The sequence below is a fragment of the Theobroma cacao genome, chromosome 9, assembly GCF_000208745.1.
Source record: "Theobroma cacao cultivar B97-61/B2 chromosome 9, Criollo_cocoa_genome_V2, whole genome shotgun sequence".
NCBI classification, from domain to species: Eukaryota; Viridiplantae; Streptophyta; class Magnoliopsida; order Malvales; family Malvaceae; genus Theobroma; species Theobroma cacao.
Window position 1 is genome coordinate 3,120,801 of NC_030858.1, and position 122,306 is coordinate 3,243,106.

Sequence of the window (122,306 nt, forward strand, 5' to 3'; positions counted from 1 at the left end):
TCGGACAATCATCGGACAATCTGTACAACGGGTAGAACTCCCTATACCAAGGAGGGATTAAACAAGGGTGCTTGCTGTTGTGTGTCCTCCTCAAGTGGAGTTCATAATTTAAATTTATAAAAAAAATAAATGTATATATAAAAAAAAATGACTTTTGTCTTTTTCGAACAATGTGAGTTTTTTTTAAGTGAGGAATAGTGTCGACAAAAGGAAAAATAGGAAGGAAATTTTTTGACTTGTTTTGTGATACCGATTGGAAGGCAATTTGTAATCCAATTTTGACGAAATTTTAGTATGTTGTTTTTGACATTGTGAGTTTTAACTTATATGGTCAAATTGTATTTTTCTATTTGAGTTTTATATATTTTTGCTTGATGAATTCTAGAATTACTTGTTAACTTTTTACTGTACTCATTGATCTTTTCTAGTGGATTATTTTTCTGAATTAGGTCTCATGATTTTTACCTCTCACATTGAGGAGTTTTCTTGTTAAAAATGTGTGTTTTCTGTGATTTTTATTTTATGCATTCATAACTATATTTGCTGACTGAAATATTTTGTTGGTTGAATATTTACTCCTCACAAGTTATTTCAAGCAAGAAAGGCTTTATTTGTATTGTTACTTCCACCATATCAATACTCTTTTCCCAACACTTGCTTGGTCTGCGCTTGAAGTCTCAGAGATTATGTTAATTAAAAACCATGGTGAAGGGAAGTGCTGGAAGATAAATCCCACCAAGGAACCTTCAAATCAGACTGCTCAATCATTGAAGGTAGAACCATTTTCTAATAAGAAAACCATGCTAAGTAGATGTTCCAATAACAATCTTTGTCCGCCAGTACCAATCTCAAATGAACATGTTGACATTAAGCACATTGGTGAAAGCCTCCATTGATGAAGGTTTAGAGAGGAACAAGGAAGTAAATAATTTAGTTGATGGTGATAAGCTTTCACCTATAACTGGCAGAAGCAATGATTGTTTAGAAGCTGAGCAGATTAATCTATATCTGTTTTGAGTCCTACAATGCAAATCGAGAAATGAAAGAGTGGAGCAGCCCAAAACTCATACAACCCAAACAAACAAAGCCCCAAAAGCCAAAAGCCGACCAAGGGAGCGTCGGTCTACCCATGACTGATGGGCCTTGAACGAAAACAGTACCAAGAATTGAACATCATCAGTACAAAAATATTGGTATTACCAATTTAAACGTCTGCCTGAATATTATGGGATTTTGTAGCATTTGGAGTCCCAAGGCCACGTGAGGGGAGAAAAAAAAATTAGAGGAAAAATCCCATAAATATATCAACGGCTAATACTTCATAGTATGTGAAAATTGAAGACTTGGATACTTTCAAGCAGCTTCGGAAGACTCGCTTTATTTCAATAACGTTGTTGTCTTTTACAATTATTATATTAATAATAATTAGATTCGAACCTTGATGTTATACAGTCTATGCCGGTAACTATTATTCTATTCCATTTGTACACGAGCAAAATAATTCAGACAATTAAATATATAGGAGCAAATCGAAAAATGAGATGAAGATTCCATGAAAACGGGGATCAGACATGTTTGTTGACAAAACCACAAAAGCCAATCCGGATTTCTATTTGGCCAACGACTTTGAACATATATATGATTACCTTTATTCATGGGACTGACACATAAAATGAGTTTTTGGATTCTTTTTGGCAGCATTTTTTGAAGTCAACTAATTTTGAATCCCATGCATAAAAAAATGAATAATTAATCTATTATATATATATATATATATATATATATGAGTCGGTCCACAAAGAGTAATTATAATTTGAAAGTGTTAAATAATCTGAAATTTGAAGAATGGAGACAAAAATAACGATACTAATGCATGTAATTAATGCAGACTTAAAAGATTAAGATTCTATGTGTATTATTCAAGGTATTGAAAACATTACAATTTCAAACTCTTCATTTTGTTTAATATTTCGATCATTATAACAATTATAATAATAATCGATATTGTGAAAGATCATTACAACTAGCAACTTGTCATTATATATAAAGATATATTAGGCCAGTTCATTTATGATCAAAGAATTAACCCTTTTTTTCCAGTAATAAAACACTAAAGAATAAGACTTACTAATGAGTTTTAAATAACAAGCCATTGATCTGTCCTTACAATTAAGTTCCCTGTTCCTTAAATTATATATATAAAAGCACTGATGATGCGTGAGTCCTTTCTTCAGTTTACATCATCATTGAGAATCTTGAGCTTTGATTATTTTGTTAACTCTGGATGAAGCAGGGCAGAACTTGTTGCATGAATAACCCTTAACAATAATATTATTATTTTCAGTTTCGTGAAAGATCCAACAAAAGAAATATGTTAAAGATAAAACTTGTGATGGAATATTCACTCGATGTCCTTGTCACCAGAACCTGCAGATACAGCCAATCGAAACCCTCTCGTTTTGTCTTGCCCTTAAATGCATATGTCAATAAGGATAGAAAGAAAGTCAGATAAGGAAAAGATTACTTGTTCACATACAATGATGTATAATCTGTGGCTTTTGACTAAACGAGTGCAACTGTGAGAGCAAGGGCCGTCCTAAAATGGGTAGAACTCCCTATACCGACGGTCGATTAAATAAGGGAGCTTGGACTGCTTTTGAAGACCAGATTCTTAGAGATCATGTCAAAATCCATGGTGTAGGGAAGTGGGGGAAGATTGCTGAGAAAACAAGTAAGTTACCAGTTCTATTAGCTTCATTGATTGAAACTTTCAGGATTGTGCAGATCCTTATGCTTATTGAAGAATAAACGTTTATATGTTTGTCTAGTCAGGTCTTAAGAGATGTGGAAAGAGCTGCAGACTTCGTTGGCTGAATTATCTTAGACCTGATATTAAAAGAAGAAACATTTCCCAGGATGAAGAAGATCTCATTATAAGGCTCCACAGACTCTTAGGCAACAGGTTTTGCCTTTCTAATGAATGTTCTGACTAATTAATTGTTTCATGTCATTTCATTTTTACTGATCTCATATGACATGATTGGTCTTTATAGATGGTCTCTGATAGCTGGAAGGCTTCCAGGTCGGACAGACAGTGAAATCAAAAACTATTGGAATACTATCCTAAGAAAGAAGGTAAAAGTTAGCAATGAGCCAGACAAAATCCTCAAGGAACCTTCAAATGAGACTGTACCATCTTGGAACATGGAACCATTTTCTACGAAAACCAAGCTAAAATGATACTCCGATGATACTTTTTGCCCAACAGCAATCTCAATTGAGCATGTTGACAGTGGCACATTGGTGAAAGCCCCCATTGATGAAGGTTTGGAGACGAGCAAGGAAGCAGACGGTGACAAACGTATTTTGCCTTTCACAATCGGAAGCGATTATAACACACAGGACTTGTTGAAGGATCTTAATGTTGAGGAGATTAGCCTATCAGAGCTTCTGCATACTGACTTCAAAGATATCTATGAAGGTAACGAGATGATGATTAAAGATTGTGATAGTGGCTCACCCTTCTCTTCAAACTAAACTCAGGTATCCTAGGATGAACCATTTGATATTTGTACATTTGATAATAATATTCTATTTTAGTCAGTTATGGATCCTTGAACTTGAATTTTTAGCCGGCATTCATATGTTGCTCGGATAACGTAAGAACTCTGTTACGAAATTGAGTTTCCATCTATATAGTACTAAACATTGTTGTATTTCACTTGTGCTTTTTTTCGGGTTTATTTTGTAAGTATATCAAAGATCAGAGAAAAAAGCAGCCCAGAAGCAATAGAAGAAGAGAAAAAAGCCCAGTGAAAAGCAGGGCGGCGTCTCCCTTGCACATGGTTTAGGTTTACCCTTGACTGGGGAGCATATGTAGGGGTTGATTCCACCCCCACCCCCCCCCCCCCCTCCCTTCCAGCAAAGCCGTCAAGAACAATGACAAACACAGTTGCAAAATTTCAACTCCTCTGCTCAACAAGGCAAGAACAATAGCCGTGGACTGAGCCGCAGATAGCGGCTCAACGTCTATTCTTTTATCCCCTATTAGTACCTCCAAAAATCATTGTCAAAGAAGAAAAGAAAGAATACCAGGAAAGGTCTTAAAGCTCTATGGAAGAGTGAAACCCGAAATTCTCACAAAATGAAATGATGATTCGTAGCTAAAATCCTCAAACAACATTGCTTCCACCAAATCACCACCGTCGTCATAATGTTGCCACCAGTCTCCGCCTGCCACTTAAAGGCGGAAAAAGGACAAGAAAAAGAAAGAAAAATAACTGGGCTGCATCAAGATCCGACCCAAAACAATATCTATGGGCTAAAAATTCAACACGGCCTATCTAACAAGAAAAAGAAAACTACTGTACTAGACCAAGAGACAAGACCTGGAAAATCAATACCCACAACTAGCCCAATACAGAAAGACCTGGCTTGTGGCTGAACAAGGAAACAGGTGAAAATAAATAAGCAAGGTGCCATAACTGATTCGGATACATCATTGGCACTCGACACCTGCACCCTTCGTTCATGATCAGTGTAATTTAAATAGAAACAGCTGGATGGCTTTCGGGTCTACTTAATTATTAGTATATGCTCTTGAGCTAATTAGATTGCTCAAGTAATATATATTATCATTTAATGTATATTTAATATTATAATTATATGTGATAGAGGTTTTGTTTCATATTAATATAATAATAAGGAGTTATATAATACTAATTGAATGAAGTTCATGGAATATAAAGCCCGAGCTAGAGAATTATAAAGTTGTTACAATTATGAGATCAGTATATGTTAAAGCTATGTTCTTAAAACTGTTCCTGATTATTGTATTGTTAAGAGAGGGTATTGACAATGCCTAAACACTGGTACATGTTAAGCTTTCTTATTTGGGAAGTAAGCAATCGATCTCATAAATTGAAGTATATGAGATATTTGAGGATAACATGTAGGTGCTTATTAAAAAACAAATTCACTGAACTGAACATGACCCGTTATGAAAACTTCATTTAGTATTTCACTCAAATATCTATGGAATATGTTCTCATGTGATAGTCAAGCAACTAGTCCTTAGACTTGAGACATCAAGTCATCTTATTTGGAGAATAACATATTTTGATTTCACCCTTATGGGTTTAGAGGTGATCAGATGGCTAAACAATGTGTTTTTTTATATACCATGAAGCATGCAAAGGTGAATAAGTGATTCACCTTATTATACTTAAACCAAAAAAAATAAAGTTAACAGTTTGCTTAAGCTTAAGCTTAAACAAAAAAATGTATATGCAATGATTTCAAACTTTGACTTTGACATGTAACATCAGTTTAAGCTTACAGTGTCGTTTTGTTTTTATTTTTTTGCTATTAAACATTGTTTGTAACTTGCTCTTTTGTATTTATATAAACTATTAGAGTTAAAACGTATAACAATTTTTTTTAACTGTAACAAGATTTTTTGAACATAACATTTAATAACAATATTTTTTAAATATAACGTGTAACTTGTTCTCTATATTTGTATTTCATTGAAATATAAACTCTTGAAATTAAACACTTTCATGATAAATATAAGATTTAAATTTAAAAAAAATATTTTCAAAAACATCATATTTTTAAAGGGTAAAAAAAATTGTCCCTTTTTCTTTCCAAGCTCGATTGTGGATAGAAGTCATCCCAAGTTCCATAGCGAGGTGTTTGCTTGGATATATATGTCATTACACTTCTCACATGCATTTTGCTTTTGTAATTTTTTAAATGTTCTTTTGTAGATGACTGAAAATCTCATGGTTCATTACAGCACGGGAACAACTGGAAAAGGAAAACAGCATTTTTCACAGAAGAATACTGCAGTCGCAATTTGTGAGCTGCCCTTCTATCTGATGACCCAAGATAGATAATGATGTTGCCGTCACATTGCATCGAATGCTTAATTTGATGGGGAAGTAACACAATAGAGTTTCTTCATAACATTTGAGTTGCTGAAATCTGCAATCATGATAGGAATAAAAGACAAAAAAAATGGCTGGATTTTCGTCCTCTCTTCCTTTTAAAAGGTACAAGCAATACATGAAGGGAAAAACAAAGGACCCCAAATGAAGCCGTATATGGTGCGATCTTAAGACGGTAGAAGGTATCATATTCATGGGCCATGTTTCGAGCTCGGCTCCGCTTTGGTTTTGGTTAAACCAAGTCCAGCACACTCAACCGTGACATACATCATTCGAACACATTACGTACATCTTCTCTTATACGAAACGCTCCGTCAGATGCCCTTTCTAGTATGCTGAACCCTTGGCATCCCCAAGATGGGTTAAGCCCAAATTATATCCAGCAGCACTTGTATGATGTCTATCAGGGATGTTGACCCAATAATAAGAGGTAAGAAAATACATTAGTATTAAAGGCAGTCATTTGTTGAATAGAAGCAGAAAAAGTTTGTGTAATTCTAAAGCAACATAAGTCCAAATAAAAGTGCTTGCATTGCATGCATTCACAACCATGTTACCGATCGAGTAATGCTAATTAGAATTAAACCAATTCCCTCCAGAAACGTTGAAGACAATGTATAATTAGAATTTTCGATGTGATAAAATTAGAATAAGTGAGAAATATAAAAGCCAAAACTTTGATAGGCCCAAGGAGGAAATTATTGGTGCAGTCTCCAGGGGGAGAGTTAATGGCTGTTGGATGCAAACAGTCAAATAAACGATGGTGCAGAGAAACAAGTGGAGTGTTCTGGTGAAAATAAGATGCAGCATGTGAATCGGGTCACCGTGCGTGCTCTTGCAAGTGATGTCATCTCATCTGTTCATTAAAAATGTACTCAGATTTCAGATTTTTCAACTCTATAATGGAAGAGAGGGAAAGCCTCATATCAGATCTCTGTGTCGTCGCCCATGCCATGCAGGCTGGCCCCACCACCCACCCCCCTCACGTACTCTCCAATTGCATGCACTGTTCCCAGGAGAAATTAAGATTCCACTCTTTTAGCCCAAACAGAATCATGATCTGCATCAAAAGCATCAAGCCATGGCTTCTTATTATCTTTCTTGTTTTTGGGGGTTCATATATATTTCTGTAATGTTTTTCGCATATCAATGAATTAAAACAATAAGGACTCCATTCGTAAGTACTCAGTACTATTCTTACTCGACAGTGTTATACATTCTCCATCTGTTTCATTGCAGCCAGAACTTTCAACCATAGAATTGACAATGTGAGAGCAAAAACAAATTCCCCTTAGCAGCCAAAGCAACGACATTATGAACAGAAGAGGAGGTCATAGATTGAAGTTCAAAATTTCAAACTAAAAATGGATTGTTGGACCAAAACTATCCATGGTCCATAGGCAGATGATACAAAAGAAAAAACAAAGAACAAGGAAAAGCAATCCCTACCACATCAAGAAAATTAAGAGGTCTACATTCACTTAATTTTTAAACTATTTTTAGATGGATTGAAATTACTAATTCACATCCTTACAAATTTGGTCGGACAAATTGCTTATAGTCAGCTGTAATGAAAGTTTAGCTCAAACTCAAAAATATATAATAGCAACATTGAGGAACTAAACCCCATTGCCACTGGAAACTCTTTGAGAATGGAAAAAGAATTACCTTGTGATAAACCGAGTTTTAACATTCTATTCTTTAGGTTCACCTCAATTCTCACTGATCTCCTATATCACTGTCATTATCATCATCTTCTGATCGCTCAACCTGTTTCTCCAACTAATTTTCATGGATTTCATTGTCCTTTCCATTGCATCCTTGCACTACTACATTCTCATCAACTGCGCCATCAAAATCCAATTGGGAGTTGATTTCAGAAACTTTAAGGCTCCCGCTAGCGTTATCTTGTGCAGTCCCAAGGTCACCCTCAGGCATATAAGCTTGTAAAAAGTCTGAATCAGCATGCTCTTGCATCTCAATATCCTTGTTAATCAAAGGCCTAGGCGAAGTGGGACAAGTAACGGGTATTCTTGAGTAGAGCTGATCGAGTTGGTCAAAATAAGTGCAGGTTTTAGATTGCTGAGAGCGCATTTTACCATTTTCTTTGCTCTTCCTGAAATACTTGTTTATGTTCTCCCATTTTTCTTTGCACCTTTTTGCACTTCTTTGATAACCAAGAGAGGCCATGAAAGAGCTCACCTCTTCCCAAAGAGGCCCCTTTAATCCAGGTTCTCGAAACTTTGATTCGAAGTTACGTCGCACTTGAATCAAGGCCTCAACTTCAGCTCTAGGCCACCTGCTACTGTTATCAACCTTCACAGGCATGCTTTCTTTGAAGGGTTCAATTGCACTTTCCGGCTGCAGTAACAATGGAGTCCTTGCAGGTAGACTGACGCTTTGACCTGTAATTTTCTCCAAATACGAAACAATAAGAGCCTCTCTACTTGTAGCTAGAGCTTGTTCATGTGCTCTCGCAAAGGCTTCTCTATTACGCTTTTCAGCCTCTTGTCGCCTCCATGATTCTTCTTTCCCTGTCCGTTCTTTATCCATTCTTTCAATCACTTCCAAGAACCTTTTATGAAGACCCTCTTGATGATCCGTCACTTGCTTCACCAAACACTCAAAAAACCCAATCATTGAACTCAATTGCTCCTTCATTTTCCTCTTCCTCTTCTTCTTTTCAATCTTCCTTATTGAAGCTTCTTCTCCAATAGAAGTCTCTGATCCATGATCAACCCCATGTGCAACATTACCACCCCCGCAATTGGCACCTACATTATGTCCTTGAAATTCACTTAGGGGCATGGAAAGACCAACATTTGTAGGTGAATTTTCACCAGTGAGAGCAGACCCAGAACCAGCTTGAGTAGTTTCTCCACCCTTCGCAAGGCCATAAATAGCTTCAAGCTCACCAAAGAGTCTATATTTGTTATCCAAATTCTTGCTTCTCTCACTTGGACATTGACCCGGTGGTTGCAAAACCTTGTTGTACTTATTCCCCTCCATCTCTCTAGCTCCATCTCCACTACACTGCCTATCTTCACATCGGTTTAGAGGCTTCCTGGTAACATTTACACAAACACATGGGTGACAAAGAAGTCAATTTTGAAAACAAAAAAGCAACCTTTTCTTAAAAAAAAATAAAAATAGAGTACTACTATAGATATTAATTAGTAATAAATTACCAAAAGGGTTCTTTGATGGGAGAATCTTCTTGGGGATGCCAACAATGAGGCATCAAAAGGGAATGTTGTTGTGGCCGCCGATTCCCATGAACATGTTGCTCATTTCCGTCGAAAAAAGTAGCATCATTCGGTTGATGATTCAAAGCTAAAGCAGCCTCCTTTTTCCCACTATTTTCATTCAGACCCAACTTGAAATTGACAGCCAAAAAGGGTTGTTGATGGACATGATGATGAGCAGGCTCGGCTTGTTGTTCAAATGGTTGAAACTGCTGATGTTGGAAAAGCTGATGCGTAACCGGAACTGATGAAAGTTGTTGGAAAAGATTTTGCTGTTGCTTCTGTTGCTGTTGAGAATGTTGAGGGTAGTTAGGATGAAAAGGAGATTGTTGGTGGTGGTATTGAGGAGGATTAGAAATGGAGAAAACTGCAGAAGAGGAGCCGTCATCATCCATTAACTGCTGTTGCTCTAGATGATGGGCACCGTATTTAACAGGATGCATATTTTTTTTCTTTCCTTCTTTCTTTGTTTGAGGTCTTTGTTCGGTGTAAATGGAAGAGGACCCAAAATAGGCCCTTCCCCTCTTCAAAGAAGAATTAAAGCCAGAGAAAGAGAAAGAGAAAGAGAAAGAGAAAGAGAGAGGGAGGAGAGACTAGAAAGGGTGCGAGTGAGGTGAGACTGTGAGACAAGGCAGCGTAGAGACGAAACAAAGAGAGAAAAAAAAAAAAAAAAAGCTGTTACATGGGATAGATACTTCTGCAAGTCATAGTTAGGGTTTTGATTTATCCCCAAAAATAAATAAATAAAAATTATTCACTTTTTTTTAAGAAAATCGAAAAAAAAGAAGAAGAGTACTATGGCTATGGGATTATGGCTAAAAATTCTAATCTTAGCTTAAATTTCAATTAGTAACTTTTAAACATTAATTATCACTTAATTTACAGATTAATTATTCTTTGAATTCCTTTTTAATTAGTTTTTGGAAAAGGTCAAGTTGGAGCGATTGGTTTTGGAAACCTGTTGATTTGTGGCAATGATACCACACATTAGTAATCAATAGGTAGCAGTAAGCTATAAATTTGACAGCTGATACATTTTTCTTATCATTATCATTTTATTTTCAATGATTTACTTTTTGTTTTAGGGTGTGAGAATTTTTCACCAACTTTTTAGGTCAACATTTGCTTCAATTTAAATTTTTTATCCCTTTTAGAAAAATTATAATCTTTTTAGTTTAGTGATATATATATATATACACCACTTCATGCTTGCTTGTTTATAAAATTATGATTTTTGAATGATTTAAGTTGAACCCGAAATTATGTATACAGAATATAATAAATACATGTCAATGTATTCATAAAATTAAGAAAAAAAAATACATAGATGGATTGAAATCCGAAATAAATCGAATACTCATAAAGACATTGTTTGTAATTCTATAGCATAGTCCCATAAAACATATATCCTCCTATAATGGCCAAGGCATCTATTTGCATTTAAATACTAGAGAAATAAATTGGATGAGATATATACCGGTTGGAAGGCAAAGAGCGTGGAAATGTGAATAATTATACTTAATAAATGATGAGTACGATACAAAGGCAAAGAATGGTCGACATGGAATGAAGTGGTAAGTGCAGCCAAAATAAATGTAAGACTGAGAAGAGTTCAAAGAGTAGGAGTAGGATATTGAAGGCAGCTGGGGTGGTAGGGTCCCAAAAGGTTCGTAGTATTTTGTATTTGGAAACGGGAAAAGCGACACGTGTTAGACTGCAGACATGAGAGACATCCTTTTGGAAGTATACAATTGATGTGCACGTGAATTCAGTACAGTACATTGTCCTCATGTCTCCTCCCATTTTAAATTCTGTCTGCTGCCACATTGCACATCCCACCCTCACTCTTTTCCCCCCTCTTCCAACCCTCCTCCTTTTACCCCCAAGCTTTTCTCAATGTGATCTCTGCAACAGATTGTGATGGAACTATGGAAGGATTCTGCATCCTCATGTTGGTGGGTTATGGCAATGGTTGCTACTGTTTGCTATGTATGATTTGAATTTAATAGATGCTCATGTTTCTCCTGTCTCTTTCTCTTTTTTTTTTTTTTTTTCTCTCAATAAAAATGAACCATTTTATCGAATTTCTACTGGGCTTGAAGGTGCATATGCAGTAGTGGTAGTACTATTAAAGCAGGGGTTCAAGCAAACATTTACTTGAACCCATTGGAGCCCAAATGGCCCAAAGTCTGTAACAAAAGTTAAAAGGTGAAGACAATTGCACCCTCTGCCTTTTCCTGGTACGTTTGTTTCTTCTCTCTGATTGCAATTACTCTTTGTTTGTTGTTATTTAGTTCAGATATATGATCTTTTACCTTCTTTTTTTTCCTTGAGATAAAACTATCTACTTCAGATTCACAGTAATAACTTCTTTTCCTTTTTAGATACTTAGATTCTCAAAGCATCACACTTTCCGGAATGAGAACTTTAAAAGAGTGTTAAAGTTTGAAGGGGACTGATGATTGTAGGAGGGCCATGCGGTTGGGGGGTGCGGAGGCACTACTGGGCAATTGTGTGCTCACTTTCCTCCTGTTTTTCCAAGTCTTTCTCCGTAAGTCAACATTATTCACTTTTGAATGCAATTAAGACAGAAGGTGTCAAAAAAAAAAAAAAAAACCTTCCGCCTTGCCCTGCCTTGATCCACAACTATAGAGAACCACTTGAGCTTTCTGTTCTTGGACTGACATTTGAGAGTTCACAGAATAAAGAGTTCTGCACTTCTCAACTTTGAATTTCATTATTAGCATGTCATATTCAAATAGATAAAGAGACCAAGCCTTACAAATTCCTTAGAATTTGATAGTTCAAACTCACTGCCTTCAACTTTTAATTCATTAATTCATCAAGTTCAAGCTGTAATATATGTGGTTTGGTGGAGGCCCAAAAGCTTGGAGAAGTGTTTGAGGCAGCGAGGAATCAAAAAGCACCTTCCTACAAGCTTTTGCATAATGATGACATGAAAGAAATGGTGAGCATGGTTCAAACCATGGCTTTTACCCACCAGATTATGCCACGTGTAGCACCATTCGTTCATCAAATGGTGCAAAACAAACCACGGTCAAGCATTCTGCGTAAAACTGACCATGCAAAACAACTTTACTTCGTTTTTGACGATTTGGGGTGAGATCAGAACAAAATTACAGATTAAACTAGAATGAAATGACTCTGTCATAGGCTATAAAAAAAAAAAGAAATGACTCTGTCGTAGTTTTTTTCAAAATAGTCAATTTATTTACCTATTTCCTGGTTATGGTACAGGTGAGCATTGGTAGAGTTGATGTTTTATTGTTACCTGTCTTATAATCTAGCTAGGACTTGCAATCCTTTCTCTGGTCTGAGTTGGATGAAAACAAGACCAAGGCTAACAGTGGCGGCAGACCCCCAAGCTGATGAAAAAGATATTAACGGATAAGAATGGTCATTTTGTAAAGCCACGAATGGAACACCCTCTGCTTGTTCTTCTACAGCTGGGAGTCTCAACCTTGGAAGGAGGGAAAGGGGCCATTCGCAGAAGGCTGATAACAACAGCTTTTCACCTTGACAAGCTAAAGGTGCTTCCGCTGCTCCACATGCGCGCACCAAATCTTCAACTCTACTTTAGGTAGGGAAATCAAATTTAAAATGCTTGCAACCTCCATTCATATTATGTACTACAAAAGTAATTGAAATCAATGGTCAGTACCGTTAATTCCTTCATAATTTTCTTTCTTGTCAAATAATTAAGATAATTAATGGACCATATTTGCACACCACACCAACTTCGATGTTCCATGGCTGTGGAAAACAAAAATTTATTATTAGCTTTATGTAGTTTCCGGTTACTCCCTTTTTCCTCCATACTTAAACAGTGGCAAAATGTATTACATATAAGCAAACAATGAAATCATACAAATGTAATTTCATCATATGTGACAGAATCTTAATATAGTGCTAAATTCATAGTTTGTCTCAAGTGAAAAAAAGGTGGTACTTGCTCCTGATATGGATTGAAAAGCAGAGTACTATGTGTTTAGATAGCCAAGCTCACCTAGCAGAAGTATGGCAATACATGTAATGATTAATAGATCATGGTAATTGGTAAAGAGGAAATGATACCAGCATTTGCCACAAGTTGTGGTAACTTGGTTGATAGATGGACAAAGCTGTTGAGTCCTGAAGGACTTGTAAATATGTTGGACCTCAGTTCCGTATTCTACCTGCTGGTGTTATTGCTCAAACGGCTTGTGCAATCAGATATGAAGAGGGAAAGAAGAAATTTAAACTTCAGAAAGAGCAAGCTGTTTTGGTGCTTGAACTTTTTTATTGCACCTACATTCCTGGATTTCTATGTTCAATTCCTCTGTTTCCTCTGGCATGTTGACCACCTTACAGTCAATAGTCCAAGTATCTAGTCCAATAGTTTGCTCATAAAATTGATCCTATTTGGCAGGTATCCATGCTATTACATGAAGTATTGAGACTTCGACTGCTCTCTTTCGGCATACTAGCAAGAAAACTAGCATGGGAAGGATGTCGATCCCTGCTGGGGCAGACCTTCTCTTACCTACATTGTTCGACTAGTTATAAAACCAGAGACATTTGCTAAAGGAGTTTCCAAAGGCATCAAAGAATCAAATCGCCTTCTATTTATTTGGTTGGGGTACCAGATTTTGTCTAGGCCAAAACTTCGCAATGATAGAGGCAAAGATGGCACTAGCTATTTCTGGTTCGAGCTCTCTCTTTCTTCAGCCTCAACATGGTACTCCCATTTTTTGCACCAGAGCTTAACTTCCCTCCGTGGCAAGGAATGACAATAAATTTTATCTATGTGTAGTTTAGTAAGTATATTTAGAGAGTATGGAAAAAAGCCTGTTTGGGGGAGAATGTTTAATTTGGCTTCCCACAAGGTGTAATTTAGTTAGAGCAAGCATAGTTTTGTGTACTATATATAAGAAAACACAAACATGTGTAACATTAGACATTTTGTTGAGATATTTTGTCTTTAATGCTTATAAAAAGTTTGGGTTTTTGCCAATTTTTTGTTCACAATTTGGGTTCATACCTGACTGAGCCCTTTAGACAGTTACTAACATCAAAGAAAGGACAACAAATTCCGGAATTTGATTACTAGTTGAGGGGAAGAAAAACTCTGTTTTTGTCTTGTTGATTGTTTGTACCTATATCTAACCTATCGTTGTGGGTTGGTTTTTGGTCTATTTTGGATCTTAGTGGCCACTATCTCCATGAATTTGTGTCGCCATTTTTGTACTTTGAGAGAGTATGTAGATAGCATGGTGCCAGAAGGCAGAAGGAAAAAGATACAAAAAAGAAATGTTGCAAAATTACAAAATTTGGATCAATCAAAGTGCCTGTAATGATCTCGTCTCGGTACTACACTCGTTTTAATGTGAGCCCCACTAAGTGTCGTTTCTTTTCTCTTTAATTTATGTCTGAAAATAATGAAACACAACTTCACTTTGGCAACTTTAATGATCACTGTTTGATCTTTACAACGTCTTTTAAGGGCAGACTCTCACACTCCTGGACAGTTCCAAAGGTGGAAATCTGTGCTACACGAGACATTTGACAGTCTTCTTTCTCGCTCGACAAGGAAATATCACTATTTGGGTATTTATCTCTTGGTTGTTTGGGGAGTAGCTAGCTTGAAATCGACCAATCTGAACTATATTTAGACAAGGGGGAAAAGAAAACCAGAAAGATGACAATTCCACTTGTTAATCCAAGGAAAAACCTTAGTCAACATTAGGACAGAGCTGAAACTGGAGGATTTTCCTTGGATTACCAAAGGCTCTTTGGCTATAGCAGCTGAAAAAACAAGTGTGCATATACCTACAACTTTTTGATGGAAAAGAGACAAAGTTTAAATATATGCAAAGTTAAACCAGGTCTCATCCATTTCCAAAAATGGACTCATCCAGTCCAAATTAAGAGGCTCCTCGCTGTGAAAATTGAAGAAGATATCACCAATGGAGCAAGATTTGGAGTCATTATCATCTCTCTTGAACGTACCTTCTTCACTTTCCTTTGGTACAGTGTCCATGTCGCTTACCTTGGAATTCTCGAGAACGGGTTCTTGCATTCTTGAACTTCTATTCTGCTTCTCATTTTGCTTTATCTTCTTGCTCAGATGAGAATTCCAATAGTTCTTGATTTCATTATCAGTTCGACCTGGTAGTCTTCCGGCAATCAAAGACCACCTAAATGATAATCAATGTGACTCAGTTATTGGATCAATTCCACAAGTCACTCTAGCTATATATAGGGAGAGAGGATTCAGATGTATGACTAGCTTACCTGTTTCCGAGCAGTTTATGAAGCCTTACTATCAAGTCCTCTTCTTGGTCTGATATGTTGCCTCTCTTTATATTGGGCCTAAGATAATTCATCCATCTCAATCTGCAGCTCTTTCCGCATCTATTCAGACCTGAAACAAAATGGAAACTATGAATCATTTTTAAGATAAAATAAAGAGGGTTTGATAAATGGCTATAAGAATGAGCTGAAGAAAAATATTTCTCAGTGAGTAAACCTGCTTTTGCTGCAACTGACTTCCACCTCTTTGGACCATGAATTTCAATGACTTGAGCAAGCTTTTGGTCTTCTTCAGCCGTCCAAGCTCCTCTATTGACTTCTTTCCTGGTGCATTTTGTGCTTATAGGAGCCTTTGGCATCTTCTTTCCTTTCTTCCTATGTCGGCAAGTAAGCAAATCTGAATGCTAGGGGCAAAACACCACTAATTACCAGATCAGAAAGAGAAAGACAGGGGTGGTAGGGAGTTGCAATGCTAAGCTGGCGAGGGATACTTATGGTTCAGAAGGTGGTATATTGTATCAGCTCTATGCAGCTTTTCTAGCTACCTTTCCTTGGGAAGAATATTAATCCCAACTAACCATTTTATAAACAAGAGCTAGTATTTGGAATTTTGGAGTCTGAAAGTTTTCCAAAGATACCTAGCTGATGATTGTAGAATAAAGATAATCTAGCATGTTAGATATTCATACACATGATTAATACTGCTCATGCTACATCCACATATCCAATGGCTGTTATTCTCCAATCAAAGACCAAGCTATATACTTTATACAATTACGACACTAATTAACCCAAATAAAATACACTACTAGTAAACAAAGACTGGCAAATGAAATACTTTAGCATGTGATGTTTATAATTTAGTAGAGAATTGGAATTGGGGTATGATGAGAACAAGACATTAAGCCAGTTTGAGGACAGCAAGAGAGTCAAATTAGAGATGAAAACAACAGTCAAAACCATCATTATGTTACGTGAATCGTCATGCAGGGGAATATTAAAGTACACGCCAAAAGTGAGAAACATAAATAATGGTGGTGATTGGCCTAGATTCTTCTTCATCCTTGAAGGGATTACATGATGCCATTGCTCTTATAAGCACATGATCCTCTTTACCATCTGTCACACAAAGTTCTGTTTCCCTCATTATGATATTTTATTCTGTGCTCTCTTGTCTACAGAACATCTTTGCCTACGATAGGGCCAAGATACAGGGTGCGGCCCCCTTCTACTTTTAGCTTGGCAGACTATATACAGATTTTACAGGAACCACCACTTAAAAACCTGCCAAGACTACATGAACGTGTTGGAGGGCCCATTCCAGACAATTGTGCTCAAATCGAAATGGAATTTAATAAATTTGGACATGGATCAATGAGCTTTTTCTGTTTAGTTTCTAGAGATCTATGAAATTTTAGTCAAATTAATTAAGTCTACCTCCTTCCTCACATGTCAAAGATTAATCCCACTTCATATTTATTCAGTATAAAGCATTTTATATCTGATAGAAGAGAGAGTACAAAAGGATGAAGGGGAGGTTCATCACTTAATCCTGGTAAAAGTGATGGTTTAGGGGGAAATTAAACTGAAAAATCTTAAGAGATGAAAGTGGGATTAGCAGATGATTCCAGGAACCGCACCTCAGTGGATGCATATGTTTTGGAAGAGCCTGGCCTGATGTACGTATCTTCAGATACGGGGATGCACATTACATGATTAGCCGTATGTTGGATGCAAAGCTAACAAGGCCGATATATAGGACAAAACGCCAGTAAAACGCACTAGCTGATTCATTCAAGCCTTCTGCAATATCCCTTTTATGATCTTAGAGGTAAAAAGTGGGGGAGGTGGGGCTCCAACTCCAATTATTTCAACCCTATAGATAGATTAAACATCCATGAGGAGCTCATTGTTTAGTCGTTGGTCAGGTTGCACCCAAAAGAAAAGTCTTTCGGGCTCTTTCATCACTGGGAAACCCTTGATAGAGATTTCACCACATGCTGATCTCACTTCTCAGAACGCTTTAAGGTTCAAGGCAGCACCATTGAACAGTAATTACGTTTTCAATTATAACTCGGACGAGGAAAATAATGGTGTTTTACTCTTTTGGATTAGTTCAACAGATTAATTCGTCCCCATCAATCATAGCTTCTGATCATCACATGAGGCAATGATATTAAAATTTCTAAGGCCTTGTTATCCGAATTTTAATTATTAATTAGAGGCATAATATCTAACTTCAGATTTGAAAGTTAAAGAAGAAAAAACCAGATAAGGGAGCCGCTAGCTCCCACATCCCACCCATCATTACTTATATGTATATATTGGTCATGCGTGTACTAAATTACTCAATAATTAGGGTAACACACCAGTTTCTTCAGGAAACTGTGGGGGCTTACTTAAGACAAGAATCATAACAATTATCTACCTTGAAGTTTGGGAAGAAATTCTTAATCATTTCTCGAAACCTCGATCCTATAACCATCTAATTTCAATCCAACGGTTTGTTGTAAAGTCAATTTACTTTTGGCAAAAAGAAACCAAAAAGTTTGGGAAGTTTATTTGCATTTTGATTGTCGTTTACATTTTATCAGGTGATAACATCGCCAAGTTTGTTTTTCAGCGCAAGACTAGTTAGTGTAGCAAGCTTTTCTCTTCCCTGCATAGGCCAATGATGCTAAGTTCCGTTAGCTAAGGCAGATATGGGAATATCTAAGTCCATGATAATCAAAACCCACCATTAAAAGACAAAAATTAGTTGAGAATCACTATGACTCTTTGTCAATAAGCTTCAAAAACCAGGTTTTATGTTCTTCTGCTTAACCAGGTTTACATGTAGCCAAAGGCATAGTTGACTGTATGGTATGAATTGTGACCCTTCTAAACGTCTTAAATTACTAGTAAAGATGAAAGATTCAAAGTTCATGTATACTGTCTCCCTCCCAAGACTCATTGGGAAGAAGACAAAGTTTGGTACAATTGACAAAGAAAGCAAAAAAAACCCATCTTTTCCTGAATGTGTTAGGTTCATGAAGAATGCCGGATTCTTCCCTGTCTTAAGGTTCTCTGTGTTCTTTGAAAATTGTAATGGTATACTTTCAACCCCCAAAAATTTGTAGTCTTCATAATACTAACAAGTAACAACCTCCAAAATCACCAATCACCTCACGCTTTGTCCTGCTGGAACAAACAATTTCTCTTCCCAATTATGATTTCTTTGGTTTTTTGTCCTTTCATATCCACAAGTGTAGAAGGTGTAATCATCTCTTTCCTGGGTATTAGGAGAAGGAATAGGCCAAAAATGCTGCTACAACTAGATACTGCCAATGCCAAAATGCTCCATTCATGCCTGCTTTGAGTTGAAAATCAACGTGTAACTAGTAAAAGCACAGGGCTTTTCTTTTATAGCAGTAGGCTGTGTTCAGGTACCTTCTTCACAAGGAAGTCGTATTCTAAACCCATTCATTTCACGTCGCTGTCCACTGACGTTGGGTATTCTTTTGCAAGCAGGGGACGGTGACTCACAAATTTGGGTTGAAATTTTGGTCATTTACCACCCCATTTTGTCTTAACCTCAAATTTAATGCAGGGTTGGGGTAACATTGTACCGACGAAAAATGACACAGCCTGGCTTGTTGTTTCTACGCACCAAACTGGGAATAGAATATAGTACCTGCATTTTCGCTGCTTTGGATGGTATGGACTAGTCGGAAACTAGAAGAACAATGTCCTTAAGAAGCAAGAGAATCTGTTTTGATAATAGCCAAAGTCCACTGTGAACAAATCTCCTAAAGAGTATATGAAGTGCTTCACCAGATAATGCCAGTTAAGGCTAAAATTTCTTTAGCAAAGTCTTCGTTTTGCAGCAAACAAATCATGGGTTTAATTCTCATGACGATGCATGTGTCTCTAATTGGTAGAGATTAGAGATATGAGATTCATATTATTCATTAATCTTGGGCTACCAACTTTATTTCTTTTCTAGCTAGTTTTTATAGTGATATTGGGATTAGATTATGATTCGATACATTGGGAGTTCGGACAAAGCATTTGTAAATTTTAAATAATAAGCTTTAGAAAAAGAGTTTATTATCTACAAATTGTTCATTTGAACCATTTTTATATTGTTTTCAACAGTTGTAAATGCATAAAAATCACAACAATTAACTGTTTGTGGGAATGATTAAATTCAATTTTCGTGATAAGCTCCAAAAATTATCCCATTTACGTATTTTGTAAGAATGATACAATAAGATTACATTATCAAGGAAAAGATTACAATTACCAAATAAACTTTGTTTCAGTTGATTTGTTTGTTTTTAAGGTTTGGTTTAGGGTCTACTTGGGTTATGTCTTACAATTGGAGGTGAAATACCAAGTTTATGGGCTAATTTATTTTGAAATTTTAGGGCTAATTTACATATCTTGGATCTAATTTGCTTAGGTTGGTAGCTGTCGATTGCTTCCGTTGGCATGATGGTCCCATTGATAATCCAGGAGCACGTGATGTTATCAATTAGCCTAAGGGATGTTCATAGAACAATTTGTAGAGAAAATTTTGAGTTTAGGACTGAAAGCAGAGCAGTGAGTCGGATTCCAAGTAGCTCCACCGATAAGATGAAGTTCTGTATGATGAAGTTGTCTTGAGAACTGAAGTTGTAGTGTGCAATAGATGCTGATAAAAAAGAGCTGGAGAGAAGAACTTGTATAAGTTTGCTTCAATGTCTTCTTGGGCTTTTGCTTTGTTTCTGTTTTTGGGTAACATGGGGGAAGAAGGGAAGCAGTCTCTTGTTATGATGGTTCTTAGTTCTTAGTTACTCAACAGCAATTTAATTTTGACCTAATTCCAAAGAATTTATAAAGGCTGAGGTCCTTGTCCTTGTGTCTTCTCGTGATATAGTTTTCCTCTCTTCTTGCACCCAGTGATCAAGGGCTGAATTTCTGTGAGAAGATTTTTAGCTTTCAGAATTTGACCTGCCCTTCACAGCGATAAACTTTGTATCTCTTCCATGAGTCCAAGTCTTAATTAAGGGCTTCAGAGCCATTTTTAATCACTCATTTATTAAATGTCTATTTACTTCCCCAAGGGGAAGAAGACTAATTCTAACTGCCCTTTACTGTATGTTGCATTGAGCTGCTTCCCAGTGTGATGATGTGACAACAATGCTTGCATTCCCAGCTGCTGCTTGATCATTTTCTACATCATCAACCTTATGATCAATTCACCTCAGCAAATGTCTGCTTATGTTCCATGAAAAACTAGCTTGTAAGTCCATGGCTAATAAAACTGCTCGTAGCTACCCGTACGAACTTCTTAATGAAACCCCAACTTGAAGCAACAAGCTAATGTATTGATTGAATTATTTCACACAGGTAGATTCACTGGACAGAGCCAGCTCAACCTCAAAACTACAGTAAATGCAGTCCGAAAATTCATGCTTGTCAAATTCAAGTATCGTTGAACAGGAAAAAATGGCATACAAGTTGAAGGTTATCCTATACTAAAAATCAGAGATCAGACGGTTCCAATTCGTCCAAACTTGAGTTTGGTGTAGACGGTCGAAGATCTCAATGGTGGGAATACAAGTTTGCAGGTTCAACATGTTGGCATTCTTGGAGATTATTATGACTTGATTGCAAGGAGAAATTGATGGGTTGTTTCAAATCAAAAAAGCCATTCCATTTCCGGGAATATGCCCCCCATTTTTTTTTTATTAAAGTACAGAGAATAAAGCAGTCCATAAACTGAAGATGAGCCATCATGGCAAATGCTCCAAAGACTGAATAATGATAGTGGAAAGTTCAAATTCTAAATCATTGTGATCAAACACTATTGTGATTGGCTATGTCATTGGGACCTAAGACCATAGTGGAATTTTTCCCTTTTTCTTCTCTTTTAAATTAATTTTGCAACAAGGGATAGGACAAAATCTTACTTATTTCCAGACTTGAATCAAAGATGACCCATTTGAACGCTAGATGGAGGCTTTCATTTCACTATGATAGATGGACTTATAGACTGCTCCATTTGAGACAAACTTGAAAGGGAAATAATTGTTGGCAGTGGCAATATCTGAAATTAACCATACCAAATACTCTCATCTAAAGGGAAATTATTGAATTAGAACAATTAGTACTTTTCAAGCACTCCTATCTTCAGCATAGAGAACCTGATTAGATGGGTTCTTATCCAAGCATTTCTTTTTTGCTTTTTTTTTTTTGTTGGTTGATTGTTCAAAGCAAATCCAGTTAAAACTTGGAAGGGATCTACTTTTTTTCTCCTATGTTTTGAATTCCAAGGACATGGAATAGAATGTTTGCTGAAAGATACAACAGATGGCAAAAATAAAGTTGATAATCAAAATATTTGTTTCTAATTCAGAAAAAATTGAATTCATTCTCAGCCATGTACCAAATAGAGGGAATATTTTGTCAGAATCATAATCTGCCTAACTAGACAACTCTAAATGTGAACTTGCATACAAGCTGTATATGTTTTGACTCTAAAGATGAGAATCGAATTTCTATTATGTGGCACAGATTTCAACCTATCCTACATTGTCTAGTTCCTCCAAGACAACAGATTCAAGGTTTTGCCAACTTATTGGTTATCTGCAATGTTCAGTTTATGTGAATGACAAATAGAATTTCAGGTAAGATATTACTTCAACCAAACATTGCAGGCACTATGGAATCAAATAGTGTTGCTGTGCCACTATGAGAAGACAATATAAGTTGAATCATATCATCATAACAATGAATGATCAACTCGAAGGAAAAAGCAAATAGTCAGCTACTCTTTTCTTTTGCTAGAATCCATGCAATCAGGGAAGAATTTATCCAAATTAATAGCTCAAACACATCTGAAATCCGATTGTAAACCTATATAATTAAGTAAACGTGGAAACTAATGACTTTGCATCGTATGAGATAATTGGATTATACTCCATCCAGTCAATATAGGCATCATAAAAAAGCAGAAGTGCATCACCATTCTTCAGCATTATCTCAAGGCAAATACAAAATCAACAACAAAATGAGATAAGCTCAATTACATGTTGACATGTGATTCTTCACAGTGAACAAAAACTACACGTGTTGAGAGGAAGCATTCGCCTTGCAAACTAATTCTTGCAGTTATGACTCTGCAGGGCGAGTTCCTATAGTAGTGCGTAAAATAATGGTGTTTAGTGTATTTCACTTGATTAACAAGTAGAAATGGTGTAAAGAGATGCAACCTGCGATAATGGAAACTGACCAATGCGGAATTGTCAATGTTCATATTTTGGGATATTGGTCAAGTATTGATCAACCACCAAGATAACGTACCAATTGCAGCTGTATTAGACGATCAGATAAAAGTCTAGACCATGCCAATGAACTTGACAAAGCTGATTTTTCTTCAATCTTCGGTGTTTTTCACGTGCTTCTTGAATATATGCGGCTCATGCCAATAGGCAATCAGATTTAGACTTATCAAATATATCACAAAGTCCTATAGTAGCAGCCAATGTCAATAAGTTCATGGTCAGCACTAGCCACAGGCTTTCTGAAGCTACAGCATCGACGCACATGCTTTTCCTGCACCCTCTTTTTTCTCTCAAAACCCGAATGAAATTCCAAGGTCCAATTGACATCCATGCAAACAAATCTCTGCATTAATGACAGAAGATTCATATCAAGCCTTTCCTGTTTACATGATACGGAAGGATTTGGAAGTATTATACAACAAGCTTATGTAAGCATCAAATCGTGTCAAGACAGGATTGCTCGAGCTCCCCTGATTATTATTTCTTTTTTCCTTCCAAGCAATTGCCTCTGGCCATTTGCTAAAGCCCGTACGCTTGTAAGTTCTCACCCATAATTATCAGTTATTTGACAATACATCATAATAGTAAAACGAGTAAATTAAATTTGGCATTTCCCAACCCCAAGTAGCAAAAGATATCTCGCTTGCATTATTACAAGAAAACGCTTTTGTTTAGGACAGCAAATTATGTCTTTGCCTTATTGACCTTTTGTGGCTGTTCTCATCAAGAAAAGAGGGGGAGGGAAAAAGAATGATGTCACAAGATTCTCGGCTCCAATATTCAACTGCAAGATTCGTTGCGGCTATTCAACCTTAACTATGATGTCTAATATTGTCTAACTTCGTAAAAGATGATATCTTAACAAACAACGCTACACAAGATTGATATCCCACGAAATCTATCAGCAAATGTGGTCAAAATTCAACAGATATAAAATTCTTTAGGCGTGACGACCAACGCCAAATTGCATCGCACAATCATGTATATGAGAGCTACTAAAACTTGAGTTGCTCTTTCCTTTCAGAAGACCATGAAAACCATCTCGTTTTCAAACTGATTCATGTGGATAGCACGCCTAATCTTTGCATCACAATATCAGATTACGCACAGGAGAATATCTTTGAAACAAATGAAAGTTCCAAAAAACACCTACCTAAATATTCTAAAATAACCTCTTCTTTATTCAATCTATACCAATGTAAGAGACGAAATTTCTTCATCAAAATCATATGGGAAGGTAGAACTGGAGCACGTTTTCTTCTGAGATAAAGTATAAAATCATCTCGTTTTCAAATCGATTTGCATGGCATCATGCCTAATCTTTCTTTGCATCAGGATATACATATCACAGATTGTACGCAAGAGAGAAGATCTTTAAGGCTAATATAAAGTTGCAAAAACAACTAACTTTGTCAATGCTTAATGAAGTAATTAACCGATAATAAGATTAGAACATGTAGTATAATCTAGGTTCATTGTACAAAAATTATATATGTATATAGTAGGCTATGTTCAGACCCCCAAATCCAAAGGTGGTTTGGATAAAATCTTCAGCAACCCAAATATTGTTAACAAAAAATTTAAAAAACATAAGTTTCTTGTAATAATCAGATGATGTGAAGAGGTAAGTTGCAGGTAAGTTACGTAGTTAATGTAATTTAATTAGAACCCTTTATTTGAACAAGTCAACATCAAAATGAAGGAACTGCGGTCCTAGATAAAACATGATAAGCAAATAAAAAAGTGCCGCCTTCGAACAAGTCTCAATCAGAAGAAGCAGTTGATAATGTAATGTGCAAGACAGGGCAAGGCAGAAAACACGCTTGTTGGAATGCTAAGTGACACTGTCAATTGAAATCACAAAATCCATTGCAAATCCGGCACAAGATTAACCCCAAGGAAAAAATATTTCAAGGGCAAAAGGGAAACAGACAAGTCTGGGTGTGGGCTCTCAAAGCAAATCAAGAGTTAAGATTACCTTTGATTTTAATAATGGGTTTGTTCGTGACTGTTACCTGTTCAAGATGTAGATGGTCACATTGAAATAAAAAGTGTTGAGCGTTTGCTTTTGCCTAAGACAGTTTCAAAAGGGAGGTTTTGTTGTAGTATAAAGGCTACCATGAGAGTGACTTAATTGTTGTTTACTTAAGTAACTAAGGTTCATGTTGGATTTATGGTGTACAAAAGCATGATTAATCACGACAATCACTCGATAAAACTTCCAACTTCATCAACAAGGTTCATGCCAACTACATTGCCTTTTGGCTTAATCATAAATAATTCCTTAAAAGGGGTGAGAATTAAGGAGATTTAAGATTCAATAATTATATTCCAACAACCTTATTTTACAAAAAAAAAAAAAAAAAAAAGAGTTATGGGCCTAATTTCCTTTAGGAAATTTTCTTTTAAGTTGAATTTATGTATTATCAAAGAAAAAAAAAGTTGGGTTCATGATGCAAAAGGGTAAATATAAATTAACATACATATAATTATCGTCTTATTTCATGTTCGGTGTGCACTTAAAAGGAAAAAATTAGATTGCAAAGAGAATTAATCATCCTTCTAATACAAGATATATAACTCAATCCTCTCAAAAAAATAAGAGGAATATTATTAATCTCATGAGATGGATGATAAATGTTTTTATTTCTCTTATTTTAGCCTTAAAATTTATATTCAAAGATTGACTTAGGCCTACATAATACTCTCAATCTTACATATATACCAATGGATATAGGGTAAAAATTATTCTAACTTACTTTTAAATCTTTACGCATAACAAACTTAGAATAAGGTATTATCGACTGTAACAACCCACTACTTTATTTTATTTTATTTTAATCCCTTTGTGATTCTAGAAACAAAATAATAGTTTAAGCTTTCATATACATACGAATGATTGTTGAAAAAAAAAGAAATTAAATGTGAAGAAAATTTTGAATATAATATTTGAGTCAAAAGATTTTTTACGTAAAAGACTTGCTATGTTGCCTATTTGCATTTGATTAAAAAGTAGCAATACATAAGAAATCGGCATACGAAACTATAGCCATCTTGGAATTTATAACCTAAACTAGGACATTACGTGTATGTCACAAACGAAGACCAAAAAGTAAAGGGAAAAAATGGGTTTGTGTGACTGATACCTAAAAAATTATACGGAACTTGTATGGAAAATAAGTTATAAAAAGAAAGAAAGAAGCAAACCACGTACTTAAATTAATATGAGCCAACCAAATTAAAGAACCAAACTTAATTATTTTCGTGTTGGAAAAAAGGGGCATTGCCATTTTGTGCAATGGTCCCGCCTCCACCTCCACCCAACTTCAAAAAGAAATGAACTGAAAAATTTAAGCGTGATAAAAATGAGAGCATACTCCTTGTCGTTTTGGGAACATTATGCCCCCCACCCCCCTTCTTTCTTTATAAAGCAAAAAAAATGTGGGAAAATAAAAATTAAAAGCCATTAAAGACAAAGCAAACAAGTAATGGAGGCAAAATTTGTCATCCTTCTCCCCTACTTGCCAAATACTTAAATGCAAAGATGATCCTATCTGAATTGACAAAGCAATCACCTATTTTTTTTTGAGGGACTAAAATACCCTTTATCTTGGATGTAAAGCAATTTATATATATATATATANAACAACATTTTTTTTTTTTTTTTTTTTTTTTTTTTTTTTTTTTTTTTTTTTTTTTTTTCTTTTTTTTTTTTTACCCCCAAAAGAACAAATTAAAAAGAAAAAGAAAGCTTTCTTTCACTAAACTAATCTTTATATATAAATATATAAAACTTTGATAAAAATTAAAAGTAACTTATATTTTTTACACGTATATGTTCTAAATAAATATGATATGTCTATTAACTAATACAAAATTTTTAATTTGATATTGAAAGATTAAATTTAGTACATTTCATAATTTACTTTTTTACATTTCACACATTTAAAACAAATTCAAATTAAATTAGGTAAGAACATTTATAATTTTAAATTCAAAAATAATTATAAAATAAAATCATCACACGTACATGGCGAATTAAAAAACTTTAACATATTTAGCTGTAAAACAACAAGTGATTCTGTATTCCTAGTTAAGATGGGTTTGTAGTCGCAAAAAGCATTCCAAATCTTTGGAATTTTGGGATATTTGTTTTGTGCATTTTAAGGAGGGATGCATTGCCTCGGATTCTCATATCTCTTTGCCTTTTACTTATCTTGCAAGATAGAGTAGCCATACAAATACAAGTTGATGGAAAAACCTGGTCGTTTCGATCAGCATAAAATCAGAACATTACGCGTGTGGGTGAATTAAATGCTCTGCCCCCCTTGCCCACTTTTGAGTCAGAGAGATTTGCTTATACTCCCAATCGTAACAATATCTTCAGAGACAGAAAGCTAAGCTCAGCTAGAGATCAAAGCAGCCAGATGCTTGGTCAATTGTCTCACCACAAATATTTAATAACCCAAAAAAAAAAAGGAAAATTAATTAAAATAGACAAAGGACCCTTTCAGTTATGCTTTCCGGTCACTTAATAGTTAGTTAATATTGTTGTATACATATAAGAAATTAAGATTGATGTATGTAACCGGCTTAAATTAAAATAATCAGAAAGATAGATTCAAAGAGAGACTTTGCTAGCCGGCTTTTCTATTAAATATGAAGACAATTCAGTGTCAGACCATAATAAATAAATTCATTTGACTTCCATTACTTCAACTCTCCCACTTCTTCTTCTTCTTCTTCTACTATGTATAAGCTCATGCCTCACGAACCCACCCCATAAAACAATGGCGTTGAATTTCCATAACTAAAAAATTATTTGACTAAACTATAAACTAAGCTAAAATCCTTCAATGGGTTTCACGAATCTTGTTGTATGCTTCTTTGCCTTCTTTTTTTTTTTTTTCTTTCTTTCTATCCACTACTCCGCCTTGCAGTCTACATGTACTCTTTTAGTAGTTCAAATGTTGCACTCATTTTAATTAAATATATATTTTTAATTATTTTTCTTGTTTGGTTTGCCACAACTATATAAAATTCATTGACTTATAATTGCAAGGGTGCATCTGTTGACTCATTAAAGCTTCAACCTTAAATTAATAAAGAATATATATATGTGTGTGTGTTGTGTCAATTATTTGTCCAGGTGAAATGTGTGGAGTCTTTTATATGAGAATATTTAGTATACTTCAAAAACCTCTACCATCTAACTAGTAACCACCTATTTGTCCTTCGATTTTTTTTTTTTTTTTGGCTACAATTGATTAATAGGTTGACTTCCCCTCATTGCTAACAATTTATATTTGTATCACTATTATAGAATTTATGTCACACTTTCATTTTTATTTAGAAAACGTGACATTGTAAGCAACCCAAGGAGGAGGATGACATTCTCAAAGAGTTATTCATCAATTAAGTAACAATATGTTGTCATGCGATTATCTCTTTTTCTAAGGGAAAAAGGAGAAATGGTTTTTGTTCAGATAAAAGATAAATTGATGTAAAAACTGAATAATAAGGAAAGTCACAGTTGACTTCCAAAAAAAATAATTTATCTCGATTGCAATGTTTGAGTACATTTTAGATTAACAATAATTAAAGTTTTCGGCAAAGTAACCAACAAATCCAACTTAGCAAATTTAGTATGGATGGTTCGGCGGAATTAGCTTAATGAATCCGCATACCGAATAGATGCCATTTATATTTATGGGTTTAATTATTAATTAGGAATTATATATAAGTTAAGGATGAAAAGCCATGTATTAGATATATTAGTTAAAAAAGGGTAAAGAATTGACTATTGATCTAATCTTCTCATTTCATACTATTTTTTATATAAACAAAAACAACTCAATTTGATAAGAATTAGACAATATTGATATCTCTCCCTAGCTTTATTTAAAAAAAAAAATCCCAATTCTAGCATCATTTTTTGTAAAATAATTTTTCTTTGTAAGTATAAAAATTGATTGGATCTTAATCTATAGGATATCGAGAAGATCTCTTTTATATCGTAAACCTTAACCTTCATTTAGGGAAGAAAAAACTTATAATGGTAACTTTAGTAATAAAAAAAAAAGGAGATAATAAAGTGTAACTACTTATTTTTTAATGAAATAAAGTAAAGGATAATTATATCATTATCATATCGCCTAATTATTAATTTATAATGAAATCAAGCGTATATAGAGATAATGCCTTAATCTACAAGTTTATAGTCTCTAATGACGGCAAATGCAATTATACAAAACATTCTAAGTACAAAATGTAAGTGAAAAAACAGTACCACTAACTAGCATGAAATAAGATTGCTACACCCCAAAGGGGAAATTTTTTTGAGAAATCCAAATAATTTCAATACCAAAAAAAAAAGGACTGAAAGTTATTGTCCAAAAAATTCTAATGGCAAAAAAGGGTGAAACAATAAAAGGCAAACTTTTTTAGTTGTATTATTTTTTCCAATAAATTAAAGGAAAGTGGCAGACAGAGTATGTCAATAGGATCATAACGTCAACAAGGGCATTGAACCTAAGCTAAACGTCATCAATCTCTCCTCCTTCCCAAATTCAGCACTATTTAAGGACCCTCATCCCCCTTAAACTCCAAACTATTTCCAAGATAGGCTTAGATTTGTAGACTATAGTGCTCTAAATCAAACAACAACCCTCCCTTTTGTTTTACCAAAAGAAAAACAAAAAAAAAAAACAGAGTGAGAGAGAAACAGACAGAAACTGAAACAGGAAAAAAAATCTTACCGGTTACCGGCGAAATTCCCATTTCCAACGAAGATGATAGCTTGCTTGGAACGATTCGTACACGACAACGACGCCGAGTCGAAACCCGACGACGACGTTTCCAGCATAGGTAAATCCCTCGACCTACAAGGCAGCATCGAGAGCGGTGGTAAAACCGGCATAGCCGGTAAAGATTTCGGCGGTCTTTATTCGGTTAGGCCGCTGGCTCTAATTAAACCGTCTGGAGCCGAAGATATAGCCCGAGTCGTTAAGGCCTCGTCGCTAACTTCCCATCTGACGGTTGCGGCGAGGGGTAACGGCCACTCGATCAACGGTCAGGCGATGGCCGATGGGGGACTCGTGATAGACATGCGTTCCACGGAGGAAAACCATTTCAAGTTCTTGAGAGTAAATGGCTCTCCTTATATAGATGTCTCCGGCGGGGCATTATGGGAAGACGTCTTGACACGGTGTGTTTCGACGTTCGGTTTGGCTCCAAGGTCGTGGACCGACTACTTGAGCCTAACGGTGGGTGGGACTCTATCTAACGCTGGCGTTAGTGGACAAGCCTTCCGTTATGGTCCCCAGACGTCGAACGTGACGGAATTGGAAGTTGTAACTGGGAAAGGAGAAATATCGGTTTGCTCCGAAACCCAAAACCCCGAACTCTTTTTTGGAGTCCTCGGTGGGCTTGGTCAGTTCGGTATTATTACCAGAGCTAGGGTTAAGCTACAGCTAGCTCCGGACATGGTGGGTGTACTTTCTTTCAAATTTTCTCTATTGTTCTTTTGGCTGTTGATATTATGAATTTCTACATTTTTAAGTGCATGAGTGACACGTTTACGCTACGTAATTTCGGTTGTTTTAAGGTGGTTTTTTTTATTTTTATTTGTGTGATTAGGTAAGGTGGATAAGGGTGGTGTATTCTGAGTTTGAGGATTTTACTCGGGATGCTGAGTTTCTGGTGACTCAGAAAGAAGGCGAGTCGTTTGATTACGTCGAAGGGTTCGTATTCGCCAACAATGATGACCAGGTCAATGGCTGGTCATCGGTGCCATTGGGCCCGGACCAAGAGTTCGACCCGGCTCACATCCCTCAAACCGCTGGCTCCGTCCTCTACTGCCTCGAAGTGGCTTTCCATTACCGCAACAGTGACCACCCTTCATCTGTAGATACGGTAACAATCTTTTCTATTTTTTTTTTTATAATTTCACCAACACTTTTTTTGAGGTGGGGGAGGGGGCTTAATAATCTCCTGCGTCATATATTCCCATAACAAGATAGAACCTTGATTGGTAACCGTCGATGAATGATTAAAGGGGAAAAACTGGAGTCTTTCGCCGGAATTGGAAACTGTGGGGCATATAGCTTGTGATACTCTGATGACTAAGTTTTGACCTAGGTGCTTGCTAAGTGGGTCCCTTATAAAGCTGTTGACCACGAACAAAAAGAGTGGGGTCCTATCATCAACCATGTTCCCGCCGGACAGTGAAAAAAAGTCAAAGAAAACTCAGAGCTTGCTTACACGTGTACAACCCTCAGCGACGGAGGACGGCTTATTCTCGTCCTCTATCATTCATAATAAGAACCAAAAATATTCGCTAATGCTGTGAATTTTTATTATAAAAAATATATAAAATAGGATAATAATAATGTCTGAATTATTTATTGTTATTATATAGTTTTATTGTTGAAACTGACCATACAGTATAATGTATCTTCCATTGGATTTTCTGACAAAAAAAAATTGTTGCAAATGCCCATTCTATTGGGTTTAATTACGAGAATGGGACTCTGATGATCCCTCACTCGTATTTTACTAGTTGGGTCGCTTTCGTGAAATCAGCAACTTGCCAGGGTTAAAATAGTAACGTTACGGCGTAGATGTCGTAGCCCGCGCTGATCATTGAGATTTTGGCTGACGTTTTGGTCCCCACAGTTCCACAAATGGCCAAAAGCCCATCATCTTCTGGAATCTGTAATTCACGAATGGCGTTGTCTCTTTGCTCCGTCCAAATGGCGTGATTGCCCTTGACTCCCTCTTTATTTTACTCAATTGCCTGTGCAGGCCGTAAGCAGACTTCTTGGACGGCTAGGATTCGTGAGAGGGTTGAAGTTTCAGGTGGACGTCAGCTACGTGGAGTTCTTATTGCGTGTGAAACGAGCGGAGGAACACGCGAAAGCCAACGGCATTTGGGACAGCCCTCACCCTTGGCTGAACCTGTTCGTGTCCAAATCAGACATCGTTGAGTTTGATCGGACGGTATTCAAAGGGATGTTGAAAGATGGAATCGGTGGGCCCATGCTGATCTACCCTCTTTTGCGAAGCAAGTGAGTATTTCTCCTCCCCAATTTATTTTGTGGACCCCTCAAAATGTCAAAACTGCATGTCTGTCACGTGAGAGATGACGAGGTTTTCACCAGGAGCTTATGAACTAGACACGTGTTATCTTGTGGGGCCAGGGACCCACTGTCATTTTTTTTTCCTTAGTCATCGACAACATTGAATCACGACCCCTCAAACCTCAATCACCTGGCCCTTTCACTCTGATTTGCTGACTCTTTGGCTGGAGCGATTTCAAATCGGGTGGTTAAGATTTTTTTTTTTCGTTTTTTGGGAGGATGGTCAAATAATTTCTACTGCTTCTAAAAGAGTCAACTATTGGGACCCACGAGATTACATGGCATAGTAACCAACTCTTAAAACGTACTGACTGTTGTCGTACAATCTTACTATGAGCTCAACCGTATCGTATCATATCCGTACTCGACGATTTGTGTTACAGTTTACGTCATGTTAGGTGTGTGGTGCAGCGGTGGTGTGTTAACGTATAAGCAAACGTAGAGGAAGTACTTGGTGGGACAAAGATACGGGTTGGGCCCCACCCTTATAATATCCTTTTTTTTTTTGCCATTTATTTTTCACTGCCCAAATTGCATCGAAGTAAGAAGTAGACATTCGAGAGGAACAGGGATTTGCCGTCTATGGATAGTTTTATGGTAAAATTGGGCGAATAACGTGGGGTATATTGGTAATAGGGTGGGGGGGAACTCTTTATATGGAAAAAGAGATTTCAAGTGAGGTAACTTCCAAAGGCAGTCTTCGCCATTTGAGAAACGACAAAGAAATTTATTCGCCAACCAAGCTATAATGACACCATAATTTGTCTGGGCTCCAGCAACGATTTTTATCTCTTGGAGGACATTATCCTTATTCTGGGCTGTCAATTGTCGTTGGCGTGCGTTTGCTCCCTTACCTTACCTATTCAGAATTTCAGGTTATTACTGGTATTTGCTTTCAGACCAGTTAAAAAACAGAACCCCATCAGTTTGCGGTTGTGGCGTAAATTTCAGCCAAGCAACCAAGTTTGTTATGCCGCTTTGAAATTGCACTGAAAAGGCAAATAATTCTAAAAATGATACAAAAGGAAAGCTGGGATACTTTTGTTCCAGCCTCCTCAATTATATATAGGATAAGATTGTGACTTATGACATGAACTCTTGTCTTTGCTTTCTAAGGTATAGCTTTTAGCGCAAACTTACGTTCCAAAATTGGGCATAATAAGCATTGTTTGTTCTTTTAAGGGGAGGGAGACGTGATAATGTTAGGATATACGAATTGTTTTCTTTTGATTAAAATAATGAATAAAAATAGCAGAAAGAGAGAGAGAATCATTGGTGCTGCTTTCAGCTTTATGGATAGAATGGATAGAGGGAGTAGTATTTGTTGTTCTAATACATACATGGTTGCTTTCAGGTGGGATAATCGTACTTCCGTGGCGCTACCGGGAGGCGAAATCTTCTACATCGTGGCGTTGCTCCGGTTCGTTCCCAAGGGACCCTCGGTTGAAAAATTGGTTGCACAAAACCACGAGATTGTTCAGTGGTGCATCAAACAGGGTTTGGGTTTCAAGCTATACCTCCCTCACTACCAGTCAAACGAGGATTGGAAACGACATTTTGGGAATCAATGGACAAGATTTGTGGAGAGGAAGGCCCGTTTTGATCCCATGGCCATCCTTGCACCTGGACAGAAAATTTTTAAAAGGACCCATCACAATCTTAATTAGTAGCAATTTGTAATTTTTTGTTTGGTATATCAACATCTTTAATGTTTCCCCATTAATTGGTGGGTCACTTCCATTTCCTATTGGTTGGCAATCCATGTTGGATTATATCACTGTAAAGCCAAAATATATATATATCTAAATCTTGATCAAATTAGATCTCTTGTTTTCTTTAATTTTTTTGCTCATAACAAGAAAAGCCAACAACAAAAGACTTGGAATATTTCAACCAGCGCATGATTTGACTAACAAGCTCCTAAGATTGGAAAGCAAGACCCTGATTACTGTAGAAACTAAGCTGTCAATACCTTCTAGACTCTATTTCGATTCATGTCCCTGTCGTCGTGCCTATAAGCCAATCAATATGGACCGTTCAATTCGTGTCATATCCGAGATATATAATCTCAAGTGGGATTGATGTTTCAGTTGGAGATAATTTGACTTCCAACTTGCACGAAAAATTTGGTCAAATCTTTGTCAAAACCATTTAGATGACAACTCAAAAAGGTGTAACCAATTAGGCTTGGAATTAGGTATCAAATTCTCCTTTTCGAACTAAAGATGAAAAACTCTCTCCAATTTTGCTACCTTTTTCTTCCCATTTCCTTTTCCTTAACCATATGGTTTTCCTTGTTTGTTTAGCCTCGGGGATTGTTCGAAAGTGGCTCCATGCAAATCAAATCTACTTGGTTTCTTTCTCCATTTCTGCCCTCCTTTTTCTTTCTTTCCTTTTACTTTTGTTTTTTTTTCCATCTCCCTCCCCTCCCTCCCTCATCAAAAGCAGAGAAAAGTTAAAACTGGAAGGGTCCCGCAGCAGCTTTAGAGTTCAATTATAAGATCATGATTTCTTGTAAGATGCAACCGACCAATGAAAGAAGGTTTCCTCGTTTAATCCCATGCAGAGCATCCTATACGTTCTTTGGGAATCGTGTCATGCACGGACGTATTCTACCCCTTTTAGGATTAGCACAGTTAAAAAAGAAGAAAAGAATGCTGATTTTTTATTTTTTTTTGCCCCTAGGCTTTCAACCTGTTTTGCATGCGTTTTTTAAAGCTCAAATCCACGACTAAAGCTACTTCTTTATTAAGAATTCAGTTCACAGGTGACGAAAGAAAAGTCCTAGTTGCAATAATCTTTCTTCCTATCAGTATAAAAGCAAATGAAAGTAGTTAATGCGCCACTGACCAACCCAATTAGAAGGAATCAGATTAAACATCAAGCTTGAAATGGGTAATGAAAAATTAAACGAAAGTCAAAAAAAAATGGAAAAGGGGCACCATATTTCTATCTATACGAATATTAATTGTTGACTCTAGGAAATCAGGGAAGAAGATTATTTACAAGCATTTCACTTAGAAAGAAGAATATATATGATCACTTCTAGAAAACTAATCTTGATTTTGGAGAGAAAAAAGATATTCCGAAACGTGACATTGAGTCTTGTCAAGGTAGTTATCGAGATGATTTTTTGAGAATATATATATATATATATATATATATACACATATATAGCATCAATATTTGAACCTCTACGGTACACGTGCATGGGGATGCATTATAGAATGTAAATTGTTTTGCTTTATGAAAAGAATAATATCCCACACTAGATTTCTCTCGAAAAGATATATCCAGATAACAAAACCCAAAAAAAAAAGGAGAGACATGGGGACTAAATATTAAAAGTATTCCATTGATAGAAAGAGGTCGGCTTTGCATGCATTGGAGATTTAAGTTTTTATCCAAAGTTCATTTATTTGGAGTATTCCTTGGATTTTGATGTTCTCCTTTCAATAAAATTTTTGTTTTCATTTGAATCTAAAAGCCAAAAGGCACGGATAATCGACTTTTGAACTAGACTTATTATAATATTGCTTGAAAATCTAAGACAAATCAAAGTTGGAGTAGGCTGCTTCTGCATAACTACAAAAGGGTTTTTCATAGTTAGTGAACTTTACAGTTGTAGCCATGATTCCATGTTGTGTCTGATGGTAGTCACCCCCAAGTTTCATAAAAAAAGATGATGTATAAAGTCTTTGAGGCATGGTCCACTCTTTCCCTTCTGCTATAGTTCTCTCCAACTGTCCTGAGCCAGGAGGACCATGCCAAAAATAATTTTGAGAACAAAAAAAAAAAAAAGGGAGGGGGTGTAAAAGGAAGGATATCAACGTCCTTGCTGATTTGTGGCTAAGAAGACGACAGAAATAAGGCGATCCAGCTTAGAGGAAAGCTACCCCTTAATAAGCTAGTGAGCAGGAACAGGAGGACGAAAGGAGCTCATTGTCGTATAAACTTATCCCTTGATTTCATAGGAAAGATATCATTATGGAATCCCACTACAATACAAGACAAATCTCTCTGATTGTATACATTGACAATGATAAGAGAGGTCATTGCATAGTAGCTTTTCTTTTTCTTTGTTTGGTTTGGCCAAGTGAAATGTCTCTTGAAATGTCCCACTATTCTTAATTTCTCCAATAAAACCCTGGTATCACTTTAAGGAAAATATCCCAAACTGTTTAATTTTGGAGGTTTCAATTTGTACAAAACCTTCAAATCACTCTAATCTAGTAATCCAACATCTCCCATCTTCATTTCAATATGTATTTATTTTGCTTTTCCCTTTAGTACCATTTAATCCAAAAGTACGTATATATACAATACATGTATACACGTGCATGTATACATGTTAAAAAGAAAGCATAATCGGATTGGGTTGAACAAGATTGTTATGGCCCCATACAAAAAACAAGAGCTCCACTTTGATAGTTAAACCCATCTAAAATATTTGGATGGGTTGAGCCCAATAATGAAAGCCTGATCAGAACCACGTAAAATGGGCTATGGGTTCTTGAAAAAGGGTAAAGATGAGTTTGCCGATGAAGTCCGGAGCTGGATTTACAAGGCTTCCTCCTTGTTAGTTTTATGTGCGGGTTTCACCACTGTACTGACCATTCAAATTTCAACAAAATCGACTGTCATGTGTTTTGGCTTCAGCAATGAGTCAAAATCATTACACTTTTGATTGCTACTGCCTGCTAGCATTACTTTTTCCATGCATTCCCTCATTCTTGGCAGTTGGCACCACCTGTAGGCTCTGGCCTTATGAAAAGAATAAAAAACATTAAAACTCATCATGTATAATGATGGAATAGGAATCGATTATGCATGTTCAAATATTTGTGATGCATCGAAATAGGGTGAGGCCCATTTGGTTGCTGCTGCTCATGATCTTCAGGTCCGTCTTGAACATCAGATTTTTCTTTTTTTATATAAGATTCATCCAGCTCCTTACTTATGAGTTGGGAAACAAAATATACAAGGCCATGATGTCAATTATGCATACTTTGACTAGACAACTTTTTCTTTAACCCCCCCAAAAAAAAAGAGATTTTCTCCATTTTAACATAAATATAATTTATTGATGATGTAATTTAAAAAAAAATCTTCAAACTAAGAAATTTTAAATAAATTATTATTTTCCTATTATGTTTAATCAAAATTCATATATTTTTATTTTAAATTACACCGACACTTATAATTAATGATTAATTAATTATTATTAATTAAAACATAATTTATTATTTTTTTATATTACATAATTACATCATTATGCTATATCATCATCCACTATGTCATATTATATCAGGTGATATAAAATGACAAGTGATAATTTGATTTTAAATAAAAATTTTTAAATAAAATATAAAAATTTAATTAAATATAATAAAAATAAAAAATATATTTAAACTATTTTAAATGATTCAGAATTTTCTTAAATTATTTTATCTCTTTATGGATCTAATTTCAATATATTTAGTTATAAATTTACAATCCTATTCCTCGCTGTATGATGTGTTTTGCACGTACTGGCTGGCATGGAGATAGCAACTGCCTAAGCGGTCGGCCATTTAGGGAGACCCAAGGGATCAAACATTGTCAAGGATCTTGAGAAACCGCCAGGATCTTTCCATATCTTTCCTTGACCCTTGATTCGAATCCTGGGACCCGCATGTTCCCACATCAGGAAGCCATTAAAAAATCAAATGTTTCCTAATAGGCCTATATAATAATCATGCTTAATTATCAAAGCTGGTTTAACACGTTAATTAACAAATTAATTAAAACAGCAAAACAAAAAAGGTGCTGTAATTCTTTTCCACTGTTCATACCATTAAAGAATGGCAAAGTTGGCGTGGGAACAAAGTTTACAAACAAAAAGTAAAGAAAAAGATATCTAAATGATGAAATTTTATAATTTTATTTACAAAGTTTTTGGATTTAAATTTTGAAATTAACGAATTAAAATATGATTACAACGTCTAACCACAAAGTGGCGAACTTAATTTTGATCCATTGAGTATGTGTTTCTAAAATGGGCGAGCTTAAACTTTGAAAACTATGATAAGCATGAGCTGGCTAAAGTGATGAGTTTAGGGAAGTACTGAGATTCTCTCTACTCATGCCAAGCGTGGAGCTTTGATGTTTATGTCTTTCGCTTTTGTCATTCCAAAGATAGAAGGAATCGGAAGGAATGGACTATATGCTGTGAGTTTAATGCAATGTCCATGCATTATTAATTACAGTGAACATCAAGACCAAACATGTTCATGAATGCATTAATTCCATGCACATTGACTAAAATAAAGTAAAAAATATGAAGTAAAAGTGAAAAATATAGTTTACTTTATCTCAAATACGAGGGGAGGTTCTAAAACCCAATTGATTTAAGTTCGAGCAATAATGAATCTAAAATCTTACATAAAAGGTAATTAAAGAGTAATTAGAAAAGTAATCATATTATATATAAATCAGGTTTTATACATATAATAATAAATAAATTAAAAATTGAAATGTGGTAACAGGTGATAATCGTCACATGATGTTAATATGGTATAATGATACGTCATAATGAATGATAATGTAGAATGATAATATAATAATGTGACATTTTTAATCTCCACGTCAATGTCACGTGGATATAAAATGACAAGTGGCATATGAACTAATGATAGTTAATAATCGTCAGTCATTAAAGTCTATTTAATTTAAAATAAAATTATAAGAACTTGATGAATGTAATAATAAATATTTAAATTTTATTAAATAACTTATAAAACTTTTAAAACTTTATGTCTATAAGTTATTTTTACCCTTAATTTTGAAATGTCTACATTTTTATTGTTTAGTTTGATTAGTTTTACCCTTGTGCTCATTTAGTTGTACAAGATTTGTGGAGGTTTATTCGTTTTGATTATAATCTTGTAATCTTTAACTATACATTATACATATTTATATATTAGATTAATTAGTATGTCCAAGCACATACTTACATGGTCCCATTAGGTGCATGTGTTTGATGCACGCTCTCTTTGGAATGGATCTAAATATTGTGACAAAATATATATTTATAAGATTCATGATTTTATAGTAATTTATGCTTAATTATATAGTAATTTATGTAAATAAAAGAATGTTAGCTAGTTTATTTTAAGTGAATGGGAAATGTTTTCACTTTTCAAAGCCATTATACTTTTATAGTAATTTATGCGTAATTATCATTACTAATAAATGATTTGACGGGGTTTGCACATTATCTGTTCACATTTTTTAAGTAGTGTACAGCACAAATATCTTGTATACTTTTTAACAGTAATAAAACCTCTTAGCTCGTTTTATTACGATAAAATACAAAGTTGAATTATAATTAAAGTTTCATGTTGCTATCAGTACTTGTTAAAAAGCCAAAGTAAATAATAATTGTAGTAATATGTAATCATAATTTATTTAAAACCATATTATATGAAATCATAATGCTTTCAAATCCACTCTAAACATAGGACACTTTGTCACGGCAATAATAATTTAGTTCATTATAAAAATTTCAGCCAAAACTAAAACATAATTATGTCAAATGTGTAATACATGCACACATGCATTCATATATAAATAAAGATATAATACTTTAAAAATTTATAAAATTATTTTAAAAAATTCAATAAGATCTTAATCATTCATTATATTCAATCAGGTATTTATATTTTTATTTTTTTCATATGTGCTTTTATGATTAACGGTTAACTATTTATCGTTAATTAAAATATTATTTATTATTTTATGCGTTTATGATGTTAATATAAAAAGTGAAAATATCACGTAATCATATTATCATAATACATCATTATGTCATGCATCATTTATTATAATATGTTAACATAACACGTCAGTAATAGATGATATAAAAATGATAAGCGAGGTTAGTTAGAAAATTTTATTTAATTTAAAATGAAAATAAAAAGATTTAGTTTAATATAACAAAAAAATGTTTATTTAAATATTGTATCATAAATAAATAATTTAATCTTTTTCTGGATGAAAAATGTTACTGCATAGTTTTAAGCTTCAATCAGGTACTTCCATCCCGGCAGCATAGGTCAGTTGAGTGGTCCCCCTATTTTTAGGACCACTTGTTCAGTTTCTTACAAACAGAAGACCAACGGGACCCACTTGACTAACCAGGTCCGTCGGATTCACGGAATCCAATCTTGGAACATTGGCAGTTTGCCACGTGTATGATTAGAATCCTCAGCAAGTTATGTTTTACTCCGCTAAAAAAAAGTACCCGAGTGTTTCTTAATGAAAAGGTACAATAATACTACTATGAAGTATCTGATCGGTAAAAAAAAAAAAAGGAAAGTTGGAGCAATTTTCGTGCCAGTAAATGGCGCAATCTAGTGCGCGGTAAATGCTTGAAACTGTTGAAGCGTGAGGGGCCAAACCCAAATAAATAAATAAAGGAAAAAAGGAAAATAAAACGATGATGGCAATGCTTAAACATAAAACGACAGCACCTCAGATATGATTCAGTCACATTCCAAGTCTCACTTAGGGTTCCTCCTTAGATTGAAAGTCTGGGGAGTCAACAAGCACTGAAGCAGCATCAAACTTTGGCTACTTACTTTCATCTTTAAATGCTAGGCCCATTGTTGCATTAAACTTTGTTAATCAGTAAATAAGTCAAAATGAATGAAGATTCAAAGCAAAGTATATTACTTTGCTAATTTTTATATTAATTATATGAGATTTATATATTCTGATTAGATTCCCATGGTAGGATTAAACTTTGTAATCGGAATAATATTGATTGAACATAAATGTCTAACTATCTTTAATTTGATTTGTAAGCAAAAATTGACCCAAAAGTTGTTTTGCACGTGTGATTCATCTTTCAAATCCACCCATGACTTTAGAAAAGTGCTTTTAGTCCATAACCAGTCTTCATAAAAAACACGAGTCTTTTTTTTTTTTTTTTTTTGCCATATTAAATTATTTTCATTTTTTAAAATATAAAATCTGTTAAACGGCGTCGTGCAGCCCTCGTAACGGAAAGGCCACCGAAAATTCCCCGTACAAAGAGGAAAAAAGGGGAGAAAAAAAAAAGGGCAAGAAGAAATAGAAAGAAAAGAAAAGTAAAGAAAGTTTTTTTTTTTCGGTTTTTTCAATAAAAGCACGAATTCTGAGATTATTTCACCCATTCGAGCCGGTCTCATTTTTTCAGGATTGTCCAAAAAAAAAAAGAGGTTCCCTTCACAACTATCAGCTCCTAAGATCCGATCAGATCCGGTCATGTCCTTCCCTCTTTGTCTCTAGAATCTACAATTTCTCTCTCTCTATTTGTGTATATGTATTTATCGATCGATTCTTCTCTGAATTTTCAAAAAAATTGAAGTTTCAAAATCCATTTTTTGCTTTTTGGAATTTTAGGGTTCCTGAAAGACCGGAGCTTTTGTTTTCTGCTTCATTAAATTTAGGGCCTTTTTTCTTGTTTTGGGGGAATGAGATGTGCAGGATCGTGAGCTAGGGTTTTTTCTTGCTTTCTTGGGAGGGGTTGGGTTCTTGACCTCCGGGTGCATGAGGATTTGGTGCTGTCTATGCTTTAGCGACGACGAGGAAGACGATAATCAACGGAAAGGAAGCATGAAGGAAGGGTTTTTGGAAAATGTAGACGACTTAGAGGGCAATATCGTAAATGACGACGATGACGACCGCGAGGAGGAAGAAGAAGCCACCGCCACCGCCGCCGCTCAATTAGCTTTAAACCTAAACAGGCAAAAACAAGGAGACGAGACGTTGCTGTTGTTTGAAGAGATGGTCACCGCCATGAGATGTGGTGGGAATTGGGACGGTGCCACGTGGCGCCCTTTGATTCGCTGCTCACGTCCTTCCGAGGGTGAGACTAGCGCCTCCGCCTCAATTGCCGTTGAAGGTTGTGACCACCACGATTCCCACCATAAGCGAGCCAAAGTCTACTCCGCTTCTCAGTGAGTCAACTGGACACCGTATAAACAAATTTAATTAAGAAATTTAATTTTGTGTGATTCTTATTCTGCAAAGTTTTCACTGTAGTGAGATGACTTCTTGCTCTTCAGCTGAGACGGATTTTAGTATTAATCAAGGCTCGTCGATTTTGCCTAATAATGGGATGTTTTATCACAATTTCATGTTGAATAATGGGGGTGACGGGCATCCTTTTGATGCTAATGGTGGGAACGATGAGGGTGGTTTGAGAACGGAGGATTTTGAAATTCGAATGGATCTGACAGATGACTTATTGCATATGGTTAGTAGTTTGAACTATTATCTTTTTATGTATAGTTTTTAAAATTTTGTATATTGTTTCATTTTATTGAACCTTTTGTTTGTTTTGCTATATTCAGGTGTTCTCATTCTTGGATCATCGTAATCTTTGCCATGCTGCTATGGTTTGTAGGCAGTGGCGAGCAGCTAGTGCTCATGAGGATTTTTGGAGGTGTTTGAATTTCGAATACCGGAATATTTCTCTTGAACAATGTGAGTTTCTTATTTGCATAATATCTCTGGGTAGTTCTTAATTTGGTTTAAAAAGTGTATTCTATATAAATAAATTTGCTGATAAAATTTAGATATTTGCTAGAGAGTTGTTGATGATCTATAAACGCTTAAAATAGGCAATTTCCTCTAAGTAAGTGAATTATATGAGCATGCAAATATGTGTACACTTGTCCTTTCATCTTTTATTTTAAGAACCGCTGGGATTGATGCTGTCTCCTGGACAGCAGAATACTCATGTCGCATGCTACAGATGATCAGAATTTAAATATGCCTTAGTACCATTTAGCTTTAATGCATGGAGTTAAATTGGTTGTTTTATTTTGATTCATTTGTTCATTTTATCAGTTTGTGGGAGACATTATGAGTCTATTGTTATAAATGAGATTGCATCCAAACTACTAAGACTTATGTGTTTTAATTTCACAGTTGAGGACATGTGTCAACGGTATCCAAATGCCACTGAAGTGAATCTCAGCGGTACTCCTAATATTCACCTGCTCGTTATGAAAGCTGTCTCTTCATTAAGGTACCCTTTTTATCATCATATTTTTTATTTTTTTTAATCAAATGAATACTTTGTGCCTGCAGTTAATTTATATAAATTTTCTAATTGGTAGAAATCTCGAGGCTTTAACATTGGCAAAAGGCCAACTAGGGGATGCCTTTTTCCATGCGTTGTCAGAATGTAGTATGTTGAGTAGTTTGGATGTGACTGATGCTATTCTTGGCAATGGTATTCAAGAGATACCTATTAACCATGAACGATTGCGTGATCTGAAAGTAACAAAATGCCGTGTGATGCGTATATCCATCAGGTGAAATAAAGACATACCTTCACTGTTAACTATATGTTGATGTCAATCTAGTCATTCTTTATACTGAAATCTGATCTTTTGCAGGTGCCCACAACTGAAAAACTTGTCTTTGAAACGTAGTAATATGGCACAGGCAGCTCTTAATTGTCCTCTTTTGCATCTGCTTGATATAAGCTCATGCCACAAACTTACAGATGCAGCAATTCGTTCAGCAGTGACCTCTTGTTCCCAATTAGAGTCTTTAGACATGTCAAATTGTTCTTGTGTTAGTGATGAAACACTACGTGAAATAGCTCTCACTTGTGCAAATCTTCATGTTCTGAATGCTTCATATTGTCCAAACATATCACTTGAGGTTAGTTCTTGGTTAATGTAGTTCTAATAACTGCCGCTTTTTTGGTTAAGGTGGAATATGATGCATTTGCTTTTCTTTGAAGTCTGTAAGACTGCCAATGTTAACAGTTCTAAAGCTCGACAACTGCGAGGGTATAACTTCGGCCTCAATGGCTGCAATAGCTCATAGTTATATGTTGGAGGTTTGAATCTCTTTTTCTCATTTATATTGTTGTTGCCTAGATTTCTTTGCAGTCTCTATTAAAAACTTCTAGCTGCCTGACTGATTTTGTTAGCTGTTGCAGGAGTTGGAGCTTGATAATTGCCACATGTTGACATTGGTGTCATTGGATCTTCCTCGCCTGCAGAAAATTCGACTGGTTCATTGTCGAAAGTATACTGCTATTTCATTTAGTTCACCTTTCCCTTTTCTTATGAAACCCAAAAAGATTGCTTTATTGCTTTTGGGCTGGAGTTCCTTTTTTTGTTTTTGGTGCCTTCCCTGTCTTTTTTTTTTTTTCATTTTGTAGTAATTTATAATTTCTGCACTGCAGATTTGCTGATTTGAATGTACAGTGTTTCATGCTATCATCTATAACGGTATCCAATTGTGCCGCACTGCATCGCATCAACATCAGTTCAAATTCACTTCAAGTATGTGTTTTGATTCACAATTTGATCTAAATTTGTCATTGTCTTGGTCATTGATAAGTTTCAAATTTGGAGTGTTGATTTCATGAGCATGCAGAAATTAGCGTTGCAGAAGCAGGAAAATTTGACAATGTTGGCACTGCAATGTCAATGTTTGCAAGAAGTAGACCTTACAGATTGTGCATCTTTGACAAATTCTGTTTGCAATATCTTTAGTGACGGTGGTGGTTGCCCTATGCTAAAATCTTTGGTTATGGATAACTGTGAGGTTTGTGAATAGTTTCTTTCTAGCTACCGAATTATTTGTCATGCGTGTGTATGGATAAAGGCGTTGCTAGTTGACATTCAAAGATTGGGTGGTAAAAGAGGCTTAAAATGATAAGAGATTTAAAATAGTAGCTTCTTCTGAGCTTTTTGGTCACTTCAAATGGCGCCATGTATTTGTCTGTCTGAACTTTGGTTTGATGTACCACCTTGGTTCCTGATGCTGCATTATTGAGGCATTGTTGTGTGTCATTGTAGTGACCTTTTTCTTTTCTTGGTTGTATTGTGCTTTCTGACAGAAGTTCTTGTTTTTACTTTGATCAGAGCTTGACAGCAGTGCAGCTCTCCAGTACATCTTTGGTCAGTCTTTCTCTGGTCGGTTGTCGTGCTATCACTACTCTGGATCTTGCATGTCCTTGTCTTGAGAAAATTTGTTTAGATGGTTGTGATCATCTGGAAAGAGCATCATTTTGTCCTGTAAGTTTAGAGGGACTCCAGACTTCCTGTGAGGTTAATTTGCTAATGTATTATTAACTATTTGATGCATGCAATTTCTTGCTCTTATAAAATATAAAACCTGAAGCGTTTCCCTCCTTCTAGGCTGCTCTTCGGTCACTTAATCTTGGAATATGCCCAAAATTGAACACACTGAGAATTGATGCTCCATACATGGTGTCACTTGAGTTGAAAGGATGTGGTGTCTTATCTGAAGCATCCATAAACTGTCCTCTATTGACATCTCTGGATGCTTCCTTTTGCAGGTTTGTTGCGATTGCTATCTTCTTTTTGTGATTCTTTACTCTGGTCAATAGCTGACACTTCTATTCAATTTTACATGCAGCCAACTTAAGGATGATTGCTTATCTGCAACAACGTCTTCCTGCCGTCTGATTGAGTCATTAATATTGATGTCATGCCCATCTATTGGTTCTGACGGTCTTTTCTCTTTGCGCTGGCTTCTGAATTTAACGACACTTGATTTATCATATACCTTTTTGACGAATTTGCAGCCAGTTTTTGTGTCTTGTTTGCAGCTGAAGGTAACTTTAAAATCCTGGATATGTAAGAATGATTATGCATATGTGGCATGCTAGTGTTACATATTCAGTTGGTTGTGTTGCACATTCATGATGAATTCATGAGTTTTGCATTGTTTGTACTCTTAGAGATTCTTTATTTTGATTTAAATGGTAAGACCATTGTGTTGCTTCTTATTCTACAATTAAGCAAGGTTTAGAAATTTTGCATGTTTGGTAAATTGTCTTGTTTAAGCTTTCAATGTTTCTAATACTCCATGTTTTCCTTATTTCCTGTTCTATTCTTTTGCTCACTTTTCCTTTCTTTCTTTAAGGTGTTAAAATTACAAGCATGCAAATATCTGGCTGACTCATCATTGGAGCCTCTTTACAAGGAATGTGCTTTGCAAGAACTCCAAGAATTGGACTTGTCATATGGTACCCTGTGTCAGTCTGCCATAGAGGAGCTTCTTGCTTATTGCACACATCTTACTCATGTGAGCTTGAACGGATGTATAAATATGCATGACCTGAATTGGGGTTCTACTGGTGGTCGACTTTTTGAGTCGCTCAGCACAGATAATGCATCTAGCATGTTTTCTCTTGAGGACATCAATGAGCCAGTTGAGCAAGCCAACCGTTTACTGCAGAACCTCAACTGTGTAGGTTGTCCAAATATTAGGAAGGTGCTTATCCCACCACCAGCACGCTGTTTCCATTTGTCATCTCTAAATCTTTCGTTGTCAGCCAATTTAAAGGAAGTTGATCTTGCTTGTTTCAATTTGTCCTTTCTTAATCTAAGGTAGGCATGCACAACTTTTTATTTTTGTCATTTGTTTCTCTTTTATGTTTTACTCTTCTAAATTTTTCTGGCTATATCTCATTCAGCAATTGTTGCTCTTTGGAAGTTTTGAAGCTTGAGTGTCCTAGACTGACTAGTCTCTTTCTTCAGGTATGCATTCTGAGTCTTTGAAACCACAGATATTTAATCTTTTAGGTCCATTTTTTTTTGCCCCTTTTTTTGAGTGATTTTCAATTGGGAGTGAATCCTTGAAATTGATTGGTTCTTACTACCTAGGCTTCTGTGATGGATTTGTTCTGTTGAAGACTCACATGCATAGATAGTTTTGATCTATTGAATCACATAGTCAATGGTGAAGAAGCTATATTCCCTGTATTTAGTTATGTTTTTAAGGAAGCAGTTAGTGAGTCATATGAAGCCTCCATTCTCTGATGGTTTAGTGATAGTTGAAGATAGGTTCTAAACTGACCTATCTCGCAATCATCATTGTCTGATGCAGTGTAGTCTATTGGGGAAATGCCTTTCTTTCTTTGACGGTAAAGTTATCTTTTTATTCTGACTATAGTGTCACTTCTTCTGCAGTGTATTTGGTTTTTTGCCCCACATCCTTTTTTGATTTCCTGTTTCCTACATGCCAAATCATTTGGATTTCATTTTGTCACACATAAGCATATACACATGAATCTCCGTCCTTGTAGTTAATGTATGGCCTAGAGTTTCTTATCTGATGCTGTTTTCTGTTTTCTTTTGCCTATTGGTCTTTTTAAGTCTTGCAACATCGGGGAAGAAGCAGTTGAAACCGCTATATCACAGTGTAGCATGCTGGAGACTCTGGATGTCCGCTTCTGTCCAAAGGTGAGAGCATCATTTTGTTATGCCCCCTTTTTTGCTCCCACCTTACGAAGTGTATAGCTTCTACTATATTAACCTGATAGGTTTAAAGTTTTCTTCTTTGCAATTGCTTATTATGTTCAAATTTTGTTCATTGTCTTTGCTACCTGAATCTCTAGCTTTTTTTTCTGAAAAAAGAAATTAATACAGTCCATTAATGCTAATATTATGTGGTGGCTGATAGATTTGCACAATGAGCATGGGGAGGCTAAGAGCAGTTTGTCAAAGTTTGAAGCGTATTTTTAGTAGCTTGTCTCCTGCATGATGTTGATGTGATCAAGAATTTTATTTCCGTTTGGAAGTGGATATTACTTCATATTAGTGGCAGCAACAACGGCTTGGTATTTTGTCATGATCAGCTCTCTTTTGTATGTAAATGGTCATCATATTTTCCCCGTGTCTGTTTCCGATACATAATATAAATCTCTATATATATATATAGGTAATGTAACAGTGTAATAAATTACTATCAATGTTCTTGTATTCACTATATTGGTGTTGGAGATATAGATGAAATCTGAAAATTTTACTTCCAAAATTTAGTACTAATAGATTTGGGTGATAAAAACAAATATTATGAAGCCAGTAAAATGAATGGCAGTCATGATCTTTAACTGTCTTTATTTTGGTTCTGATCCAATTTTGCCTGGGAACTATGCATTAAATGATTGTCATCTTCTATCGGTTTCGTTTAGTCATAACAAAAGCATGGGGATAAAAAAGAAGCAGATGGGACGGGATGTGGGTCCATGTCAGACGTTTACATTGTTGTGGTCGGAAATTTTATCCATGATACAAGCAGAGAACATCGGTTTACTCGCAGATTACAGAGCAGAGCATATATGGATTCATAGAAGTGATTCCAGTTGCTTAATTTCTGGGTCCAATTCTTCAGGCTTGACGTCATCCTCAGGGGCTCTATAGGCATCTGCAATTTCCTTCCCTTGATTTAACACATCGGAAGGAACTGTTTGAAGGAGGCTGTAATAGAAACAGCTTTGTAAGGAAATGAAGCTTACTTGTCTTAACGCAGATGATCCAAGCATGACGGTAATGATATATATATATCAACTGTAATGCAATACCTGTCCAGAGCATCGAGGGCAGTACCAATCTTTGCCTTCATTGATTTTACTGAGGCTTCTGGGTTGTTTCGTGATGCCTGTAGAAGTAAGGAATCCAGCTCTTCCAAGGCTCTAAGCAAAAGAACAAAAGTTGTTTTGTTTCAAAATTTAGTTTGACGGAGGTATTGCTAACTTGTACGTCGCAAGCGTAGCTTATTCTAACAGGGTTAGTCATGATTCTCCGTGAAAACATTTCAACATTTTCTCAAATGTCAGCACTTATAAGAAACGGTCAAAATTTGTAATGACAAAGCAACAGTTTAATATCGGTGCCCAGATGAACTCTCCTCCCATAATTGTACAAGCGGCATGGACCTTACCTATTCTCAATCGGCAGCAAGGAATTCTATGTCAGATACATAAACCATTGGAGACTAATCTCTAGACCTGCTACCCAAGTGATTTGCTTCGTAGAAGCTCCTGTAATATATAGCACATGGAGAATCCAGGATCGCAAGGCAAGCAGACCCATGGATGTACTTGAAACAAAATGGCCTTCGCCTACGGTTTTTGCTCTTATAAATTGAACAGAATACTTTAAAACATTCATCTAGTGCTTAATTAGGGTCACCTGAGACATTGATCAACGTCATTGAAAGCATTTTCACCATTGCCAGCATCAGAAGCATATTGTGCGACCTGAAGTTCCGAAGAAAATTTCCAAACCTCAGCAACTCATGTATACCAAAACCGCCATAAAGCAAAGTGGAATGAGAATGTATATGGTAACATGGCCTCTAATAAGACCCTAGTGTGACAACATGCAATAACATCATTCTTTTTCCTCCCTCTCTTTCTCCGGGGCAAAGCCAGACATCATTTGTTCAAAACTAGTGAAGAGCAGGTAGAGCCGTTAGGCTAATGAACAAAACTTCCTGGTCAAGTTGATAGTTTCATAAAATGTAAATTCCTCTCTTTCTGGAAACTTAATAGTTCTTTGGCTTCAACTTAGAATTGAGTTGAGGATATGCCAATAACTAGTGGCAACTAAATAACATAACACAGAAATGAGAAGATCACACGACTAACTAGAAAACCTCGACTTACAGCTCGAATATTTATACGTAGAGATGCAGCCGGACCAGAACGTAGTAGGAATCTGCAGATGGCATATTCTGGTTTATCAACTTCCAGAGTTTTCTCTGCAGTGGTCAGAAATTCAGAACATGCTTCATAACAATGAACCAAAACATACTTTTAAAAAGGATAGGGACTAAAACGGGAAGTGGAGGATTCGTTTAGCAGGATGACAAAGGCATGGAACTCAAGCATAAAACACAGAAATGAAAAATCCGACTTCTGTCCATTATCTCATTAAACATGAAACAAAATCATTCCTTCAGCGAAAGAACTAGCATGTAACAGGAATTGGGTTTAATGATGAGATTCACTTACACAATCAACATCTAATTAGAATTTAATCCACAAATAATAACAATAATAATGAGATAAGATAGAAAAAGGTTACCTAGGTCTTTAATCTGGAACTGAGTCAATATAACAGCAGGCACATAGACCTCAAGTGGATCAAGCTTTTTCCTGTTAAATATACATTATATCATTTATAATTACCCCTGACACAAAAAGAAAAATCATGTACAATACAGACATTCACCCAGGAAATTACTGATTACCTTTTCACGTATTTATCCAAAAAGCTACCCGCAATGGCATCTGCAGTATTAAAAGCAATAGGCCATGACTTAGCTTTGAAGCAACTCTCAAAACTGACAGTATCATAATTGATTGAAAAACAATGAAAGGCAAAAAGAAAAAGCTTGAATATAGCAACAACACTTTCCCCTTTTTTATTTGGCAGTGAAATGATAGTACGAATTGTATAACTAAGGTGAAACCAAGCGTACAGTTGGGTACAAGGAGCAAGTGAGAGAAAAGCAGAGAGATTGAAACCAGTCGCCGGCTCTCCCGCCATTTCGGTGGAGACACTGCGCACCTCACTCCAGAGAATCGCTTGGGTTTAGCAGTGAAGTTGGGGGCGGAAGAGCGAGGAGAGGACGACGAAAGGAAAGGGTAGGCACTAACGTGCGCGTAGGAGTTAACTGTGGCCATTCCGACGCAACAAACATCGGTGGATTTTGTCCCCAGAGGAAAACTGGAACGGTCTTATCCGTTAGTTTATGCCTTTCACCACGATAAGAGGGACGTTGTCCGAAATCACAAAATTAACCTTTGTAAAGATTTTGTTAAATATTGGTTGCCACATCTTCTTAAACCCTTGGTTTACGTCTTCTAATTGCATTAAAATATTAATTAAGATTGTAATTAGAGCTAAGTCATAATTGAGTGCGTGGGACTACAATAAAATAATGTAGGAACAAGGAGCCAAATTGGTTGTTTTTTAAAAAAGTTGCCTTCCTCACATGCATTTTCAAACCACTTCAGGATTTAATTATGATTCTTCTTATATTAAATTAACTTAATAATTAAACAGGAGCAAAAAAAAATCCCCATTTCCTCGAAAAACCACCAAAAAAAAAAATAATGCTAGTAGCGCATTTTTTGGTTGCAAGAAAGAACCGGGTCGAACCCGAGAACCCGGACGGTGGCATGTCGGCAAATTATGACCAAATGAGTAGCAATAGATGTAAAGCAACCGAAACGAAGTGGACATTTTACTGACTATTCCATCTGTTCCATCTCTCCCATCTCCCTTTCTTTCTTCTGTCTCAAATCTCCTGAGTTTACTCTTCAAAGTTCAAAGCAACAGGGAAAAAGGAAATCAACAATGGCAATGATTTTATGGCTTCTTTTGCCTCCTTTTCTTTTCCTCTCTGTTTCTGCTAATACTCAAAGTAAGTGTCCCTCCTATCTTCTTTCTCTTATCCAGCGTTAGCTATTGTTTCCCTAGAAAAAAAGGGGTTTTGTTTCTTAACTTTTTTTATATGGTGAAACAAAATGACTTTGCACAATGTATGTCTGTTTTGGGTTTGGAAATGAATCGTTGGTTCTAGTAAGTGATTGATCTGCTTCATAACTATAAAAATCTTGTTTCTTATCTATTTTTATTTCTGGGCTTCTTTCATATTTCCAAATGCAGCTGTGTGTTTGTAAGTTGGTTAACATATAATTGATCTGAATCTCAGGCATTGCAGTTTTAAACTTTTGATGGTTGTCCATTTTGATTTGACCTAAGTTTTGTTTAAAGCAGGTGGTTTCTTTTTTTTTTTTGTTGCTGGATCTCGTGTTTAAAGCGGTGTCTTTTAGTTGGTTGACTTATTTTGGCGTTATTTCCCTTCTTAGTGCTCTATTTAGCTTGTATAAAGGAGGACAAGGGAAAGAAATTTTACTTTTGGATCTATCATTTCCATGTATTTTGATTGGTGGATTGGGTCTCCATTTCCAGAAACCGTATCAAGAAATGTTCCTTTGAATTTGCCACTTGAAGACAGTTTTTGATTGTCATCTTGCTTGAGAATCATATTGGGGGGTGGGGGTGGGAGAAGTTTTTTTCATTTAGTTTGATGTCCTTCCATCGTTCCTAAAATAGATCTTCTTTAGGACTCTGGCTGGAAGAAAGTGATCATAAACTCGTAGCTTTTTGCAATTCTATTGTTTCACATCAGAGAACATACTGGTTGCTGTGGGTATATGTTTGTGTTTAAACGAGTCTGGTCTAGAATTGTCCATTATAGATGGTTAAATTGCCTAATACTATTCCACATAGGAGTTAGGGCATGTGTAAGTAGCTAAATCTGAATATATAGTGAATGAAGAACTCGTTATGCCAGTGTCATTTACGAAGACAAAGTTGTAGCCATGATATAAACCCAGATGAAAATCTTTGATCATGAGATGCATCATGATTATGCGTGAAAAGGAATGCACATCGCTTGTAGAAGAGAGGAGGGAATTGTCCAAGTGAGCACGGAATGTGCTGAAACTAAGCAATGCACCAAGAAGAGAAAAGCTTCGTTTCCAAACTTTCGCCGTTTATCCATATCTATGAGGCATGATAAAATGTCTTCAACTTCATAATGGGAAGTTAAACATGTTTGAAGCCCTTCATATTGCATTTGATCCCTCCCTTCTGAATACCCTAAGAGACAGCATGACTTTACACCTGATTGCACCTGCTGTTCTAGTTACCCGTCTCTAGCCATCATCATACTGCAAAATTTTAGCTAACAAATCAGTGAGGATATAGAACTTAAAGCCATCCTCAGCATTCAGTCCAAGGGGTGCCACATCCTTCTAATGTCACTTTTTCCATGTATCATCCCATGAAGAGAGCATGTGATATTCTGACTGGTCTGAGTAGAACTCTTCTGTTTTTTTTTTTTTTTAACTTTTTGTAGTTTGTTTGGTATTGATTCCTTCATGCTGGTATTAGTCACATAATTTCTCCTCTGCTTCAAGCAATTGCTTTTGTCATGTTTATTGCTACATTTTTTTTTTCTTATGGAACAAAAACTAATTATTATCAGTACCCATATATCCATAGTGTATAACTAGCTGAGTATATGAAATGGATTACTCAAAGGCATGTAAAGCATGTGGTTTTTCAATCTGTTTCATACTCTAGTATAGTCATCTTTTTAAGGTTCAAATTGTTCTGTACATGTGTTTGTGGCAGTCATTTTTCTTGAGCCCTAACAACATTCATCTTTTCTTTATTTGTGACATTATGAACACAAACTGTAGCCAAAGTAACTGACAACCCTGCGGATGAGTTGGTGGCTGCGCTTAATGCCAATAGAACAGCACACAAGTCTTCATCTCTCACTGACAACCCAGGCCTTGCCTGCATTGCTTTGCAATATATAAAAGCATACCAAGGTGATTGTGATGCTGTAGGAGGGCCTGATGCCAAGAAGCCTGCTGATTCTGAATTTGCTGAAACTTTTGCCCCAAACTGTGGTGTTGATGCCTCAACCCTCTCTCCAATCACTAGCCGTTTACTTGGATGCCAGTCCAAATATGTCCAGCCTCCCGAAGCATTCTCAATGTTGATGAAAAACGAGAAAAGTTTGGAAATTCTCTACAATAAGAACCACACAGAAGTTGGGGCTGCTGTGACTGGCACAGATGGTGGGGCTCCCTTTTTCTGGTGTGTGCTGTTCAGCAGTGGTAAGCTTAACAATAGCTTTGTTCTAGAAGGAGGTGTGGCTAAAATTTCAAGACCTGGATGCTTTAGTGGTGCTAATGACAAATGCAGCGGTGCTGATGATTCATCTCGACCGGGTCATGTGTGGCTGTATGTTCTTACAGCTTTCATTGCTGTGGGATATGCCTTCGGGTTATAATCATATCCCTTAGAATATGAACTGTTTTCCTCTTGATTGTTGATTCTGAGGCACCCCATTGCCTTGAATAGCTTGGCCTCTGTAGGTGTTTTTTTTTTTTGGTTATATCATCATAATTTTATTGATTACTTTTTTCACTTTGAGGGAGTACACACTTTATGCCATTGATTCCCCCAGTTTCATGTGTAAAATTTCAAATGATTGAACCTACTCAATTATTATTATTATTATTATTATTGTTATTTTGTTTACTTGGAATGGTACTATGTTGTTTATCATGACTTGTGAAACTATCATACACAAAGATGTGAAGAGACTTCCAGCAGCTAAATTTCCCTTTCATCACCCACCTTCTAATAATTTCTTTGGATTAATTTACTTCTAATATCTGCAGTTCAATAATAATATGGCGCCTCAAAGGCACAAACTGGGTATGGTTAGTAAAAAATGGAATGCCCAATGGTTTCCATTTTCCCCCTTTTTTGGGTCTACAGACCTACTCTGTACAGAATCAACATATGCCTTGGCAAATAATACTACTATTTCCAATGATTGTGTAATTTATATTGTGTTTCTTTGACTAAAATTTCTTATAATCCAGCATTTATCAAAACCTTTATTAGTTTCATCGTACTAGCGATAAAGTCTTGGTACTCGTAGGCATTAGCTGGGACTGGATTAAAGAAATTTGGAATCGTCGGTTTGCTGGGCGCAGACTCATTTGGGCCTCGGGGCCTAACCAATGCCATGCGAGCTAGAAATCTAGTGCCCGGGAAGTTGGTGCGAGTCGACCGTCTAGGGATTCGACCCATGTCTCATGCAAGTTGAAAATTTTCTTTCTCATGGTTGGTTAGTAGATAAAAGTTTAAAACCCAATAATTTCCTACTTGTGCTTTCTTTGCCAAAATAAATAAAGCCTCTCGATTTGATAGTTGGCATGGCATATGCCTTGTATACGTTAATTATATGTCACATGAATTAAAAATGTCAGTTGATATTAATTTGATGACTTCATTAAAATTAAAGACCTGTGTAGGTATAAATTAAAAAAAAAACAATGTTTTTAAATATAAAAAAAATTACATATAAAGTGTAATAATTTATAATTTCTTTTAATATTTAAACTTTACACATAATTAAACCCTAACTAGCACATCATTCATAAGTTAGTACTTACACTAGGGCCTACTTTCTTAGGAAGCAAGAAAAATAATTCAGGTAAAGATTAGTCTTTTCACCTGGGCTCATTGGTAAGATTCCATTCTATCATGTTTTCCTTTTAATTTCTCTTTTTAAATTAGATACGAGTTACATAATACTTATATTTTGGAGTGATTAAAATTAGACTGAATTAATGACTCGACTGCATCGAATGTAATCTGAGTAAAATTGTTTGGTTTGATTGATCCATTTAGTCCATTAGATTCAATCGATTTATTTGATTGATTCTTAATTTTAAATTTTTTTTCAATCAATTTAATATTATATATATATATATATTCTTATTTACTACTTATTAAGTTGCTATCAAAGTTAATTTTATTGTTTTTGTTAAGTTGAATCTTAAATATCAAAACTTAGAGGTCAGAATTTTTAAATGTTAATTTGATGTCTTATAGTAAAGGATAAAGGTTGTCTTAACTCTTGTAAATGTTATAATTTATGCGGATGAAAGGAAAAATGTCATTTAGATTATTTGTATTTTTGTAATTATAGGTGAAATTTATAAATTTCAAGATTATAATTTGTAAAAATAAAAATGACAAAGTTTCAATTATTTTAATCTTAAACTAAATCAATTGAATCAATTTAATATTTAATTAATTTTTTTTAAAAATTTAATCTATTTAATCTTTAGTTACAACAAATTGAACCCATCCAATCCACCAATTACGCATTCCTTCTTATATTTATTTATATAAGTTTGATGCAATGATATTGAAATTGTAGGTAGTAATTACTTTAGGCGCTCTTCTCGGGCCTTGGTGGGCTTTGAACTTTTGTTTTAAACAAATTGAAAGCCGATGAGCTGCAGACATCAGTGACAGCAGGCTAATGTTTAAGTATTCAGTCTGAATCTCTACTTAGGTTGGGCTAACTTCCAGTATTATGATATTTAAATTTTGCTTTCATCTTCTGCACCTAAAACATTAAATCTTATATATATAATAAGATTAGATGTTCTAGATTAAAGTAGACTCATTGAATCTTGTAATATATATATATATATATATATTTATATGCAGGATTTTGTACCATCAACTAATTGTGATTGATAGCAAAAGCAATATATAATCTCTAAAAAAGGACAAAGCATGCCAAGTTTAATTTAGTGGTCATTCCTTTTCTCATGAAAAAGGTCAATATATAGGATTCCACATCCCCTTACTTTTAATAGTCCAACAAAAAAAGTATTGAAATTAAAAAAAAGAATTGATATGGTACTGATAGCATATTTTATTTTTTGAAAAGAGCGTCGTTAATTAAATTTTATAATAATTAATAAATTTAAAATCACAAAATTAATACGGCATGTGACTGGTATTTTTTATTATCTTTACAAAATTTTTCGAAATTTTTGAAAAAAGACAATGAAAAGGAAGGGTGGCCTACCCCTTTACATTTCTCCAATTTCATACAGTAGTAGGCATATTAAAACAAAAAAAGAGGTGGGCGTGGAAATTGGGATATAATAATTAGGGTTGTTAAAAGAAAAAGAAATAGTACAATAAGTAAAGTTTCACTTTTGGCCTTTAAACAGAAGCCGCAAGTGCCATGTGACTCGTAATGCCTATCGAGTAGCTAATTCTTTTTCAACACCTATTTATTTATTTTTACTAAAGTCCCCACTGTATACTCTTTAATTAATATCTTCTTTTTGTATGGTTTTTCCCATATCTCATTTTCATGTACAAAATTTTGTCTCATTTTTCTTCCAACTTTAGCCCATTAAAAGATGAGTAACCAATGGGGAGGGGGGCTTTCCATGAAGCAACCGGGCATCCCCACCTCAAGAAACAAATACAAAATTTGACTCTCCTACCAAGCCTATTTCTGCACACAATTTGTACCCATTTCCCTCCTCGATCATGTGACCAAAGCCCACGTAATCAACGTCCACCGTCCGATCCAAACAGCGAATCCACGTGGTACTGCTCATCACGAAAACGGTGTTTATGTTTCAATTCTTTGACGTGTCTATAACTATTTATGGTCTCGTAAGAACAAACTTTATAAAAACCAATGGGTCTTAATGTTTAGCAGAGATTAAACTGCAAAGGCACGGAGCCCGAAAATTTCTGTTAAAATTTTCGCGGGCGATATGTAAAGTGCTTGGTTTTTCGTTACTGGGTGCTTTTTTTGGTTGTTTTTTTTTTTTTTTTAAATATCGAGAATCGAAGAAGAACGAGATATCCGGGGATGGGTGATGTAGGGTTTTTCGAGAAAACTGATTCTGGGGAAAATGAAGGTATTTTGGGAGGAAGTGAAGAGAACAGCAAGAAAGAAAACGAAGAAGAAACTGCCGTTTTTAGTAGGCAGCAGGAGGCAACATTCAATCTCGATCTTAATCTGCAGCCAGTGGAAGAGGATTTTGGAAACACTTTTTTGGGATTTGATTTAGGATTTCCTGAGAAACATGCGGATGATTCCACCAATTCAAAAAGTCTTGTCTTTGGCGTTGATCTGAGGAGAATGGAAAGATACCCAGATGTTGAAATTGTTGGTTCTCCAAGCAAAAAGAGGAGATTTTCTGTTGAAGAAAAAGGAAAAGCAAAATTAGATGGTTTTGATGAAGAGGAAGAAAAACTGAATCTTGATCTTGATTTGGGATTGACGCAGATAGGAATAGATAAAGCGATTTCATCTTTCGGTCCTCCAATCGAAGCAGAGGAGCAAAAAGATACTGAAGTTGAATTTTTGGGAAGTACTAATACTTTGAATACTATTGATCTTGTTGTAGGGGAAATTGATTATAAGAGGAATGATGAAACGGAGGAATTTTACGTCTCAAGAAAGAGGGAAGAATCAAGAAGACACCACGAGATTGCTAGAAAATTTGCCCAAAGGCTTGCACATGAAGTTGATTCTGAAGGAGATTTTTTGAAATCTTTTTCTAAGACAAATAAGGATGGAGCTTTAAAGAATGTTGTTGTTGTTGTTGTTGATGATGATGATAAGGCAGAAGACTCAGAAAGTCCTTTTGGTATGGCATTAGAGATGATCAAAACCCGAAATTCGAGTTCAACTGACAAAAAGAAGTACTCAAGGGGTGGATTGGAGGCGGAGTTCAAATGGGTGCCTAAGAATTATAAAGGGTCGTCCATTTCTATGGCTCGTGACGTTCCATCATTGCTGGACCTTAGTTTGCGTGCTCTTGCAAAGAATGCCGAGGCAATGGTATCGCTCGAGCATGTTCCTGATGTGCTGAGGCATAAGCTTAGTCAGTTGGTGTGTGATAATCGGAAAATGGATGCTCATTTTCTGGAACTTCTTGTTAGGGGATCACCAACAGAGATACGAGTGAATGACTGTTCAGGAGTAACTGAAGACGAATTCACCAAGATGTTTGGCTGTTGTGATACTAAGAACTTGATTGTAAGTGACGTTTGACACATGTTGTTTTATCTTCCATTTTAATTGAATTGGCAGAATTTTTTCTTTTCTCTCTCCATGTTTTACAATGCAACCTTAGCATATCACCAATTGACTTGAGGGATTATTTGGTTCTATCTCTTAAGTTTTATTGGTGACTCTGTGAGCTATTTTCTTCTGAAAATTTTGCCTCAGTTATAATTTGTGAAAGTTTTAAAAGAAGGGGAAAACAATTGTAATTGAAAGATTAGAACTTGGCTTTTGGCTCTCACTATATATGACTAAGAAACCAAACTAGGACATTTAGGGTACTTTCAGAATTGGTTTTTCTAATATGTTTATGGACTATATACTTATTTAGACGTGGGCACCTGGCTGTCAGTTATTTATGATGTTTTTGGGCTCTGGAGGCAGGTTCTGCAGCTTGACTTGTGCGGATCATGTTTGCCTGATTATGTGTTACAAGGCACCTTAGCTCATTCATCAAATAGCCTTCCTGCTCTAGTTACCTTGTCTCTGGATGGTGCATATCGTTTGTCAGACAAAGGGCTAAATCTACTTGCGCTGTCTGCACCTGCTCTGCAGTCAATAAATCTGAGCCAGTGTTCCCTTCTCACATCTGCTGGCATCAACAATCTAGCTAGCTGTTTTGAATCTACCTTAAGAGAGCTATATTTAGATGAATGTCAGAATATACAAGCTATGGTTGTATTGCCTGCACTGAAAAAGCTTAAATGTCTGGAAGTGCTGTCATTGGCCGGAATTCAGACTGTTTGTGATGATTTTGTCGTTGGAATGGTTGAAGCATGTGGCAAAAATATGAAAGAGCTTGTTTTGGCTAATTGTGTGTGAGTTCTCTGAGATTATTCTAATTGATTTAAAAGTACACATAAGGAGGTTTAACACTTTTTATGTCTGTTTGTCTAATCTAGCATCAGTTTTGGTAACATAGGTGTTTTTGAGTTGCAGGGAATTGACTGATATATCTCTCAAATTTGTGGGAAAAAATTGTTCCAGATTATGTGCCCTTGACCTCTCTTACTTGCATAACTTGACGGATTCATCAATGAGATATCTTGCCAATGGCTGTCGATCAATTACCAAACTTAAACTGTGCCGCAATGGTTTTAGGTTTCCTTTCATCCTATGCTTATCTGCTGTTCATTTCCTAGCTTCTATAGATAATGATATACTCATCATGATACCGTCACATGTTTAATTATTCTATGTTTGTCAATTATACAGTAGACACTCTTATGTAGTATACATTCTTTTGACTTTTATGGAAGCAGTACCTGCAACTGACACAAATTATTTCTATATATATGACAGTGATGAAGCTATTGCAGCCTTCTTAGAAGCCTCTGGAGGTTCTCTAACTGAACTGTCCCTGAATAACATTATTTCGGTGAGATATCAAGTTATCAACATGCCTTACCTCATTAAGCTTTTGCCTTTTGCTTTTGTCTGCACCAAAATACCAATTATCCGGCAATGATTGTTGAATGATTCCCAAATCTGCTGTCTGACTCACTTTTTTGTGCTTGAAAGCCAAATGATTTCATTCTATGACATTGATGTTGCATGTGTTGGCTACTTCAGCTTCTTACATTCAATATTGCAAGCATGTAGTAATTGGTAAACTAACTCAAGGCGGTGAACAATTATAACAGGTGGGGCTGAACACTGCATTGTCACTTTCCAAATGTTCAAGAAAATTGTTCAGTTTGGACCTATCATGGTGCCGCAATTTAACAGATGAGGCACTGGGACTGATTGTTGATAGTTGCCTGTTACTGAGGCTGTTAAAACTCTTTGGATGTACACAGGTACACTTGCCAAGCTCTCTCTCTCTCTCTCTCTCTAATTAAAAGGCATCCTGTCCATGCATAATTGCTGCTTCAGGTGATGATTTATATAAAACCCAATAGTTATCCCTGTCAATGCATGCACATGCAATTTTCAAAATAGAAATGCTTATTTCTCCTCATGTTTCACTGACCTAAACTGCAACAAAGAGTAAATGCAAATTTAAATACATAGAAAAGCATCTTGCAGTTGATGCCAGCTGTTGTGTTTCTGATCTGGGACCTTTTTGTGTTTGATGCAGATTACAGAAGTGTTTTTAGGTGGGCATTCAAATGCCCAGGTGCAGATCATTGGACTGAAAATGACAACAGTATTAAAACATCTCAATATGCTTGAACCCCAAGAAGCTCCATTGCGCTATTCACCTATCAGTAGTTTATGATGAATGGTAGAGCTTGAATAACTTGGTTACCCAGTTTGCAAGGCCCAGCTTCATTCATTGACTTATACAAAAGCAACACTGACAACTAAAAGTACCCTCTTTTACTTGTCCATTCAAAGCCTTCAGTTTTGAAAACATACCTACGAAATTGTTACCAGACACCAAACCGGCTAATCTCTTTAGAGATATACCTCACTCTTTTTTTGGTGTCCTAGCAAATTCGCAATCAACCAAAAATTGTATATGGTCGATGGAATATTTTGGATAGTTTTTATGGTCATATTAAAGAGATAGAATTCTTCTCCCTTATTGAGTGTTTCAGTTGATTCTATATGCTTGTCTTCTGTTTTTCATCTTTATCAGATCAGGGTTAAGTTTGTTATCTCAGTTACGGAACATATGATTGAGGTTTGAAAATGTTTTAAACTCACAAATCCAAGGTGAGATGGTAGGCCTACTTGGTATGGTTTGCCCTGCTCGATGAAAGTATCTAGAGTCTGCATCTTACATATTGTGACTAGGAAACATTGTCGACCTACATTCACACCTTGAGAGTAAATTGTGGCAAGAGGTTAAACAAGACAGTGTCAGGTGTTGTGTTCCTATTTAGAAAAGAAAACCGACTTGGAATTCTGCTGAAATTAAATGTTGGTATTCTTCCATAAGGCCTCTGGCATCGGTTCAGCATGGTTAAAACATGGTTTCTACGCATTTTTTCTTTTGGTCATACATCGATTCAATGTTTATCAGCCATAGAGGTTGCGTTTATGGTGCAGTGCCCTGTTTTTCTCTTAGCAAACCCAGCAGCTAGAATTTAAATCTAACAAGGATTACGGATGTTTAGGAAGAGAAGAATACACTACAGGGAAAACACCAGTTTGACAATTAACCGTATATTCTTGCTTCTTACAAGGAGATAGTTTGATATTGGAAACTAGGAAACAGAGGATCTTCATCTCCACGACAAGGCAAAAACAGACGTTTCATTACTTATGTCTGTGTATAAAGCTCTTTCTGTTCCATAAGGTTCAACTTCAACCAAGCTTCTCAGTTCAGACCAGAAGCCTTACACTTCAAAACAAATGCCAGAACCAGAAGAATTAGTAAGATTCCAGCAGAAGAACCACCAACTCTGTGAATCCAGTTAGGATCAAACCTCGTAAAGCTTCTGTCACAGTAAAGCGACAAAGCAATGGCCAGGATTAATATCAATAGCAGCAGAGGCAGCCAAGAAGCAAAGTTGATGGGCTGCTCATCAGGTTCTAGCTCACTCACTGTTGCCCTGTTGGTGTAAAGAGGTGAAACCACACCTAAGACGACCAAACCTATTGCCACCAGTCTCTCATATGAAGAAGAGCTGCTTGACCTGATCCAATGACGATCAGACCTGGTAAATCTCTGGTTCAAGTAAAGTAAGAAAGCAAAAGCCAAGATCAGTAGCACAAGCAGCAGGCGCAACCATGAAGCCAAGTCCATGGATTGCTCTTCAAACTCCGCTTCACTAACCGACTTCTGGTTAACATAAAGAGGTGAAACCACGGCTAAAATGGTCAAGACGATCGCCACCCATTTCTCATATGAACAAGACCTGCTTGACCTGCACATAGCTATCGGCTCCATTCATAACACAAATTTCAGGAGAAACAGCCCCTTTTTTTGTTATTGAGCAAATTGTTTCTTCATATTATCTCCCTATTTTTCATTTAACCTCCGGATCCATCCATTTGGAATATAGTTTCTGGTCAAGAAACATTCCAATCCAACGGCCATGGGAAAGGCCCAAAGGGTTCAAGTGTAAAGAGCAATCTCTATAAACCCTTATCCCTTGGGAATCCTTCCAGAAGTTTTCAAGATACGTGGAAATTTTGCAAGAGGTAAGGCAGCCATATTAAATTGTTTTGGAATCAGATTCTTGGAGCGGAATTAATCTGCAAAGTTCCTCTTTTATCATCACATTTGATGCCGATCCGATTATTCCTAAAGTTTGATTAAACAAAGGGAACATGATGCCATTTGAGATCAACCATAAATAAACCGGTCAAGGGAAACAGATAGTAGCAGACAGTAAAGCTTTTGCTAGAGTTCTTACATTTGAAATTAGAATTTGTTTTTTGCTTATCATCCCCTAAAAGAATTATTTTAGCGGTTAAAATTGGATACTTTTATAGCACAAGAATTTCCAGTGATCAACCGGTACAAAGTAAACAGAAAAATGACTATTAAAACAAAACGATGTTTAACTGGTGCCATTGGAGCTCTTGGACCGGTTGCCATTGAGCCGTCTCATCCACTTCTTCTGCGATGAGGTTAAATCAGTGAACAAAGAAGGAGATGAAGCGCTTTTCGGAGGTTGTCCAGCCACGGGAAGCTCCGCCGGAAGTGCGGCGGCGGTGCTACTAAATGCGTTTAGAACCAGAAATGCAAGTATTGGAGAGAGATCCAATGTTCCTCCCAGCGGTGGAATTATCCCGCGGAATATGTTGAGGTACGGATCACATATAGTGCTGAACCAAAGAAAAATAGTAGTTTATATTAAAAGAAATTAAAGTATTTTAGTTTATTGAAATTCCATGGAATTGGTATCATTACCTGAGGGGGCTAACAATGGCTGGAGGAGAGTTAGGGAACCAAGTCAAAACCAGCCTTACAATTAACAGCGTGTTGTAAATGTTTAAGAAATTAAGGATTCCATTGGCCACGACGATCCCTGCCACTGAATCACCAGGTAAAACCGCTGCAAAATTGTGATTTGACAGCGGAGAATAATTATTAACCTTCCTGGAATTGATTCTGTAAGTAGTTACCTATGGTAAAAATTGGAATTAGTACCAAAACAAACACCTTGAATGGGAATGAAAGAGAGATAGCTAATGAAATAAGTTACCTCATTGCAGAAGCTTTGGAAGTCGGAGGATAAGGAGAGTAGATTTTTGAAAGCTGGATTTTGTTTAAGGAAATTGAAGAACTTATCGGCGGTTGAAACAACTGAATCGTGAAGATCACGAATTATATTTTGAGGAACAACGGGAGCGAGATTGGGCTTCGATGGCCTCAAATATGGAGGCGCGAATGGCGTTTGAATAAATGCTGAAGAAAGTAATAAAGATTTGGGAACTGAAGTTGGGGATTTTGATTTTAGGCTCTCTTGGGCAGGCTCAGTAACGGCCATTTCTTTGCTTGAAGAAGAAGAAGAAGAGGAAGAAGATAACATTTTTCGTTTTCAGTGGATTAGGATTTTAAAAGTGAGGTTTTTATGTATACAGCGTGGCACGATCTTATTTGCTACTTCGCTGTGGTTCTTTTGCACTGCAATAAAACGCAGCGTTTTGGATAGCAAATAAATTGACGATTTTTTAATTAATTACTGACTTGCCAGGCTGGCGCTCCTGCTGTTTTTGACCACAAAGTAGGTGTGTCTTCAATTTAACGATAGCAACAAAAAAACGTGGGGATATAATAGCAAGCTTACGTGGCGAAGGGTGATTGGATCATATTTTAAATAATTCAACTACCTCCTCTGCCTTCATCAACGATCGTCTTCTTAAACTCTCTTCTCTGTATTTCTTTTTTCTTTTTTCTATCCTTCTGCGAAAACACAATGGCAATGGCGGCTGATCTGTTAAGACTCTCTTTATCTACTCAGCCAAAGCTCTCCTTCAGTTATGGCGGGAAAGCTAAGATTGACCGCTTTGACTTGCTCCAACGGCGCCGTCGCAGTCGTTTCTATTCCCGGCCTCGCTCAACTCCTGGTTTCATCTTGTTCAACTCACTGGAAACTAGATCACAGTCGCAAGAATCGTCTCTCCAAACGCCGAAACAAAAGCCTAAAGACTCTTCGGTTCTCCTCGATGTCAATGGGATGATGTGCGGCGGATGCGTATCCCGAGTTAAATCCGTTATCTCCTCCGACGAGCGAGTGGAATCAGTCGTGGTCAACTTATTGACAGAAACAGCGGCGATCAAGTTGAACCAAGAGGTGATAGAGAGCGAGACCGTGGACAGTGTTGCGGAGAGTATAGCTCAACGCGTGAGCGAGTGCGGGTTCATGGCGAAGAGGAGGGTTTCGGGGCTTGGAATCGGAGAGAATGTGAGGAAATGGAAGGAAATGTTGAAGAAGAAAGAGGAATTGCTGGTGAAGAGTAGGAATCGAGTGGCTTTTGCCTGGACTTTGGTGGCGCTTTGTTGTGGATCTCACGCTTCACATATTTTGCACTCGCTTGGGATTCATATCGCCCATGGTAATATACTTTAATTAAGGACAAATACTTATTCAAATTAAGATCTGTGATAATGACTCATTGAATTAGTACTTTGATTTAATTTAATTGCTATGTTTGATGCAGGACCATTTTTGGAGGTCCTTCATAATTCTTATTTTAAAGGTGGATTGGCTTTAGCGGCTTTGCTGGGGCCAGGAAGAGGTTGGTTTTTTTTCCCCTTATTTGCACATATATTAACATTTAGGTGGTATTTAAGAAGTTGCTTTATATTACAGACAACAATTTTAAATGCATTTTAAGATATTTATCTTAAGGCACTTGCTAGCAAAACTCTTTTAAAGTGTCCTAATGCCCCAGTGAGTAAAGGTTGACTTCAGTCAAATTGCTTGAAACGTCTGTTGCAGACCTGCTAGTTGATGGACTAATGGCGTTCAAGAAAGGATCACCCAATATGAATTCTCTCGTGGGATTTGGATCAATTGCAGCATTTATCATTAGTGCAGTGAGATTTTTCTTCTTTCTTTCCTTGTGGTTTGAAAGCTGATATTCAGTTTTCTTGGTGTAGCCTTGTGGAGTCAATTTGCTAATTTCAGTTGTTCTTATATTTGCGTATTTCCTTGTAGGTGTCGCTTCTTAACCCTGGGCTTGCATGGGACGCATCCTTCTTTGATGAACCGGTGATTTCCCTTACTTTTACTTCTTTGCAATATTTGTTATCAATATTCTTTTTGCTCCTTTTGACATTATGCTCTACTCCTTAACTTTTAAGCTAAGCCAAGGACCCTTTTATCATTGTTGAGTTACAGCTACCAAATGCATTGTGATATGACCCCTTTTGTTACATCTAGTGATCGCTATTTCTATATATGCTGAAACAACTTAGATGAATGTCTGATAGTTTTGGTTGATAACAGTTTCTCATGAAGTTCTCTGATTTTTTAGTATGCAGGTTATGCTTCTTGGTTTTGTGCTCCTGGGACGTTCTCTGGAGGAAAAAGCAAGGATTCAAGCATCTAGTGACATGAATGAACTTTTAGTGAGTTAGAATTGATACTTGCTTTTGGTGCTATTACACTTGTTTTTGTGTTTGATGGCCAAGGGCCAATGACTCTGCTTTTCGGCTCTATGGATTCATAGATTTTACTTGCACAACATGCTTCTAACATATTCACCCTGAATTTTGAACTTCTTGCCCTTTGTGTGGTTTCACATGTGAGTTCATTGTTTTTGCAGTCATTGATTTCCACTCGGTCAAGACTAGTGATTACTTCAAGTGATGATTCATCTGCTGATTCTGTACTTTGCTCTGATGCTATTTGCATTGAGGTTCCATCAGATGATATTCGAGTTGGAGACTCTGTGTTAGTTTTGCCTGGAGAAACTATTCCTACGGATGTAAGTCATGAATATGTTATAACATCAGGTTTGAGTGGATCATACACTGAATTTCGTAAACTTGGTACATATACATACATATACATTTGTGCTTTCATTTAAAGCCAACACATCTTGCTAATGATATGAAACTAAGATGAACCTTTTATAATAACTGTATGATTGAATTTACTACACACAAATTGACATCTGCTATAATTAAAATTCCCTACACAGGGGAAAGTCCTTGCAGGAAGAAGTGTGGTTGATGAATCCATGCTCACTGGGGAATCACTTCCAGTATTCAAGGAGAAAGGTCTCATGGTCTCTGCTGGAACAATAAACTGGGTAAGATTATTACTTTGAGGAATAGAGCTTTGAAATGCTGTGACTTATGCCATCGGCTTTTACTTTAGGGGAGAGAAATGCTTGACCGTTGCTTATTTCAGGGATATAGGTATAACCTTTTATATTAAAGTGCATATTAGCTGGACTGCTTGAGAGAATTAGACCTGAGTGGGAGAGGTAGACAAAGATTGAAAGTTGGGACTAAATTTGGATTCTTGCTGAATTATTTTTGAAGAATTTTCCTTTAAATTCACTTACCCATGCATTCATCATTCATTTTTATGGATGTTTATATATTTCAGGATGGTCCTTTAAGGATTGAAGCAACTTCCACAGGCTCCAACTCAACTATTTCTAAGATTGTACGAATGGTTAGTGCCTTAGTGAACCTTTTTATTGGATTAATTATACAGTCATGTTTTGACATCTGATGTTTGATGAGTCACTATACTTTGTCTCTTTCTGCACTGGGTATAATTGTCCTATGTTTATCTAATTACTAATGACAAATCATTGCTTCCTTTTGGCCTGAGTAAGCTTCCAATATTTTTTCAGGTTGAGGATGCTCAAGGACAAGAAGCACCAGTGCAGAGGCTTGCAGATGCGATAGCTGGGCCATTTGTATACAGCATAATGACTCTGTCGGCAGCAACCTTTGCTTTTTGGTATGGGGTTTGTTCTTCAGATTTATTAACTTTGGATAGACTGATGAAAGTTGAGGTGCTTAAAATTGATGGAAAAAGCAACATTTTAATTTATTTATTCAAGATATGTATGTAACTCTTAGATGCTTTCATTAAACTGAATGGGTAATTGTTATTCACTTTGCAAAGTTCAAATAGTTGAAATCTTACTTTGAGAAGATGATGGCAATTTTAGCTGCACTTCACCTCTAGTTGTTCTCTCCCCATTGTTCCATCTAAGATCCCCGCATACTTCTACTTTTGTATATGCCTGTGACAATTTGGGCATCAATTTAAGCAAGGGCTGCACAATTTTAACTTTCTTTCATTTCAGAAGTTGTGCATTTAGTTTACACATTGCCTTAACTTCCCATGCTAGTAGAGGTCCCTGTGGGCTTTTGTTTTAGTTGCTTATAGATATGTTATCGACTCTCTCCTAGCATCCACTGATTCTCTACTAGCTTAATTCTTACTTCTTGTCTCCTTGTTGCTTTGATATCCAGGTATTATGCTGGGTCACACATATTTCCAGATGTTTTGCTCAATGACATTGCTGGGCCTGATGGAGATCCTTTACTTTTGAGTTTGAAACTTGCTGTGGATGTATTAGTGAGTAATCTTTTGTTTACCTGCATTTCTTCACCAGCTTATTGCCTAAATATTAATTGCCAGATTGTTTGCATAGTTTTCATTTTTGTCTATTTGGTTGCCAAGAAAGTTGTCCATCATAAGAGTTATCTCAATATCGCAAAAGAAACTTCTTTTTTCCTTTTCAAAAGAAGGAAACAAGTTAAAAAGCTATGCCTTTCTGCATTTTCCTGTTAAAAGTTGCAAAACACATTTTAGGGAGATTTTCTGGTAAGAATGGCAACGGCCAAAATGCAGAAAAAGATGCAATATGATTAAATATTCAAATAAAAAAAAAAGTTTACAAGAATGCTCTGTAAACTTGTTGGCACCTGCAGATTATTGCTTACATAGTTGCCCTCATTTTCTTCGAGAATTGGGGCTTAAAGTGATGTATTTTATTTGCACTTTCTCTAAATAATCGAGCAAATATATATATTTGCACTGTCATTTTGTAATGCTAGTTATCTTTTTTCAGGTAGTTTCCTGTCCATGTGCGCTGGGTCTCGCCACACCAACAGCAATCCTTGTTGGCACCTCTCTTGGTAATTTATCTAGCTTGTTAATAAATCTTGATTTTGATGCTTCTTCTGTTTAGTACTGATATAGTGAATGTGTAATATTCTTATATTTACCATTTAGAAGATAGTATGAGCAAGTCCTAACTAACTATAGGTAAGTAAATATGTGGAGAGTTTTGGTTGGCTCATACTCTAATAAATATTGAGAACATCGGGAAGAATTCATTTGGAAAACTTTGATTTTGAGGAATTCCCAAATCTGCGCTCTTGAAATATTGTTTATTTTAGAACATTTGCCCATTATGACATTGAGACCACTATAAGTTCACTGGTATGAGGTGTATGCACATTGGATAGTCTTATATTTGAAGAATAGGATATTGGGCACTCAAGTTTATTATTGATTATTTACATTTTATAATCAACAATTAAACTGCCTGTTATACTGAATTTTATGTTGCTGCAATGACAATCATCAGGAGCAAGACAAGGACTGCTTATAAGAGGAGGGGATGTTCTGGAACGCTTGGCCAGTGTAGACCATGTTGCTTTTGATAAAGTACTTCTACACTCGAAGATAATACTCTCTCTCTGCTATTTTATAACTTTCACTCTAACCTCACCCTCTTTTCCAACGTGCAGACAGGGACTCTCACTGAAGGAAAACCCACTGTCTCCTCAGTGGCTTCCTTTGCTTATGATGAATCAGAAATTCTTCAAATTGCTGCAGCAGTAGAGAGAACAGCAACACATCCAATTGCTAAGGCTATTGTAAAGAAGGCAGAATCGTTGAATTTGGCATTCCCAGAAACAAGAGGGCAGCTAGTTGAACCAGGTTTTGGAACCTTAGCTGAAGTAAATGGGCATTTGGTTGCTGTTGGTAATTTAAAATGGGTTAACGAACGATTCCAGATAAAAGCAAAGCCCTCTGATTTGATGAATTTGGAACATGCGACAATGCATCACTCATCATCACCATCAAACAATTCAAAAACAGCTGTCTATGTTGGACGTGAGGGAGAAGGTGTTATTGGTGCCATAGGAATATCTGACAGTTTGCGGTATGATGCTGAGTCTACTGTGAGAAGGTAATATTTTCATATTCTTTTTACCATGTTGGAGAGTTCTCTCCATTCCCTGGCTTGGCATGGACATTAGCTACAAGTCCTAATTAGTAGCCAATGCCCAATTGATTGTTCTCCATCCATGGTTGGTCATGAAGCTCTATTAACTCTTCTTTATGTTTCAACTAGAATAGCAACAATTAAAACTTTCATTTCCTTTCCCTTTTGTTCTATCGAAAATATGCTGAACATGCATAAGACTGATGATAAAAAATGTTCTACGTATGAATCTTATTTTCTGACCTTTTGTCATTTGTGGTTGTTTTGTTGTCTTGTTTGTAAAAGACTTCAGAAGAAGGGTATCAAAACAATCCTCATTTCAGGAGACAGGGAAGAGGCAGTTGCAACTATTGCGCAGACAGTTGGAATAGGAAGTGAATTTGTTAATGCATCCCTGACTCCGCAGCAGAAATCAAGGGTTATATCTACTCTTCAGACTGCAGGACATCGCATTGCAATGGTATAATCTAAAGCATTCTTAAGTCTCACCTGGCTCTTCAGTCAATAATTGGACTTCTTCATATTTTACTAAAAGTGGGCAGTATTGCTGCTCCACTGACTTAGATGAAGAAGTACCTATATTAGACTTGCCTTCAATGATTAGTTTTCCCAGGATCACATTGATTGTGAGCTGAGGAGGAAGATTTAGGATGACCCTGATAAAAGTAACGCATGCTAGTCCTAGACTGTGGCTTTGTTACAAATATGTCCAGCTAATATGTCTGTCTTGTTTCTCTCTAAAGGTAGGGGATGGCATTAACGATGCACCATCTTTGGCTCTTGCTGATGTTGGGATATCTATACAGACTGAAGCACAAGATACTGCAGCCTCTGATGCGGCATCTATTATACTTCTTGGAAACAGACTCTCACAGGTTTGCTATTGTTCAAGTTCTTAATTTCAGTGTTCATGTTGCACCACGTACAACATGTTACATGAGCTTGTGGATACTATAAACTTTATAGCTAGTCAATTTTTAAAAGATGTTTACAAAGATTATATTTTGGCTGCTCCATAGAATACCAGGCAGATACTTTCATTCTCACTGAAGACTTCCCTGGCAGGTAGTAGATGCACTGGATCTTGCACAGGCAACAATGGCAAAAGTGTACCAAAATTTATCATGGGCAGTAGCATATAATGCTGTTGCCATCCCCATTGCTGCTGGTGTATTACTTCCCCAATATGATTTTGCCATGACGCCATCACTTTCTGGTAAGTAAACTGGAAAAGTGGAGAAGTAACACTCATTTATATACGTATGGTCCCCAGAATATATTCTCTTTCACATCTAGGACTATGACTAAGTTGCTTCACTCTTTTGTATTGGGCTTGACAGGTGGGCTAATGGCCTTGAGCTCAATATTTGTTGTAACCAATTCCTTGCTTTTACGTCTCCATGGGCTTGAGAAGAGCAGGAAAAAAAATGTTGCGAAAAAATCACAAATGCCTGCTGGTCCGAGTTAACGAAAGTAGTCCAGTCCAATCCATTGAATAAATATCCCGAGATGGTATTTCTTTTACTCAAAAATGAGCAAGAATGAAAATTGCGAGCACATCAATTTCTCTCTCTCGGTTCATTTGGTTTAGCTCTTGTGGTTTATTATGTTATAATAAAGCATGTTGAAATCGTTTTGTGGACAACCAAAGCCATTATCAAACTGCAAGGCTACTTGGTTGGCACAACGTGTAATCCGTCTAGTACCATCAAAATCTAATAATTCGGGCACTTGTATTGTAACGATAAATGTAATTTCTTCGTCCGATTAAGTGAAAGAACAGAGATGCATTTCTCATTTGCTTTGCGTTTTTCTTAACCTCTTTTTTATTCTTTTTCCGCCATTGTTTGATACTGCTTTATTATCAGCTTTCTTAAGGCCAAACACAGCGTGTACCTCCATTGATTCTTGCAAAGACAGGAGTTGGTGTAGCCACGTGCGAAGTGTCCATTGAAACCACTCAATCGCTTGGTTACGGAATTGCAAAGCTGTGGCCAAGCAGATACTTTGACTCAGAGACTGATGCTGCTCTGCTCAGTATAAGGACGTTGCCAAATGCATGTAGATATGGATCACAATTAAGTTCACGACAGAAACTCCATTATTTTCTGGTAGGTTTTCAGGTCCTCTCCCATAACTTCTATTGGCCCTGCGCCACACCATCGCCGCGCCCCCACCAAGTACCCACAGTTCAAATCACTGAATGAAAACCTTCTCTCATTTCATCCATCCCCATCAAGACCCCGACCCCCCCCCCCCCTTCCAAAGAAAAGAAGAAGAAGAAAGTCATAGCTGATATTTAAAGCATTAATGGCAATTAATCCCCCAATGCATTACCACATCAATACATCATGCTTCAGAAATCAGCTGAACCTGAGAAAGTGAGTGAGACAAGAGAGAGAATCTTGCTTGCTTAGTCTTATAAAGTCTGAAACAATGTCCTTCACGGACCACATTCCAAGGAGGTTTGTTTGTCTTTCCCAATTCCCATTAGGATGAAATTGAATTATATAGCAGTATTAAATTTAGGAAGAAGAATCAAAGATCTTCTCTGGAGGAGGAAGAACGCTTCGGTGGCTGAACGTCCTAAAGAATAAAAAATAAATAAAAATAAATTTCAAGCATGTGAAAATCAGATTCCTTTCACGGAGTGTCATTTCTCTACGAAACCTTCATTTACATTTTGTAGCAATAAACAAATACCAGTGGTAAGACAGAAACTGTGGGGTTTTCATCAGAATAGAAATTTCACTGCCCCAGTGCTGAATTGCGAATGTAAATTCTTTAAGAATTCTTTCATATTCATAAAACTGAGTTGAGATTAGAGTGGGTTGGGGTAAACTCATGGGGAGAAGAAACATGGCCATGGCGTGGCCCATAGTTGATGGCCATACCCCCCCCCAAAAATAAATAAAAAAATAAAAACCTTAAAATACACTCACATTAAATGGGCACGTGATTGGGAACATGTTTAGTTGAAAGGACTTCCATGCAAAAACGCTTTACATGTGATTGGTGGGTCCACCTTTGGCCCCTCTACATTTACTCGACCGTACCCTTGATTATTCTTTTGTGTGTTTTCATTTTTTTTTCCCACTTGGCATGTAACCACGTTGCCATGCTTCCCATTTGTTACACGTGGTGGCCCTTCGCTCTTTCTTGTCGACGTGGCAGTTGAAAGTAATAACAAATCCGAAACTCCCTGTGAACGTTAAAATTCAAATTTTTAAAAGAATCAAATTATGGTGGGGGTTGTAATGTAATATAATTGCAGGGGAAGTAATTCCATAATATTACAATATTTAAATTTATAAATATTTTAAAATTTAATTGTTCATTTTAATATTTTGAGCACAAATCATTTGCATGGTTGCCAATTTTTCAAATTTCCAACTAAATTTTATAACAAGGTTGACATGAAAATGGAAAGCTATAAACATAGACAAGAGTGGGAAATTACTTATTTCATGTAAGAAGCAGACCCCAAAAATGATGTGTGGCCCTTTTGAAAATATAACTGAACAAAATGGATGAAAAATGGGGGACTGCGGCTACTAAATCAAGTAAGGATACGGTGATAGGAAGTGATCAAAGTCACTGATGAGGTGGGAACAACTTCGAGGAAAAAAATAATAATAAAAATGTTTAAATTTGATGAAGCATTTCTCGTTGGGTCCACAGACATCAATTCGTCCTCAAACCTCAAATTCCCTTCCCTAATTTTGGATAATTCACTTCCGCTAACTTCTTTGTTTGTTTATGAGTTTCAACAAGCTTATAACAATTTCACCTAAGCATGTTTAACACCGTTTGGAACTTTTCCTTGTGATTTTTTTTTAAATAAAAGATATAAATTGTTTTAAAAATTTTTAAACAAATTTCAATTTTTTTATTAAATTCAATAAGTCTCAATAAATTTCTTTTAAATCAAATAAGTTCATGTATGACGTTGACTTGAAAAATAAAAAATAAAACATGATATACGTTAATATGCTACGATAATACTTTTAAAAGAATTACTTGATTTACTGTCAGATAGAGAGGTTGAGTTTTATATAGATTTAATGAAAATACTCGACCGATATCCATTTCACCATATCGGATAGTACTGACAAAATTTAAAGAACTCAATAATCAGTTAGAATATTTATTAGATAAAGGTTTTTTATGTCTTAATGTGTCATCACGAGATGCACTAGTATTGTTTGTAAAGAATAATGATGGATCATTTATATCATGCATAATCACAATCAACTTAATGATATTTTGAATAATAATAATTAATTATAAAAAGTTATTTAATTTAAAATAAAATATAAAATTTTAATTGAATGTAATATAAAAATAATTATTTATTTAATTTATTTAACGATTTAAAAAATTTTAATATATTTATCAAATTAAAATAATTTGATTGTTTGGAATAATTTATAAATTTTTTTCTACCAAAAATTAGAATGAAGAAAATAAAAAAAAAAACCATCTAAAAGGGAGTTCAATAGGAGGGTATATTATTTAACAGAAGTGAAAAATGGAAAGAAAAAAAAAAGAAAAAAGAAAAGAGAGTCACGTGGCAGGGCAGAGTGGAAGTGGGCCAATGAGAGAGACATGTTACCGTAAGAGGAACATACTCTAATCCAGGAAACAATACACTCATTTCATAACTTCTAAACCCCTTCAAATCACCTTTCCCAAATCATACATGTTTTTAAATTATTTTTTACAGTTATTAAAAGCTTTAGAGAAAAGAAGCAATAATAGGACGCAGATCAGAAGAAAGGCCCAGAACCAAAAAGGACCGGATGACAGAAACGTTAACGACGTTGAGGAAGAGAGAGAGAGAGGGATAGAGGGAGGACGTGACGGCGTCAAAATATGTCAGTGGGGGACCCAGCAACTTTTCGTCAGTAAGGAGAAGAGGTGTCAGAGACAGTGAGGAGACGAGACAAATGACCTTCCCGAGGTAAAAATAAAAAACCCCCTAATATTTGAAAAAGTTTGATTGGGGTAAATTCTTTTCTTTTTTATCTTTTCTTTGATGGGATATTAGCTCAGTGTACGGTTGGCCTTTTTTTTTTTTGTGGACCCTTTATTTTTTTTATTTTTACAAATATTTTTTTAATCAACTTTTTTTACCAAGATTCTGAATTCGCTGCGCCCTTTTTTCATGGCCACGTCGATGATTGATTTCACAGTAAATAGTAAATATTCGTTTACCTTAAATGGTAAAAAAAACAGATATTCCTAATTCCTTAAACAAATAGGAGAGATTTACGTGGAAAAAATAGAAATAAGAAAACGCGTAATCCTCGAAACGGAGAGCTAAACTAATACTAATACGACGATGATTCTTTGGCGGGAGGGTAGTTAATAACGGAAAGTAACTGGCAACTGCCAAACAGTAAAAATTTACAAAACAAAATTAACCTTATGTTCGAAACATGACAAAAGAAATTAAAGCAAAAAAAAAGAAGAGAGAGCTGTTTGTCAACCTAAAGAGGATTATTTATCTCTCTGCTGCCGAAACATACAAAGAAAGCGACCCTTGAAACAATTGTTTCATAATTATAGTCTGTAATTAATTATACTATTACCCCTTTAAATGGAGAAAAAAATTAAAAAGAAAAAACAAAGGAAAGAAGAGAGAAAGTTTGGTGTTTGCAGTCGGCAGGGGAGATGGCAGAGGCTATGGCAGACAGTTATTTTAACCTTATCTATGAAATAATTCTTTTTTCTGTCACTCTCTCTTTCTTTGTTACTCCATTTAACAGTTGTTAGCGGTATTATTATTATTGTTTTTTTGGCTCCTGTTTCTCTTTGGCACTTCTCTAGCTCTTTGGGGACTACTGTATATAGAAGAGGGGGTCTCCGTGACAGAACGATGTGATGTAACGAGCAGCCTCCTCTGTTCTTCTTTCTTTCTTTCTTCTCCTCCTCCTCCTCCTCCTCATTCTTATCGTTGCCCGGTAAAAGAAAAGTCATCAAAAATCTAAATGTGGTAAAGGAGAATAAACAATAATAGGGACAGCAGCAGCAACAACAACAAAGTATCATAAAAAGTATACTCATTTTTCTTTCTTCGTCATCATTTCCATGTCAGTGAGTCCAGTGGAGCAGTAGAGAAAAGAGGAGAGGTTTTTGCCCGGGGTTTTTCGAGTGCTTGAAAAGAGACGTCGTCGTTCTTTTCTTCTTTCTCCTTAGCTGAGATATGGTGTGGGTGGTTTTGTTTGAAAAGTAAGGGATCGTCTTGGAAAGTTTAATGATGGCATTGGCATTTCGTTTGGAGTTTATCTTCTTGGTTTCTCTCTTCTATTTGGGTTTTGCTTTTGTGGATTCAGAAGATGGTAAGTGTTCCATTATGTTAGAAATGACAGAGGGTCTTTTTTTATTATGTTTCATCTGGGTTTTGTTTGGATGCTCTGAAAATGTAAGAAAACAATGGCAAGTAAAGTTTCAAGCTTTTCTTATCAATTTTTAAAGATTACCCTTTTAATTCTTTTTCAAAAATGGCTGCTGGTTCACTGTTTTCTACTGATTTTGAAATCGAGCTCCTTGCTTTTTGAGTGTTTTCATTTATTGTTACAGTTATGGACCATGGTTGAATAAAAAAGCTTTTGATTTTTAACTTTTTCTTTTTAAAATTTGAAGATAGGTTGATTGTTTTTGTGTTGTCTGCATTTCTACAATGAAACTAAAATTTCGTGTTTTTGTCTATGTTATGTAATGTAATGAAGGAGCAACACTGTTGGAGATAAAGAAGTCGTTTAGGGATGTGGACAATGTTCTATATGACTGGGCGGATACGCCATCTTCAGATTATTGTGTCTGGAGAGGGGTCACTTGCGATAATGTCACCTTTAATGTCGTTGCTCTGTAAGTTCTGATGCTATTATGCGTTCACTTTGGTGTCTTTGCTATTTTTTTTTTACTTTGTCTTGGCACTGTCATTCTTGATGGTAAAATGTTTCTTGGTTTGCCAAAATTTGGTTTCTCCCCCACCCCTTGTCAGCTGATGTTTGTTTGTTATGGTTTCTGGCACTGTAGTAATCTATCAGGCTTAAATCTTGATGGAGAAATCTCACCAGCAATTGGAAATCTTAAGGACCTCCTCACTGTGTACTGTTCTTTATTCTCTGCCTTCTCTTTGAAATCTAAGCTATTTTTTTCCTTCCCCTATTTCGGTATTTTTAGTTAGAAAGATTTTTAGTATGAAGTGTACGATATAATTAATGAGTTTGGTAGAAAAAGAGGTATATTCTCCTGAACTCTCCTCATCTTGTATTTTAGATGAATTGTTGAAGCTAATGGAGCCAAAACTTATTTGCTATTGTGAAATGAAATTGTAATGGATTTGGGTTGAGATTGATAAAGGTTATGTCTTATGTGATCAGTGACCTCAGAGGCAATAGTCTCTCGGGACAAATTCCAGATGAGATTGGTGACTGTTCATCTTTGAAAAGCCTGTAAGTGGTTTAGCAGAAAAGTGCTCAAGAATCTGACATTGTAGATGTTATTTTGAGAAAGTTTACATAAGTAGCTTGCAAATTAGTTTGAACATTGTTCACCGGTGTTGTCAGGGACTTGTCTTTTAATGAGTTATATGGAGACATACCTTTTTCGATTTCAAAGCTGAAACAACTGGAATTTTTGTAAGTTACCTATGAAGCATGGCTCACTAGACTGTGTTGCTTGAATTCTTGGTCTGCTCAGTTTTAATAGTTTGAAGTTTTTTGGATGACCGTTCAGAATTTTGAAAAACAATCAGTTAATCGGACCAATACCTTCAACTTTGTCACAGATTCCAAATTTGAAAGTTTTGTAAGTTGTTTCTTCCCATTTCTTCACATTGCCTCACAATTCACTGATGAGTCGATGAAAGTTTCATGCCCTGACTACTTGTGGCATACCGGTTCCAGGGACCTGGCACAAAATAAGCTTGGTGGGGAAGTACCGAGGCTCATCTATTGGAATGAAGTGTTACAGTATCTGTGAGTGCAAAATAGTTACTGCACCCATTGATTTTGCTGTATAACAGTTCCATATGAAAGTTTCACATTTAATGATATCTTCCCATGAATCCGAAGCCTAGATATTTCTAATTCTTTTATGTTCTTCCCAATTTTAGTGGCTTGCGAGGAAACAATCTGGTTGGTACACTTTCCCCAGACATGTGCCAGCTAACTGGTTTATGGTACTTGTAAGTTTCCATACTATCCCATTTTGTTATTCAATAATCTCATACTGTCATTGTATCTTTTGACATGTAAGGCTCTTTTCCGGTTTAATTTATGCTCTATATTGTTTGCAGTGATGTGAGGAACAACAGTTTGACTGGCAGCATCCCACAGAACATAGGCAACTGCACTGCCTTCCAGGTCTTGTATGTACTCATCATCTGCTCAATGAGGCCAAATGCTTTCAAATTTTCTAATATTGGTTGATAAAAAATATCTCTTATCTTGTTATTGGTAGGGACTTGTCCTACAACCAGCTAACTGGGGAAATTCCATTCAATATTGGGTTCTTGCAAGTAGCTACACTGTATGCGCCTGACATTTTCCTTTTTTCCCCGTAATGTCTATGTGCCTGCGTACTGTTAATTTATTAAGTGTTCTCATGTTGATTTTGTTGGGTAGATCCTTGCAAGGTAATCATCTTTCAGGGAAGATTCCATCTGTCATTGGTCTGATGCAGGCCCTTGCTGTGTTGTAAGTGCCTCTTGTTCATATCTGCTTTGAAGTCCTTTAATCATTTGAAATCTTTCTTTTCCTTGTGTTACCAATCTTATGTGCTCACTTTATTGTGTTTCCAATCCAGGGATTTAAGCTGCAACAAGTTAAGTGGACCCATCCCTTCTATTTTGGGGAATCTGACCTACACAGAAAAATTGTAAGTAGGTGCTTAGTGTTCATGTACTTTTAATATCAATTATTTTAATTCTCATTGCAGCTTGCTAGTTTTAGATACCAAATTAGAAGTATGATTAAACAGCTGCTAGTATGTTTCTACTTAACTTGTGTTCAATATTTTGATGGGAATACACCACACGCTGTAGATATTTGCATGGTAACCAACTGACTGGATCTATCCCCCCTGAGCTCGGAAATATGACGAAGCTTCACTACTTGTAAGATTAATTTCTCTCTGTTTTGTCTTGCCTATTTGTAATGCTAGTTGGTCTCTACCCAACTGTTCTGCATTTTTAAAATGTGATATCTATAATCAGCCTATAACATATCAGTAATGTCAATGCGAATCGATGCAAAGTATGCATTGTCAGCCTCTCAAGCACTGTTTTTGTGTTGCCAGCATCTCAAGCATTATTTTGCCTCATGCAGGGAACTGAATGATAATCATCTTACGGGGCATATTCCACCAGAGCTTGGGAAACTAACTGAATTGTTTGATCTGTACGTTAGTGTTCCTGGTTGTTCAATATTAATTGCTAGGTTCCTACTATATCATAAGCATTGGGACATCTTTTTGCAGGAATGTCGCTAACAATAATCTTGAAGGCCCTATTCCTCATAATCTTAGCTCATGTACAAATCTCAACAGCCTGTAAGCACTGATCTAATGTCTGTAACTTTATTTCTTTTAATTTGAACTGTTTTAAGGAACTTATCTATTGCTTAATCTGATGATAGCAATGTGCATGGAAACAAGTTGAATGGAACAATTCCACCTGAATTTGAAAGGCTAGAGAGTATGACCTATCTGTAAGCTTCATTCTTGTTATTCTAAATGCTTAGGTCCAATGTTCATAATCATGTGTAATTTATTGCCTTAATGTTCCAATTTTATTAAATTAGTGAATTTTGTTGTGATGAATCTCATAAATCTAATTGTCTTCAAACCTCCTCAGGAATCTCTCCTCCAACAATATCAAGGGTTCAATACCAATTGAGCTATCCCGAATCGGTAATTTGGATACTCTGTAAGTATTAAGTGCACTAAGGCGTTCATCTTTGTTCATTTTATTGGTTCCTAATTCTTGTTTGTTTTCTCAGGGACATTTCTAACAACAAAATTAGTGGTTTGATTCCTTCCTCCCTTGGGGATTTGGAACATCTTCTGAAGCTGTGAGTGCTTCTAGAAAATGGTATCTGATTTTAATTGCTTAGCAAAGATTTTCACCTTACTATTGCTTTTTTTTTTGGTAGGAATTTAAGCAGAAATCATTTGACAGGAGTCATTCCAGCCGAATTTGGTAATCTAAGAAGTGTTATGGAGATGTAAGAAATCTAATTTTGCTGCCTTTAATAGGCTTAAGCTTTCTGTAGTCCTTGTTGACTTTGCGTCTTATGCTTCTACATTGTAGAGACCTTTCAAATAATCATCTCTCAGGCATTATTCCTCAAGAACTCATGCAGCTTCAGAACATGTTCTCATTGTAAGCAACTGTGTCCACTTGAATTGTGAATACTTTAGCTGTTGGCAAGAACATGCCAGTATATATGAAACTTTCGTGCCAGGTTACATTGTGGCATTTTTATGGCCTTAGAGATTTATTAGATGAATTATTTGAGATGGTCTTGACTTTGAATAGAATATTTGCTCTTTTTTATTTATGGATTATGGCTTCTAGTGGGATTTAAGGTCCCCAGACTTCTTCATGAAATGTCTTCAGCATTTTAATACCTTGGTTCAAAATAATGCAGAAGACTGGAAAACAATAATTTATCAGGAGATGTGATGTCACTAATCAACTGCATCAGTCTTGCCATCTTGTGGGTTCATGGTTCACTAGATTTTTTGTTTTCCTTTTAATGTGGCTCTACCTTCAAAATGTACAGCAACAGTGGCATTATATAACCTTATAAACTCCGTGAAACATTGCAGAAATGTATCCTATAACAACCTTGCTGGTGATATTCCCACAAGCAATAACTTTTCAAGATTCTCACCGGACAGGTAAAATTCTACCGTTTTGCTCATTAGAATTCCTAACGGATAATCCTTGCAAAAAGCTCAATCTAGCTGCTACTTTTTTTCCTACCAAAGCCTAATTTCCAACTGACAACATCTTGTTAGCAGTTTTATTGGAAATCCTGGGCTTTGCGGCTATTGGCTTTCTTCTCCATGCCACGTGTCTCATCCCACAGAGCGAGGTAATTATGACCTTAGAGAGAGAGAGAGAGAGAGAGAGAAAGGTGTTTTTATCTCATATGATGGTATTATGAGCAGACATAAGCTGCCCTAGACCTTCCATTTTTAAAGTAGATGGTTGACCTGAAGTTGTGAAGCTGAGAGGCCCTCATGACTTGAAATTAGTGACTAGCAAGATGAGCTACTACCTCATCAGTCATTTTGAATCTTACAAATAAGATTCTCAGCATTCAGAATCTTGAGTGCAAGAACTTTTTTTTCATCTATGTTGATACGATGATATCATTTTTGTTAAAGAGTTGTTCCTGATCTTAGATGATCAATATTTTCTTGGTTTGTTAAAATCATTCAGTTGCACTCTTTGGATGATTATTCATTTTGTTCTGTTCATTCTTGTCTATGCAGTTGTGATCTCTAAAGCAGCAATCCTAGGCATTGCACTTGGTGCCCTTGTGATTCTTCTAATGATCTTGATTGCAGCATGTCGCCCACATAATCCTACACCTTTTCCAGATGGATCACTGGATAAGCCAGGTGCCTTCTCCTTTTGTGTGTAAACCTATGCAAGTCCTTTTGCCTTAGAGTATAGAACATAGGAATATGGAGAATGATTTTCTGAGTTTCGTGGTCCCATTTTGGGTTACCAAATTGAACAATTCTGCAAATATCATCTAAGATTAATAAGGTGGTAGGCTAGACCAGGCTGCAATAATTTGGAAAAGTGGAAAATAGGAGATAGATTGGATAAGAAAATTAATTGTATGATAGCATTACTTAATTGGTTTTTGTTTGTTATTTTAAATCAGCCTTCTTGTTGAAAATTGTGCCCCCTGTTATTGACTTGTGGACTCCTTAACTACAGTTACTTACTCAACACCAAAATTAGTGATCCTTCACATGAATATGGCGCTTCATGTATATGAGGACATAATGAGAATGACAGAGAATTTGAGTGAGAAGTACATAATCGGTAATGGTGCATCAAGCACAGTCTACAAATGTGTTCTTAAGAATTGCAAGCCAGTTGCTATCAAGAGACTCTACTCTAATTATCCACAGTGCTTGAAGGAATTTGAGACAGAACTTGAGACAGTTGGGAGTATTAAGCACCGAAATCTGGTCAGCCTTCAAGGATATTCTCTCTCCCCTTCTGGGAACCTTCTCTTCTATGACTATATGGAGAATGGCAGTCTTTGGGATCTACTCCATGGTAAGTTTGTGTTCTTAAAATGAAGCAGTACCTGCTTGTTTATATTGCTAAAGTCTGGTATTAGAATATGTTAGTATCTCTAGTTTCTCTCTATACTCATTTGACTCCACATGGAACACATTTTTTTCGTATCATCCATAGTTTTCTCTTTTTGAATTTTACAAATTCCAAGTATTCTTTTACTGCAGTTTCTACCAAGAAGAAAAAGCTTGATTGGGACACTCGTCTAAAGGTAGCACTTGGAGCAGCACAAGGGTTGGCATATTTGCATCATGACTGTAGTCCCCGAATCATCCACAGGGATGTAAAGTCATCTAACATTTTGTTGGACAAGGATTTTGAGGCTCATCTTACTGATTTTGGCATCGCCAAAAGCTTATGCATATCAAAGTCTCACACTTCCACGTACATAATGGGCACCATTGGTTATATAGACCCTGAGTATGCTCGCACTTCCCGCCTCACTGAGAAATCTGATGTTTACAGCTATGGGATTGTCCTGCTTGAATTACTAACTGGAAGGAAAGCTGTAGACAACGAATGCAACCTCCATCAACTGGTTAGTTTTTTATCCATGTTCATACTTTGAAATCTAATGCTAACACTGATAGGAAATATAATGATCCTTATTTTGATTTTGATTGGATAGTTTATTTTGGGTTTGTGCATAGTTTAAAACCTCAATTGGTATAACATGTGTATCAGATTTTATCCAAGACTGCCAATAACGCTGTCATGGAAACAGTTGATCCAGAGATCACTGCAACTTGCAAGGATCTTGGAGCAGTTAAGAAAGCTTTTCAGCTTGCCCTTCTATGCACCAAGAGACACCCATCAGATCGACCAACAATGCATGAAGTAACACGAGTGCTAGGAAGCCTTATGCCATTGGACACCCCACCAAAACAGCCAAGCTCAATGCAACCAAGTCCTCTTCCATCTACCAAGGTGACTTGCTACAAGGATGAGTATGCAAATCTGAAGACTCCACATTTGGTCAATTGCCCATCTATGAGCACCTCAGATGCTCAACTCTTCCTAAAATTTGGAGAGGTAATATCCCGAAATAGTGAGTAAAGGTAGTTTGAAGCCATCAATGTAATATCAATATTCCAGGAATGAGCATTGAATGATTGAAGATATAATTGATGGGAAATTGTGTATAAAGACTTTGGTATCGATTGTTGTAGCTTAGAGAAAAAGGGAAACAAAGGATGGGACTTCAGTAGTAATAGATTTAAAAAAGATGCTAGTACCACAAATTCATGCTTGTATATTGTACTACATATGAAATTATGGTAGTAATCTTGGCATTGTCTAAAGTGGGACCTCTGCATCTGGCAATAAAGCTTCTGGCCTGGTGGGGTTTACAGTTTCAGGCTCTGGAGAGTTGGGTGCTTGCAGCTCTGCATAAACTCATTATATGCGTGAGCCAGCAATAATGCACTGAGAACTGAGAAGCCTTAGCTGGACTCCTCCGTCCTGGACCTAATCACTACACTCGTTTGAATGCCGAAAGATCACAATTGATTTGCTCTGTTGTCACCATCTTAAAGCTCTTGTTGGGCTGTGTGCCTCATCCCCATAAGTGGAAACTGTATCAGTTAACCCTCCTAGGGTTTCCCGCATTTTACTGATTCTGGTGATAGACAGACGCACCAAATGAATAGCTCTGTAAAGTAAAAAAGATTCCACAAACTGGGATCAAGATAGTTTTCTTTTTTATGTTCTTTATATCTGTGAAAAAAGAAGTCAGATTCGTTATGGTTAACGAACACAAGCCATGCACAACTGAGTCAACCCGGGCCTGTGAAGAATATTGCATGTCAAAGTCAGTGGATTTGGTGATTTTATTACAATAACATAAATCAAAGAATATTGCATGATCTTTGGAGTTAGACCATGTATTAGGGTCAACTCTTCATTCTCCACGTGGTTTCCTTTTTTGCATGAATTAAAAAATCCTTCATTGACTCAGTTGTTGTGCATACCTTGTATTCAGTAACGCTTATTTGGATACAGTAGCCCAAACTCACGGCCTTATTTGGATATGGGTTTGGATTATCATTATTTGATTTATATGTATTTATGTTTAAAAAAGATTAAAAGAAGAGCTGGCCATCTACATTTGGTTGAAACTCCCTTCTGTTATAAGAGTGGTAAGCTTTGAGTTTAATGATCTTTTTACTGTTCTTTTTTTTTTTTTTTGGGGTTTGATCATTGATTTTATTCGTTTCTACAGACTTTGGAAGCAGTCACGGAATTTCAGATGCAGTGGCTGATTTCACTTTCACTTTACAGTGTAAAATGTCAGGTCAAAATGGCAATCATTCTCACCATCCTTCACTCCTTTCTAAAATCAACAAAGTACTAATGACGCTCACATTAAGGACACAGTTCCAGTTCTAGATTTGCCTAATTACCACAGGATTACACGTGCCAAATGACAAGAACTTTCACTCATGTCTCATCTTGAATTTTTGATGGCGCCTGACTCCAGGCAGAAACCAAGCAGAGCTGACATGAATGATGCAGGGTGACATTGATATCTGGCCAGAGCTGCATGTTCAATTTTGTTTTGGAGTCTGAACAATTTTAAATGACTATAAGAGAAAAAAAAATTAAACGAGATGCAGAAAAAATAAGTCTTTGTAAAATCTTCTAGTTATTTCCTGAAGTATTGTTACATATCCAGGACCAGGCTTATCTACTGCTGTTCCTGCATTCTAAGCAGGGTTTATTTTTCCTTATTATATCATCTCTGCTGCATATCTCCGGTATCCTATTGGCCACCAGGGTTATCTGAAAACACTGCATAGTAGTTTTAAGTTTCAAGCTACTTAGCCCCCTGCACAGTCAAAAACCATCTGTCAGCTCTTTCAATTTTGATATCGAGGCTTTTTCCTTCTTCATGCTACAAGTAGAACTTCTTGGCATCTTTTGCCCGGAAAATTCTATATTTCATGGGGAACGAACCTTTAAACCTTCTTGTCCCTTTTGCTGCTCCATTGCTAACTGACTCTGTTAAAAACAAAGCAAGTGATCAGGGACAGAGCTAAAGCATTTTTAAAGAGAGACCAAACAGAAAGAGACATTAAATAATTAAATAAAATTTTATATATAATTCAATTATCATTTATTTAAAAAATTAAATTAAATTCACAATATATTAGACATATGAAAAAATGTACATTAACAGTAATGATGGTGTCCAATATAAATATATATGACTGAATGAAATCATAAAAAATAGTCTCTCTCACTCTCTGCTTACAATAGTGGAAGAGAACATAATTTTTCGAATTCAAATGATTTGTCTATTTACCTTGTGTGTTATAGCTCTCATCTTATTTTCTATTTGCCTCTTAAATTGTTAAATAACCTATTGCGTTACCAGGTTGAACTATTAAGATATAATATGTTATTATAAGCTATTAGATTGAACTGTTAAGATATAATATATTATGATAAGCTTAGATTTATCTTAAAAGTTAATGGGTTTAAATTGCTAGACTTACTTTTATATTTTTTAAATTTGATAGATTTAGTATATTAGTTTAGAACATATTTGGTGGACTTAACTAGCAATATGCTAACTATAATGACTCTAATTTCATCAATTAGTTTGAGGAATAAGAATAATTATTAAATAAAAAAATATTTTGAGAGCCATTAAAATATATAATAAATAAAGTTATATTGAAAGAAATACAATTATTTTATTCCACAAATTTGTATGTATATTCTTATTATTTAAATTTTGCAATATACATTGTAGAAAGCATTAGTTATTCTGAATAAAATTATAAATAATAATACAATACTGCAACTTATATTTACGAATTAAATAATAAATTGTTTATTTTAAAAAATTAAAATCATAAAATATAAAATCTACATAACAGAAAAAATAAAAACATGACAGGTAGAAGATAAAATCTGCATGACATAATAAAAAAGAAAAACAATAATATGATTGATGGCTCATATAAATTTGTAAAAAAAAAAAATCTATAGAAATTTAAAATATATGAGTAAATAAAATAGAAATAAATAAATAAACATAAACAACAATAAAATAAATGAAAACAAAAAAAACATTAAAATCGAGTCACCTATATGAAATTATTTAATTTGTTATTCTTTGTTTGTATTAATTATTAAATAAAAAATTATTTTGGGTGATCATTAAAAAATTTTATTAAAAAATTTATATAATATGTAAAAAATAAAATAAATTGGCGCCCCATCACATAAGCAGGCTCCGCCTCTGCAAGTGATGTGAGTTTCATCAGTTCATGCATGCATTCACATCCATGTACATCTACTTGTGTGCATGCTAACACAAGCACACAACCCATAGAAATTATCTTGATGCATGACTTCAGCTTGGTTCAAGTTAATTTCTTTCAAACAATCTTCGATTATTGAAAAGGAAATAAAATAGTAACATATATCAACACTCGATACCTTCCTGTTTCTGACTCCGTTGAGATATGCAATGAGATGCTCCTCCATAATTTTTATTTGCGATAGGTCCTCAACATTTTGTGGGTATTTCCAATCCCTGTCAAAGCAATGCCAGAAAACACTCTTCAAATATTTACTCACACATACGTAGGTACGCCCACATATATAATAAACTTAAATTATTTTGCAAACCTCAATATCTTGCTCTTCTCAGCAAGCTTTTCCTTCAGCTCCTTCAGTTGATCTTCATGTAACTGTATATAATGTAAAGCAATTCAAATTATGGGTATTACAAGCAAACAAATTTGAAAAAAACAATAGTCCATAGTCATACCTTCAGGACATTGCTTCTGGGGAAAAAACCAAAAGGAAAAAACTTTATGAGCTGATAGGGTGCATTAAAAGATGACACAGCAAATTGCATTGAACGGAAAAGAAAAGGTAAACCTGTCTTCGGAGACGTTTCTTGGTAAAGCCTCTGAGTCAGAATTTGCATAAAATTTATTCAACAACTTCAGAAACAAACAAGAAAAAGAGTTAGAATTACAATACATTTATTTTTTACTGGGGATAAATTTCGTTTGCTTGATCAGAGGACCAAAACCAAATTAACAAAATGAAGCAAAGCTTCCCAAATTTGGGTTTGGGAGCTCGGGACCTGCCTTCATGGTGTAGTCCCTCCTGGTGACACACAAAACACAATCAACAATCCATCAGTCACCCAGCAAAGAGAAGAAATTGAGAAAATTTTAACTGTTGGTATTATTATCCATAAATGAACAAAGGGTTTGTGACCTTTCTTCACGCTCTTCCAAAGGCAATTTAGAGAGTCTCTCAACAACAGTACTTAAGTCCCTGTAATAACCAAAGTAATTCCAATCGCTAATTTAAACAGTAATGACTTCTCTACAAAGAAGATAAAGATTAGAAAGGAAAATGATGGCATATCCTGCTTTAATTTGGAAGATTAAGTAATTTATTTATCTCGGATTTTAATTATAACAAAATAATCAAAATAAAAGGAAAAAAAAAAAAGGATTGAAATTACTTGTCCTGACCAACAAAAAGTGTTGGCTTGTCGGTGGGAGAGAACAACAAAAGGGCTAGATCAACATCACACAGTATAGCAAGTTCTTTAGCCTTCTTAACAAGGCCTGCTTTGCGCTTTGAATATTTTGCCTGTCTTGCCTTCGCACTTTCCAATCTCTGGATTTTTAGCTTTCTCCTTCCCATCTCTCTCTTTCCTCCCCCCAACGCCTCTCTGTTCTTCTGTCTCTTTGCTTTGCCCAAAATGGTTCAATGTACAGGTATATGTACATAGGGTTGTAACCATTTATGATGCAATTATTATGAGAATCTAGGTGCTTTTAACCAATTAAATGTCACATGATTTTTACATTTATTAAAAAAAATGTCTTCAAATTTAAGAAACAAAATTGCGTCAAAATAAACGAAAATCGTCAAATTTAGTATTTAGAAGCTACTTTTTACAACGATGAAATGAAATAGTCCCTTCAAACAAAATTTTTCTTTTTTTTTTTCTCTATCATTTTTTTTCCGCTCGATTTGTGGAATTTCTTCTTTGCCTTCGACTCTTCGTAATTCAGTTTCTTTTTAAATTTTGTTTGCTTTTCCCACGTGATTCCTTTATGATTTTCATATTTAAGTTTTTTTACTTTTCCCGCGAGATTCTTTTATAAATTTTCTACTTGCTATGTTTTTTTTTTATCTCGTACCATTTTATTTTCTCGCACTTTCGCACTCTTATGTCTAATTCGATGGTTGCACAATTTTTTTTTTATTCTTACTACATCATGCTTACATGATAAAATATTTATATTTATAAAAATTCCATCTAAGATAATATAAAAATTAAAAAAATAAGATAAATTGATTTTTGGTAAAAAAAGTTTAAACTTATCAAAATTTTGCATAAATATTTTAATTTATTTAGAAAACCGAAGTTAATTTGATCAATCAAATTAAAATGGACATACAAAATACATCCGAGATCATGGTCTGGTCAAAGTTAACATCACTAACAAATTTCATATGAACAATTTGCTTAGTGAGTGATGTTGCTTATTAAAACTATTTCCATTCAATTTTTTATAAGTTTAAGCATTTTTGTTACCAAAAACCAATATATATATTTTTTTCATATTTATATTATCTTAGGTGGCTTTCTTTATAAATAAAAATATAAATATTTTCTATGTCAGCATAATATAACAAGAAAAAAAATTGGACGAAATAATCTGTTTTAATACATAAATAACTAAAATTGAACCCAACAAATGTAATACAATTGAACAATTGTACAAAAAATTAATCATCTTTCCTAAATAAATCAATTATCTTTTGTTTTCTCAGTTATTTGCTGTAGTTTAATGGCCAAAGAGAGGATATTAGAGCGGGTGACATGCAGCCATGAAGTCATTTTCTCATTGATTGCTCCTTAACGGCGAAGAAATTCCCATATTTTGTCAACTGAAATGGACAACTTGTCATCATTCATAGAGTAATGACAACCTAAATTGTCCTGGGTCGGATAACGGGGCGCTGGAGTCAGTGCCGAAAATATGTGGACTTCCTCGCCTTGGTCATTCATACCCCCGACAAAATTAATCATGGATTGCCGACTGTCTATTGAAACAACACATTTCGTTTTGTTGAATAAAAAATTAAGATTTTAAGTTTGTAGCTTAATGGTTGTCCCCGCTGTTTTTAGTGCTTTTTAAATCATTTTTATATTTTTTAAAAAATATAATATTAAAATAAATATTTAAATTATTTAAAAGTTTAAATAAATATTTATTTTTTATTACATTAATTTGAGTTCTTATATTTTTTATTTTAAGCTAAATAGTCATTTTAATTAATAATTAATTATTATCATTAATTAAAATATTTTTTGTTATTTTATATTCATATGACACTGGTATGGCTTTAATGTGGAGAATGCACAATATGACAAGTTTATATTATTATGTCAAATTAGCATGTCACGTTATCATCAATTATGATATATCAATATACTACATTATTATCAATTATAATATATCAACATGTCACATTAACATAATGTGATATAAAATGATAAATGATATTTTAATTAAGTCAATCATTAATCATAAGACTTATTGGATTTGAAATAAAAATTAAAGAGCTTAAAATGAAAATATAAGAGCTTAATTGAACATAAAAAAGTATCAAAGCTTATTGAAGAACTTTTTTGGATATTATGTTTTAAAAATATAATATTTAAAAAGTTAAATAAGTATTTTTTTTTTTTATATTTAATACAATTTTTATATTTTTTATTTTGAATGAAATAAGTATTTAAACATATTATTATTATTCAAAAGATTAATTATTATTTCATACGACGTAATGCTTACATGACATATTAACATGATATAATAGATTATTAATAACATATCGATATGATACGATAATATCATTATAATTTTCGTATCAAAGTCTTATGTTATAAAAAATAACAAATAATATTTTAATTAATAATAATAAATAAATAATTAGTTATAAGATTTTATTTAATTAAAAAAATTAAATATAATAAAAATAGTAATTAATTTTAATTTTATTAAATATTTTTTTAAAAAATATTATATTCCAAAAAAAAATTATTCGAGGTGAGAAAGTAATAGAATTAACTGGAAATCGAGAGATGGCTGGATTACATTACAACCATAAAAGGTTGTGTTACTAAATTTATTAGAAGAAAATGAATTTTGGAGGACAAACAAAAAAAACGGCACTAAAGTTTATTTTAGATGAGTTTCCACGCAGGTGAACGGCACTTCTATTTCTTCGATGAATTTCATTTTTTTTTTATTGCCACGTCATAGCTTTCCCAGCTGCATCTAAGGCAAAGCACACTCCCATCGCCAAAAACCTGAGGAATCTTCGTCTCATGGGTCCCGCGTGCGACGCACAATTTCGAAACTACCCGTCCCTTCGCCTTGCCTTGACATTGACGTGAACGTCAGGAAAAGAAAGAATAATAATACTTGTGAAATTAAGATTAATTAATAGAAAATTGTCAGTTTTCGAATTACAAAAGATTAACAATGATTTACTATTACTTGAGGAAGACCGTATAATTAAGATTTATTAGTATTAGTTTTTGAAATTCGAATTTGGAATGAGGAAAATAAATGCCTTCAATTTAAGAGAGTTGTTGAGAAATTAGTAGGCGGTGTTTTCAATTTAATTAGAAATTCGTTTTGATGAATGCAAAATAGTAGTTGCTTTAAATTCTGTTCCTTTCGGGAAAAAAAAAGAAAAAGAAAAAGAAAAAAAGGGAAAGTAAACTGAAACAACGGTCCACTGGGCACCACACGGCCTCCGAAATTCAAAGTTTGTAAAAACACAGGTTTTCACAGATTCAAAAATTTCAATTCTCTTGATTTTCCCTGCAACCAAACAGTCATCAGGTCAAGAAAAGCAAACTGCCCCCGCTCCATTCCAGCTGTAACGATCTTCTATAGAAATATATTTCAAAATGTATCACAACCAAAGCAAAGCCAAGCCACTGTAGAGGAGTGACGTGTCGAATACGGTTTATATGTATATTATTTAAAATATAGGAAAATATCCACTCATAGTTTAGAGTCTACACCACCAGTTAGGGCGGGAACCCGAAAAAATTCACAGCTATTAACATGCCCGTAAGCTCTCTCTCTCTCTCTCTCTCTCTCCCTCCCTCTGTTTTGTCTCTCTCTGTCCGTTTAGGGTTTCTTTGAAATTTCCGAAATCATAGTCGCACGCACACTCCGCTTCTCCATAACAAACAAACAAAACAAATCCTCTAGGGTTTCTTTTTATTTTTTTTCTTTAATTTGTTTTCTTGAATTTTCAAAATTTCTCAGGAACCAAAAATGAATTTGCGCAAGGGCGCTAAGGTGTGGGTTGAGGACAAGAACTTGGCTTGGGTTGCAGCTGAAATTACTGGTTTAAAAGGCAAACAAGTCCAAGTCCAAACTGCCTCTGCTAAAACGGTATAAATTTGATTCACTTCTGTATATTTTTCATTTTTTTAGCATTTTGGAGAACATTTGTTGTTTATTATTACATTGGACTTTGTGGTTTTGTTTTGGTTTTTCAGGTGTTGGTGTTGCCTGAGAAATTGTTTCCGAGAGATGCGGATGAAGAGGAAGAGCATGGAGGGGTTGATGATATGACAAAGTTGACATATTTGAATGAGCCTGGTGTGCTTTATAATCTCGAGAGGAGATATGCTTTGAATGATATTTATGTAAGTTTAGTTCAGTTAATCATTCACGTGATGTTTAAGATTATGCTTAATGGTGGACTTAATTATTGTTTTCTGCACTTATTTTGTTTGATATTCGAAATGGTAATGATTAGGACTTGTTCTCGATATGGTAAATTTGTTAGTTAAGTTTAGGATTTGGAACTTGTGCTGAAGTCTGAAACGCCACGTTGGACGTATTTACTTTGAGTTTGGTTTTGGTGAAATTATGGTGTTGGAGATCAACTGTGCAGGCAGTATTCTGGTTTTGGTTAAAAATATGTTGCCTATAAATGTTTGAATGATGGTTCCTTTTGTTATTGAATGGAAAAATTCATCATCCCTTAATGTTAATAAAGAAACTGTCTAGATTATTCAAAAGGATGACGACAATTCTTTCCTTTTTGTTTATTTGTTTAATATAGCCAGGATGATGCAAACTATCATAAATGAGATTGACTTTCGAGTGGTTACTATCAAATTTAGATTTTTGCTTTCCTGCCCTGCTACCTGTGGTGTTTCAATGCTATTAACCAAAGATAACTGCTTTTGGCACTGTCTTTAAACGGAAGAATACTTGCGTTGTTTAATTACTTTAGCTTTTTTTCAAATTATGTTGTTTCAATGAGCACATCATATGAAATAGTTAATGTGGAGTCGTCCTATCATAGTTACCTAGGTATCTTTTTTTGATCTTCCTGGTGATGCTTTATTCATTTGATAAGACATTGTTGACTAAATTTATGTCCTAGTTACAATATGAGTTTATTAGCAATTGAGTTCTGATTTTCTTTTTCCCGTTTTATGTCGTTATTAATGACCTTTAGCTAATAGAGACTAACATATTTTAGTGCATGTTAGTTCCTTGTTTTTGAAAAAATTGTTTTTGATTCTTTTAGGGTATGCTATATGTTTGCACATGCACCTCTGCGATGTATTGTTAATGGTTTTTCTGATTTTGTTGGATTCCTTAATTGGTACATTTTTAGTTATCAAACTCGAGGCTTTACACAGTTGTTTCTCTTTTATAGACATATACAGGAAGCATTTTGATAGCAGTTAATCCATTCACAAAGCTTCCTCATCTTTACAATGTGCATATGATGGAGCAATACAAGGGAGCTCCTTTTGGTGAGCTGAGCCCCCATGTTTTTGCTGTGGCTGATGTATCATATAGGTATGTCATCTTTTTCCTGATGCTTGATCCATAATGCTTCTGATGGCATGATTTAATTAGTATCATTGAATCCCCTGTTTTATAACCTAGAGCAATGATGAATGAGGGTCGAAGCCAATCTATACTAGTCAGCGGAGAGAGTGGGGCTGGCAAAACTGAGACAACAAAACTAATTATGCAGTATCTTACGTTTGTGGGAGGCCGTGCGGCTGGTGATGACAGAACTGTTGAGCAGCAAGTTCTTGAAGTAAGATTGCATGAGTCAACTTACTTTATGATTACTCAAATGGTTGTATATACAAACTTTCTTTTATATCTTTATTATCAGGGTTTTTGTTATTCCTTGTAAATACGTTCCCTCTTTTTTTTTTTTTGGGGGGGGGTGTGGTGTTGATGGNGGGGTTAAGGGTTGGGGTGGCAGGTAGCCACTGCTTATGGAAATTTGATAATTAACAGGTTTTGGTCTAGGTTGATGCAGATCATTTTTAGAATGGATCAAACTTTTATTTTGTTTCATTTTATATTTTATTGAAGCTTAATAAAGGATCCTATGAACTCATGATGGGGTTTAGCCTAGTTCATGACTTTTTACATGCTCATGGACTCTGCTTCCTCTCTCTGCTACCAACATACTCTTGATTTCACTTTATTCGTGGTTCAGTCAAATCCACTCTTGGAGGCATTTGGCAATGCAAGGACTGTTAGAAATGATAATTCGAGGTGAGTTTTAGAACATTTTTCAGAAAATACATGTGGCCAGCGTATATACCTGCTTGTGGAGTTTTTAAACTCCATCATTGGTGTATAAGAATATAGTCCATTTAAAATGGGCCTAATTATTACAAAGTGCAAATTAAGATCTTCTTCTTTTAAATTGTTACTGGTCTTATCCTAGTAATACATGTTATTGCTCCAGTCTCTGATTCTGCCATCTGATCCTACGGTCCTTATCTTGTCATTCTTCAATCTATGGTTGTGCTCTAGGATCATATGTTTTGGATCATGATTGTAACTGTGACTCTGCAAGATGGATGAAATGGAGTAGTTTATTGGGTTGTGTGTATCAATATACTACAACTGGTATATTTTTTAAATGTATACAAGATTAGGGAATATAAAATGATTTTATTTAAATTATGTCATAATAAAACCTTAGCAGTGCCACTCATAATACGCTAAACTTGCACTATTTCCACATTTCATGCCAGTTTGCTTTTGTATGCTGACAAGATGGTAGGAATGAGAGGGAATATAATTTATTGATCTTCTTCTAGTGCTTGCTTAATCCTTTATGCTTTTATTGTGACAGTCGTTTTGGCAAGTTTGTTGAGATCCAGTTTGATGCAAATGGTAGAATATCTGGTGCTGCAATCAGAACTTACCTTCTTGAACGGTCCCGTGTTGTTCAGATAACAGATCCTGAGAGGAATTATCACTGCTTCTATCAGTTGTGTGCGTCTGGGAAAGTAATCTCTCTCTTTATCTCTTTATTTGCTGGGCATTTCTCTCTCTCTCTCTTCTTTTCAATCTCTTGTTCACTGCGTGTATGTGTGTGTACTATTCATGCACATACTGTATCTATGCTTGCGAATATTTTGTTTACTGCTGTAAAGATCTGCACTTTCTAATGTTACCAATAATGAATTATCATTGCTTTTATTAGTTTTGCACATCTGGGAAAGTAATGTCTCCTTTTATACCTTTTTTGTTTGGCTGTGCATCTCTCTTTTCCTCAATTTTCTCTTTTTTATCTCAAGCTCTGTGTGGGTGGATGTGTCCTCCACGTGTACATTTTTGTTAACATATTTTAGATGTGCTTATAGGAAATTTGTTTAGTTCTGTGGAGATCTGTGTGTCCTAAGTTACTTTGTAAATATGTGTTTAGGCAAGTTTGCATTGCATTCTTAGAAGGCTGTTTCATATATGTTGGAACTTCCATGGTTACAATCCTTGTTTTTGGGGTATAAAACAAAGTCCTAGTAGATAACTTAATCCCTCAATTAGCATGTTTTCATTCTCCATCACTTCTTTTGTTCAGGATGCAGAAAAGTACAAATTAGCCCATCCAAGCCACTTTCACTACTTAAATCAAAGCAGGACATATGAACTTGAAGGAGTGAGCAGCGCAGAGGAATATATGAAGACAAGGAGGGCAATGGATATTGTTGGAATTAGTCATGAGGATCAGGTTTGAAAATATTACACCTACCTTTTACCTTTAATTTATTTTTGTCTGGATTAACTTATGCTTTTATCGTTTGTTATCAGGAAGCTATATTTCGCACCTTGGCTGCTATTTTGCATATTGGAAACATTGAATTTTCTCCTGGAAGAGAGCATGATTCTTCAGTTATTAAAGATCAGAAATCTACCTTCCATATGCAGATGGCTGCTGATCTTTTTAGGTAGGTGATCCTATAAGATAGCTTTGAAACTTGTCTTGTTTTAGTCATATTTTCTTGAATAAAGTGTCAATTATGGAGCTTTCTTTCCTTTTGTTTTTACTTATGGCAGGGAAAGAGTAACATGAATAACATAATAACTAATGATTGAAAAAGTGTTAAAAATTGTTTCCATTGTCATGGTATATTTTGATAAAAAGCAAGCTATTCCGATTCATTAACGAGCCTATCAGGATTCTTGGATTTCTGGATAGATTTTTTTATAATCTAAAGGCAACTTACCATATGGAACTTGAGGTTTGGATTAGCAGTCAGATTAGGGATCACATTGTTTATATTTTATTGATATATGACTAATGTGCTGTCTGATAAATCATTGAAAATTATCCTTTGGGTTTGGTTACTTAACATGGAGACCAATTAATAGAATATTTCCAATGAAGAAATGTTGGATAATATATATCTCTTGCAAAAAACTTGATTAAAATCAGTGCAGTATTTAATTTTTAGTAGTATGCCAAATAATTTTCATAGTATAAATTAGTTAAAGTTTCAGTACTAAAGTTTCAACACTTAATTTTTTTGGCATTTACTTTTTTAGTTTATCAAATAGCACCTAAATTGCACTTTTGTGATGAAATAGTAGGGTGCTTGCTAATTCAAGCCAGCCCCTCATTGTTGATTTATTTAATTCCAATTGTTCAATTTGTAGATATTCATTCTCTTGATAGGTTATGTGACAAAATTGCTCATTTATCAGGTGTGATGTGAACTTCTTGCTGGCAACATTGTCTACTCGTACCATTCAAACTCGTGAAGGAAGTATTGTTAAAGCTCTTGATTGTAATGCTGCTGTGGCTAGTCGAGATGCATTGGCAAAGACAGTTTATGCTCGTTTGTTTGATTGGTATGCTTACGTCAATGCTTGTTTGGAGACATTTCTTTTTATCCTATGCACATATTTTCTATGATAATCAAAATTTGTTCTGTTTTTAATTTTTTTATTATTTTCTTTTTAAGGCTTGTTGATAAGATTAATATGTCTGTGGGGCAAGATCCAAATTCCCATATACAAATTGGAGTTTTGGACATCTATGGATTCGAATGCTTTAAGCATAATAGGTAAAATTCAATTCTTTGGTTTTGAATGCCCATTGTAATGTTCATTATTTTTATTATTTAAATTTATTGGTGTGTGTGTGTGTGTGTCTCCCTTGGTCTCTTTAACTTTGCAAAAGTGAAATGTCTTTTGACTTTTGTGTGGCGTAATGGTTTGAATGGATTTTTGTCTTTCCAAACAATTATATGAACTCTTGCTTTATATATTGTTATCTGCATTGTGCATAATTTGTTGTAAAACACTGGTTACAGTTTTTTGGGCTTAATGTTTCCCTTACCAGCTATCTAATTTTACTTCTCTGCATTCTATTTTGTTCATGTTTGAAATTTTCATCCAAAATAAATATTTTTGGACCTCTGAGAATTTAGATTAAAAAAAAAACAGAGAATATAGTGCTAGGACTGCTTTTCAAAAGAACTAGACTTATGGGATGGCAATGGTCCATGAAAGTATGAATTGATGGTGCTAATTTTAGTGACAGTTGTGCCTATGCCTTTTGCAAGCCAAAATGAACTTGAGTAGAATAATATCTGCAAAAGCTTCATCAGGTTTCAGAAGATCGTGACGAAGTTACCAATTGATTAGTTTAGAAAATCTCATGGGAACAAAATTTGCTTGCCTCAACATGGTGTTGTGGAGAAGGCATATCTAGGTTTTTTTTGGCTGCTTAAAAAATGTTTTTAACTCACAGCTTAAATCTCCTTCTTGCTGTCTCTTCCTTGCAGGACAGTTGTAGTATATAAAGGTAGCGTGTTTCATGTTGGCCTCTTAATATATATATATATGAATATTCTGCAGGAAGAGGTCTTTGTCTCTTAATTGTGTTTATTGATTTCAACAGCAATAGGTTCTTCTGTTATATTTTCACCCTTTAGTTTTTACAATTCATTATGTTTGTCCCTAATTCCATGCATATACATAAACTGGTCTCCATGTTTCTTTTCTTTGATTGATTGTCATCTTCTGTGGCCAGTTTTGAGCAATTTTGCATTAATTTTGCAAATGAAAAGCTTCAGCAGCATTTCAATGAGGTTAGCAATCAATCTTTCATACAATACAGTCTAGATTTATTCTGATTATGCTATGCTGTCCAGTTTACTGTGTTTGTTCATATATTCTTTTCTTCATTTGTTTCAGCATGTATTTAAGATGGAGCAGGATGAATATAGGAAAGAAGAAATTAATTGGAGCTACATTGAATTTATAGACAACCAAGATGTTCTGGATTTAATTGAGAAGGTTTTTATGCTTGGTCTTTAAAAACTTTTTATTGATCTTGGTTAATTTCTTATTAGTTATTTCTGTTAGCAGTACTCTTTACTTTAACTATGTTTTACCTTCCTCACTTTTCTAATTTAATAATATGATTATGGTAGCCAATCAGTTTGGGATCTAAGTTCTGAGCTTTTCTTAATTTACACATTCTTATATCCATAATATTTTCAATAATACATGTCAGAAATTTGGAATAACACATGCTGGAGATTTGCAAGTGCATAAGAAAGGTCTTATGTATTATTCTGCCATATCTTTATCGTTTTAATTGTAGAATACTGTGCAAATGTCCCTCAATAGAGTTGGATGACTTAGAGTTTTGTGTCATACTGTCGTTTATGGCCTACATTTTCTTGTTATTTTACCTAGCATTTCTTTTCGGGTTGAGAATAAATCTAACTCACATAATGTAGACCTGAATTTTGCAATATGATATTTAGTGATTACTAATTAACATTGTACGTCTAGGTGTAGCTTCTTTTTATGAATTTTATTTGTTACCAGAAAAAGAATTTTCTCGAGCAGATATTGAAGAACAATTTGTACATTGTTTTCTGTAATTTGAAATTCTTCCTCTTTTTTTTTTCTATCCATTTAAATATTCTGGTAATTTGTCTTACCATTAGGCCTTATATTATTGTACTTTAATTTGCAGAAACCTATTGGGATAATTGCTCTCTTGGATGAAGCTTGGTACAATTTGAGTCCATTATAAATTGGTGCGTGTTACTCTATACAATTGAATCTGTGCTGTTAATCCTTATCCTGATTTTCTTACTTGTGCAGCATGTTCCCGAAATCAACACATGGAACATTTTCAACCAAGTTGTTTCAGAATTTCCGGGGTCACTCAAGGTTGGAAAAGGCTAAATTTTCGGAAACAGATTTTACCGTTTCGCATTATGCTGGCAAGGCATGTAATATAACACTGTGTCTTAGAAAATATAATATGTTCTGATCTCACAGATATTGTGATGATGTACTTCTTCCTTTCTTTTCAGGTCACTTATCAAACAGATACATTTTTAGAAAAAAATCGCGATTATGTTGTGGTAGAACATTGCAATCTCTTGGCTTCTTCTAAATGCCCATTTGTGGCGGGTCTTTTCCCTTCACCACCTGAGGAATCTTCAAGATCATCGTACAAATTCTCTTCTGTGGCAACAAGATTTAAGGTATGAAACTGTTTCGAATTTTTTATGGAAACCAAGGGAGTTTGAGAGATAAAGATATTTTTACTAGTTATGGCATACGAGGATATTTAGATAAGTTGTATTAGTTCTTCTTGATATTCTTTTACTGGTCACTCTGGGAGTTAACTAAGAGTCCAATTTATGGTTCAAAATCTGGTAAAAAGTTTTAGCTCTTCGAACTCTTGTTTTAAGGTGGTCTTTTGAAGGTTCCGGACATGCAAAAATGTCATTGATGATATTTATAAATGCAATAAAATTATGAATTTGGTTACTTCTACCTTTTGCTTTGTGGTGCCAATATTTTTCTTTGCTGGATTTTATCTGTCATAAGTGGGCTGGATTCGTCAAACTCTTGTTTTAGGGTGGTCTTTTGAAGGTTCCAGACATGCAAAAATGTCATTGATGATATTTATGAATGCAATAAAATTATGAATGTGGTTACTTCTACTTTTTGCTTTGTCGTGCCAATATTTTTCTTTGTTGGATTTTATTTGTTGCAAGTGGGCTGGATTCAATGCTTTTCTTTCCTGATGCTTTATTTTCCTCATTAATTTTGTTGTTCAAATAGCTTGATCGCTAAAAGATTTCCCTGTTAACATGCTTATTTATTTATTGATGAGGGGTTTCTGTTTGCTGGAATAACATTATACTTACTGCCTATGATTCTCTAAAGCCAATGCTGTTAATTTCTTCCCTTCTCTTTATAGCAACAACTTCAAGCACTCATGGAAACCCTCAACTCAACAGAGCCTCATTATATACGCTGTGTGAAGCCAAACTCACTGAACCGTCCTCACAAATTTGAGAACCTCAGTATTCTGCATCAGCTACGCTGTGGGGTGAGTAGCCTCTGTTTATCGATGAATCCTTTGTTGAATTCTAGTGCTAGCAATATTCAGTGGAAAGGTCACTCTAAAGCTTTTCTTTTGGTCACTGTGACTTGATGTTTATTGATCTTGTGTTGAAACAGTTGACCATGGCCTTAGATTAACACATATATAATATCTGCTCTTGTTGCTTATAATTTAAGGGTATCTACTTTTCTTTAGCTCTTCGACTGCGAAATTTATTTTTACATGGAAATCACATCTATATATCGTTGCTTAATTTCATTCTGGAAGTTCTTTTATTATCTGGTTGAATTATGAGTCTGCATTAATTTCTGCAGAGTTTTTCTCTGATAAATGAGAGAAAAGTATTTTAAAAGCTTAATAGCATCTAAGGCTTCCATGGTATATCTTTTACATTTTCAATGTCTCTTCGAGATAAAGTCATAGGATAGAAGAGTCTATTACATGCAATTTCCAATAGCATTAATATGGCTAAATACTTAGTGTGCTGCTTTATTGAAGGAAAGAGGTCCCTGGCTCAAGTGATACTAATGAATTCATGATTAGTTTTGCATTTCTTATTTCAATGTGACTGCTTGTGTATTTCTTCCTCTCTGGCACAACTATATCCTTACCTTCCAGGTCTTGATTCTTGCTAAATTCTATAGATTCGAGTTGCTGAAGGAAAATTTATTTGATTTTGACCAGGGTGTTCTGGAGGCTGTTCGAATAAGTCTGGCTGGCTATCCAACTCGAAGGACTTATTCAGAATTTGTGGATCGCTTTGGATTATTAGCACCAGAATTTATGGACACAAGGTTGTAAATGGTTTTCAAAGAGACCCACATACACATGCAGATTGTCATATGCACATAGATATACACATGTATAACTACAAATTGAAGTTATTAGTATGTTATGTAGCTGGAAACTTAGCATATTGATGTCTTCTTATGAAGTTTCTTCTTAGGATGGTTAGAAGATTGTTGGTATTTCTCCATTTTATATGTAGTAATCCGTTGTTGTTTCTGTTAAAATCTCTGCCTTCACAGTACCTTGTACATCTCATTTTCCAAGAAATTTACTCACAACTGGTTCTATCTTTGTTTGTGAATAATAGAAGGGATCCTTGCTGCTCCTTGGTTTTGTTTTTCCAGCATTTTTTCTTAAGAAAGTTCATTTCTTTACCAGATTGCTGTTCTGAGACTTCGTTTCTGTTTCTTGTTTTAACTTATAAATTTAAATATTTGCAGTTATGATGAGAAGGCTTTGACAGAGAAAATTCTGCGAAAGTTAAACCTTGAAAATTTTCAGGTATGCATGATTAGCATTGTATAAATAAATTATTCCTTATTTTTTTGCTGTTTTTTTTTTTCATTTCTAATTCTCTGTTTTCAAATATTTTTCTGTAGTTGGGTAGGACAAAAGTGTTTCTTAGGGCTGGTCAGATTGGTGTCTTAGATTCACGACGTGCTGAGGTTTTGGATACTGCTGCAAAGCGTATTCAGCGCCGTTTGCGAACATTTATTGCACACAGGAATTTCATCTCAGCCCGAGTTGCTGCAATTGCACTGCAAGCATATTGCAGAGGTCCTCTTTATGTCTGGACACCTAATTTTCTAATCTAATATAATCTTTTATTCACTTATTTGTTTCACTGCTTCTAATGTTTTTCTTCTCTATGTATTCTCTAACGTTATTAATCAAACAATTGGTTGTTTAACACCATAAAAATTTTCTCTGTTGATTGGTTTAGGCCTTAAAAGCTTAATGGTGAATTCAGATGTAGAATTGTATAATGGACTCTCAGGCTGGTAATCTTGAAAGTGATATGGGCTGTCTATCATGTCATACCCCCTTAGACTAGGTTCTGCTATAATTTTCATTCACACAAAAATTAGTTCCTGATGTAGGACATGAGGCGGGTTAGAATATGAAATGAGAAAGAAGAGGGAAAAGAGGGAATAGAGAGAATTTAGGGGGAACAGAGGAATAAGAGAGGTGGCTAAATAATCAAGTCTCGACAATGTTCAATTCATCATCAGCATAAGCGAACTTTGACATGCAAAATAAAGTATTTATAATGACAATTCATTAAACTTTAGTCATGTAATGGAAATGCCAAATATAACCGTCATTAACCTAAACAAAATTGAATCACATAACTAGCCCTAAATTCTAAAACAATTAAAAAAATACATAATCTTAAATCAAATTTAAAATTACAAAACTGAAAATTACTTAGTCTCTTCCTCCAATTCTTCTTAATCTGTGGCTGATCTGTTCCAGACTTCTTAATTTTATATTAATCCTGCTTCATAAAAAACACCACCATTTCTATCTACCACCAGTGGTGATAGTGGCTCTCTGCTATCCATAGTCCTAAAAACATAATCCTTCATGTTCTCTGTTCTGGTTTGTCCCTCAATGCACATGAAGTGCAATCTTCATACAACTTTTGTGTTCAATTTCTTTCTGATGTTTTTTCTAAACTTGCTCAGTCTATTGCTAGCCAGTGAAAAGAGACTTTTTTTTTTTTCTGTAAAATCAACAAAATGTTATTGGTTTGTTTACTATCTGTTACACAAGCATCGTTTGTCTTACATGTTTGTTCTTTGCTTTAGTACTAAATGGTCATGATTTCTGCAGGATGCCTTGTTAGAAAGATGTTTGCTGCAAGGAGAGAGGCAGCAGCAGCCGTTTGTTTACAGAAATATGTCCGCAGGTGGCTATTCAGGCATGCTTATCTGAAAGTACTTTCAGCAGCTGTTATTATACAGTCCAACATCCGTGGCTTTTCAACTCGTCAAAAGTTTTTGCATAGAAAGAAGCATAGAGCTGCTGCACTTATCCAGGTGAACTCAACTTGATCTTATTCATATGTGCATTTTTATGCTGTCATATGTGGTTTTCAATTTGTATGTGAACTCTGTTCATCCTGATTTTAGGAAGTTGCATTCTGGGCATGTCTATAAGAAACAATAACGAATGTGTTTCCCCTCTGTCCTCAACAATTCATATTGTGCTTATCATCCAATTGCTTATTTTTAATTTATTTTCACCTTTATTGGTTGCATTGGAGTTGTGTAAAATCCTGTGCAGGCTGCAAATTGACTTGTAATGTCTTCCCTTTCTTGTTTTGTGCAGGCTTGTTGGAGGTTATGCAGATTCCGCTCTGCTTTCCATCGTTATAAAAAATCTATCATAGCAATACAATGTCACTGGAGGCAAAAGCTTGCAAAAAGAGAACTCAGGAGGCTTAAACAAGTATGTGAAAGCACTTACTCTTGTGATTCCTTTCACTGTATACTTCATGTAAAATATGTTTTGAGCTATCTACTTGATGCAAAGTGCAAATCCTTCAAGGTCCAAAAAATTTATTTGAAGAGAAGAGAATCCTTTCTGTTTGAAGAAAATTGTGATTTGAATACCCTAAAACTGGATGACATTTTATCTCAAATGTGAAGTTTGTATGTATTTAATTAGTGAGTCAAAGCAAAAATGAAAATCTTAATAAGTGTTAGTTATTATTATTCAATAATGTCTTATATTTTCTTGGCGTACTAAATGTTCATATATTTTATACATAGTTCTCCTGTATGGATTTAAGAGTTGTAGAAAAACAATCAGTAATGGTTTCTAGTTTTTCTGGTTTGACTCCAAAAGTGAACATTCATTTAAGAATCAGATTCATCTGTCCAAGGAGGTGGACTCTTTCCTCTTTACCCTTATTTTATATTTATTACAATCCCAATTCTTCTTCAAACTTTTCATATATTGAGAAGTTTCCTGCAGTGCATCACTGTGATTGCATGTACTTTTTGCAGGAGGCTAATGAAGCAGGTGCCTTACGGTTAGCTAAGAACAAGCTGGAGAAGCAGTTAGAAGATCTCACATGGCGGTTGCATCTTGAAAAAAGAATGCGGGTATCATTTTTTCTTTTTGAAATCTTGTTTTAGGAAAGTTATATAGTTGTAAAAATTTGGAAAGTTTGTGGTGCAGTTTCCTATTTTCTTATCTTGGGAGTTGGCTAATGACAATGTGCTCTATTTTCTAACAAAAGTTGAATCACGTAATTTTCAACTGAAAGTCATGCCTTAATGTGTTTAAATATGGCAAGCTAACTGTTAAATATATGCTATAATATATCTGTATTTTGAAAATGTTTTCTAATGCCTCTATTTTTTATTTTTCTATTCTTTTCTTTTTAATAAAAGCAATTGATTCTGGCTATATTGTGTTGCTTTCTTTATAATGGCAATCTGGACTGCAGGTTTCCAATGAAGAAGCGAAGTCAGTTGAAATTTCCAAACTTCAGAAAGCATTGGAATCTTTAAATCTTGAGTTAGATGCAACTAAACTAGCAACAATTAGTGCGTGCAATAAGAATGCAGTGCTGCAAAATCAATTGGAATTATCAATAAAAGAGAAATCTGCATTGGAAAAGGAATTGGCTCTGATGGCTGATATGAGAAAGGAAAATGCTTTACTGAAGGTTTGTGTTTGAATATTGATTAATTGTTTTTTATGATTAGTGATAAGAAAAATACTCTGTTTCCAGTTTGGGGAAAGTTTGTAGTTTCCTTTGTTCTGATTTAACTTTTTTCTTTATAAATTGAATTTAGGTTTTTTTCTTGCGATATATGTGATCTGTTTCATTATTTATATGTCTTGCACTTTTATTTACTTCTACAGAGTTCTTTGGATACCTTGGAAAAGAAGAACTCTGCTCTGGAGCATGAGCTCAAGAAGGCTCTAAAAGATGCCAGTGACACCATTGAAAAGTTGCGGGAGTTAGAACAAAAGAATACTGAGCTCCGGCAAAACATGCGAAGGTAACTTTAATCACTTGAAACTATGATATTACTCTATTAATTTTCACACACATTTATTCATGCATACATACATACATACATGCATACATATGCATTATGTGCTTGCTTGATTACTGCTTGTTTTTCTTATTTGTTCCTCCTGCTGGTAATATTTGTTTTTTTGTACAGCTAAAATCAGGTTTCCTGTTGACTGCTTACATTGATGTATTTTATCTTTTTGGCATCTGAATTGAATATATGAATTTGGTTTGCACATGTAATTAGTTTTACTTCTTGATTTGTTGTTGTTGTTGGCTTTTAATTAGTCTTGAGGAGAAGCTCTCACATCTAGAAGATGAAAATCATGTTCTGCGACAAAAGGCATTGACCCCATCGCCCAAAAGCAACCGTGCTAACCTTGCAAAGTCATTTTCCAATGTAAGTGCATGTGTGTGTGTGTTCTCACATACTATAGTTTATCTTTGCGCTAGTTTTGGTGTTTGTGTCTTAGATAAAGCTGGTCTAACATGCATTATTTTCGTTTCAAGTTTTTTTGTTAGAAAATTATTTCTGACTTGATTTGCGTGTGGACTTTCTGAGCAGTGATTTGTCTAAATTGTTGTTTTCTTAATGAACCAGAAATATGGTGGCACACTTAATCTTCATCAGAGTGATCGGAAGACTGCATATGTAAGATCCCTTCCCCCCCCCCCCCCCCCCCCGACCTGTAAAAGATATTCCTGCATTGACTAATCTTAGCTTGACCAGTCAACAACTGCAAGTTTACCTATCTCATTCTTTTATGCAGGAATCTCCGACACCTTCAAAACTTATCGTACCTTTCTCACGTGGCATGTCAGAATCACGGCGGTCAAAACTAACCGCAGAGAGACAACAGGTTTCTTGTTTATAGTTTGTTTTATATTTTAATTAATCCTCCATGTGATCATGCAGCAGATAGCAAGCATCATCCTGAACAAGATAATCAGAGTTATTAAATGATAGTGACTTCAATATTTGGATTGGTTTTGCATTTGCATGACTTAGAATAGAGGAATTTTGTCCACAGGAAAATTATGAATTCCTTTCAAGATGTATCAAAGAAAATTTGGGGTTTCAGAATGGCAAACCGCTGGCTGCTTGTATCATATTCAAATGTCTTCATCATTGGCATTCCTTTGAGTCTGAGCGGACAGCTATCTTTGACTATATTATAGAAGGAATCAATGATGTTCTGAAGGTAAGTTACTTGCAGTGATCTTCAAAAACTTTCATGAGATTGAAAGGTCAGTTTTTCTTTTTTTTGTAACAGATCCTGAATAAGATTTGAGTCCTATTTCGTTCTTTTTCTCAATTCAATTCTATAAGACATTTTTATAAATTTTTTAGCTTTCTGTGAATTATTTGGGAATGTTTTCCATATTTTGAACTTTGACATTTTTTTCAGGTTGGAGATGAAAAAGATGAAAACTTTACCTTACCCTATTGGCTATCCAACACCTCGGCGCTTTTGTGTCTGCTACAGAGAAATTTATGGTCAAATGGCTTTTTGACTGCTACTACTCAACGTTCTGGAGGAAATTCCAGTTTACCTGGGAGGGTTGCCTATGTGAGTTCTATTGCAATGTTCTGAAATAAGAATCTTGGGTTGCAGTTTAGTTATATTTAATGGATTGTTCTTGTCTCCATTTCTTCTAATTTTTAAATTTCCAGTGAAAACATAATGTTTTCCTGAAATGTTTATTATGTTATTATTGTTAACATATGTCTGGCTAGTTGTCACGTGCATTTCTAACATGAATGAAGCTAATCTTCTCTTGACATACTTTTTCTAATAATACTTATCAATTGCTGCATGGATGGCTGTTGTCATGTTTAATTGTCTTCAATTTATTACTTCATTAAATAATTTTGCCTAAAGCCACTGATTTTAGTTTATTCTGCCTCCAGGGTCTAAAATCTCCTTTAAAATACCTTGGGTTTGAGGATGGTATGTCACATATAGAAGCAAGATATCCAGCAATATTATTCAAACAACAATTGACAGCCTGTGTTGAGAAGATTTTTGGTTTGATTCGTGACAATATCAAGAAAGAGTTATGTCCACTTTTGGGATTGTGCATTCAGGTGTGTATTGAATGTTAGATCTTACTCAGATTTGGAAGCTAATGCCAAAAGTCAAGTACATGAAATTACTAGGCCCCAGGATCAGTTGTGATCATCATTTAGCTCTGTTTGCGAAAGTACATCATTCAAGTGCTAAGCTTTTCACTATTAAGTTGTTTGACACTGTAAAAGCAACTCAAGCAGCAAAGGGTTCATTGTCGGATTATGATTTGATCAGAGTTTTTCATATTATTTGTCGTCACATATATGCTATTCTTTACATTTTTGTTAAATAAGGTATATTAGTTTCTTGTGAGAAAGCATTTGGGTTTTACTTGCTCGGAAACTTTAAATTCTAATTGCTGAATTTATTTGTTGATTTCAAAGGTGCCAAAGAATGCTCGAGTGCTTGCTGGAAAATCAAGATCTCCTGGAGGGATTCCCCAGCAATCACCTAGTAGTCAATGGGATAGCATCATCAAATTCTTGGATTCCCTTATGGGTCGTTTACGTGAGAATCATGTAGGTGTATGTGGTACTTGATCAATTGCAGCAACAAGTTTCCACTTTAAAAATGATAATCACTAGTTTGATCAATTGGTTGTTTGTTAAACAAAACCTTAATTGATAAGGTTATAATGTATGTGGTGCTTGATGGGAAAATTCAAAAGAGCAGTTATGATTAAAATTATACTGGCTTTTGTTTCTTTTATTGCTGTCTCTGACTTAATTCTGTGCATGTAGGTACCCTCATTCTTCATCCGTAAACTGATCACCCAGGTTTTCTCCTTCATCAATATGTCACTTTTCAACAGGTATGTGCTCATAGCATTGTAGATTATCTTAGTGTCACTAGGTTGAATGATTAATTTATTGAGTTGAAATTTTCTTCAGTCTTTTACTTCGACGAGAGTGTTGCTCATTTTCAAATGGGGAATATGTTAAATCTGGTCTAGCAGAACTGGAGAAATGGATAGTCAATGCAAAGGAGGAGGTAAATAGTTGTCTTCAGGAAGATATTGTACTAATTGAATGCAATGGGTATTATTCTGAAATATGGGAAGATGTAGTTTGCAGGAACCTCTTGGCATGAGCTAAATTATATTAGACAAGCTGTTGGTTTTCTGGTATGTGCCCCAGCTTTTACATTTTGGGCCAGTTGAGCTATAAAACTATTATGTCCATGGTTCACTTTTTCGTTCTACATTTTATTTAGGTAATACATCAGAAGAGGAAAAAGTCGCTGGATGAGATCAGTCATGATTTGTGTCCAGTAAGCTAATGTTTATCTGAATTTCCTTTCTCCATTCACCCTGTTGGAGGTTAATCATGTTTTCCTGCTTTTATGGAACTTGTGCAGGCATTGACTGTTAGGCAAATCTATCGAATAAGTACCATGTACTGGGATGACAAATATGGCACTCAGAGCGTGTCAAATGAGGCAAGTTAGAGACTCAGTGCCTGTGTTAAATTTGTGTACGACAATTTCCCTTGTGTTTCTGACATAATCTGTTAGCAGGTTGTTGCTGAAATGAGGGAGATGTTAAACAAGGACAACCAGCATCTGGCCTCAAATTCATTCTTGCTAGATGATGATCTGAGGTAACGTGCTCTCTCTGTCAAAATTGTATCATTGAAGTTTTTTTACTTTTTTTTGGAAAAGTATAATTGAAGTTATCAGACTGAAGAGGCCAGTTTGCCTTTTGAAAGTGTAGTTTTTTTTTTCCTGCCAAAATCCTTGGGTATTATCACAGGTGGATCTGTGTTTGTGTGAATGTGTATATATCATTTTTTGTGTCATTGAATTGAAATCATTTTCCAATTGCAGCATTCCATTCTCAACTGAAGATATAGATATTGCAATTCCGGCAATAGATCCTTCGGATGTTGAACTCCCTGCCTTCTTGTCGGAATATTCATGTGTACAATTTCTAATCCAGCAGCAAAAGTAAATCATTCTACTGTATGATTTAAAGGGAAGCTATGAAATCAAAGTCGAGTTCATGTAAATGTTGAGGGCATGAGTCTTAAAAGGTGTCCGAGTCTTCTGAGGACAAAGGTCGGTGCTCAAAGATAAAAGGTTTGAGCAGCACGATTCTAAAGTTTGTCAAATTCAGTCTATGAACTGCTCTCATGAAGGTCGTCCACATTGGGTAAATCTTAGCTTAGGACCAGGTGGTACTAGATTTGTTTAGGGATAGGCATTATTTTTGCTTTATTGAGAAGGCTGCTTCTTGTTTTTTTGTGAAGCTTGTCCTCTCCTGGTCCATATTTTGCTTTCGTGTTGTATTCTACTGCTGTATGACCAATTTTTAGAGTGTACATAGATCGGGCATTATCTTTACCTTCTCTATAATTTTTCTTTTTCAAGTCATCTAACTCCGATTGATTGATTGATTGATTGATTGATTCAGATAGCTTTGCTAATTCATTCACATTTTTTCTTTCTACTTCAAGGCTCTTATAAATAAAGCAAACCCATCGTTTTCCGCTATTTGCTGGCCGTCAAAATTCAGTCGCCTTCAGCCTTGGAACAAACGTGATTAAACGCTGGAAATCAATTCGAGACATTTCCCCACGCTGTATCCATTCCCTTTGCTATCAAAATAAGAAACATACAAGTTGAGACTTGTTATCAACGAGTCCATATCAGCTCTTGTTTAAACCAAATTAGCATTTACCAAGCATGATAATGTACCTGCATCTGGTAAGAAAAACAACTGGCTAAAACTTGGGGCAACATTTTTCCTTTCACAAGGGCAACAAGGAGGCATGAAAACCATGCAGATGCTAAAGCCTAACACCCCTTGCGTATATATCAAACTCAGCGTAAAAAAGTGTAAAACTATAACAAATTATTATCACGTCTCTTTCTATTAAGAGTTAGTTCTATCATGAATTGACGAGCAATCTGGGTTTGTGGCATATTCCCGAACATCAGCCAACGAGAAGGACCGCCAATTAGAGAAATTCCGGCTACTTTTCGGCGGCGACGAAGGGGTGTTGTTGAAAGATGTTCTGGTTTGTGGGTGCAATGGAGGAAGTCGTGGGCTTGAGGTTGAAGTCGAGTCCTCACTCGTGCTAGAGATACTCTCAGAGCTACTCATTGCAACAGCAAGAGCCAATGTGCTTTTGCTTGAGCTGATTGGTCTAATGAGTCTTTTGTTCCTGTTCTTGTCCCACGCATGGTTAATTGCCAATAGATTTCTCCTCCTCCTGGTGTATGCATTTTCAGGTTTTGCTATGTCTTTAATCGATGAAGTTGAGGAAGCATCGGCTAAACTTGTGAAGGACTTTGATTTGCCATTGTAGAAATTTGAGATGCCTCTCCTGTTGATTAACCAATTTTTAACAATACTAATTGAGGAAAAATTCAATAGTACTTTAAAAAAATTAAAATTATAACAAAAAGATTCTGAATTATTCCTACCCAATTTAGTTCTATTTTTCTAACTGAATTGTCACAGATCCAAACCATTCTAATCTTAACTAGACATAAATATTCTAAATACCCAAAGGGAACAACTTTGATAAATAAAATAATTGGGCCAAAAGAAATTCCGACAGGAGAACTAAAAGCTAAGTGGAGGACACGAACCTCATCGGCAAAACCTGTTCGAGCGAATCCATCATGTCTAAGCCACCTTTATAAGAGCTTTGAACCTCATTTTCCTCGCAAGCTCCACCGTCGGACGATCTACCAGATGCGTCGTCACTGTTCCTGCCGATCGAAGACGACGTCGTACTAGACGATGCACTCCTCCAATCGTCTTCCTCCACCTCTTTCCTTTCCTTCACCGGCGTAGGTTCCAATCTGGAAGTATCACATGCGCACTTCATCACGCGCCCAAACCCTGATGTTTCTATCCTCTCCAATGCGATCGACATAACTGCTTCTGCCTTTCTTCGCCACCGAGAACAAAAGAACACCCAAAACAGAAAAACAAAGAGGAAGGAACAAAGGACGAAGCCTTTCTTCTTCAGAAAAACAAAAGAACGCAAAGAGAGCAAATAAAGAAACGAAAGAGAGAATGTAAGCAAGGGAAGAAATGAAGTTTTTATGCGTTTTGTAGATTTGTTTGTTTGTTGTTGTAAATAATAATAAAAAAGAAAAGAAAAAAGAAAGATAAATATGATTGATTATTGAATTGTATTGAATAAAGCAACTGGGGACTCCCTTGTGTAGAGAGAGACAGAGAGAGAGAAGGCCTTATCCTCATCCACTCATTGTCAGGACCATATTACTATTGACATGAGCTGTTATCAGGTGTTTCCCGTGCGCACAATGGTTTGGAATATACTGTTCCTATGTGAAAGAGAAAGAGAATCTTTTTTATATTTTTGTTTTAATGATTTGTAATCACAAAAATTGCTATAAAAATAATCCATTTCCTTATTTTGTTAATAAACTTTTTATAAAGCAAATTTACTTATTTGGGGATACTCTATAACTGCATTACCCCTTTCTTACTTTACTTTTATTGAGCAAGCAACTATGTGTAATCCTTACATTTCATACTAGTTGTGTTGTGTATACACCTTTTTTTTGGCACATTTATATATTTATATATAATTTTTATTAATTTTGTTGTCATATGCTTTAATTTAAGTCATCTGTAAACAGCTGTAATTGAATGCGGACCCCACGTAAAAAAAAATTAGCTGCCTGATTGTTGGTGATAGGACCAGCCACGTGGACCAATGTAAGAAAGAAGGTGTCGGATGGCGACACGTTGAAGTGTTTCTCTGGTAGGAGAAAGATATCTATGACGTGGCACTGACGAAAGTCTTTGGGTCTGATGAGCCTTATCCACATTCGTGGGACCCACACGTTAAGTTTATTTTTTTGGGGGGGAAGGGGTAGGATAAGCCTACAAAAGATCTTTGTCTCCCTCCTGTCCGATTTATTTATTTTTTAAGAAAAGGAGAAAAATAGAAAATTTGAACCAATCTTTCTCCCCCGGCTTGTCCGAGTCTTACTCTCCATTCATTTGACTCAAAGCTTAGCCATGGCTCCATATGGCTTCACTCATATAAATATCTTTCTCTATTCTACAAATAAATGGTGTCTTGCTATGAAAATAGAAAATCCTTTCTTTATTTCATTATAAATACTTTATTCTATAAAATTTTTTTTCCTTTTTTTTAAAAAAAGGCACTACAATCATGGACCATAATACTGAAAATTCTCATAAATTTGGAATATACCGAAAAATGCTGAGCTATGGCGAAGCTAAGGGGGTTGGTTTGTTGAATCGGCTTGAGACTTGAATGGGCCAATGGGGTTCTGTCGTCCCAACGAATCAACTAGGATTCGGAAGTGGGCCGACAGGGGCCCAAATGGGACCCAGATGTTTAATATTTAACATAATGAGGAAGACGATACGACCACGTGTCGAAGTAGTTCAACTCATTGCATTCACGTCTTCTTTTTCTCCGTCACATGGTGGTGAGTCATAGTCACGTACGGTAGGTTTAAATTGGGTCTGTGGGTTTGGGTAGTTTTATCGTTATCTTACTCCAGATACCCGCGAGATGCTTTGCATGAAAAGTCACGCGCTTCAGATCCATAGCTATGGAATCCATCGCCCAGGCTCTCCACTCGTTTGGATAAAATTTCCCCTTCAAAGGTGACACAAGGAATATGTATAGCGACCTTTTATAAAAGCTTCCCCTTCCCCAAACATTTTGAACTTATCTTCTTCCATTTCTTTGAAAGAAACGCACCCAAAACCTTATCCACAACTGCATCTCTCGCTTTCCTTACTTACAACCATGCTTAGTACGCCTGCTATACGAATCGATGTGTTGTGTACATATCTTATCATATGTATTGATATATTGTATACATATCCTGCTATACGTATCGATATGTTGTATATTGAAAGTGTACATACGTTGTAAGGTACGACCAACATTTCCCTTTTTTTTTTTTGGTAATTTAATTGTACAAAGTTATATAGGGATGGGCTAATACTTGTAGACTTTTCTCATTTATTTATGTGTAATTAAGAGATTTGATATGCTTACGGACATTAATAAAGAAAAGTAAGGCAGCTTTGTAATATGTGCCATATAATCATTTAATTATGTTAAACATGTGTAGCTGTCAGCATTGTGTAGCACCGTAAGGGAAGTTCTTTCTTTCTGTTCTTAATTTGAAGAGATGTGGTTTCCATTCTTAGTTGAACAATGTTGGCATACGAGGCTAGAAGAATAACTAACGTATTCTTTTGTTAGTTCGTGGACATATGACTTGACAAGAAGGGAAGAATTTAATGTGAATGTCGGTATTTTGTGCTTATCCAAAATACCTGCCCCAATACCCAACATTGAAGGTAAGTATTTAATGCATTTTCATTGAAAGGCTATATAATCTTAGGGAAGGGGAAAGTTATTACGGAGTTAATGTGATTTGGGTTTAGGCTTCCTTCTTATCGATTCCCTTTTATGTTTCAGTTTAATTAATTGTACTTAAACAGGAAGGAAAACGTGTCTAATGCACCCACAGTAGATCGATGTGTGAGTTCGTTCATGTACTAAATTGGGTTTTTGGTTCGATACGAAGAATGAAACTCTGGAAATCAACGACATATACATACATAGTAATTGATAATATTCCATTGCAAAAGTTTTAGTTTTATGACTTGGAATTTTTCAGTTCAAAAACCCAGATTGTTGAAGCAGAGCTCCATATAGAACCATTAATTAATGGCTCTCACACCGCAACAAAACTTATTCCTACACTGAAAATAGGATTTTGGTACAGCACTTGCTTAAAAAAATTGACGCTGAAACTGTAAAGAAAACTATGGCTTAATGCTCGGGCAAGTAAGCTTGGCCAAGGGAGCAACAGCTTGAGAGTTAACGTAAGTGCAGGGCTCGGTGTAGACGGATGTCCAACGTAGATCAGTGAAGTGATCTTGCTTGTCAGGTCCACCAAGTATAGCACCGGTTAACTCATTAGGATTCGGTACGTCTTTATTGTACCATCGAACGAAGCTCATGGGGCAGCCCACTTCCAGATTGGCCTCCGACGCTGGGACCGAGGCACCCCGGTGGTGCGCTTGTTTCGGTGGATTGTTCCCAAACCCAACCATGTATGATCTTCCTTCAGGGTTTTTCCCTAGTATATAGTCCATCTGCAAATTTTCCATTTAACCGAACAGATGTTGAGTACATAACTTGTATATTCTGATGAACTATCTTCACCCATAGAAGCATTGTTCAAATATTAATTACGCCAACAACTTTTACAGCTAGTGTTATGATCTTTACAGCTATCAAAGTAATTAGTTCTATAATGCTTGCTCGATGTCTACTGTACTGCATTTCTATTTTCTTAAGAAATAATAGGCACTTTATGGAAATCTTTACCTGCTGCTTAGCAAAAGCCAAGAGGTGGGTGGAGTCAAACTGTTTGTTTCCACACTGGACCTTTTGGTTGAATTTTTGAAGCATATCACCATAGATAGTGAACAAGAAAGCTGCTCCTGTAACATACTGAGTGTTGGCCCCATCTCTCAAGTGAATCATTCCACCTGTAAATCAATCAGTGATTTAGAATAATAAGCATTATTTTCATATATCGCCATTACAATTGAAGGAAAGATGCAAAGAGCCAGAAGACCTGGAGTCATGGGAATCTTAAAATAAGGACTTTCAGGAAGCACTGAGCAAATATAACTGTCAGCTTGGTCCTTGTAGGATTTTAAACACTGATCACCTTTAAAGAAAAACTGCATTTTGAAGAGAATATTGGTGATCAGGTTCATTGCAAAAATGAAATGTAAATTAATACAAATGGGAAATGTACGAACTGCCATCATAGCCTCTCTTTAGAAAGGAAGAGTGGAAATGTTTAGTATAAGAGACCTGAGAAAGGAGGACTTGGACTCCAGCATATTTGAGGTCCCAGTTAAACTCATCGACAGCTGCACTAACTGCTTCTTCTTTGATGTAGTGCAAGTATGCGCTTTTAAAGGTGGCATGGTATAGCCATGCTGCCGCCCACAGCAGCTCATCCTGCATTTTCCACACGCATCGAACTTGGTTAAGATCAGATATAACTAAAGCCAGCCACATGCCAGCCCAAATCCAAGAATATGGTTTTGGGTCATCAGAAGCCCAGTTGTCTGTTGGACTTGGAAATCCAAAGATTGATTGCTGATGGGCCAAGACCTGTGTCTTATTGAAGACAAATTTATGGTCTCAGCCTTGATTTTTAGGAGAGAGGGAGAGGGAGATTACGTTATAGCCAGAGTAAGAGCAATAGAAGGGGCATTCTCCATCGTAGGTTCCCTTGTGTGATTTAGCAAATTCGAAAAGCTGCGGCCAAAAATATAACCAAAACAAGTAAATTTAGTGTCCAACACTTGCAATTTAAAAGGAAAAATGCAAACATTTAAAGGCACCGAAATATATATACCAATTTGGCTTTGTTAAGGAGACGACGTGCATAGGCACGATCAGTGCCTCTAAAGACCATAGAAGAAGCAGCCATTGCCGCAGCAGTTTCAGCTGCAATCTCTGTTCCAGGTGCACTCGCATTGATTTGCAGGACAGTTCTCGGTGTCTTCATTTTCTCTGGTCTCACCCAACATTCATGATCTTTTACAGGGTCGCCAACCTTTTTTTAAAAACCCAACATAGAAATAAAACGTCAAATACTGTCGAAAATGCAATATAAATAGGAGTTAGACTATAGAGAAAGTAGCATTTTGATTACCTGCACATACAATCTGTCACGTCTAGCAGCGGCTTTTAGAAAATAATCAGTGCCCCAACGAATAGCCGCACGAACGTTTTCCAACTCGCCAGCAGCTTGCAGATGGGACTTGTAAGCAATAGCAGACCATGCCAGGGTGGTGGTTGTGAATGCCATGGGCAATCCATATTTCACATTGTCTCCAGCATCGTAATATCCTCCGACAAGGTCCACCTGTCATAAATAGAAGATTAACAAAATAGCATGCATGCATGCGAATGAAAGATTGAAACTTGGAGTTGTGTCTTGTCTCTTCTCTATGTTTATATTATGATGAAGACAGAAAGAAAAAATAACAAATGAATGAAGGGTACATTTGCTTCTTTTCCATCATCAAGAGCAGAATCTCCTCTCCAGGATGGTCTATGATTAGGGGGTAGTTTCCCTGATCTTTGTGCTTCTAAAAAAATGATGGACTTGGTGAGGGCGTCCTTGTAGTTCGAATCATGACAAGCAACAGAGACTAAATGCCCTTGAAACACAGCCAGCCATGCCACAACAGCGGCTGCATATGTTCTTGCAAAAGTTCCCATGAAAACAACCACCCAAAATCCACTTTCAAAACAATTGAATATCTATACCAATTCTAAGAAGAAGAAGAAAAAAAAGGAAGGTTTTGAGAGGCTTGCTCCAAGGGATTGGAATATCAAGTTTAAAGCAGAGGCGCTCTGTTTTCCGTTAAGAATTATATTGGGAAACAAGGTGGCATTAATGGTTTCGGGTCTGGAATCATCATGTTAGTTTTGGGGTTTGATGGCGGGAAAGATGAGAGGGATTAGTTATAGTGAGTTTGTATGTATATTTTAGGAGTGGAGGAGAGAAGGTGGGGGATTTGAGAGATTTTCGGGAGGAGGTTTGCCCGTATTTAGGCACACTAAACATGATTATTACTATACTTGATATGCGGTGTTTAGAATCTTTGTTAGACTAATTAAGGTTCCCCCTTGACCTCCCATTTTTACCTACACCAAGAAGAGATTCTTGGTCACTTATCTCTGCCTCTGGTTTTCGGACATGTTTTATAATTGGATTGCTACCCTGTTAATCAAAAACGGATTCTATCTTTGGTGCTTACGATATCCAAACGCTCAAAACAAGAAGAATTAATTGAATTGAATGAAATTCCTGACTAACAGATTGGTTCAATAAGCACGGATTGTTAAATTTATGGAAGGGAGGTCACTCAAGTAAAAGGGTTGATACAGTTTAAACACATTTTGACTTCATTAGATGAAATGCCTTGAGTGAATCTTTGGCTTTCCAAGGTCGAGCCTTTTTTCCAGATTTTCGGTTCTGATTCTAGTCTGTTTGGCGTTTGTTTTCTGCTTAATCCGTTTACCTCTTTCTTTGGCATCAATAATTCATCAATTCCCCCTTTCAACAAGTATGAACAACAACATTCATCCTTCAATCAATCGTGATTGGATTTGGTTTTGCTCTGGTAAGTTATGGTCATCTCGAGACAAGTTACAACGTGGCTACATTTGTATATAAAAAAGAATGATGATGACAAATATAATAGGGATATCTATTTAACTGAAGATTATCCCCACAGCTACAAAGAATATCGTAAAAATTACAACTATCCTACGTTGTATGATTCTCGAGCAAACCATTGCAAGGTTTGCATTGAATTTTCTGATTGCCCCTGGTGTGTTCATCAGCCACCCCTCTAAAGTACTGTAAAAACGTCTATGAAAGGTTAAGTTCCTCGAGACAATAGCCATTTGCTCATTTAAAAATTGACACAATGGTAATGGAAAACAAGCCACCTCAGCATCTCCTTATAATGCTTGCAACATTTCTGCCGATGTCTTCTTTTGTTTGCTCGGACACCGGGAAATCTCCAACGTACATGTCAAAGAAAGCCCCTGGCAAACAAAACATATTAGCATCTCGACCTTTAGCTGTTAAAATCATAGTCTAAGGTTGAAAAAAAAGCTAATCAACATACGTCAAAGGGTAAAGAAGTGCTAAGACCAAAGGGGATTTACTTACTGCATAAATCCTTGCTGTGGACCACTCCTATCTGGTTACCTCCAACTGCACAAATATATACTTTCACTATAAGATGAATGTACACTTTGGACAATTTTTAGCAAATACAAAATATCGGACAGAGTTGTACTTGACAAAGAAAAAGTGACAAAGAAAATATTAGTCAGATCACTTTTGTAACTCATTCTCCATGGAGCAAACAGCATGCCAAGATAGTAGTCTCATGCAGTGGTTGTTACTGTTTGAGAAGGGATTGAAAAAAAAAAAAAAAACCTACTTTTGGTAATTAGTTGCCCATCAGCTGTCCGCTGAAAGTCAATTATTGTTCCCTGCAATATCCCAATAAGGTTAAGTTGACTTGCTGCAACCTTCAATCACATAGAAAAAGATGAAAAATAAAGGGGCATTACCGCAGGCAATGGAATATCTTGAGTGAAGTAGGAGCCAAATGTACTTAGGCAATGATAATCAGTGTTGGGATTTGTCTAGTAGAAGTAACAAAATTTGTCAGAAAACCAGCAGACCTATAAGAGCAATTAAAAGAAGAAAAGAAGAGGATGGGAGGGGAGGGGGGCAGAGAATAAATTCACCAACTTTGATTGCTTACCTTTACTAAACGAGCACGAAGAGATTTTTCAAATGCACTGCAACATATACAATAAAAGCCAATAATCAAGACGCAACCCATCTAATTTCATCCAAGCTATTCCTATCAAACGGGATACAATAAATGGACATTTGCAAGTCCAACAAAAAGAGCCCTACCACCTAATCAATGTATGGGCCTCACACAAAGCAGTTTCCAAGAAGCAGCACAACTTGACAAAATTTTAAAGGGTGAAAAAGAACTTACTCTCTTACTGTATTGACTTTCATCCCATTGCAATTAACCACAAGCCTAACAGTCATACCAATATCCTCCCTGCACACTCATATAGAAAAAGATTCATACAAAAAGAGACACAGAAAAGACGTCAAAGTCGGCAAAAACAAAAAGCGTACAATAACAAACTGAGGCTAAAATCTGTCCACACTCATAACTTTGAACAAACAACTTATGAATGTTCCAAGTCCTTAAAAAGCCTTTACTGGCATTTGGCAGTAATAAATTTTCTAAATTTCACTGTCTTTAGCATGGAAATTTTCAAGTACCTAAGAAGATCCTGATAAAAATCATTGTGTTTGTGCAGTTCACCCGCTGGAATAGAAGCATACTTTGGACCCAATTTCTGGCATACAGAGTATGGATGAATATCTATAAGGGGAAAAGGAAATCAAGCATGAGTCGTTGAAAGATCAGGAAAACCACATCACTAATAACAAAAGGAAAGTAGAATGAAGCAAAATCCACAAGTACTTACAAAAACCAAAAGCATACACCTTCAGAGACTTAATTTTGATTATTTTCATGGTTCTTGATCCAGTACCAACAAGCACCTGAAAGCATTGAGAAGTTGCTAAAGTTATTGCAAAAGGAACCCAGAAATCCCCAACATGTCAAAAATGCCCAGTCAGATTATGTTAAAGTGATGCATGTTCCCATTGTGACTATACATGTTTGGCCTAATAATGTTTTGTGATGCAAGTCCCATGGCTAATCTACAGAAAGCTTTAAAATCAGTTAGTTTAAAATTTCAAAAAAGTTGCTTTTAATGTGTGTAAGAAACTGTAGGAACGGCTAACAGCATGAAAAAGAAATTAATTGCCAGACAGCATATCAAAATACTTTGTGAATATACCAAAATATAAATAAGCAGGCAAACGGTAAAGGCATATCACAGATGGTTGATACAGAGTGGGTTACTGAAGCAACAGCAATCAGTCCACAATGTTTTACCTCAGAAGCTAAACTGGAATTATTCTGTCTATCTAATATGTTATCCAATATCATTGGGAACTCGATGCCGGTTCTCGGTTCAACAGCATGTCTTGTCCAGTTCAAATCTAGAAAAGATAGACTGCCACATCCTTGAAGCCCAACATCACAACGCCTTTGATCCATGCATTCTTGCGTTTGAACTTCTGTATTTTCCAGTGGAACGGCTAGTACCTTTGCAGATCTGATAACATTAAATCAATGACTTAATTGATGAGCAACTATATGACTAGAAAAACACAGTACAGAAAGGTAAGAGACAATGTAATTTGTGAGATAGAAAACCTTACAAGTTGTCAAATGGTGGAATTAGAGCAGCAGCTAATGAGAGCAGAGGAAAGGATTGGAGTGCTTCCACTTCTCCAAAGAAGTGTCTCATTGCATAACTCGAAATTTTACCAAAAACAAGTGGGGTGGCAGATTGGCCACTCGATTCAGAAGCAAATTGAAATCCAGCAACATAATTCTTGCAAGAAGCAATGTGCTTAACCTTAGCTGAAGACTTGCAACTTCCAGATTTCAAACCACGTTGATTACCAGCAGATATATCCCTACTCAAATTCGAAGTCGACATACTAGAGAACCAAAACAGTAATGTACCTGCAAACCTTGACATGCAACCAAAAGCTTCACGAAACGCAAGACTACCAGGTACATACATGTGTTTAGAATGGTACAAAGAACTGTCAACCAATGAACTGAACTGAGAAAACAAATGAGCTCCCAAACCATTAGATACAAAGGGCTCCATTGCAAAAATATATGGAGACCCTCCTCCATCTAAATCCATGAAAAGCAACCAATTACTCCGCATAATTTTTCAGACTTAAGCTAAATGCCCAATTCAGAAATCTTAAACCTTTCTGAACTGGGCAAATCAGGTGCTCGAATTTACCGCCCAATTCGATACAATGCACCTGTAAAAAAAATTTGATAATCCAATTAGAATTCAATTATGATCCATTTAAGAACAGAAAAGAAAATAATCATAAAAATTAAATTACAAAGAGTTATAATGACATTGAAAATGTACAAAACATTCAGCTCAAATAATTGGAAGCCAAGACAAGCAGCATATATCCGGGAATAAAAATGTCTATTAAATTATTCCATGCAATTAACCACGATTATCATTCAATGCAAAGAAAGTTAATCTTTTTTTTCATAATTAATAGAAGAAAAAATCTTTACAGAAATCAAACGAAGCTGATTCCAGAAACAGAGGTAAACTCTACATTCATCAAATGCGGCAAAAATAAAAAAGTTCAAAATGAATTACGTACACGAAAATATAGGTTCAAAGAAAAATAATGTCCGAAAGCGGTTAAATTTAACGAACCTTTCTTCTTTATTTTCTTTTTGACCAAACATTTTACAAGAAATAAAATGGGAAATGGGAAATGGGAAGAAAATGAAACATGAAAACATACCTGAAATGAAATCACGAGGAGAAAACTTGCATGTCGAGATCAAGAGATTCAAATTACTAAATTGAACCTAGGGTTTTATTTTCTTTCTTCTTTTTTTTTTTTCTTTTTTCTTTCTTCTTTCGGGGTGGTGTCAAGAGTTTTTATTTCAAGGGAGAGAGGAAAGGAATATGCTCCTCGTCTCTGTAATAAAAGGGGAGAAACAAGCCACAGTGATTCAAACCTTTTTGGAAGGACAAAAGTGGAAAACACAAAGTCTAGAAACTTTTCCCTGACGCTGACGGTGTTGGCCCCACAGAATCGTAACAAAACTTCCAGCTCTGCATATTGGTAACGTTTCTGACTTGATTTCCAATTAAAACCCTTTTATGCTGCAAATAACCTGAAATCTTTTCTGTATTTTCTATTTTCATTATATTGCAGTTTTCAGTTCAAACTGTTTTTCTTTTTCAAGAAAACCAAGTATTATAACTATAAATTTCACATAATAAGTTTTACAAATATTATAGAGGCAATTTTGTAATATTGATCAAAAAAGAAAAAGATACATGTTAAATAATTATATTAGTAACTCAACACATAAGTATCTCTATGCATACATACATATATACATACACATATATATATATAATAATATCATTTTTTAAGTTTGATATAACATTTTGAAAAATTTTTAAACTATTCAAAAAAATTTAAATAAATATTTATTTTTAATATATTTAATTAATTTTTTTTATTTTTAATTTAAACTAAATAAATCTATTTGATTAACGATTGATTGCCTGTTGTTTATTTAAATGTTACTTATTATTTTTTATCATATGATATGGATGTGAAAAATAAAATATTACGTAATTACATCATAATACTATCTTATCATTTATGATATTATATTCACATGTTACATTAATAGCATATAATATAGAATGATATGTGATGTTTTATCTCAAAATGATCTATCAATTATTAGTTATAAAGATATATTTTAATCAAAATAAAAATATAAAAATTAATTAAACATAATAAAAAATAAAAAATTATTTATTTTTAATAATTAAAAAATTAAATGTTATGCATCCTTTCTTTGAAAATTCTCATATAATATTTTAATAAGACAGCAATTACGGGACGTAGGCTCTGAACGGTAAAATTAGCTGGCGGGAAAGAGAGTTTCCTGGTCCCATACAAATGTGGTGGACCGTCAATGGGCTTCCATCTTTTCTGAATGACGATTGTGTCCTTCGTTCGCAACTTCTGCACTCTGCCTCTGTTGGTTCCCAGTTACATTTTGTTGGCTGGTAAATTTATTAGCACAAAATGGAAATTTTCCTTTTCTTTCTTTTGTAGAACAATTTTGATCAATGCTTTATTTATCTCATTTAGCACTATTAGAAATTAGGGAATCCCTTTTGTGGCCGTACACGTCTGCATGGCACGTGCTGACATGTAGAAAGGTGGGTGTTCGGAGCTATCCGGTGCCTTTAGAGTTTAATACTAAAACCCAATCAATCCCCGTTTGGAAGTATATTAGTGGAATGTATGAGACTGGCTTTCGTGACCAAATTCACCACCTAAAACATTTGGATGTTTCTGCCCATTGGCCGCACCCCTTGGGTGTGCAAATGGAGACACGTGTCACCGTCCACGATGAAGAACGAGACCGAAATACCCAACCCTTATTTTCATTCTCCCGTACATAAGGATGCGAACAAAGGAAAGGTGATTTGGATTTGCAATACGTCGTTGGGAATTTTATTTTCCAAAGCAAAATTCGGGCATTCCATAAATCCCACGCAAAGTAGAATTAGGGGTAAAAGAAAGAAAGAAAGGAGAAGCAAAGGTTGGAGCCGCAGCGTTTGGAA

General features: G+C 35.6%; 16 protein-coding genes and 2 long non-coding RNA genes across 25 annotated transcripts; 9 read left to right on the top strand and 9 right to left on the bottom strand.

Annotated features, from left to right (window-relative positions):
- Positions 6,333-9,856, bottom strand: LOC18588146 (trihelix transcription factor PTL). 3 transcript variants are annotated; one of them, XR_001929175.1, is made up of 3 exons: positions 9,140-9,856; positions 7,620-9,015; positions 6,333-6,351 (listed from the first exon to the last, which is right to left on the bottom strand). XR_001929175.1 is itself a non-coding variant. In XM_018126567.1 (2 exons), the coding sequence occupies exons 1-2, from the start codon at positions 9,637-9,639 to the stop codon at positions 7,734-7,736; spliced, it is 1,782 nt and encodes a 593-aa protein (XP_017982056.1). In that variant the 5' UTR covers positions 9,640-9,856; the 3' UTR covers positions 7,290-7,733. The 3 variants fall into 3 exon arrangements, 1 of the variants encoding a protein (XP_017982056.1); XR_001929174.1 differs by lacking the exon at positions 6,333-6,351 and adding an exon at positions 6,437-7,011; XM_018126567.1 differs by lacking the exon at positions 6,333-6,351 and having other exon boundaries at positions 7,290-9,015.
- Positions 11,057-14,200, top strand: LOC18588147. Of its 2 annotated transcripts, none has more exons than XR_001929224.1 (4): positions 11,057-11,436; positions 11,581-11,747; positions 12,505-12,797; positions 13,626-14,200. It is a non-coding gene; the product is annotated as an uncharacterized LOC18588147 (long non-coding RNA). The 2 variants fall into 2 exon arrangements; XR_001929225.1 differs by having other exon boundaries at positions 12,509-12,797.
- Positions 14,894-16,075, bottom strand: LOC18588148 (transcription factor MYB114). The gene is made up of 3 exons (XM_007012353.2): positions 15,726-16,075; positions 15,491-15,620; positions 14,894-15,393 (listed from the first exon to the last, which is right to left on the bottom strand). The coding sequence occupies exons 1-3, from the start codon at positions 15,865-15,867 to the stop codon at positions 15,057-15,059; spliced, it is 609 nt and encodes a 202-aa protein (XP_007012415.1). The 5' UTR covers positions 15,868-16,075; the 3' UTR covers positions 14,894-15,056.
- LOC18588149 (cytokinin dehydrogenase 7) lies at positions 29,323-33,765 on the top strand. The gene is made up of 4 exons (XM_007012355.2): positions 29,323-30,305; positions 30,457-30,732; positions 31,624-31,886; positions 33,313-33,765. Exons 1-4 carry the CDS (start codon positions 29,610-29,612, stop codon positions 33,623-33,625), a joined length of 1,548 nt encoding a protein of 515 aa, XP_007012417.2. The 5' UTR covers positions 29,323-29,609; the 3' UTR covers positions 33,626-33,765.
- On the top strand, positions 41,114-47,753 carry LOC18588150 (F-box/LRR-repeat protein 15). 2 transcript variants are annotated; one of them, XM_018127612.1, is made up of 17 exons: positions 41,114-41,941; positions 42,027-42,240; positions 42,338-42,470; positions 42,918-43,017; positions 43,109-43,306; positions 43,391-43,661; positions 43,744-43,842; positions 43,945-44,033; positions 44,194-44,293; positions 44,388-44,558; positions 44,879-45,064; positions 45,155-45,315; positions 45,396-45,594; positions 45,906-46,372; positions 46,459-46,522; positions 47,141-47,227; positions 47,448-47,753. In XM_018127612.1, exons 1-17 carry the CDS (start codon positions 41,532-41,534, stop codon positions 47,526-47,528), a joined length of 3,030 nt encoding a protein of 1,009 aa, XP_017983101.1. In that variant the 5' UTR covers positions 41,114-41,531; the 3' UTR covers positions 47,529-47,753. The 2 variants fall into 2 exon arrangements, with proteins under 2 accessions (XP_017983101.1, XP_007012418.1); XM_007012356.2 differs by having other exon boundaries at positions 41,532-41,941; positions 44,879-45,031.
- Positions 47,868-50,585, bottom strand: LOC18588151. Its single transcript, XM_007012357.2, has 7 exons — positions 50,253-50,585; positions 50,022-50,061; positions 49,856-49,926; positions 49,435-49,529; positions 48,959-49,026; positions 48,349-48,459; positions 47,868-48,244 (listed from the first exon to the last, which is right to left on the bottom strand). The coding sequence occupies exons 1-7, from the start codon at positions 50,455-50,457 to the stop codon at positions 48,112-48,114; spliced, it is 723 nt and encodes a 240-aa protein (XP_007012419.1). The 5' UTR covers positions 50,458-50,585; the 3' UTR covers positions 47,868-48,111.
- Positions 50,920-53,902, top strand: LOC18588152. Its single transcript, XM_007012358.2, has 2 exons — positions 50,920-51,200; positions 53,050-53,902. Exons 1-2 carry the CDS (start codon positions 51,134-51,136, stop codon positions 53,649-53,651), a joined length of 669 nt encoding a protein of 222 aa, XP_007012420.1. The 5' UTR covers positions 50,920-51,133; the 3' UTR covers positions 53,652-53,902.
- LOC18588153 lies at positions 56,728-60,816 on the top strand. Its single transcript, XM_018127260.1, has 6 exons — positions 56,728-58,247; positions 58,659-59,092; positions 59,214-59,375; positions 59,577-59,652; positions 59,918-60,073; positions 60,355-60,816. The coding sequence occupies exons 1-6, from the start codon at positions 57,072-57,074 to the stop codon at positions 60,493-60,495; spliced, it is 2,145 nt and encodes a 714-aa protein (XP_017982749.1). The 5' UTR covers positions 56,728-57,071; the 3' UTR covers positions 60,496-60,816.
- Positions 61,335-62,423, bottom strand: LOC18588154. The gene has a single exon (XM_007012364.2). It carries the CDS (start codon positions 62,113-62,115, stop codon positions 61,543-61,545), a length of 573 nt encoding a protein of 190 aa, XP_007012426.2. The 5' UTR covers positions 62,116-62,423; the 3' UTR covers positions 61,335-61,542.
- Positions 62,526-63,756, bottom strand: LOC18588155 (ylmG homolog protein 2, chloroplastic). The gene is made up of 3 exons (XM_007012365.2): positions 63,380-63,756; positions 63,085-63,299; positions 62,526-62,999 (listed from the first exon to the last, which is right to left on the bottom strand). The coding sequence occupies exons 1-3, from the start codon at positions 63,704-63,706 to the stop codon at positions 62,732-62,734; spliced, it is 810 nt and encodes a 269-aa protein (XP_007012427.2). The 5' UTR covers positions 63,707-63,756; the 3' UTR covers positions 62,526-62,731.
- On the top strand, positions 64,029-71,202 carry LOC18588156 (copper-transporting ATPase PAA2, chloroplastic). The gene is made up of 17 exons (XM_007012366.2): positions 64,029-64,733; positions 64,839-64,916; positions 65,120-65,217; positions 65,339-65,392; positions 65,665-65,751; positions 65,949-66,110; positions 66,327-66,437; positions 66,740-66,808; positions 66,993-67,102; positions 67,624-67,729; positions 68,226-68,292; positions 68,748-68,827; positions 68,911-69,356; positions 69,678-69,852; positions 70,136-70,267; positions 70,458-70,608; positions 70,733-71,202. The coding sequence occupies exons 1-17, from the start codon at positions 64,094-64,096 to the stop codon at positions 70,858-70,860; spliced, it is 2,694 nt and encodes an 897-aa protein (XP_007012428.2). The 5' UTR covers positions 64,029-64,093; the 3' UTR covers positions 70,861-71,202.
- Positions 75,023-83,033, top strand: LOC18588158 (LRR receptor-like serine/threonine-protein kinase ERECTA). Of its 3 annotated transcripts, XM_018128004.1 has the most exons (27): positions 75,023-75,736; positions 76,127-76,265; positions 76,437-76,508; positions 76,784-76,855; positions 76,970-77,041; positions 77,139-77,210; positions 77,309-77,380; positions 77,518-77,589; positions 77,701-77,772; positions 77,865-77,933; positions 78,029-78,100; positions 78,210-78,281; positions 78,448-78,519; positions 78,731-78,802; positions 78,882-78,953; positions 79,040-79,111; positions 79,258-79,329; positions 79,403-79,474; positions 79,556-79,627; positions 79,714-79,785; positions 80,054-80,122; positions 80,235-80,306; positions 80,430-80,503; positions 80,907-81,035; positions 81,364-81,711; positions 81,900-82,270; positions 82,417-83,033. In XM_018128004.1, the coding sequence occupies exons 1-27, from the start codon at positions 75,652-75,654 to the stop codon at positions 82,786-82,788; spliced, it is 2,952 nt and encodes a 983-aa protein (XP_017983493.1). In that variant the 5' UTR covers positions 75,023-75,651; the 3' UTR covers positions 82,789-83,033. The 3 variants fall into 3 exon arrangements, with proteins under 3 accessions (XP_017983493.1, XP_017983494.1, XP_017983495.1); XM_018128005.1 differs by lacking the exon at positions 80,054-80,122; XM_018128006.1 differs by lacking the exon at positions 76,437-76,508.
- Positions 82,840-87,441, bottom strand: LOC18588159 (agamous-like MADS-box protein AGL65). The gene is made up of 9 exons (XM_007012370.2): positions 87,230-87,441; positions 86,977-87,036; positions 86,844-86,862; positions 86,629-86,693; positions 86,516-86,531; positions 86,374-86,435; positions 86,182-86,278; positions 84,688-84,732; positions 82,840-84,559 (listed from the first exon to the last, which is right to left on the bottom strand). The coding sequence occupies exons 1-9, from the start codon at positions 87,412-87,414 to the stop codon at positions 84,548-84,550; spliced, it is 561 nt and encodes a 186-aa protein (XP_007012432.1). The 5' UTR covers positions 87,415-87,441; the 3' UTR covers positions 82,840-84,547.
- LOC18588161 (myosin-15) lies at positions 90,777-108,773 on the top strand. The gene is made up of 39 exons (XM_007012372.2): positions 90,777-90,875; positions 91,077-91,205; positions 91,313-91,462; positions 92,491-92,636; positions 92,727-92,883; positions 93,298-93,356; positions 93,946-94,102; positions 94,675-94,824; positions 94,905-95,041; positions 95,799-95,945; positions 96,059-96,160; positions 97,132-97,189; positions 97,296-97,397; positions 98,089-98,126; positions 98,220-98,346; positions 98,435-98,608; positions 99,334-99,465; positions 100,165-100,274; positions 100,710-100,770; positions 100,869-101,046; positions 102,106-102,311; positions 102,604-102,723; positions 103,284-103,382; positions 103,730-103,951; positions 104,152-104,291; positions 104,597-104,708; positions 104,910-104,960; positions 105,079-105,168; positions 105,340-105,510; positions 105,718-105,879; positions 106,221-106,397; positions 106,764-106,898; positions 107,121-107,191; positions 107,271-107,370; positions 107,447-107,503; positions 107,593-107,649; positions 107,737-107,817; positions 107,896-107,978; positions 108,205-108,773. Exons 1-39 carry the CDS (start codon positions 90,870-90,872, stop codon positions 108,326-108,328), a joined length of 4,578 nt encoding a protein of 1,525 aa, XP_007012434.2. The 5' UTR covers positions 90,777-90,869; the 3' UTR covers positions 108,329-108,773.
- Positions 108,841-110,492, bottom strand: LOC18588162 (suppressor protein SRP40). 2 transcript variants are annotated; one of them, XR_001929442.1, is made up of 3 exons: positions 109,975-110,492; positions 109,075-109,706; positions 108,841-108,974 (listed from the first exon to the last, which is right to left on the bottom strand). XR_001929442.1 is itself a non-coding variant. In XM_007012375.2 (2 exons), exons 1-2 carry the CDS (start codon positions 110,262-110,264, stop codon positions 109,253-109,255), a joined length of 744 nt encoding a protein of 247 aa, XP_007012437.2. In that variant the 5' UTR covers positions 110,265-110,492; the 3' UTR covers positions 109,003-109,252. The 2 variants fall into 2 exon arrangements, 1 of the variants encoding a protein (XP_007012437.2); XM_007012375.2 differs by lacking the exon at positions 108,841-108,974 and having other exon boundaries at positions 109,003-109,706.
- Positions 111,541-112,947, top strand: LOC108663497. The gene is made up of 3 exons (XR_001929617.1): positions 111,541-112,281; positions 112,617-112,714; positions 112,859-112,947. It is a non-coding gene; the product is annotated as an uncharacterized LOC108663497 (long non-coding RNA).
- LOC18588164 (endoglucanase 16) lies at positions 112,976-115,890 on the bottom strand. Its single transcript, XM_007012377.2, has 8 exons — positions 115,458-115,890; positions 115,105-115,317; positions 114,805-115,005; positions 114,627-114,704; positions 114,252-114,401; positions 114,007-114,115; positions 113,754-113,917; positions 112,976-113,518 (listed from the first exon to the last, which is right to left on the bottom strand). Exons 1-8 carry the CDS (start codon positions 115,674-115,676, stop codon positions 113,186-113,188), a joined length of 1,467 nt encoding a protein of 488 aa, XP_007012439.2. The 5' UTR covers positions 115,677-115,890; the 3' UTR covers positions 112,976-113,185.
- LOC18588165 (fatty-acid-binding protein 2) lies at positions 116,543-120,716 on the bottom strand. The gene is made up of 12 exons (XM_007012379.2): positions 120,448-120,716; positions 119,308-119,934; positions 118,979-119,201; positions 118,503-118,578; positions 118,294-118,396; positions 117,995-118,063; positions 117,749-117,785; positions 117,552-117,626; positions 117,419-117,470; positions 117,142-117,186; positions 116,916-117,014; positions 116,543-116,823 (listed from the first exon to the last, which is right to left on the bottom strand). Exons 2-11 carry the CDS (start codon positions 119,829-119,831, stop codon positions 116,917-116,919), a joined length of 1,302 nt encoding a protein of 433 aa, XP_007012441.1. The 5' UTR covers positions 119,832-119,934; positions 120,448-120,716; the 3' UTR covers positions 116,543-116,823; position 116,916.

What these genes read in the sequence shown, in the direction of transcription:
- LOC18588154 (XM_007012364.2), bottom strand. Translation starts at nt 62,115, where the DNA reads ATGGAGCCGATAGCTATGTGCAGGTCAAGCAGGTCTTGTTCATATGAG.
- LOC18588148 (XM_007012353.2), bottom strand. Translation starts at nt 15,867, where the DNA reads ATGCCAAAGGCTCCTATAAGCACAAAATGCACCAGGAAAGAAGTCAAT. An exon ending in GTCAGTTGCAGCAAAAGCAG is followed by an intron (nt 15,621 to 15,725) that starts GTTTACTCACTG and finishes ATTTTGTTTCAG; the next exon opens with GTCTGAATAGATGCGGAAAG. An exon ending in CATAAACTGCTCGGAAACAG is followed by an intron (nt 15,394 to 15,490) that starts GTAAGCTAGTCA and finishes ATTATCATTTAG; the next exon opens with GTGGTCTTTGATTGCCGGAA.
- LOC18588146 (XM_018126567.1), bottom strand. Translation starts at nt 9,639, where the DNA reads ATGCATCCTGTTAAATACGGTGCCCATCATCTAGAGCAACAGCAGTTA. An exon ending in CCCATCAAAGAACCCTTTTG is followed by an intron (nt 9,016 to 9,139) that starts GTAATTTATTAC and finishes AAATGTTACCAG; the next exon opens with GAAGCCTCTAAACCGATGTG.
- LOC18588164 (XM_007012377.2), bottom strand. Translation starts at nt 115,676, where the DNA reads ATGGGAACTTTTGCAAGAACATATGCAGCCGCTGTTGTGGCATGGCTG. An exon ending in ATGATGGAAAAGAAGCAAAT is followed by an intron (nt 115,318 to 115,457) that starts GTACCCTTCATT and finishes TATTTATGACAG; the next exon opens with GTGGACCTTGTCGGAGGATA. An exon ending in TCCTTAACAAAGCCAAATTG is followed by an intron (nt 114,705 to 114,804) that starts GTATATATATTT and finishes TTTTGGCCGCAG; the next exon opens with CTTTTCGAATTTGCTAAATC.
- LOC18588159 (XM_007012370.2), bottom strand. Translation starts at nt 87,414, where the DNA reads ATGGGAAGGAGAAAGCTAAAAATCCAGAGATTGGAAAGTGCGAAGGCA. An exon ending in CTTTTTGTTGGTCAGGACAA is followed by an intron (nt 87,037 to 87,229) that starts GTAATTTCAATC and finishes TGGTTATTACAG; the next exon opens with GGACTTAAGTACTGTTGTTG. An exon ending in GAGAAGAGCAAGATATTGAG is followed by an intron (nt 86,279 to 86,373) that starts GTTTGCAAAATA and finishes TTGCTTTGACAG; the next exon opens with GGATTGGAAATACCCACAAA.
- LOC18588156 (XM_007012366.2), top strand. Translation starts at nt 64,094, where the DNA reads ATGGCAATGGCGGCTGATCTGTTAAGACTCTCTTTATCTACTCAGCCA. An exon ending in TTTGCTGGGGCCAGGAAGAG is followed by an intron (nt 64,917 to 65,119) that starts GTTGGTTTTTTT and finishes CGTCTGTTGCAG; the next exon opens with ACCTGCTAGTTGATGGACTA. An exon ending in CCTTGTTGGCACCTCTCTTG is followed by an intron (nt 68,293 to 68,747) that starts GTAATTTATCTA and finishes GACAATCATCAG; the next exon opens with GAGCAAGACAAGGACTGCTT.
- LOC18588149 (XM_007012355.2), top strand. Translation starts at nt 29,610, where the DNA reads ATGATAGCTTGCTTGGAACGATTCGTACACGACAACGACGCCGAGTCG. An exon ending in TACAGCTAGCTCCGGACATG is followed by an intron (nt 30,306 to 30,456) that starts GTGGGTGTACTT and finishes TTGTGTGATTAG; the next exon opens with GTAAGGTGGATAAGGGTGGT. An exon ending in TACCCTCTTTTGCGAAGCAA is followed by an intron (nt 31,887 to 33,312) that starts GTGAGTATTTCT and finishes GGTTGCTTTCAG; the next exon opens with GTGGGATAATCGTACTTCCG.
- LOC18588162 (XM_007012375.2), bottom strand. Translation starts at nt 110,264, where the DNA reads ATGTCGATCGCATTGGAGAGGATAGAAACATCAGGGTTTGGGCGCGTG. An exon ending in GAACAGGTTTTGCCGATGAG is followed by an intron (nt 109,707 to 109,974) that starts GTTCGTGTCCTC and finishes GTTAATCAACAG; the next exon opens with GAGAGGCATCTCAAATTTCT.
- LOC18588165 (XM_007012379.2), bottom strand. Translation starts at nt 119,831, where the DNA reads ATGCGGAGTAATTGGTTGCTTTTCATGGATTTAGATGGAGGAGGGTCT. An exon ending in ATTCCAGTTTAGCTTCTGAG is followed by an intron (nt 118,579 to 118,978) that starts GTAAAACATTGT and finishes CAATGCTTTCAG; the next exon opens with GTGCTTGTTGGTACTGGATC. An exon ending in CCACAGCAAGGATTTATGCA is followed by an intron (nt 117,015 to 117,141) that starts GTAAGTAAATCC and finishes TTTGTTTGCCAG; the next exon opens with GGGCTTTCTTTGACATGTAC.
- LOC18588161 (XM_007012372.2), top strand. An exon ending in ATGGCTGCTGATCTTTTTAG is followed by an intron (nt 95,042 to 95,798) that starts GTAGGTGATCCT and finishes CTCATTTATCAG; the next exon opens with GTGTGATGTGAACTTCTTGC. An exon ending in TACCTGGGAGGGTTGCCTAT is followed by an intron (nt 105,880 to 106,220) that starts GTGAGTTCTATT and finishes TTCTGCCTCCAG; the next exon opens with GGTCTAAAATCTCCTTTAAA.
- LOC18588153 (XM_018127260.1), top strand. Translation starts at nt 57,072, where the DNA reads ATGGGTGATGTAGGGTTTTTCGAGAAAACTGATTCTGGGGAAAATGAA. An exon ending in CTTGTTTTGGCTAATTGTGT is followed by an intron (nt 59,093 to 59,213) that starts GTGAGTTCTCTG and finishes TTTGAGTTGCAG; the next exon opens with GGAATTGACTGATATATCTC. An exon ending in CTGTGCCGCAATGGTTTTAG is followed by an intron (nt 59,376 to 59,576) that starts GTTTCCTTTCAT and finishes TATATATGACAG; the next exon opens with TGATGAAGCTATTGCAGCCT.
- LOC18588158 (XM_018128004.1), top strand. Translation starts at nt 75,652, where the DNA reads ATGATGGCATTGGCATTTCGTTTGGAGTTTATCTTCTTGGTTTCTCTC. An exon ending in ATGCAGGCCCTTGCTGTGTT is followed by an intron (nt 78,101 to 78,209) that starts GTAAGTGCCTCT and finishes TTTCCAATCCAG; the next exon opens with GGATTTAAGCTGCAACAAGT. An exon ending in TTGGAACATCTTCTGAAGCT is followed by an intron (nt 79,475 to 79,555) that starts GTGAGTGCTTCT and finishes TTTTTTTGGTAG; the next exon opens with GAATTTAAGCAGAAATCATT.
- LOC18588151 (XM_007012357.2), bottom strand. Translation starts at nt 50,457, where the DNA reads ATGGCCACAGTTAACTCCTACGCGCACGTTAGTGCCTACCCTTTCCTT. An exon ending in CTTGCTCCTTGTACCCAACT is followed by an intron (nt 50,062 to 50,252) that starts GTACGCTTGGTT and finishes TTAATACTGCAG; the next exon opens with ATGCCATTGCGGGTAGCTTT. An exon ending in TACGTATAAATATTCGAGCT is followed by an intron (nt 49,027 to 49,434) that starts GTAAGTCGAGGT and finishes TCGGAACTTCAG; the next exon opens with GTCGCACAATATGCTTCTGA.
- LOC18588155 (XM_007012365.2), bottom strand. Translation starts at nt 63,706, where the DNA reads ATGTTATCTTCTTCCTCTTCTTCTTCTTCTTCAAGCAAAGAAATGGCC. An exon ending in TCCAAAGCTTCTGCAATGAG is followed by an intron (nt 63,300 to 63,379) that starts GTAACTTATTTC and finishes TTTTTACCATAG; the next exon opens with GTAACTACTTACAGAATCAA. An exon ending in GCCATTGTTAGCCCCCTCAG is followed by an intron (nt 63,000 to 63,084) that starts GTAATGATACCA and finishes TCTTTGGTTCAG; the next exon opens with CACTATATGTGATCCGTACC.
- LOC18588150 (XM_018127612.1), top strand. Translation starts at nt 41,532, where the DNA reads ATGAGGATTTGGTGCTGTCTATGCTTTAGCGACGACGAGGAAGACGAT. An exon ending in CGACTGGTTCATTGTCGAAA is followed by an intron (nt 44,034 to 44,193) that starts GTATACTGCTAT and finishes TCTGCACTGCAG; the next exon opens with ATTTGCTGATTTGAATGTAC. An exon ending in TGTCTTGTTTGCAGCTGAAG is followed by an intron (nt 45,595 to 45,905) that starts GTAACTTTAAAA and finishes TCTTTCTTTAAG; the next exon opens with GTGTTAAAATTACAAGCATG.
- LOC18588152 (XM_007012358.2), top strand. Translation starts at nt 51,134, where the DNA reads ATGGCAATGATTTTATGGCTTCTTTTGCCTCCTTTTCTTTTCCTCTCT. An exon ending in TGTTTCTGCTAATACTCAAA is followed by an intron (nt 51,201 to 53,049) that starts GTAAGTGTCCCT and finishes CACAAACTGTAG; the next exon opens with CCAAAGTAACTGACAACCCT.